This window comes from Heloderma suspectum, chromosome 3 (assembly GCF_057233095.1).
Source record: "Heloderma suspectum isolate Gila_16-S chromosome 3, 16-S_ref, whole genome shotgun sequence".
In the NCBI taxonomy this organism is placed as follows: domain Eukaryota; kingdom Metazoa; phylum Chordata; class Lepidosauria; order Squamata; family Helodermatidae; genus Heloderma; species Heloderma suspectum.
The window spans coordinates 113226888-113369874 of record NC_139460.1 but is presented as its reverse complement, the minus strand read 5'-3'; the positions used below and the strand labels follow the sequence as shown (position 1 = coordinate 113369874).

Here is a 142987-nt window from a genome sequence, read left to right as displayed (position 1 = left end):
TGTGCGCAGAGTTTTTAGAAAACTAAAATAATTGATCCTGAAACCACTCCTGAAAACTCCTTTTGCACTAGGATTACTAAATTTGGGGAAGTTTCTGTTGAATATAAAAGGAAAACAAATAGCTCATTAAGGAATGGCGAATTAGATGGCAAAAGCTACACTGTGTTCATACATTTGAGATTTTTGCAGCAATCATCATAGTGATATAGCATCTAAAGAAAAATGGGGGTGAGCAATAAAAGCATAACGTTGCATCAGTAGACTAAAACCAGAATTGCGAAGTTTTAAAAGGTATGAGAAAAGAAAAAAAGGTATTCGCTGGGTATCCAAAACATGTAAGAATTGGTGCCAGGAAATTCTAAAGGCAAGGAAGGCACTACAACCAAAAAGGCCCTCAACCAGTAAGTCACAGGCCTAACCTCTGAAGGTGGTACACTAAAAATGACTTCATTCCATATCATTCTGTCTATGATTGTTGCTTTGTCATGGTATGGGCCTCAAAAGTGCCTTATAAGATAATAAGAACAAGTACAGATAAGATAATAAGAAAAATACAACTGGGCCATGTGATTATATGACACTATCCATGTATGTAGCAATTTACAAACACTAAGAAGATAGGTCCTTGCTGCAAGGGGCTTACAATTTAGAAACAAACACAAGAGAGGTAACAGAGGAAAAGGCATAATTGTTTAACTTAATGAATTATTAATAGGTAAGGTGCCAGGGGGGCGGGGGGCAGCATGAAAGGAGAAGCCACTGCAGCTTCTACAGCAGGTTCCTTGTTGACTTCTTGATGACACAAACTCAACCATCACCTCCCTTTGCACCTCTTTCCAAGCATGCTGGGACTGAACTGAATCTACCAGGCATGAAGAAGCCACCACTGATCCCTTTTTCTGAGGAAGTGGCTGAAGCATAGCTTGTCCTCTCCCAAGACAGCTCCATGTTTGCAGAACGGAAGCCAATCTGTTCCGGATGCTTTTCCTTTCCCAACCCAGAGATGGGAAGGGAGACGCCAGTATCATAGGCAGGATGCCTGTGTACACCAGTTGCTGGGGAACATGGGCAGGAGAGTGCTGTTGCACTCATGTCCTGCTTGTGGGTCTCCTGTGGGCAGCAAGTTTGTTTGTTTGTTTGCTTGTTTATATTTCTAATATTTCTGTGTGAACACAGCGCTGGACTAGATGGACCCTTGATCTGATCCTGCATGGCTCTTCTTAGGTTCTTCAGATTAATCCCACCCACATGGATTGAAAGCACTTTGAGAGTGTTTTCTAACCCTGCCCCTGCTGCCAGTGTACCCCCAGCTGGCTGCACATTCAGTGCCCATGTGAAGGGACCATATGCATGTTCTAACGTATAAGGATCCATATGAGGGAGAATCCTGATAGGCCCAGGATTCCCCCTCATGGTGAGGAACCCTGCACACATACACTGATTATGGCCACCAAATGCATGGCATGTGTGGGAGTGGCTGGGGATGCATGTCAGCAGCAGGGGTGGCTGATCCCTCATGTGCTTTTCATGCCATAGAATCACAGAATCATAGAATAGTAGGGTTGGAAGGGGCCTACAAGGCCATCGAGTCCAACCCCCTGCTCAATGCCATGAACCACCCTAATGAAATGGCCTCTGTTCATTTCCCCCATCATGAAGTCAACTCCTGGGCTGTGGAGGGGACAAATATCCAGAAGAGAGTGCTGCTTTCTGTTTCCTGCTCTGAAAGCTGAATTGTTGGCATATTGCTGTCTCTTGCCAAAATTACTTCTAAGCATTCTCTCCCTTTGACACGTTGTAAGTATAATTGTGAGGAAGCTGGAGAACGTTAGCAACTGTCAACTACTATATATACCTGCCCAGCCCCTAAGATCATCTTTAGAGATCCTTCTCCAGATGTCCCCACCAAACAAGGTGAGGCGGGTGGCTACTAAGGAGAGAGCCTGTTCAGTGGTGGCACCCTACTTGTGCAATGCCTTTCCCAGAGAGTCTTGCCTGGACCTACTTTGTGGTCTTCTCAGCACCAGGTGAAGTCCTCATTCTCCCAAGCATTTTAGTCCTTCCTTTTTGGTTGTTAATTTTGTTACTGTATTTTAAATCCACTGCTGCTGGTTTTTACCTTGGTTTTATATTGACGTTTTAAACTTGTAAAAGTTTTGTTTTGTTTGTTTTACCGTGCTGTATTTTATGAGTTTAATTGTTGTGAACTGCCCAGAGAGCTACGGGACAGTATAAAAATGTAATAAACAAACTGTTATATGCACTAGTAGTTTAAAGACCTGTAAAATTGAATAGGAAGGTATACTGGAGAGAAGCTCTAGCCCTTTTGAACTAGTTAAGGAGATTTATTCCATCAGGTGTACATGAACAAGCTCCCCAAGCCATGCATAACTCAAATGCACATAGCTAATATTTCAAATGTGAATGTATCTGCCATGTATATGCATTTTCTGTAATGGATTATAAATGGCACTTGCTATTTAAGAATGGAAAATATCATTGCTCTTGTACCCTATAATGTGTGAATCAGCCCTAGATGTAGTTTTATATCACAGGTTTTGAAGTTCTACATAAATGAACACGGGTGCTTACACCTTTTAAGAGTTTGCACATAGGTGTGGGTTACTGCCATTTTTAGGAAATATCATTAAAGCTTGAAGAATTTTGTGCCAATTGTTAATGATTAGCTGCCTCATTATATTTATGTTGATTTAGTGGAAGAGTGACAAGGAAGCAGTAGGTACTTGATCTGACACATGCGTTTTATGTGAACTGAAACCGATCTGCACACATTCTTCTCCAGACTCTCTATTCAGTTTCTACAATGTATTTTCATCTTGGTGATTCTGCTTCAAATCTTCAGGCAACTGGTACATCCATAGCAGTAAGTCTGTCTTCATTTTCACCAAACTAAGGAGGAGCCACTTTGCCCATTAATTTCCTAAGCTGTAAAATCATAGGCATATTGCTTATATATATATATATATATATAGGCAGGCAACAAACGTGTCCAAATGGAAGTTATGAATCCCACAATGGAACAACTGAATCTGTATCATGTACATAGCATGAATAAGTGTAGGGACAAATAAATAAGCCCAAATATCAGAACAATTTGAGTATGATTGGCTTATTTAATGGGCTTAAATATGTGCAACCTTCAGATGAAGTGTTAATGTGGTCACATGAACTAACTATCATATATACAACTCTCCCATGTATGTATAATGATGAATACCACAAAGTTTTCGTAGTTCATTGGGTGCATGCTGGAAGTTTGTGCTCGTGGCAGCTTCAGAAGTTACCTGGAAACACACACACACACACACACAACGAACAGGTGACATCCATCTCTCCATTCTTCCAGTTACTGTATACAAGCTGAGTATTCTTTCCCCTCACATTATTCACACATCTTCTTTTTTGGTGCTTTTGGATAATGCTAAAAGTTACCCTGATGATTCACACAACTAATCTTCACTTGGTTGTGAACAACTAAACACCCCTTCACTTTCAGTCTGCAAATGTATGGGGACAATTTGCATAAATGTTAGATGATAAAAACCGAAAGTGGTTGTGTGATTCAGCTCCTACTTCAGGTTTTAATTCTGCTGTTGAAATAACAACCACAGCCATTCGTTGTGGTTGCCACACCTGTTAGCAATCCTGACAACATGACTTCTGTAATGGCACAGAGAGACATAATTACGCCTCCCTTGCCTGCATGTGTCAAATACTCCGTAATAGGTTAGGAAATAGTTGTGTAGCTATAAAAGATCTCACCTCAAACTAAAGTTAGACAGCACACTGTGAAGTAAAGGCCAGTAGACAGGTAAGGTTGTTCTAGATTTTTGAAGTAGAATTTACATTTACATCTACTATTAGAGCTGGTACTTTGTTGGGAAATTCCAAGTGTGCAATCTAGCTTTATGAAATTACCATATAATGTTTGTTTACATGGTAGTTCTCCAACAGAGCAATTAAAAATAGTAAAAAATATTTTAAGCTGCTTGCTTTTTTAGTTTAAAATGCTAAACTTTATAATGCCACCAAGATACAGAGGGAGGTTTTTTTAGATTTGGTGCATCACACAATTGTATACAGTCTCAAATTTGCATCTACAACACTGCCTATAATGTTTTCTTTACAGTGCACTGGCTAATATCTATATTGCTCATACAATCACAACAGAAGTGTTACGTTTGATGAAGAATCCCATAGCATGACCTCCCTGGGCCATGTTTCCACAACAATGGAAGGGGAAGCGAATGGAGGAATACTGGATTTTTTTTTAAGGAATCAGCTTTGCTGCACTTTGGTCCATGCAGGGCTCCATGAACAGGTTCTCCGCACCAGTAAAAATTGCTTCACAGAACATACTTCCTGGTGGGGGTGGGGGCTGGAGTGAACATCATCTGACTGGCAGGGGCTGCAACCAATAAGAGAGGCTTCTTCCCCTCTCCCTCCCTTTCTCCTTTCCCCTGAAAGTCCAGATGCACCTGCATTTCAGGAACAAGCCTCATTAAGCACAATCGGAGTTACTTCTGGGCAGACACATATATGCTTTGTGCTGGGAAAAGGGGGGAGGGAGAACACAAAGACGGGAAATCAGCCCCCATTTTAACCCTCAGGATCTTTATAACGAAGGGTCGAAGTAGTTACTTCCTAAGCCAATAAACCAAACAAAGGAGATTTGGAGCCTTGAGATCATGCTTTACCACACTTGGGGAACTGGGCTTTAAACTGTGCCATGTCAATTGAGGGGGATCTCTGTAAGTTCTGAGGTGGGCATTCAGAGGGCAAGCCTCATTGACCACAAGCGGAGCTACTTCTGAGGAAACACCAATTGGTTTGTGCACGGACAGGAAATACACAGGAAACACCCCTTGACTGGGTTCACGGTGAAAGGCACACCCCTGGGCATGGCTAGCAATCTCGAGGTCAGTGTGGGGGTTGGGGCACACAGCAACTATACTGTGGAGAACCCGACTTAAAGAATCGGACTTTAAGCACTTTCAGGAAATTTGGGTTTTCCCTGATAAGCTCTGGGGTGGCTGCTGGATGGCCACGATGCCATATATCCCTAACGACCTCAACATGCAGCCAGTTCAGAGTAAATCACTGGTGGAAACACCCCCCTGGTCAGCACTTTTCACCTCCAGTTAGCTGCATTTGTTTTCTGTACTGTTGGTTGGATCTTAGACATGACCTCCAAGGGACTTGTAGAATGGCGAGTATGACATGTGAATCACACCACCATAATCTCATCAGGCATTGCCTGGGTGGGCATTTGGAAAGTCTGCTTCATCACTTACTTCCATGTGTCCGCTGGCTATAGGAAGCAATTCTGCCAAACGTTCACTATTTTGAAACTTTTGTTCCAAAGGAAATACTTGCTGCACAAGCCCTCCTGGTGGTGGTCAGTGCGGTGGGAATAGCTTTCACTCTATGCTCTCTGAGCCATATTTCTATGGGGACTCCATATGTAACTCAGGTCATCTGTTTTTTCTTCTTACGGAGATTCTTTAATGTAGTTGCAGGAATTTCTGTCTTGGCCAGCTGGAATGTTTCCTCCATAGTGCACAATCAAAATATTACTTTTCTTCTACCATTCAACATGCTGAGTGCAAAAGAATAGAGAATTGGTGCTGCTGTTCCTGTTGGGATCATACCTGTCATTTTGCTGCTCCTGAGATTTCCTGTCAGCCCAGACACTAAGAGTGAAAACAGAAACTTGCCCAATGGGACCATACTTACACTAAAGCATACCAGCTTAGTGACTTAGGGCCAACCCAGACTAGTTCCAGCTCTGCCTACTTTTGGCTCTGGCCCCACTCACTGCTGGAGAGTGGACCCCCAACAGGTTTTGGCCAAGTTAATGAGGACCTTGACAGGGAAAAGGTCCCCCACCTTGGCTTAAATCAATGGGCTAAGATTCAGAAGTCAAACAAAAGACTGAATCAGAAACAGTACTATGACAGAGGGTCAGGGAGCTCCCCCCACTCAACCGAGGGACAATGTTCAAGTCAATAATGGCACAACATGTAGGAAAGGGAGTATTGTTGATGAGGAGACTGCTGTCAAATGTACTCTTCCAAAGAAGAGAGGAAGGATGAAAGGGCAGATGAAACAGAATGAAATCCGTAAGGAGAGGATGGCTGTCTACTGCAGGGATGGAAAAAAGAGTCACAGGGTAGGTCATCTAGCAACCAAAAGTGAATAAGCAAATATCAGATTGAACCAGGAAGAAGCCTAAGTGAGCTCTATAACATTTTAAATGCTCTAACTAGTATAAAATGTTCTATTCTAGGACAAGGGAGATGTTTGGATAATAGGATTTAGTTGAATGTGAGGCTGTATCTTTAAAGGTTTGAGGAAGCCGTAACGAAGGTTCATGGTACAGACAGTGGGGGAAGGAGAGAGAGAGAGAGAGCTATTGCTGTTAATTGTTAATAAATAACATTATATTTAAGGACTGTTGGTGCTTCTTCCCTGGAATGACTGTTAAACAATACACCCATGGACATATTCTAGAATCAGATAGACAGGCCTCCAAGTCCTTTCATCTGGCTGTTGGCAGCATTCTAACTGCCTCAGAACTCTACAGAGCGGTTGCTATGGTACGCAGCTCAAACTATCTTCAGGTCTTCTCCCTGAGGACAGGAACACATTTGAAAGACTTAGAAAAGGCCTTGCATGCTATAGTCTTGTTGAGGGGGGGGGGGCATTTCATGTAAGTATATACACACCCCACTTCCCCAAACAGTAAGAAATGCAGTGGAAGTGCTACAGGGTTTAGTTTCCTTTTATATTATTTACCAAACTACATGCAGAGCATGTTGAAAATGAAAACGGCTAAGCCTGCATTAGGTTCCCACAGAAAGTAACTGCTTAGACCAGCTTTCCCCAATTTGGTGCCTGCCAGATGTGTTTACAATTTCTGGATTACAATTTCCAGTATCCCCAGCCATCATGCCCAATGCTTAGTGGGGATGATGAAAGTTGTACTCTAACACAGCAGTCCCCAACCTTTTTGGCACCAGGGACTGGTTTCGTGGAAGACAACTTTTCCGGTGGGGATGGTTAAATGTAAGCGCATTACATTCATTCTGTACTTTATTATTATTATTACTACCGCACCGCCACCCCCTGAAATCCCCCTGGGGTGGAACCTACCTGGCGGCGGCTGGTCCAGGTCTATCCGCTGCTGTCCACCTGCTGTGCCCGGACTGCGGACACAAATGGCGTCCGGCTGAGCCGACGCCATTTGCGTCCCTGTTCTTTGCAGTAATAGGCTACATAAAGATTTACGTAGCCTATTATTTGAAGAACAGGGACACTTTCCCACCACTCACCTCCTGCTGTACGGCCCGGTTCCTAACAGGCCATGGACCCGGACCAGTCCGTGGCCCGGGGGTTGGGGACCCCTGCTCTAACACACCTGGAAGGCACCAGGTTGGGAAAGGCTGACAGCTCTCAAGACTGTTTCCAGCACAGCCAAACTTCCAGCTCTTGACAGTCAACTCAGGAGAATGAGATGGGCAAACTGCCTTTTAGCTGTTGTAGGCAAGCTTATACACACTTGTTTGGGAGTAAGTCCCACTGAATACTGCTGCTGCACTCCCGCTGCTTCTGTTGTGCAACAGGAAGCTAGTGCTTCCGAAAGCAAGCCTGGAAACAAGTGCAAACACTCATTTCTGGAATGGGACAAGCCAGTGGAGCTCCCTTCTGCCAGCTCCACTGACCTGCCCCATTCCAGAAATGAGCATTTCCACTAATTTCCATTTGCTTCAGTATCTGGCAGACAGACAATTGAACTGACTATGATGTGTGAGTGAGGAAACCCCAGAAACACTAGCCAAGCCTTCCAGTTCACTCTGGTCACTGGTTTGTTGGTGGGTGGACCAGGATAGGGGTGTTCAGCTCCTACCCTCTGCTGAGCTGGCTAGCTCTGAAGCTGGCTTACTCCATCTGGTTCCATCAATCTCCTTCCCATCTCCTAATGGTCCTCCGCCGCCTCTATCTTCCTGCCCTTCACCTTCTCTCTCATCTCTCCTCCTGTCTTCCACTTCCCTGTTGTCTGTTATCCATCTTCCTCCCCCATGCTTCTCAAGTTTTCCTTCCTCTGAGCTGGCCCTCCCTTGTTCATTTCCCCCTCCTTCTCCAACTGTCATCTCCCTTCTCTTTCCTCTTCCTCCATCTCTCCTTCCCCACTTTCAGATGTTTTGGAGGCTCTTTCAATAGCATCCCCAGCCCTGGCTGTTTCCGCCCTGTCCTTCCCAATCAGCCGAAGCTGTAGCTTCAGCCCGACGATAGGCTGGTGAGTTGACAGTGCCCAGTTGTGATGGTATTCTTGGATGCTTCCACATGTGACTGAACCAGGCCAGCCTCCTCATCTGGGGATCTGGCAGGGCAGTGGCACAGAGGGCAGCAACCCCCAGTGGTCCACCACAGTAGGGCATAATACTGAAAATAGTGCTGGCATCTGTTTTCCTTATCTTCTAATGCTAAGGCCAAACTAGGCAAGGTGGCAGAAATGCACGAACATTGAAAACTGTGTGTTCAAAGGAGCTCTTTAATGTATGGTGGTTTAGACCCACCTCTGCCTTGTACAAAGTCTTTTGGGGAGGTTACTTGTCCTATGTAACTAGCTACGCCTCACATGGCAGCTATTTTGTACTGGTGCCCATGGCAGTCTCTCAAATGCAAGAAGTGCCCATGAGTCAAAAAAAGGTTGCCTACCTCGCATTTAGCAAATAGCTGCCCCCTGCCACCACCACCCAATCTAGATCAGGACAGCAGAGTGGGGGCAGGGGGGATAAACCTTCGCCCATGTGCCATTTACCAGATTAAAATGCTCCTGAAGCTGCTATTTGCTGAGGAGAGGAAAACATACATGCACATTCATAAGTCTCCATTATCTATAGTTTGGCCCAAAGTGTCTCAAAACAGAACAGTGAGCCTGAGCGCATGCAGTCCCTTTTACAGCACGAATATGTTCACGGAGTAATTCAAAGGTGCTGTGCAATTAAAGCTAATAACAGAATAACAATAACAAGCAAAGCTGTAGGCAGTGTAACTGGATAAGGTGTAAACAAAGAAACCAGCTGGTGTAAACCACATTATTGTCCAAAATCAGATGCGACACGATGACGTAAAGATTCGAGGAGGCACAAAGAGGAACTAGGCAAGAAACAGCAGAAGACCTAGCCAGGTGGCTCTACGTGGGAGCTGGCGACCAATTTCCTATGTCTTTTTAGAGGGATTTTAGGGAGGCTGGTGGTATTCTCAGGAGATCTTGTATTCCATGACTGGCAAGAGCTGGGGAAAAGTAATTCCTGACACCTATATCTAAAGACTTTCCATTACTGTGGATTGGATCCAGATTTAGGTGCATGCAGTTGGGTTGGTAGAAGCAGACATCCCCTCCACAACAGCCTCTCCAACCCCCCTGAAAATGCTACACAGAGGGTCACTGGAACCTGCTGAATGGGTTGAACTGTGGGAAGGCTGGGGCATCCCTGAAAATGGGGTGGAGGCACCTTCTGTGAGTGAAGCCCTTTGATCCGTGGAAGGCAGATCCGGAATCCAATCCTATCTCTCAAGGTAGGGTGTATGGGGGCATTTGTGCTTCATGCTATGACACGACCTTGGCTGGGTGTCACTACTTGATCAGAGTTAAGGGGGGAAGTTCATATATTACAGGGCATACATGTGCACAGTTGCATAAACGTATGTTGTTTTGTTTTCAGCAAACCGGCAGTCGTCAACATGGGCAATACCCTAGTTAAGGCAGTCCTGCCGTCTGAGGACGACACCCTGGTATCAGGCTGGCTGGCGCACATTACTTGCCTCCAATTCTGTGGCATGTTGCTTGCTATTCTAGGCTGGATTATGTGCGTTACTTCAACTGCAGCAGTACAGTGGAGAGTATGGCACGTAGACAATGTCACAGGCATCAGCTCCGGCATAGTATGGGTTGGAATCTGGAGAGTCTGTTTTATGCAAGATGCGACTATGGGTAAAAACAGATATTTGCACTGTGAAGAATTCACTGAACAATACAGATCCCTCCCTAAAGAAATATTTATTGCTCAGGACCTAATGGCGTTAGCTTCCATTGCCAACGCACTGGCTATAGGTTTTATGTCATTTGCCTTATGGAATGTTTTCAAGAGCTCAAAACAGAAACAAGTCTTGATTACATTTTTTACTATTGGAGGCATTCTGAACGTAACTTCAGGACTCATTGTCCTCATCCCAATTTCCTGGAACCTACATTCTATCCTGGCAAAGGAGGAAATTGAGTTCCCGGAATTTTTCCAGTTGCCAAAAGTTCCCAAGGACCAATACATCGGCGCGGCTATTTATGTAGGATATATTGCTGTTGCTCTCCAGTTAGTGAGTGGATCACTTACTCTCATTCATAAATATTTGACATTCAACAAAACGCATCCTTTTGAAATTATACATGCCCAAGCAATGGCAAATAAAATTAAGCCTCATAACTGCCCATCATGTGGCTCTTCGGTGGACCTTACGGGGCTTTTTAAAGTCTCTTGAGAGGTCCAGGGCCAGACTGTCCTTTTGAGGCCCCCGCTCCCATCTTCTCACTGGACTGTGTGTCAGTGCCCCTTTTTTCCTCTGCTGGGGGGGGGGGACCTAAATATGCATACAATCCTTTAAGCAAAACAGCTGTTATTTGACATCGGAAACAGTATGTTAGTATGTTATGGATTATCTATAAAATTGAAAGACGTGTGTGTGTGCGCGCACACGTGCTTGTGTGTGTGTGTGTATGTATATGTATGTGTGTATATATATATATATATGTATATGTATATGGGATCCATATATATGGATCCACTCGCAATGTATATCAGTCCTTTGGGGGTGGGGGTGGAGGTGGGGACAGGGATGATGGGGAGAGTCAGAAAGCGCCTATAAAGGAGACCAGTTCTCTTAAACCATTATAGATATGCAATCCCCTTTTCATGTTTCATTAACCAATATAAACACCAATAAAGTTAAAGAATATGTTTATACATCATGACAAACTACATTCAGGTTATTGTAAAAGTTACCTCATCTTTTTTCTGCTTTGCTTGGCAGCAAATTCAGTGATGAGATTATCAAAAGTAATTTGTCTGGAAATATCCCATTCTATGCAGAGAATAGATAATTATGGAAGTCTTGAGTGCTGCACTGTTGACTGTAATTTATTGAGGGGGATTCGGGTTATTTATTATTTGTGGAAAGGGTTTTTCAGGCTTTTCTTTTTTACAAGAAAAGACACCCCCTCTTCCCAATTATACAATTGATGACACAAAACATGAAACAATAAGGGTGGAAACCTATGCCTATTTAGACAGAAAGAAGTCCTACAACTCTCAGCGTTCCCAAGGAATGCTGGGAGTTGTAGGACCTAAACATACATAGGATTGAGCCCTAAGCCTCCATTTCCCATGGTTCTCTCATCCCACCCCAATTCAGGTCATTGATATGTGTTAACTTCAGTGTCTTACATATTAAACCATTTACAATCATCATGTGTATTTTTACTTTTGCTTATTCTGGTGTTATATTTTTGAAATAAGAGAAAAGAAAAAGGAATGGTGGGAAAGAAAAAAACAAGATTTTTTTTTAAAGGAAAGGTAAGAAAAACAGAGCATGGTGTTGATGGTGCAGTGGAGTGGGTAGTGTAAAAGGAGAAATGTGTCTTCTACTGCTCAGACCACATCGAGTTCTAAAAATTCTGCCAGATATTTTGAAATTGTCTTCCCTCCCTCTGATAATTTGAAGAATGGTCTTTCACCTTTATAATTTGAACTTGGGCGAGTAAAGGTGGAAAACTATGGAAAGCCTTAAAACAATAAAACCAATAATTAAGCCAGGAGTTTGGTTTCAGATTTAGTCATATGTAAGATTAGGCCCATAGAAATCAATGGGACTTAAGTTAGTCATGACTACCACATCTGTGGGCCTGCCTATTCATTACTAATGCCCAGCCCCATGTTACTTTTTCGCTAACATAGTTAAAGCCTGCAGAAGGCAATACTAAAAAGGTTGACGCATTTGAGGGAGGTGGGTGGCTTCAGAAAACGCCTGCGCCTGCCCAAGGTGTCCAGCTAACAGCTGCGTAAGTTTGCTTGAAGCCTTCACTGAATCAAACTAAGGGTTACTCCAATCTGTGCGAGGCTGAGGTGGTTAGTGTGGAAAAAAGGGTTCATCAAGAATTGGTTGCTGCCCCCACCACCACCCTGGGGAATGACACAGACAGAGCCTTCTCTCAGAGGCTTATCAGGGCAACATACAGCGTGAGCGCAGTGTTCCCAACCCGTGCAAATCTGGGTCTAGTGGCTAGTATGGGAGACGGGGTTTACTATGAACACCTGCAGAGTTTCAGGATGGCTGTGAAGCCTTTCACTTCTAATGACTTCTCTGTTATGCACTGTAAGCAATCAAGCCTGCAAGCCTGTTTGTGTTGAGCACTAAGCACTGTTAAACTATGGAGAATGGAATATCAACTCTAATTAGAGGATGCGCAAACGATCTTGGGCAATGATGTCAGTGTGGAAATGCTGCCTTACATCAGGTCAGACTATTTGTCCATCTAGCCCAGGATTTCTACTCTGACAGGCAGAGGTCTTTCACATCATGTGATCCTTGTCGAAGTGGAGATGCCAGGGACTGAAACCGTAACCGTAGGCATGCAAAATATGCACTCTACCGAGTGAGCTACAGTCCCTCCAAGTATATGTAAATGCCTGGTTTTCAAAGGATTTCCCCGCCAGTTGCCATTCATCCTTATATTTCAGAAGATAAATCCATGACATTCCCCACATTGCATTGCTTTAAACTGCATTGTTTTTAATGGAACATTTATGTTTGTTTCGATGTTTGTTTGTTTTATGTCATCCACTCCGAGTGCAACTGTAGAAGAGCAGGATATAAATAAAGTATTACTTCTACAGGGTTCTCTACAGGCTGTTGCTCACCGTGTATAAGGATCTGCTGAATTAGAATGTATGAACTGACCCCAAACAAAACCTTTACAAATATACTATTCTTCAGAATGCACAAGCCTGTGGGAAGAACCAAGTCTAAAAAGAGAAAACACTTGACATGAATGCATTTTACATTACACTTAACCTACCTCCCATGGCTGTTGTGAGGATACTGTGATGGTGGAAGCATGTATGTTGGCTTGAGCAGTTCAGAAAAGAAGTGGGATATAAATGTAATAAATATATACATTTTAATGGAAACTATTTATCTTAATTCTAAGGGTGAATGGAAACAACCCAATCAGAGCAAGAGAATGGGAAAACAATTAATCAGAGCAAGAGAAGGGAGGGAAAACACATTTCTGTTTTAGACTAATGGTCCAAACTTAACATCAGAAGTGCCTACAATTTTCTATACCAATGGTCTCACTATACCAAAGTCATGAAATGAATGCCAGTATACCAATTTTGCTGGCACTTTACTTAGATGTTTCCAGCTAATCTGCTGGTGCAAACAATCAGGATTGTAGAACAGGTACCCAAATATGCTAGAAGGGATAATACATTTCTAAAGCTAGTTTTAAAAAGAAAGATTGTTTATTTATTTATTAAATTTATTAATCGCCCATCTGGCTGGTCACCCAGCCACTCTGGGCGATGTACAACAAGAACAATTTAGAACAACAAAATACTACATTAAAAACATCACATTTCTAAAAATACCCTAACCCACCCCAAATGCCTGCCTGAACAACCATGTTTTCAGTGCGTGGTGGAAGCTCATTAAAGAGGGGGCATGGCAGAGTTCCCTGGGGAGGGAGTTCCACAGAGTGGGGGCCACCACAGAAAAGGCCCTCTCCCTTGTCCCCACCAGTCTAGCTGTCCTGGCTGATGGGACAGAGAGAAGGCCATCCGAGGCTGATCTTGCTGAGCGGCCTGTCTGGTGTTGCTGAAGGCGCTCCTTGAGGTAGGCTGGGCTGGAACCATATAGGGTTTGAAAGGTCAAAACCAACACCTTGAATTTGGACTGGAAAACAACTGGTAACCGGTGCAACTCCTTCAGCACTGGAGTGATGTGATCTTGCCGGCGGTTGCCTTTAATCAGGCGAGCTGCCACGTTCTGTACCAGCTGCAGCTTCAGAACCGTCTTCAAGGGTAACCCCACGTAGAGTGCATTACAGTAGTCTAGGCGAGAGGAGACCAGGGCATGTACTACTGATGGGAGCAGATGGTCGGGAAGGAAGGGGTGCAGCCGCCATATCAGATGGAGTTGGTACAGCACTGTCCGGCTCACAGCTGACACCTGAGCCTCCATGGACAGCTGGGAGTCTAAAATGACCCCCAGGCTGCGGACCTGGTCTTTCAAGGGTAGCCGTACCCAGCACCAGGTCAGCATCCCCCAACCTGTTTTTAAATTATACAGAAAAGTTAGACATCTGTGCAACAGAAGAAATCTGCCATTCTGGGTGAATCATATTTTGTGTTGTGCTACAGAAAAGACACTAGAGGGGGGGAGAGAGAGTCCAATATATGACAATGCCTGTTCTTAAATGAAATTATTAAGAGTTTGCTCAATGGGACAAATATAAATATTATTTAAATGAATAATGTTTATTCATTCAAAACATTTGTATTTCATCTTTCCCCTTAAAATGTCTAAGGCAGGCATGGACAGCTGAAACAATACAAGCATTAATCACCACAATAATATAAGGAAAAGCAGCAGATACTCCAGTAACACACAGCATAAGAACAAAGGCATGGCATGAATCCATGATTTTCACATTCCAAATGGAGTGGTTCAACACTAAAAATTAAGGGTGAGTTAGAAGAAAGATTAAAACAACTTCCTGTCGCCCAAATGCCTTCATATAAATAATATGGGTCTCAAAACTGGTGGGAGGCAGGGGCAAGAAGGGCCACCCTGAAGTCTGGCCATGGCAACAGAGATGGCCCTCTCCCTTCCAGCAGCCGGATCCAAATCTGACCTTGGTGGAACACACAAATGAGCCTCCACGGATAGTCCTAGCTCCCATATGCACCTACCAGAGCATCCGAAGAGGCCCTTATCCGAGTGCCCCTCAGTTTGAGTGATGGACAATGGTGACAAGGCAGCTCCCTTTTAGGCAGTGTTTCCCCCACTCCAGTAATGAAACTCCCTCCCCCTGAGAGGCTCCCCAGGGCCTACATTAGTGTTGTTTCAGTGCCAGGCAATGCCTTTTTTATTCTCTCAGACCTTTTAACATCATTTTAATATTGTATTACTTGTTAACATCATCTCACTTGATTTAAATACTGATATTACCATTTTAGTCTCTGCTTTTTATGGCAGGTGGGGATGTCTTTGCCCTTGCAAGGTTATTTTAATTCTCTGAGACAAGCTCGTATGAGAATGGTTGGTATTTGTTTCTCCTCTGTTTTGACTCCCATCTGTACTTCAGTGGATTTTCATTATATAACATGGATTATGTTTTAAGATTATGGTTAATTGTACATCACCCAGAGGACCTAGGTTACTGGACAACTGGCACATATAATAAATACATGCAGACATCAGCAGCTGGATTCATCTTGGGACCAGTTTGCCTTCATAAACAGCACTTTGAATTGGTTCCCCAAATGAAGCAGGAGCCAATGAAGCTGCTTCACCAAGGCAGTAACGTAGAACACACTGATACAGTCCAGACATAATGGAACCAAGGCACATGTCACAATGGCCAGATCTTGGTAGCCCAGGAATGCATGCAGCTGATGCCAGCCTACGTTGGGCAAAAGCATTTGTGGCTGTGGCTGTCACCTGGGTATCATCATCATCATCATCCCGCCTTTTCCCCAATACTGGGACTCAAGGCGGCTTTACAACTTATACAGTTAAAACCTATAAATAGAATATAAACCATAGTATCCATCCATCATATTCTCTCAGGTCCAGACTAGCTATCCCCAAAGACCTGCCAGAACAATTTTTTTTTTACCTGCCTGCAAAAGCATACCAAGGAGAGTGCCACTCTCGCCTCCCTGGGAAGGGAGTTCCAGAGCCTTGTTGCAGCCACCGAGAAGGCCCTCTCCCACGTTCCCTCAGACGAGCCTGTGATGGTGGCAGGACTGCGAGAAGGGCCTCCCCTGAAGATCTCAGCGTACGAGCAGGCTCATAGGGGAGAATACGGGCTTTCAGATAACCTGGACCCGAGCCGTATAGGGCTTTATAGGTCACGACCAGCACTTTGAATTGTGCCTGGAAACAGACTGGGAGCCGGTGAAGCTGTTTTAGCAGGGGAGTGGTATGCTCCCTGTAGCCTGCCCCAGTCAGCAGTCTGGCAGCAGCTCTTTGAACCAGCTGGAGTTTCTGAGCACTCTTCAGAGGCAGCCCCACGTAGAGCGCGTTACAGTAATCCAAACGGGATGTAACTAAGGCCTCTGTCACAGTGGCCAAGTCAGACATCTCAAGAAATGGGCACAGCTGGCACACGAGCTTTAACTGTGCAAATGCACTCCTGGCCACCGCTGAAACCTGGGCATCCGGGCTCAGGGCTGAATCCAGAAGTTCACCCAAGCTGCAAAGCTGTGTCTTCGGGAGGAGTGTAACCCCATCCAGCACAAGCTGGATGGGCATCCCAGCTCTGGATCAACCCCAGATTGCAATCCTGAGATAGGCTAAATTCCTATCCCCAGGTCAGCATTTCTTCTGACCAGGATATTCTCTTTCTTGTCTGGATTAAGCGCTATTTTGCTCACCCCCACCCAGTTACTTATTAACTTTTCATTTAGAACCATAACAGACTTTCCCAGACAGACTGGAAGGAACAAAAAGAGAGCTGAATGGACTCTGTAGTTTGGTTTACAGACTGTGAATCTGAGATAGACAACCTCTCCCAGCCATTTCATGTGGATGGTAAACAGCATATCTGGGGGCGGGGGCTGGGAGGGGGGGGTCGGAATATGAAACCCTGTTAGACCCCAGAGGCCAACTGCCAAAGAGTCAAACAGGACTCCCAAAGCAGCATTTTTTTAATAACTCCTCCTCCAGGAAGGACCAGAAACCCCAAAATAATGTCCTCAAGCCCCAACTGGGAAAGACAGTACAGAAGGATACCAGCTAGCAGCAGAGAAAGAAAAATCTGTATCAGAAAATGAACATACATGCACACACTGGCTGTGGGAAAGCAGTCATCCCAGCTGCATTGGGGTCGCTAGAGAGGCAGAAAGCTATATCCTCATTCCATCAGGAATCCCAGCTACTATGGAGTTGCTGTGAGATCAGGATTGCTGTTTCTCTGCTACCATTAGCAACGGGAAAGCAGTGATCCCAGCCGCTGGGGGTCACTGGGGAAGGGGGAGGGAGGATGAAGTCTCTTCCCACAGTGAACCCAGTTGGGATCACTTTTCTGGTGCTGCTGTCTTTTCCCTAGCTGGCCACCTGAAAACTGGGTGGGGCACATGCAGGCCACACAGAAAGCAGCAGAGGGCCACAGGTTGTCCACCCCTGCTTTAAGCCATAACACTATCTCCCTTTTATTCTCTGCATCAGCTTCACTTCCTCATCTTTGTAGTGCAGGTGCTCCTGGCTGTGCCTGAATTCATACAGCAATGAATGTATGAATTCTGGCCTGGTGCAACCATAATATTTCCTGTATCCTTAACCATGGTTAAGAAATCGGGAGCAGGGTAAGGGCCCTTCTTATTCCCTCACTCCTACTCTCTCCTGTACAAACTATACCCTCTGTTCACCATTCAGCGCAGGCCTCATTGTACGATTATGTCTGCACCTGTGTTAATGCTAGGCATAGTTTGAAGCTGGTTTGCAAACCCTGGTTAAGGGTAACCATGATTAGGGTTAACCTCAGTACAGATGTAATGCTACATCATGGTTAATAAGGAAAAGAGAGGGGCAATTTCTGTGGGAATGAGGAATGGGGAGACAGTGAGGTGAAGGAGTAGCTCGCTGTTGATCTTTTAACCATAATTAATTGTATATTTAATTGAGTGCCATTTTTTGGTAGAAAGGTGAGGTACAAATAAAATAAAATAAATGATGTAGTGATATTGGAAATTGTAACATATTAATAACAATGTGAAAATAAATACATTTTGTTAAAAGTGCTTTGCATCTTAAAAGCCCTGTGGTAATGATGAGTACTGATAAAGTGCTACATCTCTCATAATAAAACAAAAAACAAAATTGTTTGTCTAACATTTCTGTTAAAAAATTTAAATGGACTTTCTGAATATTTTGAAGTGAAACAAATAGAGAAAGATTTTCTCCAAGTAATCCGCAGACAAGACAGCCTGGCCATTCACTGTGACAATATTCTAAGAACTTGTGGTTGTAGAATGAAGAAAGTAGCCAATAAGGACTAACAGCTGTAGTCACACAGTCACAATGGCTTGAGAATGTTTTCCTTTGGTTTCAAAGCTACAGTTCTGTACTGCACCTAAAACGAAGCTCCTGGGTTTTGAGGGCTGTGTAACTTGTTGCTGTATCGGGCAGCCCAGTTTCCCCAAAAATTACTTTGTCAAAAGCCTGAGCAGCTTGAAACCATTTCATTCTTAAAGGTACCCTGGTTTTGTTTCATATATAACTTTCTTATTAATTGAATGCCTGGCTAAAGCTTATTTGCTAATCATGCAAATCAAGTAGTAGGTTGCAAAAGCGGGGAGCAACCCCTCACTGCTTTTCCCTCTCCAAATTGCCTCTTCAAAGTGGCTTTATCACAGCAAAACAAGACAAATCCCAGAGCTCTGATCAATTAGCGGGGGGGGGGGGGGGAGCGACCTAAACTGGTGCACTTTCTCCTTATTGATCAATATACAGAGGATGTCACCATATAGATTGGTTAGACTCATAAACACTGCCCAGCATCCACCTTCAGCTGGGCTGCCCTGGGGCGAAAGAGACAGCTGTCCCTAGAAAACAATGGAAGATTGTAGCTGTGACTGGGCAGCAGTAGGTCTCCTCCCAAACAGAAGGTAACAGGAACTTAATTTGGAGACCAACGTAGGAATGTATAATTCATACGTAATTGTGTGTATGAACGTATGATCCATGAACATCTGATTTAGGACACTTAAATTAATCCAGTTCAGCTCCAGCACAAATGCCCTGAGAAAGGTTGCCATCTTTTCCCCCTCAACAGGGCATCTCTACCTAAAGGCAAACAACTGGAGCCATCCTAATATTGCCCGCTGACCTTCCAGCTCTTGCTGCGTCTCTTTTTGTGTATGAGCATCTTGCCCTGGAGCCTTGCAGTTGCTGTCTTCCTGCCAGGTACTGTGCTCTCAGTAGTTCATTTGGGGTTGGTAACCTGCCTTAGACTGAATTGGCTCACTGGTCCATCTAGCTTAGTGCTGGCTACACTGATGGGCAGCAGCACTCTGGGTGTTCAGGCAGCAGTCTTTCTCATCTGAGATGCTGGGGACTGAGCCTGGGACCTTCTGCCTGCAAACCATGTATTAGTTCTACTACTAAAGGAGCAGGCTCAAAACTTGGGACAAGGGGTCTCCTGGAATCATCATTATCACTTGAGGCTCAGGCAGCCTCAGTGGCTTGGCTGTGGAGTGCCTGTTCTACCAGGTTCGGCTGGTGGCCTAACTACGCCCCTATCTGGACAGAGAGAACCTGGCTGCAGTAGTCTTTGTTAACCTCCAAGTGTTTCTCCGCTCATCTCCACCGTAACACATTGCTGCACCTGCCATGCATTGTATTCACTTAGTCTACAGTAGAATAGGCTACAGTAGAACGTTGTTGAAAGTTGGCTTCCGAAAATGAATGGGCTGTGTGAGCCAACGGTGATCCATTTTTCAGTACTCTATACTAAATGTTGGGAGACTTCAGGCTTGTAGGATCGACTTTGTTTTTATTAGCACCCTGAGATTCATCAGCTGGAGCCACGTGGAACAAAAGTGTTGGCTGGGTGGGGAGCAGATACAAAATGGTGTTTTGGGTGGAAGCAAATGCCTACCGCACCCGATGAATCATACACTGGAATGACATCCATCTGAGTGACTACAGATAAGGGATGCTAACAGCTTAACTGAAGGGGGAAGAGTCTTTTTGTTGTTGCTATTCTTAAATAAATAGGAATTGGAAATCATTGTTAACTGACTGCAAATCACCAAGAGATCTACCTGTTGATCCCGATCTACCATCTGCCCACACGTGCTGTATACATGGTGACAGACATTCTTATTAGTTTCTGATTGTCCAAAGCCTGTAGGGCTATATTTGCCTGTACCTTCTGGGTCATGGATTTCTGTGTGGCTCCTACTTCCTCATGAGCTAAGTGGAGAGTGAGGCAATGCTTTATTTCTGAAGTCCTCCTTTCTTATTTTCTGATTACTGCAGTTGGTATATTAGTGGGTAAGTAAGAGATATCTGGACAATTTATAAGTGCTGTTTGAGTTGTCCTTTTTGCCTAGGATCTGGGGAATGTTCAAATACACATGGTTTTCTTTTTTAGAGAAGATCAAATATGCAAACTGGCTTCTCATCATTAGCTCCTCCCGTTGCCCAGCACTGCAGAGTAAGAGATCATCTGAACCACAGGAGCAACCAAGTTAATCAGGGATGGGTTTTACTGCTAATCAGGTTCATTGAATGATATAGTCTCACATATCAGAGAGAGAGAGAAGGAGAGAGAGAGAGAGAGAGAGAGAAACAAATAGAGATAAACAAATAAAGAAAAATGGGCCACAGTATTAGAACTGGACACAATATTCTGAACCTGGCTGTACCACAGACTGAGAATACCACCATTATACTAATTCCTTTTCTAATAATTTGCAACTTTGAATTTCCCTTTTCACTTCTCTGTCTCAGGTGATTTCAGTTCCTATCATGGTTCTTTTCTGCAACGTGCATGGCCTCATTTGTGATTTTTGTTGCCCATTCACAGGTTTGGAGTGATAATTGTAGAGCTCTTTGAAGTCTGTTTCATTTTTCACCATCCTGAATAATTTGGTGTCTTCTGCAAACTTGCCATGTCACTCTTCAATTCTGACTGTAGCTCTTTCTTTTCTTTAAAGTTAAATATTATTAGTCCCAAACAGATATTTGGGGATCCCACTGCTTACTTCCCTCCATTGTAAAAGCCATCTATTTATGCCTAGCTCCCATTCTTGCTCTTTACCCACTTATCCATCTGCAAAAGAATCATTCTTCTTATTCCATGACAATTAACTTTTGGTGAGGAACTTGAAAGTCCAGTTATATAATATTTCTCAATCACACCTTCTATATGTCTAACAATAATTTTAATGAAGGTTAAAAGGTTGGTAGAGATATTAATAACTGGTAGTTGCTAATCAAATAACTAGCCTGTTAGTCAGTTATCGCTAATATTTACAGAACATACCAGATAGGATATCTTGTATTGTATTACAAAGGGGGGTGTTACGTAGTAGTTACTCAGAGACAATGACTAGATATTATTACTTCTATTTAAAATACAAAAAGTTCAATTTCTTCACAGGTAAACGGTTGCATGACTCCAACTGACAAGGACAACCAGATCTAAAAAAGATGACAGTGCAAAGTTTATTGTGAATGCCGGTAGAAGAGAAGTTGCATGGCACATGGTATGGTTTTAAGCAGAGTATCTCCTTATGATTTCATGGTAATATTTATAATCCTTCTTCCTTCACCATATTCATCTACACTCAAACCTCAGTGGTGTTATGTGATTAAATACCATCACAATCCACAGTTTGCAGTAACTCCCTAAAAGGAAGCAAAACTCATACATCCTCCATGGGTCAGTTTTTGAAGTGTAGGCTCCCCGATCCTAATACCAGTAGTGACCTCATTCACCAAGTGTGACTCCTTATGTAGCTAAAACAGTACCCTCCATACAAGACAGAGATATCAGTAGGCCTGGGCAAATCCAAAAGTTTGCCGAAGTACAAAAAAGCCCTAACGTTTTTTCCCCCAACCCCCAAACACCCCAATGACGACTGAGTATGCTCAGTGGACACAGAATTCTGACTGACTCCTGGGGAAAAATAGAAAATTGGGTGTTGGGAATGGAATGGAATTCCTGGAAAAGGGCATGGCTGGCTAACTTTCTCCCTAAACAGGAGCATTCCACACTGAAACATTCTGTTGCAGGTCCCACGGAGTGCTGCCGATGAACACCTCAGGCATTTAAGAAATGCCAAGTAGTGGTTTCTGGCATGATCTGTTCCATGCATATTAGCTTTGTAGCTCTGGCTGAGATCCTGAGCTGTGGTCCCATTAGTTGTGCTAAGGAAGCAGCAAGCAGTTTTCGATCCTTGACAAAAGGAAGGTCACCAGTCTTATGGAAATTCTATACGGGAAGTGATGTTCCATCTCAGCCAGCTAGCTACTGTTTCAAAGGACACATCAGTACAATCTACAAGAAGCCTGTGGTAGAACTCTGTCACTACAGGCTGGCCTCTGCGCCAAGGTTCCCCTTATGACCTGGACCCCTTGAGCAACTCTGTAAGGATCTCTTGCCTCCTTAAGAGTCCCACCTTCCTTCCACTCTAGATATAGGGTTTAACCACAGACGTTTACTAGTAGATTTAAAGCAAACAAATTACAACTAAAGGTATTTACACAATAGAGCTGCGCGATAAAAAAGGCATTAAAAGAAATAAAAGTTGCAAAACTAAGTTCCTTTACTTTAGATGTCCTTCAACCTTTCTAGGTTGCTTCTCCCTGCTCACCCTTCAGACTCGGCTCTCACTTCAGGCTCTGGCTGTCTCTGCTCTTACTGGCTCTCTCACTGTCTTTATATACCCTCCTCCCTCCAAAGCGAAAGTACTGCTTCAGACTAGGGATGGGGGAGAATTTCTTCCCGAAACTTCGGGGGGCCAAGTGCCAACGTGTTCGGCCCCCCGAAGTAGTTTCAGGGAGAAATTCTCCGCCCCCCGCACCCCCCCGGGATGGGACTTACCTTTCCCGAATGTCCCTCCCGGCGGCGGGTCCCAGTGACGGTTCGTCAGGTCTTCGACAGGGGCAGGGGCGGCAGCCGGTCTTTCGACCGGCTGCCGCAGCCGCCATTCCAATAAAAGTAAAAAAAAAAAAAACGCCCCCGTGATAGGCTATGTGACGATTAACGTAGCCTATCACGGCTAGATTTGCAAAGTCAGCTGTGATAGGCTACGTAAATCGTCACGTAGCCTATCACGGGTGACTTAAAAAAAAAAAAAAGCATGTACGGCTAATGGCGGCCCCCATAGGGAGCCGCCACTAACGTTCCTTATTTTCGCCGTAGTTTATGTAAAGATTTACGTAGACTACAGCGACCAAATAAGGAACGTGAATGGCGGCTCCCTATGGGGGCCGCCATTTGCGTACGCGTTTTTTTTTTTTAAAGTCACCCGTGATAGGCTACGTGACGATTAACGTAGCCTATCACGGCTGACTTTGCAGATCTAGCCATGATAGGCTACGTTAATCGTCACGTAGCCTATCACGGGGGCGTTGTTTTGTTTTTTTTTTACTTTTTATTTCGCGGCCGGGCGAGACGAGGCGCCTCCTCCCCGGCCTGAATTTTGGCCAGGCGAGGCGGGAAGCCTCCCCCCCCGGCCTGAACTTCGGGGGGAGCAGCGAAGCGCCTCCCCCCCACCGCGAAGCAAGCTGCGAGACCAGGTAAGTGGCTTTCGTGCACCCCTACTTCAGACCTGAAGAAATGAAACTTAAGTGGAGAAATGAAACTGACACTTAACTGGAGAAATGAAAGTACTCCTCAGGGTCACCCCCTCCCAACAGAAAACTCCAGGCCTCTAAGCCTGACCTTTTTTTTCTCCTTTGCCTCTGTAGGCCTCAGACCTTCACACTCTGAAAGAACTTGCTAAGCAATTTGTCTTTCTCAGTTCATCATCTACATCTGGGGTGCACAAATGTTTTGGCCTGAAGGGCCATATTGGGTGGCATCACATATACACATGCTTATTCATATGCATGCACGCACAAATGCGCATGCACAGACACGATCATACACAAGCTTGGAGCTGGAAGCTAAGGGAAGGAAGGGAATCCCAGGGCAGTGCCACCATGATGTTTCCAGCAGCAGCAGATGTGGCGGTGGGGTGGGGTAGTCTGGTGGGCTGCCAGAAATGGCTTGACAGGCCATATGTGGCCTGTGTGCTGCAGTTTTTGAACCCCTGATCTGGGGCCTTTGAGGGGTCCAGAATAAACCTGTGAATATGGAATTGTTTGGGATCAAATTGTGTGTATTACTCATTATCCCAATACTCTTGCACATAAGTATACAGGCATAACAATCTACTACGTAGCTGTTTCCATTTCTACAGAATATATAGTGTGCCAGTCCTGAGACAAATTGGCTTTGTCAGTCACCGGAGGCCAGACCTAGATGTTACAACATGTGACTGCTACTGAAAGTGGCAGCTGCATTTAATAAAGGGCCAGGGCTCTGTGGCAGACCACACGATTTGCAAGCAGAAAGTCCTAGACTCGATCCCTGGCATCTCCAGGTAGAGCTTGGAAAGACTTCTGTCTGAAACTTAGTCAGTGCAGACAATGGCCCTATAAGAGAAGTGACTTTCCATCTCAACCAGCTAGCTCAGGGTAAATCACTGTCCCATATTCCATAACTACTCCATAAAACAGATTAAAAATCACAAATGCAATAAAACAAAAACATAAAGCAGCTCTTGAAACAACTATAAAAACAAAACAGCCATTCTAGAGCAGAAACGTAGGATGAAAAATAACACGCCAATCATCAATTTGTGCTGAGTGACACTAATTACTAAATTAACATAATACTAGAAATGGTTGAATAGAATTCTAGTTTTGAGGTTGATTAGAAGGTGACGGGCCATAGCTCAGTGTGACAGAGCACCTGCTTGGCATGCAGAAGGCCAGGTTCAATCCCCGGCTGCTCCAGGTAGGGCAAGGAAACAATCCTGCCTGAAAACCTCAAGAGCTGCTGCCAGTCAGGGTTGACAGTACTGTGTTAGATGGACCAAGGGCCTGACTCAGTTTAAGGGAGCCCCCTATGTTCCTATGAGACCTAAAAAAAAAATAAATAGTACTAAAATAATTAAAACATTTATTACTCACTCTTTTTTCAGTATTCGTCTTTTGGGTAAAGTTTCTCGAACCATTTCCACTAATGACCTCTGAGACGGCGTATTCTTTGCAACTAATTGGATTTTCAACAGGATGTGCAGGCTGCCTTCTAACAATGCTTACAATGAAACACACCGATTGGAGGTTGTGGCTTATTGGAAAAACCAGCTTGTACAGTGCTGGTATTACTCGGGTGGGAATATGGAAGATCTGCTTTCCTCCGAATTTAAAAGGGTCTAACGACTATAGTGTACTGTGTTGTCATGAGTTTGATTTTTATGAAAAATTCTTCCCAGTGGAAATGAAGCTTGGCCAGGTCCTGATGATCATTGCCTCATTCCTTGCATCTGTGGGGCTAGTTTTATCATTCCTAATTCCATGGAACATCTTTTGTCGAAGACTTACCCGAATGCAGGCAAGGTTGATGTTTGCAGCTGGAGGACTTTTTTATGTGATCTCTAGCATCTGTGTCCTTGTTCCCATTAGCTGGAATGTCTATTCAGTATCAGTAAATGAAACCATCCCGTTTCCTGATGCTTTCCATCTGCCCCCCAGCCCAACTACCCAAAGCAACGGAGGTGCTATTTATTTAGGATTTATGTCAAGTGTCCTTTTGTTCTTAAGTGGGCTTTGTGTTATCACTCAGACATGTCTCATGAGACCAATTAGAGTTATACCCATGTAGCAGATAATCTACCTGCCAAATAAATAAACATTTAACAATTAAAAATGTTTTTGAAAAAATAGCTCAGACCATCTTCTCAAAAATAAATATAATGTTTGAATTAGACAAGGAGTAAGAGAGCCATTGCTTTAAGATCAGAACCTTTATTACAGTTTCACCACTTCTGAGGATTTGTTTCACTGTGCAATTAATTTCCCCTCTGTATGTTGACCACAGCTAATAAAAGAGATTTATAAATAAGCATTTATTGATCAATTTATTCACTTCATGCTCTACTGAATGGGATTTTACTAACCATATGATTATTTCAGCTACACCCTGGGTCTATATATACAATCACCTATGTCAAGTAGCAAAGAAAATGGATTGATAATATTATTAAATGCTTAGTCCGTTTGTATACATTTATCAAGTAAGATGTGCTAACAAATAAAATCAACAGTGCAGACAGTGTTTACTTTAATTCCTCTCATGCTCAGGGCCAGGGCTTTGCAATATTCTGATGTAAATCCCTAATCCCCGTTTTTAGACAAGAATACAAATGGTAATACATTAAGGATCTTTCACATGTAACCCACTCCTCATATACTTTTTGCTAGCGTATGTATATCGAAATGGGAAAAGACTCAAAGGAACATGCCTGCATTATTGCGACTACTACATTTTGGAAATTTAAATGCTAACATTGACAAGTGCATGCGTTGGATTGTGCTATGACACTTTCCCCCTATGTCTGAAATCTTTGTTTGTCGTGCATTCCTGCGTACCAGTGCACGGGAGCACACATGCACAAAACCTGCTATTGTTTATATGCACTGTTCAATATACACCCAGAACCATCACACAAAATGCACACATCTACCACAGCAGCAGTGACTGCTTTTTTGGAAACTACAGGTTTAAGCTGTATCAACTGCGTTTGTGAAATTGGACTTGCCCTTCCCCGCCTTCCCATGGCAGCCACTCCAGCCACCCTGAAAATGTTACACAGAGTCAGGAGCCCCTGATGAATGGGCTGAAAGGCGGTGTGTGGGGGGGAGGGGAAAACTCAAAAAATCAAGCGGAGGGACCTTCTATGAGCGGAGTCCCTCCTCTTGCAGAAAGTCCCTTCCAAAGCAGAACTTGGATCCAACATTAGCTTTGCCTTTTCTGGGGCACAACCTGAAGTACTATGCAACCTACTAAACAGTTTGACCAGTGACCATAGCAGTTGTTGTGGCCCAGCTCTAGCACTCCAGTAGACCTTATAGTTTATAGCCAGAATCTGGTCAGAAGTGGTCTGGAAGGGCTTGGGCCTATTCAGCCTATGGAATGACAGAATCAGTGTGGCTTATCTCTGTCAGTGTTCTCAGAGTAAAGCAGATGGGAGTTAAGTTACTCCTGTCCAGCTGCTAACTTTGGCCTTGACAGGGAAAGAAGCTGGCAACCTCTCTCTGAGAACCTAACAGAAAAGAGGGTGTGTATGGGGGGGGGGGTGTCACACAGGTTGAAGTGACACCCCTGAATGGCAGAATGGAGATGCCCTGTTTGGGCAAGGGCCTCGTTGATGGTCAGTTAGCTGTTCAGGAGGAGGGCTATTGTAGCCACACCTTCACTTTTAAGCAGATGCCCAGGCTGGGAGCCTTTGCTAGGAACATTCTTGTTTTTACTACCCAGCATCCTCTCTGCTTGGACTTACTACCATCCAAGCCTCTTGAGGCACTCTTCACATGGAGTCTCCATCCAATTTGGACTCTTGTCTCTTTGCACTTCATAGGGTTAAGAAACTGCCATGGAAAGTACTGCTTATACTTTTCATAGACTTTGGATTCTTCTTTGCTATGGATTTGGACCCATGTTGTGTGGTGGTACCAAAGTGGAAGCTATGGTCATTGAAATCTCTACATGTTGGATTACTCTGGACTGTCTTGACTGTTGGATTTGAAAGGCCTTGACCCATGTAACATGGAGGTTCCAATGACGTTTTCAAGGTTGACTAAACCTCTGCATGTGTGGATTTGTTTAAGTCCTTTTCTAGACCTCTTGTCTTTGATTGCCTGGAATGCTTACACCAGGAACCTTTGCCCTATATTTGAACATCCTTGCCTTGTATTGCCTGAATGAATTCCACCAGGAATCTTTCAAGACCCTTACCCTGTACTCTGAGCTGTAGAGATTACAACAGCGAAACCAAGTTGTCTCGATCTCTGACACAGTTATAGTTATTAGCTTTTGACTGTCCTTTGAACTAAGTAATGAGCCTATAATTAACTATCATGAGCTGTATGACTTCTGAAGAATGTAGCCATTAAGCTTTTACTGTGGGATTTGCTACAATAAAAGAATCTCAGGGATTTGGAGAGTCCTGTGTCAGAATGCCAGAGTGTGTGCCTGAAGGATTGCGCCCATGACAGCAGTTAGAGTGAAGTCCTGTAGTATTGCAGCGGGGAGAGAATTTCAAAGGCAGAGTGCTACAACCAAACATAAGTAGAATAGGTGTGGATCAGACTGATTCAGTAACATACCTTAGCCAAACAAATAGCATTTCAGCATCTCTACTTGGTATTTGCTGTTCTGTCTTCTAGGACATGTATCTGATGATGGCCACCATTTTGAATATGCAAGCTGTAGGACACACACAACATGGCTTGTCATGTCATGTGACCCCAGGCGGCGTAGGTTATGGAAGCGTTGTTCAACCTCTGAATTCACCAACTAGTACAAACTGGACAGCTATGCTGTACATTGAAATGAATAAATATGGGTCACCTAATCGGGGTACCGCACCAAGCAGGGTACCACAGGGCTCAGTCCTGGGCCCAGTGCTCTTCAACATTTTTATTAATGACTTGGATGAGGAGGTGCAGGGAATGCTTATCAGATTTGCAGATGACACAAAATTGGGTGGGATAGCTAATACCCTGGAAGACAGAAACAGAATTCAAAGAGATCTTGGTAGGCTGGAGTGCTGGGCAGAAAACAACAGAATGAGATTTAATAGGGATAAATGCCAAGTTCCGCACCTAGGAAAAAGAAACCAAACACATAGTTACAAGATGGGCGATACTTGCCTCAAAAATACTACAAGCGAGAAGGATCTTGGAATTGTTGTAGATCACAAGCTGAATATGAGCCAACAATGTGATGTTGCTGCAAAAAAGGCCAATGCTATTTTGGGCTGCATTAATAGAAGTATAGCTTCCAAATCATGTGAGGTACTAGTTCCCCTCTACTCAGCATTGGTTAGGCCTCATCTTGAATACTGTGTCCAGTTCTGGGCGCCACACTTTAAGAAGGATGCAGACAAACTGGAGAGGGTTCAGCGGAGGGCAACAAAGATGATCAGGGGACTGGAAACAAAGTCCTATGAGGACAGACTGAAGGAACTGGGCATGTTTAGCCTTGAGAAGAGAAGTCTGAGGGGAGATATGATAGCACTCTTCAAGTACTTGAAAGGTTGTCACAGAGAGGAAGGCCAGGATCTCTTCTCGATCATCCCAGAGTGCAGGACATGGAATCATGGGCTTAAGTTACAGGAAGCCAGATTCTGGCTGAACATCAGAAAAAACGCCTTGACTGTTAGAGCAACATGACAATGGAACCAATTACCTAGGGAGGTGGTGGGCTCTCCCACACAGGAGGCATTCAAGATGAAGCTGAACAGCCATCTGTAAGGGATGCTCTGACTTGGATTCCTGCATTGAGCAGGGGGTTGGACTCGTTGTCTTATAGGCCCCTTCCAACCCTACTATTCTGTGATTCTATGATAATCCTGGTGGTGCAGTCAATCTAGCACCAACAGCATTACAAATTCCTCAGCTGCAAATGGCTGTACTTTTTTTTACTCAGAGGGGGTCCTTGATTGCATTACTGCCACCCTATAACTAAACTTTGTATCTTGGACTGTGGCAGGATGGAACAGTAAGTGTAATGTTATAGACTTCTTAACTTTCTTAACCAGTTCGAAAAATATATATTTACAAGAGATCTGGTTATTGGAGAATGAATTTCCTCAGGTCCATGGATACAGACCTTCTCTTATCAAGCCACTAAGAAACATCATTTGGGGTGAAGTATGGGTGGGCTAGCTACTTTGATCTCTGTTGATATCAGAGGCTCTGTATTTGTATTACCTGGCTGTTACTGTAGGGATGTTTTTCTTCTGGCGCTGATACAATTTCCCAACAGGACCTCTTTGGTCTGTCTTAATATTTACAGTCAGGGTCAGAAATATTGGAACAAGGATAACTGTTTTAGCAATTGCCCTCTGTACACCACCACATTGAAGTTGAAAGGAAACACACCCAGATGGGAGCGAAGTCAGGACTTTCAGCTGCAATTCAAGGGGTGTGACAAAAGTGGGGCACTAACCTTTCAGGAAGGACAGCCAGTGGCATACACACACACACATCGTTGGTGGCTCATAAGTAATGGAATGAATGGCTGACAAGCAGCTGCATGGCCTGGTGTAGCCTGTTTCCTGGGTACCCCATGACCAGTCAAGCAGATAAAAGGCCTGGAGGTGGTTCTGAGTGTTACATCTGCATTTGGTAGCTGTTCACTGGAACTCCCAACATGGGGTCCACAGAGGTGGTCATGCGAGTGAAGGAGGCCATCATTAGGCTGAGGAAACAAAATAAACCCATCAGAGAGATAGCAAAAACAGTGGGAGTGGCCAACACAACAGTTTGGAACATCCTGAAAAAGAAGGAATTAACTGGCAAGCTCAGCAACAGCAAAAGGCCTGGAAGACCACGGAAGACAGCTAAAGTGGATGACCGCAGAATTCTGCTCATGGTGAAGAGGAACCCTTTCACAACATCTAGCCAGGTCAAGAACGCTCTTGCAGAGGTAGGCATGTCATTGTCAACATTTACAGTCAAGAGACGGCTTTATGAATGTAAATATAGAGGCTTCACAACAAGGTACAAACCACTGGTAACGCTCAAGAACAGACAGGCCAGATTAGCCTTTGCCAGCAAACACCTAAAAAAGCCTGCCCGGTTCTGGAATAAGATTCTTTGGACTGATGAAACCAAGATTAACTTGTACCAGAATGATGGGAAGAGAAAAGGATGGAGAAGGAAAGGAACAGCTCATGATCCGAAGCATCCCATATCATCTGTCAAACATGGTGGAGGCAGTGTTATAGCATGAGCATGTATGGCTGCCAATGGAACCGGGTCACTGGTGTTTATTGATGACCTGACTGCTGATAAAAGCAGCAGGATGAATTCTGAGGTGTACAGGGCGGCTATACTTTCTGCTCAGATTCAGCCGAATGCTGCCGAACCGATAGGACGCCGCTTCATATTGCAGATGGATAATGACCCAAAACATTACAGCAAAAGATACCCAAGAGTTTCTCAAAGCAAAGAAGTGGGATGTTCTTCAATGGCCAAGTCAGTCACCTGATCTCAACCCAATAGAGCATGCTTTTCACTTACTGAAGACAAGACTGAAGGCAGAAAGACCCACAAACAAGCAGCAGCTGAAGGCAGCTGCAGTAAAGGCCTGGCAAAGCATCTCGAGGGAGGAAACACAGCATTTGGTCATGTCCATGGGTTCCAGACTTCAGGAAGTCCTTGACTGCAAAGAATTTTCATCCAGGTATTAAAGGCGATCCTTAAGTTTGAAATGATGTTCGTTTGTTCCATTACTTATGAGCCACCAACGATGGGTGTGTGTGTATGCCACTGGCTGTTCTTCCTGAATGGTTAGCGCCCCACTTTTGTCAAAACCCTTGAATTACAGCTGAAAGTCCTGACTTCGCTCCCATCTGGGTGTGTTTCCTTTCAACTTCAGTGTGGTGGTGTACGGAGGCCAACTGCCAAAACAGTTATCCTTGTTCCAATATATCCCTCCTTTTAGGGTGCAATCCTATGGCCAATAGTCAGTGGTTAGTTGACCATAGGATAGGTCTGTTCCTGGGAACCAACCTTGGAGCCCACACTGCAAGGCCGGTTCACTGGGAACCGACCGCCACCCCCTCCCACGCTACCTCATAGGCAGCATGGATTGGCCCGGCGCTCTGTGCTCGTACAAGGAGTGTGGAGCAGTGAAAACAGGGAGTTCCTGGGGGCAGGGCGGGGAGGGCAGAAGTGCCGCTCCAACGCTTCCTATGCATCGTCCGGCGTCCTGTCCCCCCCACCGCTCCGACTTCCTGCAGGTAGCTGAAACTGGCTGTCTAGCCACAAATGCAGGGAGGCTGAAGCACAGAGGAGACGATCCCCTCTGTGCTGCTCCTGCCCTGCATTGGATAGGCGGTCGCCTCCGAGTTCGGAGGCGGCAGCCTATCCCAATAGTATCGCACCCTTAATTTAGCTAACTCCTTACACTTATGGGATCAATCTGATAACCTTTTGAGTTTCATAAGCTTGAATCATCCTACAGCAAGTGTTGTCATTATGGGTGATTTGAATGCTAGCATTGGTCACAGCTCCCTTATGCCTCCACCCTAAGATGGATTGGGAAGATTATTTCTCTAAGGGCATCTTTCCAGGGACAGCTATCTGAACCACCGAGGGAAACTTTCCTATAGCCACAATCTTATAGTAAATGGTAGCCCCTGGGATAAATCTAGGGGTAATTTCACATATATTGGCAACTCAGTGGTAAGTATTATTGATTACTTTATTGTCAGTCCTCCTTTTCTTGTCTGTATAAAATAAATTGATATCTTGCACAGGCACTATAGATAGTGACCATTAACTTCTTATGCTCTTGTTAGATTTCAGAATGCTTGGACCCCAGGTATCCAAGTATGCTATGAGGAATAACAGGTTTATCAAGCCAGTAAAGCAAAGAAAGATTGTTTTTAAAGTATAAACAGTTTTTAAAGTACAGACATCCATGGAACAGAAGAAATCTGCCATTCTGGGCCTATCATATTTTGTGTTGTGCTACAGAAAAGACACTAGAGGGAGGGTGAGTCCAATACATGACATTGCATGTTCTTAAATGGAATTATTAAGAGTTTGCTTAATGGTACAAATTTATACTTCATATTTCCCTTAAAAATGTCTAAGGCAGGCATCGACAGCTGAAACAATACAAGCATTAATAACAATAATTTCAGGAAAAGCAGTAGATTCTTCAATAACAGGCAGCATAAGAACAAACGCATGGCAGAATCAGTGATTTTCACATTCCAAATGGAGTAGTTCAACACTAAAAAATAAGGGTGAGTTAGAAGAAAGATTAAAACAACTTCCTGTTGCCCAAACGCCTTCATATAAATAAGGGTCTCAAAACTGTGGTGGGAGGCAGGGGCAAGAAGGGCCACCCTGAAGTCTGGCCATGGCAACAGAGATGGCCCTCTCCCTTCCAGCAGCCGGATCCAAATCTGACCTTGGTGGAACACACAAATGAGCCTCCACGGACAGTCCTAGCTCCCATATGCACCTACCTGAGCATCCGAAGAGGCCCTTATCCGAGTGCCCCTCAGTTTGAGCGATGGACAATGGTGACAAGGCAGCTCCCTTTTAGGCAGTGTTTCCCCCACTCCAGTAATGAAACTCCCTCCCCCTGAGAGGCTCCCCAGGGCCTACATTAGTGTTGTTTCAGTGCCAGGCAATGCCTTTTTTATTCTCTCAGACCTTTTAACGTCATTTTAATATTGTATTACTTGTTAACATCATCTCACTTGATTTAAATACTGATATTACCATTTTAGTCTCTGCTTTTTATGGCAGGTGGGGATGTCTTTGCCCTTGCAAGGTTATTTTAATTTTCTGAGATGAGCTCATATGAGAATGATTGGTATTTGTTTCTCCTCTGTTTTGACTCCCATCTGTATTTTAGTGGATTTTCATTACATATCATGGATTTTTACGTTTTACAATGATGCTTAATTGTACATCAGCCAGAGGACCTAGGTTACTTGATGATTAACAGTTATAATAAATACATATCTAGATATGTACTTTCATCAGGATTCATCAGCCCCAAGCTGCTTAGAGGTTTAAAAGTCACAATAAGCTCTTTGAATCAGGCCAAGAAATGAAGAATGAGCCAGTGAAACTGCTTTAACGATGGAGTAACACAGAACACAATGATAAAGTCCAGCCATGATGGAGCTATGGCATGTGTCACCATGGACAGATCTGGATATCCCAGGAATGGGTGCAGCTGATGCACCAGCCTATGCTGGGCAAAAGCATTTGTGGCTGTGGCTGTCACCTGGGCATCCAGGCTCTGGACCAAGCCGAGACTGTAAACCTGAGATAGATAACCTCTCGCAGCAGTTTCATGTGGATGTTAAACAGCATTCTTGGTGGGGACGGAATATGGAACCCTGTCGGACCCAAGAGGCCAATAACCAAAGAGTCAAACAGGACTCTCCCAGCACCACCTTTTAGTATTGCTCCTTCAGGAAGGACCAGAGCACCCAAAAATAAGGTTCTGAAGCACCAGTTGGGGAAGACGGTGCAGGAGGATACCAACTAGCAGTAGAGAAAGAGCAGCCTGTATCAGAAGATGTGCGCGCATGTGCGCGCGCACACACACACACAAGCTGTGGCAAAGCAGCAATCCTGGCTGGATTGGAGTTGCTGGGGAGGGAGGAAGTTATATCCTCCTCACTCCATCAGCAACCCAGGCTGCTTTGAGGTTGCTGTGGGATCAGGATTGCTGATTCTGTCCTACCATTAGTGATGTGAAAGCAGTGATCCCAGCTGCTGGGGGCTCACTGGGGAAGGGGGAGGGAGGATGAGGCCTCTTCACCCAGTGACCCATATTAGGATCACTTTTCTGATGCTGCTGTTCCAATGTAACACTCAGTGCAGATGTAATGCTACACCATGGTTAATGTGGAAAATAGAGGGGGGATTTGTGTGGGAAAGAGGAATGGGGAGACAGAGAAGAGAAGGAGCAGCTCACTGTTAATCTTTCAACCATAATTAAGTGTATTGGATATTGGAAATTGTAACATATTAATAACAATGTGAAAATAAATACATTTTGTTAAAAGTGCTTTGCATCTTAAAAGCCCTGTGGTAATGATGAGTACTGATAAAGTGCTACATCTCTCATAATAAAACAAAAAACAAAATTGTTTGTCTAACATTTCTGTTAAAAAATTTAAATGGACTTTCTGAATATTTTGAAGTGAAACAAATAGAGAAAGATTTTCTCCAAGTAATCCGCAGACAAGACAGCCTGGCCATTCACTGTGACAATATTCTAAGAACTTGTGGTTGTAGAATGAAGAAAGTAGCCAATAAGGACTAACAGCTGTAGTCACACAGTCACAATGGCTTGAGAATGTTTTCCTTTGGTTTCAAAGCTACAGTTCTGTACTGCACCTAAAACGAAGCTCCTGGGTTTTGAGGGCTGTGTAACTTGTTGCTGTATCGGGCAGCCCAGTTTCCCCAAAAATTACTTTGTCAAAAGCCTGAGCAGCTTGAAACCATTTCATTCTTAAAGGTACCCTGGTTTTGTTTCATATATAACTTTCTTATTAATTGAATGCCTGGCTAAAGCTTATTTGCTAATCATGCAAATCAAGTAGTAGGTTGCAAAAGCGGGGAGCAACCCCTCACTGCTTTTCCCTCTCCAAATTGCCTCTTCAAAGTGGCTTTATCACAGCAAAACAAGACAAAACCCAGAGCTCTGATCAATTAGCGGGGGGGGGGGAGCGACCTAAAATGGTGCACTTTCTCCTTATTGATCAATATACAGAGGATGTCACTATATAGATTGGTTAGACTCATAAACACTGCCCAGCATCCACCTTCAGCTGGGCTGCCCTGGGGCGAAAGAGACAGCTGTCCCTAGAAAACAGTGGAAGATTGTAGCTGTGACTGGGCAGCAGTAGGTCTCCTCCCAAACAGAAGGTAACAGGAACTTAATTTGGAGACCAACGTAGGAATGTATAATTCATACGTAATTGTGTGTATGAACGTATGATCCATGAACATCTGATTTAGGACACTTAAATTAATCCAGTTCAGCTCCAGCACAAATGCCCTGAGAAAGGTTGCCATCTTTTCCCCCTCAACAGGGCATCTCTACCTAAAGGCAAACAACTGGAGCCATCCTAATATTGCCCGCTGACCTTCCAGCTCTTGCTGCGTCTCTTTTTGTGTATGAGCATCTTGCCCTGGAGCCTTGCAGTTGCTGTCTTCCTGCCAGGTACTGTGCTCTCAGTAGTTCATTTGGGGTTGGTAACCTGCCTTAGACTGAATTGGCTCACTGGTCCATCTAGCTTAGTGCTGGCTACACTGATGGGCAGCAGCACTCTGGGTGTTCAGGCAGCAGTCTTTCTCATCTGAGATGCTGGGGACTGAGCCTGGGACCTTCTGCCTGCAAACCATGTATTAGTTCTACTACAAAAGGAGCAGGCTCAAAACTTGGGACAAGGGGTCTCCTGGAATCATCATTATCACTTGAGGCTCAGGCAGCCTCAGTGGCTTGGCTGTGGAGTGCCTGTTCTACCAGGTTCGGCTGGTGGCCTAACTACACCCCTATCTGGACAGAGAGAACCTGGCTGCAGTAGTCTTTGCTCTGTTAACCTCCAAGTGTTTCTCCACTCACCTCCACCGTAACACATTGCTGCACCTGCCATGCATTGTATTCACTTAGTCTACAGGAGAACGTTGTTGAAAGTTGGCTTCCGAAAATGAATGGGCTGTGTGAGCCAACTGTGATCCATTTTTTATCTGGACAGGGATGACCTGGCTTATAGAATCATAGAATCATAGAATAGTAGGGTTGGAAGGGGCCTACAAGGCCATTGAGTCCAACCCCCTGCACAATGCAGGAATCCAAGTCAGAGCATCAATCCAAGTCAGAGCATCAGTAGTCAGAGCTTCAGTAGTCTGTGTTGTGTTAACCTTCAAGAGGACTCTGGTAGAGTGTCCTAGGGACCATAGGATTGTTCAGAGTCCCCCTCCTGAGGCTGTAGACACTGCTATGACCTCAGGAGGAGATTCTGAGTTCTGATATCCCTCCCCTTGAAGCCATAGTGGAAAGAACACACTGGCTGCTTCTGAAGGTCGCAAGTGCGGCCTTGGAGGGAAGAAAGAGGGGGTGTTCTGGTTGGCAGGGAGGGGAGGGAAGAGCCAGGATATGAGAAATCCGATGGCTTCTTCAGGCCTTGCCCAGCCCCCGCCCAGTGCATCCTCTCTAGATGTGCTCAAAGGCTGATGGAGGGCTGGGTCCATGCATGCACACTCCCAGAGTTGCTATGGTGACTAATCTGTATAAATGATCTTGATTTGAGCATATAGTATTGTAAATCTGGCTGCACCATAGATTGAGAACATCGCTATTATAAAATACAAAAAGTTCATTTTCTTCACAGGTTAACAGCTGCAAGACTTCAACTGACAAGGACAATTAGATCTAAAAACCATGACAGTGCAAAGTATGTGGTGAATGTAGGTAGAAGAGAAGTTGCATGGCATATGGCATGCTTTTAAGCCTTATGATTTCATGGTAATGTTTACAATCCTTCTTCCTTCACCGTATTCATCTACACTCAAACTGCAGTGGTGTTATGTGATTAAATCCCATCACAATCCACATTTTGCAATAACTCCCTGAAAGCAAGCAAAATTCATGCATCCTCCATGGGTCAGTTTTTGAGTTTTAGGCTCCCCAGTCCTATATACCAATAGTGACCTCATTCTCCAGTGTGAATCTTTTTGTACCCAAAACAGTACCCCCTAAACATAAGAGACATATCAGCAGGCTTGGGCCAACCCAAAGGTTTGCCGAAGTACAAAAGAAACCTAACTCCCCCCCCAACCCCCTCATCCCCCAATGATGACTGAGTATGCTCAGTGGACACAGAATTCTGACTGACTCCTGGGGAAAAATAGAAAATTGGGGGTTGGGAATGGAATGGAATTCCTGGAAAAGGGCATGGCTGACTTTCTTCCTAAACAGGAGCATTCCACACTGAAACATTCTGTTGCAGGTCCCACTTATCTGCCGTATACCCATTCTGGGACTGCTGCCTATGAGCACCTCCAGCATTTAAGAAATGCCAAGTGGTGGTTTCTGGCATGATCTGCTCCATGCATATGAGCTTTGTAGCTCTGGCGGAGATCCTGAGCTCTGGCCCCATGAGTTGTGCTAAGGAAGCAGCAAGTAGTTTTCGACTCTTGACAAAAGGAAGGTGACGAATCACCAGTCTTATGGAAATCCTGTACGGAAGTGACATTCCATTTCAGCCAGCTAGCTGCTGTTTCAAAGGACACATCAAGACAACCTACAATAAATCTGTGGTAGACACTCTCTGTTGCTACAGGCCTGCCTCTGAAAGAACTTGCTGAACAATTTGTCTTTCCCAGTTCATCATCTAGATAAGGGCTGCACAACCTTTTTGGCCCCAAGGGCCACATTGGGTAGCTCCCAGAGGCCGCACACATGCACATACTTACATGCATGCACCCACAGATGTGCATGCACAGACACACACACGCCTGCAGCTGGAAGCTGAGGGAAGGAAGGGAATCCCAGGGCAGTACCACCATGACGTTTCCAGCAGCAGCAGATGCGGGGGCGGGAGAGTCTGGTGGGCTCTCACAGTTTTTGCACCCCTGTTCTAGGTCGTTTGAAGGATCCAGAAGAATCCTGTGAAAACGGAATTGCTTGCGATCAAATCATATGTATCACTCATTGATACAATATGTTTTGCATGTATGTATACAGCCACAGCAATCCACCAAGGAAATATTTCTACACCTAGAAAACCTATTGGGTAGGATCCAACAGTGCCCTACTGCTGGCGATGAGCACTGCCAGCTGCTGGTGTGCCTGAGGCCAGCCCCTCAGCACTTCTAGCACTTCTGGGAGCAAGCCCCCAAATGACCAAGAAGGCAAGTTTCTGGAAGGCATGACCTGCCCTTTCCAGAAACTTGTGTTTCCAGTCATTTGGGAGCTTGCCCCTGGAAGTACTACATTGCTGCTGCCGGAGATAGGGGCCATGCGCTGCTGCCGCTGGCAGCATGTGCACCAGGAACCAGCACACTGGATCCTACCCACTGTGTGCTAGTTCTGATATAAACTGGCCTAGTCAGTCACCAGAGGCCAGACCAAGACGTTACAAGTGGCAGCTGAATTTAGTAAATGGCCATAGCTCCATGGTAGACCACATGCTTTGCCTGCAGAGGTCCTAGGTTCAATCCCTGACATCTCCAGAAAGACTTCTGTCTGAAACCCAGTCAGTGCAGACAATGCTGAGCTAGTCAGACCAGAGGTCTGACTCAAGATAAATCTGTGTCCTGTTCCATAACAACTCCATAACATCTATTACAATGTCATTACTTCATGCATTTCTGTGCCCCCACTCCACATCATTGTCATCTGGTGGTGAGGAAACTGTCAGGACTGAGTCAGGATTTGGGTCAAAACCAGGAAGACTCAGGCCAGCCCAAACAGGAAGCCTTTCTAGCCTTTTCCTTTCCAAGCGGGCCCAATGACCAGACTGGATGGGTGCGGGCAGTCCAGAGCTTGGGAGTACTTCACTACCAAGATACTCTAACTTGTAGTTCAGATAGTTCACCACATGGAATAGTTGCATACAAAACTGAAGGTTGTCAGTTCTAATCTCAGCAGGTCCTGATACAAATGCACAATGCTTGATGTCAGGAGACGGATGAATTGTAGTAGACCTTATGGAGGGGTGGTGAAATTAGAAATGCAACTGCTGTTATCAGCAGCATCTGTGTATAAACAGATCACAAATACAAAAAATCAGAAATGCAATAAAACAAAAATATAAATAGAGCATTTATTAAAACAACTATAAAAACAAAACAACCTTTCCAGACCAGAAACCTACATATTAAAAATATTGCACCAATCATCAATGAATGCTAATTAATAAATTAATGTACTACTAGAAATTATAGCAGATAAGTCTTGCATTGAAGTTGATTAGGAAGGTGATAGCTAGAAATAATAGTACTAAATAACTAAAACAATTATTAATCAAATGTTTTTCAGTATTCGTCTTTTGAATAAAGTTCCTTGAACCATATCCACTAATGTCGGCTGAGACGGCGTATTGTTTGCAACTATTTGGATTTTCAACAGGATGTGCAGGCTGCCTTCTAACAATGCTTACAATGAAACACACCGATTGGAGGTTGTGGCTTATTGGAAAAAACAGAATGTATAGTGCTGGTATTACTCGGGTGGGAATATGGAAGATCTGTTTTCCTCCGAATTTAAACGGGTCTAACGAGTATAGTATATTGTGTTGTCATGAGTTTGATTTTTATGAAAAATTCTTCCCAATGGAGATGAAGCTTGGTCAGGTCCTGATGATCATTGCTTCATTCCTTGCGTCTGTGGGGCTAGTTTTATCATTCCTAATTCCATGGAACATCTTTTGTCGCTGTCTTACCCGAATGCAGGCAAGGTGTTTGGTTGCATCTGGAGGACTTTTTAACATGGTTTCTAGCATCTGTGTCTTTGTTCCCATTAGCTGGAATGTCTATTCAGTATCAGTAAATGAAACCATCCAGTTTCCTGGTGCTTTTCATCTGCCCCCCAGCCCAACTACCCAAAGCAACGGAGGTGCTATTCATTTAGGATATATATCAAGTGTCCTATTGTTCTTAAGTGGGCTTTGTATAATCACTCAGAGAAGTCTCATGAGACCAATTAGAGTTCTACGCATGTAGAAAAGAATCTACCTGCCAAATTAACTAAACATGCAACTATTAAAAAATGTTTCTGAAAAAAGTAGGCCAGACCATCTTCTCAAAAATAAATATGTTTGAATTAGACAAGGAGTAAGAGAGCCAGTGCTTTAAGAACAGAACTTTTATTACAGTTTCACCAGTTCTGAGGACTTGTTTCACTGTGCAATTAATTTTTCCTGTGTATGTTGACCGCAGCAGCTAATAAAAGAGATTTATAAACAAGCATTTATTTATAAATTCGTTCACTTCGCACTGTATTGAATGACATTTTTACTAACCATATGCTTAATTCAGTAACACTTTGGAGTCTATATACGCAATCATATATGTCAAGTAGTAAAGAAAATGGACCAATAGTATTTTTAAATGCTCAATCTGTTTGAATACATTCCTCAAGTAAGATGTGCCAAAAAATAAAATCATCAGCACAGACAGTATTTCTTTTAATTCTTCTCATGCTCAGGGCGAGTTCTTCACATATTTGGATGTAAATCTTTAACTTCCCTTTTTAGTTAAGGATACAAATAGAAATATATTAGATTTCGGTCACATGTAAACCACTTCTCTTTTTTTTTCTTTGCTAGCTTATTTATATGCAAGTGGGAAAAGACTCAAAGGAACAAGCCCTCAGTATTGTGATCACTACATTTTGGAAATTTAAATGCTAAAATCGACACTTAAATACTTTTAATCCTGCAATAACACTTTCCTCCATATGACTGAAAACTTTGTTTTTCATTCATACCTCTGTGCACATGCGTGTACGCACCGTGTGCGCGCGCGCGCGCGCACACACACACACTGTGCACTGTCCAATATATGGCCAGAACCATCACATCAAAATGCACACACATCTATGCAGCAGCAGTGATTGCATTTTAGGAGACTATAGGTTGGATCCAGATTTAAGCTGGATCAACTGTGCTTGCAGAAGTGGACTTCCCTGCCCCCTCCTTCCAATGGCAACCCCTCCAGCCACCCTGAAAGAGCTACACAGGGCATTAGGAGCCCCTGTTGAGTGGTGTGAACTATAGTGTGTGTGTGTGTATGTGTGTGTGTTGAGGGGGAACCCCAAAATCGGGCAAAAGGATTTTCCATGAGAGTGAAATGAAAAGCATAAAAGAACTCTTTCTGAATGGAATGTATTTTATTTTCTAGTCTGTGTCAGTTTTTTTTATTCAGGTACAGATATGGGAAATGCAAAATCCATGGGTAGAATCCAACTAAAGTCCTACTTAGAGTAGGCCCATTGAAATGAATGGGACTTAAGTTCATCATGGCTAACTTGTCCCATTCATTTCAGTGAGTCCATTCTAAGTAGGACTTTAGTTGGATTCTATCCCATGTGACAGTCCCTTAAAAACAGCCTGTTTTTAAAAGCTTGCAGAGAAAGCCATTGTGAACATTTACACCTCCACCTTTCCCAGATAGATCGATAGATGGATGGATGGATGGATAGATAGATAGATGGCTGTTAAGAATTGCATGGAATTGGTTACAGGTTGAGGAAAACAATCAATAGCGACATCAAAATTTCTGGGTTTTACCACAGGGGGCACCCACAAACACTTGCAATTCTATAGGCACTGCTCCCCATGTTCTTTATTCCAGATGTTGCATAATTAACTTAATATAAACCCTCTAATGGGAAAATGTGGCAAGAGATAGTATGTCATGGATCATCATGACCACTGGGTGGTATTTGTAGGGCATGTAACTCTAGAATCTAAGAGGAAAAAACAAGCAATATCCTGTTTTGACTGAAATACAGTATTCAACACCCATATTTATTGTGTGTGTTTTAATTTACTAGTCTGAATTCTGTTTGTGATTGCTGCCATTTTTGTAAACATTTAACATGTATCTATGTGATAGCAATACATTTTTAAAACTAAAGGAAATTTGGGGGAGGAGGAAAGACTTACGTGAACATGAACATTACATTAAATTCATAACAAGCTATTTATGAGCAAATAAAATATCCAGAATAATTTTTAAACTAAACAGAAAATCTATATTTTACTCACTGCCATCAAAGCATTTAAAAAAGTTTAATTCACAAGTGTGGCCTAAATCCAACAGAGACTTAGGGATGCTTAACCCCATTGGTTTCAATGAGTTTAAGCAAACTTAACTCTGCGCTGGATATGGCCTGTAAATACATCTGTAGTTGTAAGTATGGTAATGGTGACTCATACATTCTTATAGCTTTATTTATTTGTTAACTTTTAAAAAATATGTTTGAGCCTCCTGTATATGTCCAATATTGTACTCTTGTTAGTGTTATTATCTCCTTTGATGCATGTATATTTAGGTGTCTTATGATTAAGTTCTTTTGGAGTTCATTTACAGTCAGTTCCACATAGTACCTCTTTACCTCATCTTGATATTAATATTTATTACCTCACTCTTGTTATTATTTCCAGTAATCCCTTCTGTCATTGAATCTAAGGTACCTATCCCCCTGTTTGCACCATATATACTAATTGTTAGTTCAATTTTCCAAGTGCTGGTTCTTATGAAACTAAAATGACACCATTCACACACACGAGGGAGATATCACAAGGCTTGGGCAAGCTCCAAGGTTTGCAGAGGTACAAAAGTACAAAATAAATAAATAAAACCCTGCCCTAAAAACAGGCGTGGGGGGGAGGGAACCAAAACAGCCCAATGATGACTGAACATGCTCAGTTTGTCACGGAATGCTGACTGACTATCGGAGGGGGAAAAATGGGGAACTGGTGGGGGATGAGAGGTGGAAAATAAAGGAGTATCCTGGAAAAGGGTATGGCTGGCTGGAGCTCTTAACTCGTAGCTACATTTTGTTGCAGGTGCCACTTGTCTACTCTACGATATATCTTTTCCTTTCCACAGAGAGGACTTGGGGCCAGTTTTCTGAGCATGGCCCTTGTGATAGCTTCTATAAGAAGGAATTCTGCCCTGCTTACAGAATCTGCCACTTTGGTTTTTGCAAATAAGCTTCTAGGGTACCATCCTATGCACAGCATGGTTCCTTTCTTCGCATGTTGCCACCTGTAACTTCCGCAGGGGCGGGGGGATCAAATTTGATGGTCTGCCCCTGGATACTTATGAATCTGGATGAATTTTTGAGGTCTCTTGGGGATTTTCCTGCAGGCTTAGGCAGTGGTCCTGGTCACTGCTTGGAATGAGATGACCTGGGCTATTGATATGATCGCTCCCAAACATCCTCGACCTAGTTGTAGAACTGTGTCAGCTCCTTGGTATTCTGAGGAGCTGAGGGTGATGAAACAACTCTGTCGATGATTAGAGTGCAAACGGTAGAAGACTTGGAATGAATACGATCCAACACAGGTAAGAATCCATTTGCGATGTTATACTGTGGTGGTGATGGCGGCAAAGAAATCCTACTTCTCCGCCACTGTTGCATCTGCTCAGTATCATCCAGCAGAGCTCTTTCGTGCGGTTAAAGGCCTCTTGGGTGTAGGCCTTGGAACACAAGAACTCGAACCCTCAAAGGCTCTCTGAACAATTTGCCAGACACTTTGCAGATAAAATCGCTCATTAATGTGCTGACTTGGATGACATTGTTTTGACAGAGTCTGATATGGATGGACTGGTGCCCCATCTAGTCATGTTATGGATAGCTTTCGGCTTGTGCAACCTGACGATGTGGACAACCTGCTGGGAGGACTGAGGCCTACTACTTGGCCTTTAGATCCTTGCCCATCCTGGCTTGAGAAATCTTCCAGAGCTGGGCTGGATATCTGGACCTCGGAGTTGGCAAATGCCTCCTTGAGGGACAGCAAGGTCCCCACAGCATTGAAAGAAGCTGTGGTGAGACCCTTGCTGAAGAAACCAAATTTAGATCCCATGATTCCAGATAATTACCGCCCTGTGTCAAATTTGCCATTCTTGGGCAATATGCTGGAGTGTGTGGTAGCCTCACAACTCCAAGCAGTTTTGGATGAAAGTGATTATTTAGATCCAGTCCAATCAGGTTTCTGGCCTGGTCATGGGACAGAAACAGCCTTGGTCACCGTGGTTGATGACTTACACTGGGAAATGTATGCTACCCTGTTGGTTCTTCTGGACTTCTCAGCGGCTTTTGATACCATTGACCATGGTATCCTTCTGGATTGTTTATCTAGATTGGGCTTGGGAGGCACAGTTTTAAAGTGGTTCCAGTCCTTTCTGGAGGAGCGGTCTCAGACGGTGGTGCTGGGGGACTTCTGTTCCACCCCATGGTCATTAGCCTGTGGGGTGCCACAAGGTTCTATCTTGTCCCCCATGCTCTTTAACATCTACATGAAACCACTGGGGGAAGTCATCAGGAGGTTTGGGCTGAAATGTCATCAGTATGAGGATGATACTCAGCTCTACCTCTCGTTTCTATCTGCACATCCCAGGGAGGCTGTGGAACTCTTGAACCAGGGTCCGGAGGCTGTTTTGGGATGGATGAAGCCAAGAAATATTTTAAATAAATAAATAAAAATAAATAACTGCTTCAGTAAAATAGGAAGTCAATGGTCATACTGGAAGGAATTGACAATGCAGCTACTTTTGATGTCACCACTTCTTCTAGAGAGGTTACATTGCAGCTGAAGTAATGCAGGAACACTGGTCACAGACATTAGGCTGCTCACCCCTTGTGTGCATATCACATGCAGTTAATTGCATATATACGAGCAGATCCATAAAATGGTATTTGGCTCTTATATAGTTCCGTAACTGTTTCATTCATTAATTACATTTGTTTCCTACCCTCCCTTTATCTGATGCCATATTTACAGCAATAAGAATTTGAAGTAGTCTAGGTTGAGGGATAGTAGCTTGTCCAAGATCAAGTAGTAAACTTCCTCTCTGAGTGGGAATCTCCACTGAGGTGTCCTAAAGAGCTAACTCCATCTACCACACCATATTGAATCTCCTAATGTGGATCCTTATGTAGCTAAAATTGAACCATCTATTCATGAAAAAGAGGAAGTGCTGGGGGAGTCCAAAGGTGTGTAGAAGTACAACACATTCTTGGGGGGGAAATTTGAGGGAATCCCAAAACAACCCAGTGATGACTGAGCATGTTCAGTGGCCACAGAATGCTGACTGACTGCAGATGGGAGGGAGGAACAGGAAATAGGGGGAAGAAGAATAGAATGGACTATCCTGGAAGAGGGCAAGCTGACTTGTTGGAAATCTGAACAACATTCCATACACCAACATTTTGTTGCAGATTGCACATGTTAAATCAGAAATACAAAATCAGAAATTTTAGTGGACGTGTTTTGCCTCAAAAAAACCCTCTCTCAGTTTATTCTAAAATGTATTTGTTAAACTCAAGTAAGAAAAAAGAAAGGAAAATCTCCACTTGGAACAACATAGAGTTTTATTTTTAAAGTTGAGAGATGGAGGAAGGGGAACAAGAAACAGAAAAGCACAAATGCCAAACTCCTACACTCCCAAGTTCCTGAGGAGCTGTGGCAGAAGTTTACTGACTAGACTGGTTCATCCACATGCAGGATTTATATTGTTATGTTTTAGAAATCTAGATAAATAGTATTGCAATGCTGTTACTTGACATGCTATGACAAGCTTTAGTCCTGAACAATGCCTGATTAAAACATACATTCTTTATTCTATGGGAGTGAAACAGGGTGTGAAAACCTCTTATCAGGATAGTAATACATCTTAAGCAAAACTTGGGAGAAAGGAGAAGAAAGGAATTAAAATAGTCAAAGCACAGATGTTATATGAAAGCTAAAACAGTCTTGATAAATTGGTGAAGCAAATGTCTGTCTTAGTAGCATGAACGTTAATAATGACTGATGAGGTAGTTTGTAATTGATTAACCAGGACTAATAGAAATTCAAGCTATCTTCATCTCGGGGCAAATATTATGTTTTAATGAAACAATGTTCCATTTTCAATTACATTTCGCTTATTAAAATAGGAAAGCCTTGAAAGGTATATAACTGTCATTGCTTACAGCATTTTCTGTTGGGTTACTGTCCTTTTCAAATAATATAAATTAGGCTTCCCCAACCTGGCGCCATCCAGATATGTTGGATTGCATCTCCCATAATTCCATGCTTGCTGGAAATTATGGGAGCTGTAGTCCAACACATCTGGAAGGCACCAGGTTGGGATAGGCTGGTATAAATTCAGAGGTCTTTATCTACATTGCATTAAAATACTCAATTTTTCAACACATATTCAGAAAGTGGTATTGAGTGACCAGGCACAGAGTAACCTCAAGTTTAATTGCATAGTATTGACATGGTCAGAAATTACAAACTAACAGCATATGTTCAAATTAAACATAGATCCCAGACAGGGCTGGCCCTACCATTAGGCAGACTGAGGCAATTGCCTCAGGCAGCAGATGCTGAGAGGTGGTAGCAAGTTTTTGGAGGAGAGAGCTGTGGGCCACACAGCCTGACCTATGCCCTCTAAGTTAGCCTGCTGCCTTCAAGTGTGGCCAAGGATGCTGTCACATTGCCAGTGTTGAAGAAAGAGTCAACAGCCAGTCCAGTCAGCCTTTGTACATGAAATGGGAGAGGACATCATCTTGTCCTGTGCCTCAGACAGAAACATGTCTTGGGCCAGCCCTGAGTTCAGAACATCTTTTATTTTATTTTCTTTTTTTAGTATCATTTGGTAGCTTGTCTGCAGCTGTAGTGCTGACATTGGAAGTTCACCCCCATCCCCACCCCGCCCTACCCCCAAATCATAGTCTGGGGATTGAAGTGGGTTAAGAGACAAGAGACCTGTCATGGCACAGGCCAACATTCTATTGCGCATACTTAGTCTCCTTCTGTTACTCATGTGAAGGGGATTTATGTGATAAAAGGAGAGCAGGCACATACTTCTGGCTCTGCTCCTGATGTTGTGCCCCCAACCTCTGTGCATTGAACAAAAGTCTGAAGATGGAGATGGCTGTATTAATGGAGGTACTCCCTGAGTGTGGGAGCTCCAAGCATGCAATGCTCCCGATCATGTGGAGGAGTCTGCATGAATACAGCTGACTCCCGTGTACACATTTGCTCAACATGAGGAGTTCACGGGGTCAGAGCCAAGAGGGACGAGGACAACATCAGTGGAGGCACCAGCTGTGTGGAGCCCTTCATGTGAGTTGATGCATGAAGGAAATTACTCTCTCCCACCCTTGTCTAATTTTCAGTTCCCACCTTTTTATTAAGATAAAAAGTTAAAGCGGTTAACAAAAGAAATATAAAATACAAGTGAGGTATGTGAGGTAAAGCATGAGGTAAAATTAAATGTCCCAAGTTTTGATAGAGGTAAGAATGCCCCATTTTCAGACTTTTCTGGTAACCAGGATGCTTCGGGCTGCAAATGTGCCACATCCTAGGACTATAGTTCTTGGAAGTACCCTAACAATTTGAATATACCTGTTATTGAGTAAAGAGGGTTTCAGATGAATATCCTCAAGTGTCACATGGTTATATGATGTAACTTTGCCCAAACTGCAGCTACCTCCATGTTTAGTGTGCCTCTCACAGGTCCCACAATGTATGTGCATAAAGCTCTACTCACACACATCAGTATGCAAGTAGGGCCCTTTCTTACACAGACAGAACATATGGCTGGCAGGAGGCATGGCTGGGTGCACATATCAGCCATGGAGGTTGTTCCTGCTGGGTGCAACCCCACTCTTTCCTTTAACATGTAAGGGGTGTCTGAGTATTTAACTTGTTTGGGCCTGAAAAACCTGACTTCAAATTCTAGTTCAGTCAAGGACATTTTGGGTGACTTTGGACAATCACTAAAATCTCCCATATGTTTTTTTCTTATTTGTAGAAAAATATTGTATTTACAACTTTTCTTCCATTTTGTAATATGGGAGAAATAGTTCATCCCATAGTATTGTCCGAATAAAGTAGGAAAGAAAATATATTCACACGGTACAGCAGAGGACATCTGCTGTATACTATCTGTTCCTGGTTGGCTGGGATGGTGTTTAAGGAAATCTGGTCTGAAGAAAAGCTATTGAGAACTTATGTAGCTGGGGAAGACTCTCTTATTTATTTATGGTTTTGTTTATTTATTACTACATTTATATCCCGCCTTTCTTCCTCTTGCAAGGAACTCAAGGTGGCATACATAGTCCTCCTCTTCCCCTCCATTTTATCCTCACAACAACCGTGTGAGGTAGGTTAGGCTGAGAGCCAGTGACTGGCCCAAAGTCACCCAGTGAGCTTCATGGCTGAGTGGGGACTAGAACCCAGGTCTCCTGAGTCCCAGTCCAACACTCTAACCACAACACCACACTGGCAAATAGTAACCAAGCATATTTAATAGGTTAAGCAATCTTAACCTAGTATTTGAAGAGTGACAATTTATTCCCTTATGAAAATAATTCCAGTAATAAGCATCTTAATTTTGTGCAATTTGTAAGGTTGTCTCTAGTGGGGATATCAATCCCATGCCTATGCCATAGAAACCAGGCTACTGCATTTCTTTTATTTATTTATTTATTTATTGCATTTATACCCCGCCTTTCTCCCTCTTGCAAGGAACTCAAGGCGGCTTACATTCTCCTCCTCCTCACCGTTGTATCCTCACAACAACAACCCTGTGAGGTAGGTTGGGCTGAGAGTCTGTGACTGGCCCAAAGTCACCCAGTGAGCTTCCATGGCCAAGTGGGGACTAGAACCCGGATCTCCCGGCTCCCAGTCCGTCACTCTCACCACTACACTACACTGGCTCTTTTAGGTATAGGTTTATTTTGAGGGCAGTGGTTAAAGGTTTTATAGCTGTGGCAGCATTTTCCAATGGTGAGGTCAAAATGGGAAGTTTATTAAAAAGTATAGTAAGGAGGTTCCATAGACCCTCAAGCCTCAAAGTGTTTAAAAGGGAACATAGGAGGGCTAATGTGCTTTTGCCACATGCATAAAAAATAAACCTACTGTGTTTATTTCCACAATTATTTATGTCTTTGCAAACTAAAATGTGCTGTCAGATGTGCTAATTCTAACAAGCAGCAAAAAATACAAAAGGTAAACCTATGTGGTCACTTAAATTACAGGTGGTGGTATCACATGATGGAATATTCATTCATTCCTATATAAATATATAATCCCTACACATAGAAAAGTAGATGTCAGAGTAGAAAAGTTTTTCGCTTATCCCTAATCTCTTATATTGTAACTTGTCTAGGGATATAAGAGCTAATTTTATCTTCCCCTTGCTTGCCCTATATTGTGAAATACAGGTGACTTTTATGTCTCTCTCCTAATGGCAGATGTTAACACAATACTGAGAATACTGTCAAGTTTCATGCTGTACCATTAAAACAAGGTCACAGATATTAATGGATGCTGAGTCATTTTGAGTCTGAATTTATTACATCTTAACCTAGGGTATCTCTTTTTATTATGGATCAATGTTATGCAACTCAGTGTTATGCTATCTTGACTAAATATATACAATGTAAGTTCTACTTTGGGCGTTTTGATGTACCTAAATTGTATTTTTATGCTCTATGGACTGAAATAAACAGTATTTGGGAGAATTTGCTGTCTGAAAAGGTACACTCCAGACAGATGTTTATCTCCTTGTCTCCTGTTTGTAAGGCCTTGATTTCAGTAAGAAAGTTGATACATTATTTCATAAATATGTAAGTATTTTGAAGTGAAGTCTTAAAGAGAGGAATTTTCAGGAATTCTATATAATTTGCACTAGACAGCAGTTTTGACATGTAATAGTGGATATGGTTTTATTTTGCTTACCCACTTCATATTAGAAGAGGGGTTGATCCTTTCCCATCACTTCACACATTGGATTAATCTTTCTGCATAGATTAAAAAGAGCTATTATCCTGTAAGGCATGTTGCAGCATTCCCATACATCCTCTCCCACACACCTTTGAGAAATGGTGCCTTCCAGAGAGCATCCCTGAAGTGATCAAGCACTTCAGCTGGATAGATTTGCCAATAGGCAGAGGAAAGGACTATTCAGCTAAGAAGTCTGACTTAATACTTCTGCCCCCCCTCTGAATAGGACCCTAAGGGTGCAATCCTATGGCTGCTAGACAGTGGCTAGATGGCCTTGGGTTTTTCCATTTTCCCAGGAAACTGCCTCCCTGCAGCCGCCTATTCTGATAGGATTGCTCCCTCCAGGTGCAATCCTATGCATGTTTAGACAGAAAAAGTCCTACAACTTCCAGCCAGCCATGTAGGACTTGTAGAACTTTTTTCTGTCTAAACATACATAGGATTGAACCCTACAATGTGATTGCCATTTATTCACACAAGAGAAATTTAAATTAAGGAATTACAAACCTCATTGGTTATATTTTAGTACTCTGTGCTTGAACTTTACAAAAAAAATGTAAATGGTAGAGCCATTTTTTTCAGAGTGATAATTCTATTAACTAGGAAAGTTTGGTCAACATGAAAAGAAAGTGACAAGAACTACCACACTTTAGACATGTTGCAATGGTTCCTATACTTCCCAGTGAACTTTCAGTGAACAATTTATTTATTTATTTATTACATTTATATCTCATCTTTCTTCTAAGGCTCTAAAGGAAGTGTACCTGGTTCTTATTTCATTTTTATTCTCAGAACAACCCTATGAGGTAAGTTAGGCTGAGAGGTAGTGTCTGGCCCAAGGTCACTCTGTGAGTTTCATGGCTGAGTGGAGACTTGTCTCTCAGTCCTAGTCTGTCAGTAACCACTACACCACACTGACTCTCCATGAATAGAGATACTCCCTTAATCAAATTCACCCATACAAATATACCTTTCACACACTGTATTGCCCCGGCCATAGGCTTTGGACTCTTAATTTAGAGGTGCCAAGTTAGTGATAAATCAGACTCAAAAGTTTACTTACAAGGAGTACTTTATTGGGTAACTTACAGCACACAGGCATACCCAAGGGTTGGATCAGACAGCTTCTCTAAACCACGAGCCATGATTGGGTTCAATGGGTCTTATACTCTACATGACAGCAATGAGGCAGCACGACACTAGCAAGCACCCCTAGCATTCATTCCCAGCATAGGCTAGAAGTGTTTGGTTCTCAAGCACAGCCACCTGTAAACAAACCTCGCTTCCCATGCAGAGTGCTTGATAAGGCTTTCTACTCATTAGTAAGGAATGCACTGAGAAGGCAGTTACGACTCATCTGCACATGCTCAGAGGCTTACTAGCATGGGAATTGCACTAATAATGAACTTAAGCAAGCATTATGAATCTCTAGGTCCCTCTAACACTATAAATGACTTGGCTACGTTCCTGGGGCCAATACACCTACTAAACCTTCAAACAACTCAATAATCAACACATATGCTTGATAATTTTTTCACTGGTTTCTATAGGCAAAACAAAAATAGCATTTGTGCAGTCTGATTCTATGTACATTTACTAAAAAGTAAGCCTCACAATGTTCAATGCAGATAGCTCCTAAGTAAGTCTGCACATGACTTTATTTGATAATTTTATGTCATACTTAAATTGTCAGTATTTCAGGCATTGTGCTTTCTTCTTTTCATGTTCCTGACTTCCAGTAGCTGAGATGTCTAAAAAGCCATAAAGACTAGAAGTTGTTTGCTTCCACAGAAATGGTTGGGAAGATGGATAACATAGCATACAGAGTTCATTTTCAACACAGAAAGACAGTATGATGGAGGATCATACAGTGGAAATCAGTATGCTTCCCATTTTCCTGGATTATCCTCAAAACAGTAATTAGTTTACACTTTTATTAAACTTTCTTTCATACAATTTGATTATTGAGGGGATGTTAGTGGCTTGGTGTTTCAGCCTTGGCTTTTTAATTGACTGATTTTTATAGTGACTTGCTACTTCAGCTTTCCCCACCTTGTGCCCTCCAGATATGTTGGACTGCATCTCCCATAATTCACAGCCAACATGGCCATTGGGGAGGCTTCCTTATGGGCTTCAGTGACATTCTCTGTCCAGAATTATTGATCTGTGCCCACAAAATGAATAACCTTGAGATCTAAAATGAATAACTCTGTGATAAGAATATGTGATCTTACATTTCCGTTCAGTCTGAACTGGCTTCCATGACTTCCAGGTGGAAGCAAAGCAAGATACAGTTACAAGCACACAGTGGGTTAAAGTCAGTGTTAGGCTAGTGGAAATCTGCTAGCACAATGGAACTATCTCCCTCTCTCCTCCCAGCTGCATCCCTCAGCCTGAAAATGTGTTCCAAAGAGTTGGAAGAGGGATTGGATAACCTTCACAACAACAAAATCGAGGTGCTTATTTATGTGTAAATAAGTATGTGGATAGGAGTGATTCAGTAGACATTGTATATTTGGACTTCCAATTTTGTTTGTCAAAATCCCTCACCAAGGCTCCTGAGTAAACTTAACAGGCATGGAATAAGAATTTATGGAGGGGTAACTGGTTAAAGAACAGGAAGCAGAACTAGGAATAAATGGACAGTGCATGCAACAGACGGGTATGAACAGTGAAGTCATTTAAGGATCTCTTTTGGGACTAGTACTTCTTAACTTGTCCATAAGTGATCTGGAGTTAACAGTGAGCAGTGCTGTGGCCAGGTTTGTTGATACCAAATTATTTAGGTGGTAAAAACAAAAAGGGATTGCAAAGAGCTCCAAAAGGTTCTCTTCAAACAGGATGATGGCCAAGGTATGCATATTTTTGTTATGTAAATAGCAGCCATGGGGAAGTCTGATCAACTTAGTGCACAATCCTATGAATGTTTAGACTGAAAGAAGGGGAATGCTGGGAGTTGTAGGACTTCCTTCAGTCTAGACATGCATAGGATTGTGCCCTTATTGACTAAAGAATTTAACTCTTCTTTTCTCTGCCACAGCCCTGACAAAAACTGCCTCCTGGAAGCAATTTGCATTTCAAGGGAAGCTCCCACTGGCATCAATGGAGGCTTTCCTTGAAATCCAAATAGCGGTTTCAGGGAGGCAATTTTTGTTGGGACCATGGAGAGAAACAGTTACGCTTCCTCTTCCTATCCCACTAGGTTCCAGGGCTATCTGGGTTTCCCAGAAATGGACTTTACACAACAAAAACTGCATTCATGCAATTAACATTATGTCGACTTTGGCCCTAAAAGTATCCAAGAAGCTAGAAAGGGGTGGAATTAGGAGCAATCGAGCAAGGGATTCATACTGACAGAGTTAAACCCCCACTTCCCCACAGGGTATGGTTCAGGTCTGGAGTAGCTTTCTTGTTCACCCAGCATCAAACCTCATCAGTCTAGTGCTCTTGTACTGCAAAGGAGGTGGGAATTTCCAAGCTGTTTATCCTCTCAGGGTTCTTTGCAGGTTATATATGATACATATCTAATTTTATATCTATATCTATATCTGTATCTATATATCTATATATATAATTCTCAGCTATGCTGCATCCTCAAAATGGAGCAGACCAGACGTTTCAATAGTTAAACATGGTTTGCACTTTGTGAGCAGGCAGAGAAAACATGGGATGTGCAGGGAATAAACAGCACGATTTTCTGCTTTTTCTGATTGACAAATACAGTGTCTTCACAGATGCTCTATAGTGTTATACAGTGGTTATATTTTGTGGCTTCTGCGACCTCAGATCAAGTATGACTCAGCCATACTTTCTTTCACAGAGGATATTGTGGGTATAGAACAGACCTAAAAACCTGGAAAACAGTGTTCTAATTATGGGAGGAAAGGTATTGGGGAAGAGGACTTAAAGAAATCCGTACCCCATACCCATCCTTTGGCATCCCTGTAAATGTCCATTTCTTATGTTACAATTCTGTGTATACTTGAATAGTATACTCCACTGAACTCACTTCTTATAGGGCTGCAAGTTTGCAAAGTCAGAGATTTGTTGTTCAGTAATTAAGTTGTGTCTGACTCTTCGTGACCCCATGGACCATAGCACGCCAGGCCTTCCTGTCCTGCGCTCTCTCCCAGAGGAGGAGGAGGATGTAAGCCGCCTTGGGTTCCTTGCAAGGGAAAAAAGGCGGGGTATAAATGCAATAAATAATAAAATAAATAATAAAGAGTGTGCTCAGGTCTATATTCATTGCATCAGTGATGCTATCTAGCCATCTCATCCTCTGCCATCCCCTTCTCCTTTTGCCTTCAATCTTTCCCAGCATCAGGGTCTTTTCCAGGGAGTTTTCTCTTCGCATTTGGTGGCCAAAATATTTGAGCTTCAGCTTCAGCATCTGTCCTTCCAATGAGCAGTCAGGGCTGATTTCCTTTAGGATGGACTGATTTGACCTCCTTGCAGTCCAGGGGACTCGTAAGAGTCTTCTCCAGCACCACAGTTCGAAAGCATCAATTCTTTGGTGCTCAGCCTTCCTTATAGTCCAGCTCTCACAGCCATACGTTACTACTGGGAAAACCATAGCTTTGATTATGCGGACCTTTGTCGGCAAGGTGATGTCTCTGCTTCTTACTATGCTGTCTAGCTTTGCCATAGCTTTCCTCCCAAGGAGCAAGTGTCTTTTAATTTCATGGCTACAATCACCATCTGCGGTGATCTTGGAGCCCAAGAAAATAAAATCTGTCACTGCCTCCATTTCTTCCCCTTCTATATGCCAGGAAGTGATGGGGCCAGATGCCATGATCTTAGTTTTTTTAATGTTGAGTTTCAAACCAGCTTTTGCACTTTCCTCTTTCACCCTCAACAAGAGGCTCTTGAGATCCTCTTCGCTTTCTGCCATTAGGGTGGTATCATCTGCGTGTCTGAGGTTGTTGATACAATCCCGGCAATCTTAATTCCGACCTGTGATTCATCCAACCTGGCGTTTCTCATGAAGTCAGAGATAGTTGGAATAGAAACCTCTGTTGGAGGAGCTTATGTCTACTGAAGTTGTGACCCATATATGCAGCAAGGTTCTTCTTACAGATCCTTTATACTTTTGCCCCCAGGCACACACCGTACCTTAAACGAGTTCTACTCGCTAGTGGGAGTCTTCACATGTGACTTAGAAAGCGCACACCTTGGGTTGTGAGGATTTTTCTAGAACCTTGTTTTGTTTAGAAATTAACTACTGTGTGTGATCTCGCGTACACGTTAAGGAAACCAGGCCACTTAACAACCCCTCAGTTTCCCCTCAGCCCTTAAAAAAGAAGAATCGGTATCAAAAACGACTTTAAAATACCGTTTTAACAAAAGCTCCGTAAGTTCCGTCATCCCTCTCAACTCCGGAGCTGGGAGCCAACTTCGGCAGAGTCTTTTCATTCCTCTCAGCCCAACGCTCATCTTTGCCTCATGAGGAGGGCGCCTCCTCCTCCTCAGCCAGGCTGATGGACCGGGAAACCGGGGATGGTTCCAGGCAGGCCCTACAGAAGCCGCCGGAGAAGAGAAGGGGCGGAGCGGGGCGGAGCGGACCGAGCGAGGCAAGGAAGATGGCGGGGCAGGCGCCGACGGGATGGAGCTGAGGGAGCCGACTGGGCTGTGCGGCTGAGCAGCTGAGGGAGGCCGCTCTCGGCTCGGGGACGGCTGCGAGGCAGAAAGGAAGGAAGGGCGGGCGGGAATTTCGCGGCGGCGGCCTGCGGAGCGGCTTTCTCGCTTCCTCGGACGGGAGGAGGGCTGGGTTGGAGGGACAGCAGCCGGCGGCAGCTGGGCTGGTCCCGGGGCCCGACCAGGGGTGGAGGCGGGAAAGCGAGACGATGATGAGTCCGGCGCGGCGCCGCTGCTGCTGCCCGAGCCGCCCGAGTCTTGCTCCACGCGGCTGGGCCGCTCGCTAGTCAGGGCTGGAGGCGGCGGCGACGCAGGGCAGTCGGGGCCCCGCGGCCGAAGAGCGGCTGCTGGAGGGAGAGCGTTTGCTGCCGAGGCTGCGGCCCGGGAGTGGCGGCGGCGGGGCCATGCCGTGGCTGAGCGGAGGGCGGCGGCGGCGGCGGCAGCAACAGCAGCAGCAACAGGCGGCGGCGGCGGCGGCGGCCACGATGGGACAAGGAACGGGCCAGCCGCCTGTTGTGGCAGCGGCGACGGCGGCCGGAGGCGGCGGGCCGCGGGGCCGGGAGAGCTCGGAGTTGCCTTTGCCCGCAGGCTGGGAGGAGGCGAGAGACTACGACGGGCGCGTCTTCTACATCGACCACAACACCCGGCAGACCTCGTGGATCGACCCCCGGGACAGGTCAGGAAGGACAGCTCTCTCACGAGGCTGGGGCAAGGGGAAGAAAGGTTTTGTGGTGCCCCCGCCCCTTTGAAAACTTGCTCACAGCCTAGCTTCCTTGACACCCGTCCCCCCTTCCCCGAGCCTCCGTGTACTGACCCGGCCCTGGTTCCAGACAACGGGGCCTGTAATAGTATGTATAGGAAGACAAGGCTCCGGCGCTGGGAAATAGCATCCCAGGCCGGGAGTCGGACAAACCCCTTTGCCTTCTGAACGGGGCCCGTCTGAGTTCCCATTCTATTTTGAGAGAGGAGAAAGAGGCTTGGCCCGGCTCTCTGAGGCTCGGAGAAGTTAACTGGAAGGGGCATTCCCCGCTAGGCTCTTTAAAAAGAGTCGTTTTTATGGCGCAAGCCGTGCAGCACAGGATGAACATTCCCAATTCCAGGATATCGCAACTCCATTTTGTTCCATAGAATTTTTGTTGTTGTTGATGTTGAAAACTTCAGCAGTATTGTATGGCTCATTGTTCTCCCTCACATGAGATGGGCATGCTCTCAGTTGCAGCCCCGTTCAGCAGGACTTTTAGAAAGCGCATAGTTTATTTTAAACAGATGGGAACTGAATACTTAGTCTGTCTGACATAACCTCATTTTCATTTCTTGCTTTCTGCCCCTCCAAGTTTTGGTTTTTGGATTGGGGGAGGGGAATCTGTCCCTCTTCTGAATGGTAACTAGTAAGCAGACACATTTTTGTTATCAGTATCTCAATATCTTTGTATTGCTTGATATCTTGTGTTATGTTGATTCCCCTGCAGCCAACAGACTAAAAAAATGTTTTTAAACATCCCCCCTTTCAACATTTAAGTCTTGCAGACTTGACACGAAATCTAAAACAGTGGTGTTACTGAATGGCATTCTAGTTTTCTTTATATGGTATTCTACTTGCTCTTTTAAAACTAGGGGTATGCATTGAAATATAACATCAGTTTCATAATCTTATATTCTAATATTAAGAAATATTATTACTAAAAATGCTTTAGGGCCACTCCTTAACATCTTTGTGTGCAGATGTCTTTGTGTGTTTTATGATTGGAGCTTTACTCTAATCATCAAAAGGCAGATGGGCTCTTTGGTGTGTGTAATATGCTACTGTCAGCTTGTTTTGTGGGAAAGTTTGTGGTTTTCAAACTTTGAACAGTTTCCTTTTAATTTTTTTTAAAGGAGATCTTTCTGACTATGCACTGTTGCTTGGAAGCAACTTTCCTAGAAATTTTTTGGATTTACTTTTGAGTAAAAATATGTGGCATTGGACTGTTAAATGTTTACAGCTGCAATCCTATACCCACTTACCTGGGAATAATCCCCAATCAACTCAATGGGATTTCTGAGTTGGCATGTATAGGATTGTGCTATTACTATCTAGGTGTTTAAACCTAGATACTATTTGTACTGACAAAAAGACCCAGAACACACCCTCTGTGTGGTTGTCAGTGACTTTATGTATTGAGCTTAGTTGTCAGAGAGGTGCATGACCTTTTCTGTCAAGAACCTGTGTGGTTGACTGGCGGAGGGAGCAATCCTATGGCCGCTAGTCAGTGGCTAGGTGGCCATAGGATATGCCTCAGAGCCCCGACCTCCCCCCCCCCCCGTGCTGCCTTGCAGGCAGCTCAAAATGGCCCTGTGCTCAGAAGAGGAGTGTGGAGCGGCGAAAATGGGGCGTTCCGGGGTGGGGAAGGCGGAAATGCCAGTACGACACATCCTATTTGTTGTCCGGCAGCTGCTTCCCCCACTCCACCTTCCCGTGGCTTAGACAGCCAAAATCGGCTGTCTAGCTGCACATGCAGGGTGTCTGAAGTGCAGAGAGAACAATCCCCTCCGTGCTTCTCGTGCCCTGCGTTGGATAGGTGGTCGCCTCCAAGTTTGGAGGTGGCCACATCTCCCCATAGGATTGTGCCCTAAAGCATTGAATTTGAATCTAGGAAACTGGCGCTCAAGCTGCATTTCAGCTGTGGAGTTGGGGTGAAGTGTAATTGCTTAGTTTCTTATGTCTAAAAATTGGAAGTAAAAACACTGGACAGTTGTAAAGATGAATGAAGTAATGTTCTATTAATGTGCTTGAATTTATAAAGTGCAATAGAAATCATTACTTGTAAAAAAAAGAAGAAGACATGAATAGAATATTGTAGCAGATGCAATACTGCTTATTTTTTACAGTTTTTGACACTAATCCTGTGAACACATGCTCAAATTTTCATTCATAGTCATGGCTGGAAACCTTGCTGTAATGCTGCTAAGGCACGTGTGAATTTTTATAGGATCAAGGCTTTAATTGGTTATGTTTTGCATTAAAGATCTTGCCTCCTGATTGTGACTACTGTATGTGAATAGTAAAAGAAAAAGAGAACAAGCAGAGTCTTCTGTCTGAACAGCCTAACTGCTTTCAGTAGGATTTCCCACGAGGGCGTTTGGGCTAGGAGTGAGTCTGTGATTCGTGTGGTGTGTGCAGTCAGTTTCTGTTGTTTTTCATATGCTTTCATGCAGTTTATTAAACTGATTATAGCCAAGTTTGCCTAGGTAGAAAAAGGACAAGATATATTTGGAAATACCAGAAAAGACTGGTTTGACAAGTAAACAGTAAGGATTAATGTGTTTGATCAATTTTGGTAATGTGACAAATCACCTGTATGCCCTCCTCTTTTTGATATATATACCTAGTAGGAATGCTCTCAAAGCTTCCCTGAGCCTGGTTTGGAAATTACCTTTTGGGTTTCTAAAAAGATCACTTCAAAGAACAGGTGACGACCCCCTCAACCCATCTCCAGCTTGGATCAATATTGAGGCTGGAGAGGTGTTGGCTTTCTTCCTCCCTATCTCCACCCTTCCCGTTACTTACCACTTGGACGTATTTCTGTTTTATTGCTGTCCCTGGCTCAGTGTGTATTTCTTCTCATCTTTCCTCCCAAGGTCCTCTCCTCTTGTTTGCTCTGCTTGTATATTGACAACATCAACATCAACAAAATTCTGCTCTGCTCCTGATAATCTCTTGCCTTGACTGCTCTAATCTTTTTTCTCTCTGGTCTTCCATTGCCTAACTTTGCCTGCCCAGCACTTTGCTACCAAAATCACCCACCCTTGTCATCACTCTGACCACATGATGACCATCTGTAAAAACCATACACTGGCTTCCTGTCAACTCTCAAATCCTGCACAAGCTTCTTGTCCTCAGTTTCAAAACCTTGTCTTTCCTTGGCCTTCTGTTCTTATATCATGACATATCCTTGCCTGTCACCTTCACTTGCTGAGATTCCCCCTCCCCCGCAACCAAAGGTCTCCCGCTCCCTGCCCTTTCTGCAATTTATACAAGGAACTGCCTCCCAGAATGCCTCTGTGATGCCACCTTTCTTACTTCTTCAAATCTGTCCTCAAATTCGCTTTCTCAGGGAGAAGAAATTTAATTTGGCATAACCTACTAACACCTATTGTAACTTGGTCTAAATATATGTAACTGCAATAATTGTATATTCTTCTCTTTGTCCTATTTCAGTTCCCCTCACCTTCCTCTGTTGTGTTTCTTGTGTAGTTTTTTTTACTGTGGGGGTGGGCAAACGTTTTGCTCCCAAGGGCCACATGAGGTGGTAGATGGGTGGTTGAATGCTACATGCTAGGAATTGGGGCCTGGGCTGGTGGATGGGGGTCAGGGCTGGCATCCTCCATCACGCTACACTCATGGGGAGGGTTTGTGAAGGGAAGTTCAGTTCTCCCCTCCCTGTGTGCCATCCTACCTATCCTGATCATGCTCCTATCAAACAGTTGTTTGGTCATCTAGTATGATTAGCTGAGGAGGCTGTTGTGTCAGGAGAGTACTCTGTGTGTGCCCTCCTCCCCAGCTCCGGTGCTCCATTAGCCCACCACCCAGCTGTTTGGCTGGAATACAATTGGAATTGGTAGGGCAGTGCATGGGGAAAGTCATCCCCAAGTGCCACCATCCCCAGCTAAATCACCTTCTGGGCAGCTAGCCAAACAGCTGTTTGGACTAACCAGAATGTAATTTAAGATTGGGGATTTTGGGGGGCTGGGGGCAATTCAGTAGGGGCTGCCTTAGGCAGCTGGTGGGCCACACTGTAGGTCTTCAAGGACTGCATGTGGCTCATGGGCTGTGGGTTACCTACATGTGCTTTACTGTAAAACCCTTGGGTCAGGGACCTGTCCTGTTATTCTTTTTAAAGCCCTGTGTTCATTGATGGCACTATATAAATGAGTAATAAGGTGACAGATCTAGAGAATAAATATCAACAGGAGCTTACTTCATTAATATTACACCGACCCTTTGTTGTATTTTGTGACAAATGTTGTATGTGTGTATCTGGTCATACACGTTTTATCTATTTTTCCAGGAAAGCAAGAAAGAACACTTGTCAGTATTGTGCAGTTCTATGAAAGAAGAAATATCTCTGTTTTCCTATACTAACTGTGCTTTCATAAGTGGAAAGCTTGAATATCAGCCAAAACTACCTTACCAGAAAGATGTATGGAATGTTAAGTAAGCCCTAGAAATGTTTAAGTTGTGCCTTTGTTAAAGAAAACAGTAAAATGTGTGCAATTCCTCTTCTTTTTTTTTAAACAATAGGGCAGGAAGAGTACTAGCCAAGCTTCTAATAATTTTCAAAACAGCCCTTGTGTGTTCCTTTCTTCCATGTTGTGTAGTTCAATTTAATATATCTATGGCTTGGATACAAAGAGTTACTTTAGGCATGCGCAATGTCTGAATAACAGACCTTGCCATATCCCAAACTTTTAGAACGCCCCTGTAGTTTTAAAAGCAGTTTGCTATGTTGCTTTGGGAGTGGGCACCTGAGAAACGATCAACCTTCCCTTACTTTTGCATATATAGTTGCAATAGGTACTTTGGATTCTGCCAAATATAACTTCAGTTACTTGTGACTTGTTGTAAATATTCTGTCCTCACAGGATCTAATTACGTGAAAATCCTGGAATATAGTTATAGATTCTGTATATTGTACTCTTAAAAAAAATAGTGTGAAGATAACACATTTTTCACCAAGAAAAGCTGAAATTTGATGTATATTCATTTTGCATGCTTTATTTTGTTTCTTATGAGTGGGGTGAAGGAGCCATGTGGGCACTAAAGGCTCTCATGATGACCTATGGGAGATCTTCAGCTCCCAGTTTGGCTTGGAGAGGTGACTAGGCATTTGCTCACATAGTTTCAAGTCTACTTTTTCATTGAGAAGGTCTAAAAAACAACACCAGCCCAATTTGTCCAGATGCTTAATTATGCAACCAGTACCGATTTCCTTACTTTAGCAGCACCGTTGCCGAAGTATGGGTTACAGATAGATCTAATGTGATTCTATACTTGGATGCTTTTTGTTTGTAAAAGTTTAAATGTTTCTAGCCTTATTTTAGTATAAGCTGGCTACTGTATTTGTAAGTGTGTGTTATTCAAGAACTTCACTTAAAGTCTACAAAATTGACTAGCCCACAAAACTTTACTAGCCCACTTGTCAACAGATACGTGTGTTGGTTATTTGCAATACAATGTCAGGTAATGTTTGCATCCTTGATAATCTTAAGGCAGCTGGAATGCTTCTGCATGCTAATATGCAATGGGTATTAGTGTAACCCTTAGTTAAGGGAGCAATCCTATGCGCCCCAGACAGTGTCTGGGGCACATAGGATATTTTGGATTCCTGGATCCGAGGCCAGAGACAGCGCTCCAACCTTGAAGCCAGGAAACCAAGCTCTCCTCCCCGTTACAGCCAGCAGGGAGAGAACACACTGGCTGCTTTTACGAGCTCACAAACACGAGCTCATAGAAGGGTGAAAGGGAGGCATGCTGGGGGGGGGGCGGAAGGGAAGAGGCTGGGGAAGCGGGGATCTGAGCTATCCCAGCAGTCCCCAACCACCTTCCCTCCCCCTCCCAGAAGCCTCCGCTAGATGGGTGAAAATGCCCGTCTAGCTAAAATGCAGAGCAGGAGGCGCAATACGCCTCCTGCTCTGCTTTGGATACTCCTGAATCTCCAGATTTGGAGGCTGGCGAGTACCCTTGGTGGATCCAGTAGGATTGCGTCCTATGAATGCTAAGACAGAGGGTGCTGATTGATAAACTGACCCCAGTGTAGATTTACTGGATAAAACTCCACTCTTGCAGGCTATTTTTTTAGTGTCTTGGGCATCTCTTACTTTTATGAGTTTTCACAAGTTGTTGTATATAGTTCCATGGGATGCACAGTCAGCATATACAGAACAGGCAGGAAAGGATTAAATGGGTGCAGAATTAATTCATCATAACTCTGAAGTCAGCAGTTAATTCACAGCAGTGTGCTTAACCATTATCCTTAGTTGGCATCATAGTATTAAAATTCTCCCTTTTAAATATGAGATTTATGAAAATCTTCTTTTAAAAGTATTTAAGGGCACAATCCTATGCATGTTTAGACAGAAAAAAATCCTACAACTCCCAGCATTCTCCAGCCAGCCATTGATTGTGCCTAACTCAGTTAACTTTTTGCATGCTAAGATTGTACAAATAGTGGTACACTGTATTTAGCCCATATTGAACAATTGAGAGATCAGATGAGGCATCTAAATGAAGGGTCCAGGAGAATGATAACTTTCCTCCTTGTTTACAGACTGAATTAAGGTCTCTCCAGAAGGTTGGAGGGCCATCCTGAACAATGTGAGCTGTGTTGTATGGGGTTGCAGTAGTGGCGGCAATTGCGTGAAATAGGGCAGAGGAACCTTCCACTAGTGCAAGATTCCTTTGCCCAATTTAAGACAATATACCATTGATTTGTATAAAGGCATTATGATATTGGCAGTTTATTTTCAATTACTTTCCTAATGATTCCCACCATGGGATTTGCCTTTTTCACAGCAGCCATATGTTTTCATCAACCTATCCATTACAACCCCAAGATCCTTTCCTTTTCAGTGACTGCAGCTTCAGACAATTTACAGCTTATATGTGAAGTTACATTGAATGTCATTTGCTATTTAAATACCTGTTCCTTCAGTTTGGAAGCATTGTTTTGCAGCTCTTTGCCATCCTAAATCATTTGGTGTTATCTGGGTGATTTGCAGTAGAGTAGCAAGGATTTCTGACTTCAAGTTATTTAACAATAGCAGCAAAAAAAGGCATCTCCCCACCTGCCCTAAACTATAGTGCTGAAATGATTAAAACTTGGGGTAGCCAGGAGTGAAAGGACTGTGCATTCTGTTTAATTGTGGTACTCAGAAGAAATTCCTCGGATCTGAATTCTTTAATGCTAAGTGTATGTTTTTTGCACAAGGCTATGGTTGGTGGATCTCAGGATTCTAGGAAAAAACATGGTTGACCCTGCAACCCTGGGGTCTGCTCACCTCTGGTTTAGAGATTGGGGAACAGATGGTGGTGTATGCCAGTTTCATACAGCTAGATATGCCTGTGGACAATATGATGGAAAATATCTTGCACATCTCCTGCTCTCTTTAGGTGTCATTCATTGTTGTAGTCTCCAAATGTTTTGGAACTGAAATTAGTCTTATTTATTCCTCTTTTCTGTGTCAGGATGCTTTTCAAGTTCCCATCTATCATTCAGTAATGAAACTGGTTAGGGAACTTGTGAAAGTGGTGATTAATTTGATATGAATGGCATTATCTGTCATTCCAAAATTAACTTGGATATCCTGTTACAACATAGAGAAGCTTGCAACAACTGGTATGTACTGCAGTTTGCGTAATTTCTGTCTAGATTTAATAATTTCATTTGAAGTTAGACTTTAGTATAAGTCTGCGACTATAATTGGATGACTTTTAAACATCATTTTTATAAACTAAAATAGAGTAGAGCTGGTTCAATTTTACAATCTAATAGTGTGTTTACATGCTTTCTGTTTCTTCTGATGTTTAATTTTTGAAAATTCTTATGCTGAAACCCTATGCGTACTTATATCAGAACCAATCCCATTGAACACAATATACTTTTGAGTAAAGATGCAGAAGGATTGCTGTGCAGTATTCTTAAAAAGTGTCAGTGATTCTGGATCTTTTTTGAACATTGCAGTTGAGATTTTTGATGTAGGAATTAGGCTGAAACAGATGATAATATCTTAAAATAGGCGCATAAAGAATTACTGAATGGAATCAATCCTTCTCAGCATGCTTTGAGCCTTCTGTTCTTGATGGAAAAAATTATAAATGTAAAAAGCACACTTATGCTTTTAAAAGGACAATAACAAAATAGGAAGTTCTTTGTGTAATACATATGTTTTTAAAAAGTTAAGACACATTATACTATCCATTCAATATAAATGTTACTTTTTTCTTAGTACTTCATATTTAACATGATGTTCAGAGATGGCAGAACTCCTATTACCTGATACTGCCATTTCTGTAAGCTTTGGCGTCTTGCTGACTGCTGTGGTAGGCAGAATGGTCAAACTGACACGTCTTTACAATTTTTAGGGCTTTATGTAGGTAAGACATTTGCCACTGGTCAGTTTGGCAAATCTACATTTGCTTCAGTACTAAGACATGAACATAGTGCTCAAATGTGTTATGACTTGGTTTTACTGTTTAGGTTTCACGCTCCAGAATTTTGTAATCTATTTTTCTTAAGATCCATGGCAGACTGTTCATTTACTTATTTCATATACACAACATGAGCATATAGTAGCCTTTACAAAATGTCAGAAGGCCTTGAAACTTGCAAAATTATTCCTAATACGTTTTGTTCTGCAGGTTCTACTCTGAAATCAGATTATACATTTCTCAGAGGATTCATAAATGTATGCACTAAATTTATGTAAAGAAAACTTAATACCTGCTGTCAAGATGAGACGTTATAAAATGTAAGGACATGTATTTAGATTTGAAAATAAATTGCAAGTGTCTACAACTTTGGTTCCATGGAAAATGTGTCCTGCCCATGGAAACACATTTACTTTGCTTTTCCATAAATAGGAGCTTCCAAAACGCAGGGTTGTGAATTCATAGGTTATATATTCTTTAAGTAGCCTCAAATGTACACTTAAAAAAACATTCTTGGGCTTGAAAAAGCACTGTGGTATCTGTTTTGGTGGAGATAGGAAAATGAATGAAAATACTTTTACATGTCTCATGTTTCTACTTTTATTTTTGATGATCTATGATGCTGGTATTAGTTTAGCTATTTGCAGTGTGTGTGTGTGTGTGTGTGTGTGTGTATATATATATATATATATATGCGCACACACACACTCAGACACCCTCGCATAATATTATGTGGTTCAAAATATAGTAGGATTTTAATTTTGTGTTTAATTATATTCGCACTGAAGCATAGCTTTTCATTACGGTAATGTTGAATTTTAAGATTCATTGCCTAATACTTGAATATTCTTTATTAAGATGGGCCCATGCAAGCATTTTATCTGGGGATTTGTATCCATTTTTATTGAACAAGGAATGCAGTTTTGTTGTTACAGGGTAATTTCTTTGCTCTATTTTTGGCAAGTATGACAGACCTGTACTTTTTAGTATTCAAGCAATGCTGCTATATATTAAAAAACTTGAAGGTGGTATTCATGTGTTGTGGAATGAAAGATATGCTTGCACTCATTCCTTCAGGAAGAATAGAGTATTTCCTATGTACCATATAGTTATATATATACTGTTTATAAAACTGCATTCAGTTCTGCCTCACGTTTCTAAAACTGTTCTTCCCCCTTCCTCCCATTTGAAGTGCATATCTGGTGGGGAAAAGACTGTTCTAATAGTCCTTATTACAGTGATAGGTAGAGTAAGCCCTCCTGAACTTGAAATTACTTGTGGGTAGATATGCATAGGATTTGGTGGGAAGTCTCTACTGCTGGTCCCCCTTTTCACTTCCTGAAAGCCTCTTGTGTGCTGCTTTAGTGCTGGGATTAAATGCAACATCATGCTAGTGGACTGCTAGCGTGACAAGACTTTCTCCCTCTTTCCTCATCGCTGAGGCATTGGATAGGCAATAGCCTCCGAGTTTGGAGGTGGCCGCCTATCCCGGTAAGATTGCTCCCTCCATGAATAAAATGTCCCATAACTGAATTATTAAATAAACATTACTATCTTGTACATCTTTCACCACAGGTTTCACCATACATCATCTCCTAATCTCATTCTCTTTCAAACTGATCATAAGTATTTCATGCTTCCATATCAAATCAAAAACAAGCAAAAAAAATCCCTTGAACATACCACTTTAAAAAAATCTACAAGTAGTCCCTATTTAAGTGATTATTTTCCGGGTGGAACAAAATTAGATGCCAGGCTGAAAATGTCATAACAGCTGAATCTTTCAACTGACAACATCCTTGCACCAACATGTCTTTATGTCATATCAACTATGAAATCCACAGATTTAGAACACTGGGTTTCAGCATTAAAATAACTTTGAAAAATATACGTACTAATACAGCATACAGAAAACATAATAAAGTTTAATTACATAAAATTGCACCACTGTGCCACCTTCTCACAAGTATGATGCATACACAACTAGGAGGAGGATGATTTTGGATATGAGAACACATGTCTAGCTAGAGAAAGCTGCCCTTATCACGGCATCTAACCAATTAATTCTGCAAAATGAGAATTCTGTCACAGAACTTCTAAGTACAGATAATGACTTGTGAAACTGAACAAAAGACTGTGACTAATTCTTGTGCTTTCTTGGGATTTCTAATTTGCATGAATGTGGCTTCCTGATTCAAGGTTGTTTCAACGGGTTGCATTATGATGGAAACAGTTCCATCAGCAGAACCAGGAGGGGAGCAATTCTCCCTTCCCCCCACATGCCATCAAAATCCGCTCCAGAGGGCTGGGAAACTCTCTGGAGGAGATATTTGGGTGGCACAGAGTGCTGCAGCGATTAAAATGCAAAATAGCAGTGTACATTAAGACTGTTTGCTTTGATTATATATTTTTAAATAAAATTTTATCAGTTGTTTAGGTGCTCTTGAAGAATAATCAAATATGACTAGTAACACTGCTGCTAGACAGGAGAGCAGTGACATTAAGCTCTGTCTATCTACTTCAGCGAGATCAGGAAACCGCTTTCTTTCTTTCTTTCTTTCTTTCTTTCTTTCTTTCTTTCTTTCTTTCTTGCAACATTAAAATTACAGAATGAGTATTTATTGAAAATATGAGTATCAAGTGCCATGGCCTATAGCCTGGTTAGGCTCCACAGGGCATGGCCAGACCCATAACAATAAGTCCTGTATAATAACCTAGGATGATTAGAAAAGGTTATAGAGAGGGCAGTGAGCATAATGCACATTGAATAAAGAGTCCACATAGTAAACATCAGGCACTGAATTGTACTGGTGCAAATGGTGCAGGAACAGCCCTTTTCAAGTACCCACAGGGTGCATATAATGTGCATATAATGAGGTCAGTCATATTGATTTATGCTTTACATAAAATAGTTTCTATCAAACTGTAAAAACTGGACCATAGTTAAAGATTGAATTTCCAACCAAATACAATATATATTTCTAAAAAAGACAATAGAGAAAACACAAGTAAGTGAGCTTCACATAGTAGTTACTAGAAGGAGTTTTAAGTAGGTGATTAGGTTCAGTTCTCTCAATTCGAGGTACATTGTACATATACAAGCTCTTTTGGATAAATGTTTTTGTGGTAGTCAGGACTGAAGTGTATTCTTCAAACATAGGAAGTTGATATACTGAATAAACACTTCTAGAGTTTAGGAGCTTAGGACAAGGGAAATAGAGGAAATGGAAATGTCTATTTTTAACCTAATGGCTTTTGGGGTGGTGGGGAAAGTGGAGCTGGTAGGTGGGGAGAAAGTGGCATGACACTCGATTCTGTAAAAATAACTAAGATCTACCTATGGAAATTCCATGGTCAGTCATAAATGACCTCTTGATTATCTCTAGTTTGTACTCACTGAATCTGATTTTTAGCAACAGTTATGAATGATAATTAAAGAAAAATATGGTGGATTAGATAATGTCCCAATCTTAGAAGCCAGAAGTGAGTTGAATAAGATTGTAGCGCCCATAGGTCATCATTGCAAATAAGTCCACAATTTTTTAATAGCACTAGTGCCACTGTGTAAGTCATTTCTGGCACTTCAGAGTTCTGGGTTAAGAAATAATCTATTCTAATCCAGTGTTTTTGTAAACTTCAAAATGTTGTATTTTAAAGATATATCAAGTGGAGTCCAAATTTGAGAAACTTTATTTTTGAAGCCAGTTGTCCTTAATGTAGTATGCCTGAAGCTTTTCATGTATTACTGAAGAATAATTACATGTAATATAAAAGCTAATGAAAAGAAATGATTTGGCAGAAAATAAAATATAGATAGCATAAGTGCATAGCATTTTAATGTTAGACTGAAGGAAATTAAAAATGTAATGGTTTAAGACAGCCAACACCTTTGGATAAAGTATTGTGATCAGTCAAAACTAAAGCCTATTTTGGATCCAACACTATGTTTATGCAATTTATTTAATTTCTAAGTGGTCCCATCCCTACAGCTTGGGATAGCCAACAGTAATTTTTAAACATTATTATTAGTTAAGTTTGTATCCCCACCTTGCCACTAAATGGTGATCAACGTGGCTAACAGCAATAATAGTAATACAATAATTTTATTTACTGAATAAAAGGTGATAAAATAGCAAGAAAATACAAGCTAAGAAATGTTAAAACAAAGCAGATAAAACATTAATAAAATCAGTAAATGACCAATTGCAATTATTTCCATGTCAGCCTTGCCTGCTGATGGAACGTGGTAAAATAAAACCAGCAAATGGACTAAAGTATTATATAACAGGCAGATGAAAACGATTTCATTCCTGTTTAACCCTGCCCATGAAACACTAGCCCAAACAAAAAAGGTTTTACTGTGTAACATTTTGAGGAAAATGTTAAGTATTTGAATTGGATGAGTCTCTGAACCAGTAATTTAATATTTAACTGGGTAGTTAAGCTTTCTGCATGTCCTTGCTGTTGAGATAGTATAGCAAAGGCACAATCCTATGCATGTTTAGACAGAAAAAAGTCCTACACCTGCCAACATTCATGCTGGCTGGGGAATGCTTGGAGTTGTAGGGCTTTTTTCTGTGTAAGCATGCATAGGATTGCACCCCTAGAGGATATTTAAGGTTGAGCCTAAATGTCATGATAGGACATAAGGAAGGAGGCAATTTATGACATAAGTAGGAATCATCAAGCCCTTTAGGAAAAAACAAGGTAAAATACATCAGTAAAAGCAAGCACCTTGACTTGAAGCTCAGTCCACACAGATAAGATGGCAACTGGTATCTGAAAGTACTGCCAGACCATAGCTGGAGAATTGCATGATTGATTATATCTTCATACAAAAAACAAACAAAACAAAATCCCCAACACATAACATCGGTGTGTCAAGATGATGCCTGGGATATAGAAACCAAGGGCATAGTTTTAAGGCATATGACACAGCATCGTTGCTGAAGTCATGCTGGGTCTGGTCAGTGCCTGGATGGCAGACTACTTTGCAATCCTATGTTGCCTTGAGAGGTAAAAAGTGGGATATAAATAAATGAAGTCCTTGCCTTGACAGCTAGTTTTCTGGGTGTAGAAGTTTTTTGTGTATGTGGATTTTTGTTTTTGTTTTATATTCAGCCATCTGAGTCCCCATCTGCAGTGGTACAGCCAAACACAGGCTTACCACCTCTTCTGTTTGTGAGAACTATGTCTGAATTTTGCACAGAAGCTAAGGAAGAGCCCATGCAGATTATGCACTAGGACAGAATTCACCTAAATGTAAGCATTTTAAAATTTCATTGATTTCAGTGGGAGATGTAAGAACATGTTTTTCTCATTGAACTTAGAATTTTCGAACGTTAATTTTGGCTAGTTCATGAACCTCGTGTGCAACAAAGAAACTAAAAATCAGCTTGTAGGAAATACTCAAAATCAGGGCAAACAATTGGAGGAAATATTTGCTTTAACTAGATGGATCAGAAAAAACAATGTTTGGGATGTTCAAATCTATACATATTTAAATGACTATTTTTTCACATCATAGGCAGTCACTTTATTCTGTTACTGATTTAACAGTTTATACTCCTCCAAAAAGGAATTGTTTAAAGCTGCTTACCAACATAAAAGTGGCAGTAATCTTGTATTAAAGCATGATTACCAAACTAAAAGTAGCTTCAAGAGGCATACAAGTAGTTTAAATAAAGAAATAATAAAATAAAAACACAAAGAGCCAAATCTAACAATACATTGAATTAGAACAGAATCAAACATTTGTTTAAAATAAAACGTCTTCAATTTCTAGCAGAACATAGATAGAAAGGAAGATAATTTCTTGGTCAGGGTGTTCTACGTATGGGGCGCCACCACAGAGAAAGGCCTCTCTCTTGCATGTTGCCACCAACTGTTCCTTAGAAGGCAATGGCACAGGCACAAGCAAGAGGGGTATAACAGCTGATCTTAAAGGACAGGCAGATTCACATGGGAAGAGACATCCTTTGAATGTAAAAGAGGCTTTACCTGAATGCTAATACATCCTGAAAGAGAGAACTCTTAACTAGTATAATTCAGTATTCAAAATGTAACACTTTGCAGACTCTTGCTTCTGCTATCATGAGAAACTGGCATAGCTGCCGAGAGAAGCGCCCCCCTCCCCGGTGGATTGAAAACACGAACCAGCTGGGCTTGACCCTGGGGTAAGGCCTTTATCTACTGGGCCAGAAGCAGGGTGGCGATATCCCAGCGCTGTTGCCAAAGGGGTTACCCCTTTGAGGGGGAGGCAAGGGCCAGGGCCACCCCCATAACATCTTGGCCATTTTGGTGGTTTTAGTGTCTTTGTTGGGGAATTGGTTCCCTTCTTAGGGCCTGAGTATATGCCCAGGGTGAGGATATGGGACCAAGTAGGGGGACCTGAGAGGGAGCCAGTCAGTGTACTGATGGGTAGAGGGAGATAATGATGTTGGGAGGAGGACTAGCCAGGTGAGGGGAACATGGCTCAGACAGTTAATGGCTGTGCTGTATTCTGGTCCTCCCCGCACTTGCAGGTTTGGTGGTTACCCTATCAGCTTGCTCTCGGGTCTCTGGATGCTGCTTTTAAATGCCAGATCAGTGCATAATAAGACCTCCCTCACCCTGATCTAATAGTGGATGAGGTAGCCGATCTGAGAGGGGCTTGCTGTGGTCTATAAGAATTCTCTCTCTCTCTCTCTCCCTCTCTCTCTCCAGGCTCCCTGTTCATCTGACTACCAGTCTAGAGTGTTTGCATGTTGTGTTGGGCCAGCAGGACAGATTGGGGATTTGCTGGTGTACCACCCACCCCATTACCCAGCAGTCTCCCTACCTGAGCTGACGTCTCGGATGTGATGCTGAGGTCCCTCAGGTTGCTGGTTTTGGGGGAGATCAATATACGTGCCGAGGGCACCTTGTCTGTGATGCTCAGGATTTCCTGGCCTGCATGACAACCATGGGACTGTCCCAACATGTCATCAGCCCAACATATGTAGCAGGGCACACTCTAGATTTGTTTTTTTTAGCTGGTCATGGGGATGGTGATCTGAAGGTGGGGGACTTTGAATCAGTCCCTTTGACATGATCACATCCTTTTAAGATTTAGATGGCTGCTTTTCCCTCTACAAGGATGGTGGGGGGGATAGCTATTAAGATGGTCCACGCCCAGAGGCTAATAGATCCAGATGGTTTCAAGAGGACGCTAAGGGTTTTTCTGGCTGATAATGGCTGGCTGTCCTGTCCAAGCCCTGTGTAATGCAGTCATGTCCCGGGTGGTTGACACAATTGTTCCTGACCACCCTCTCTGTTGCAGAGCTTTTACAGCTCTCTGGTGTACCCGGGAGCTGAGAGCAATGAAACAAAACAGGAGATGGCAGGAGCGATGGAGAAAAAGTCCTAGTGGTTGCAGTTGTATATTGGTAGGTGCCTATGGTTGGGTATATCCAGGGGCAGTGAAGGTGGCACGGAAACATCATTTCACTGCCTCTATCCAGTTCTCCATGTGCTGCCCAGCGAATCTTTTGGGGTCATCCAGGGCCTATTACATGTTGGCCCTAGGACACTGTGGACCTGTCTGAGGCCTGCTGTAATATACTTGCTAGACACTTCCAGGATAAAATCTCTTGCATCCACTGGGACTTAGACTCTTGTGTTACAGCAGGTGAATCAGGTGTGGTTCCCAGAGCACAGCCTGGTCCACTTTCCTTGTATGAGTTTCAAGTGGTACAGCTCGCGGACATTGACAGTGTGCTTGGACAGGCCCGTGCGACCACCTCCATACTGGATCCTTGCCCTTCTTGGCTTATGAAAACCAGCAGGGATGGAACAGCTAGGGAGATAATTAATGCCTCCTTGCGAGAGGGAGTGGTCCTGAGCCAACTAAAATTGGTGGCGGTGAGACCACTCCTGAAGAAATCTTCTCTGGACCCAGAAGATCTTAACAACTTTAGGCCAGTGGCAAATGTTCCTTTCCTGGGCAAGGTCCTTGAACGGGTGGTGGCCAACAGGCAGTCCAGAAGGAATCCATGACTGATGTATCGAAAGCCACTGAGAAGTCCAGTAGAACCAAACACAACACACTGTCCCCACCCAGTTCTTGGTATAGGTCATTGACCAGGGCAACCAAAGTAGTCTCTGTCCCATAGTCGGGCCTGAAGCCTCATTGAAATAGATCTAGATAAGCCACCTCATCCAGAAACTCTTGGAACAGAGATACCAGCATATGCTCCAACACCTTGCCCAAAAATGTAATATTAGGGGCTGGCTGGAAATTATCCAATATGGTGGGGTTCTGGGATGGTTGTTGTAAACAAAGATCTCACCACCACATCTTTTAGGGAAGATGGAATCACACCTTCTTGTAAAGAATCGTTGACTGTTACCTTTACCCACTGAGCCAGTCCACTTTTACAAGCACACATGTTGTAGGTCTCACTTCTCCAAGGATCCTGCCCACATCCTAAAGCTGTACAAATTGAAAAGTTTCCATATAACTAGACAAGCAGAGGCCAAAATTACATCAACTGTACCTGTAGTAACTGTGGCATCCAAGTTGCACAGATACAAGTGATTTTATCTGCAAAGTGTCACACAAATTGGTCACAACAGGCTATTGAGTGGCCGATGTTTTCTTTTCATAGGCAACAATGTAATAGGCCTTTGACCACCTAAAAAAGGTATGTTGGATGAGTCTGCTATGTAAATTGAAATTCTAACAAGAAGATAAACAAAACATAATAGCTGTAAATGTTTTTTGCAGGCAACTATGTTAAAAAAGAAAGATTGTGTTCTGTCAAGTGAAATATATTGTTTCATACAGCACATTTAAGAATTAAAAGGCTACTTTGGTCAGCTGTCAAGAGTGCATTGTAGGCACATTTAGTAAGGCAGTCTGGTAGACAACTACAAATGCTTACCAGTCCCATTTACAAATACAAATATTCAGTCTGCCTAGATATATATGTGTGTGTGTGTGTGTGTGTGTGTCAGGGCAGCTTGCATGGTAGGTTTGGTGCTGTGTAAAGGTATGATACTTAAAAATCTTTAACCATAATTAAGGGACTGAACCACAGGTGCTTCCATTCCTTGTTTAGTACTGTATGGTCCTGTTTTGTAGGGAAAGTGGAATATTGCAGTCATATATGACCTGACTCTTTGGAGGAGCTGTGTTATGGCAATAACAAAGGCATAAGCCCTAGAATGTACCCCTAGCCAGGATGTAGCTACAAAGGTGAAGGAAGTCATTACAGTGCATCCAGAACTGGAATGTGACTTCAAAACTCCCCAGCAGTAAGCTTTTCCTGTGAATGACTTTGTAAAACAACAGAAACCTTTTACCCCATGTTTCCGCCTTATGAAATTATACTTGCCAAGTTCAAAAGAGACAGATCGAAAATTTCAAAAGTGTTAGACCAACAAATGTACATTATAGGCCTAACATTTGGGTTATTTCTGTTTATCCATACCTTTATGTGGAGGGTAAATATGCTGCAACAAAAAATGTATAATATAAAAATACATGCCATTGAAAAATATTATTTCAAAGTAATGTATAACCCATTGCTTAATAACACTTATTTTTGTCTTTCACTCTTAATAAATGTTCCTCCCACAAATTTCTGCTAATGGTGTCTTAATTAAGAATTATTGCCTTACTTTGCATTATCCAGAGATAAACTTGATGAGTTGTCTCTACACATTGTCACTGTGGAGCCTTCAAACCCTTCTCAAAATAAAAGTCGTTTTTAAGTGATGCTGGAAATACATTGCTCTTTTGGATTTTTCTATAACCCTATGCAAGTGTTCACCTGCAAAATGACTAGGGCTAAAGTGGGGACGGGATGTGTGTGAGCATGCACGCTGTGTCCTCAAGCATCCCTGCACCCTGGGCTATGTCATAGATTTTCACAGCTGTTTGCTACAATAGTTGTTATGATTTTATAATCTTGGTTAAGAAGTACAACTGAATGATATCATTTGATATACAGTATGTCAGGTCTTTACTATCTTTTAGAGTAAAATCTATTCTTGGTATTGTCCATGATTCGAGTAAGTTCTTCTCATCTCTTTCTTTATTAATAATCAGGCATAATAGAGGGGCTATTTCATTTCTAAAAGTCTGATTTATTTCTTTTATTGTGGGTAATTGTTCTTTGTTAAACCATCTATTATGTTTTCTGCCTTGTTGATTTTCCCTTTATGTAAAACATTTCCATCTTTTACATTTCACTTTTGGAAATTGAGCTTATTTAATACTTCTTCCATTCTCTCCTTAGTTGGTTTATCTGATAACAGAATGACATGAATGAATATTTTAACACAAATCATGTTACGTTAGCATAAGGGACCTCTAGCACAATGCCAGTAGAGTTAGCATACATGACAAGATGCCCAAGAAGACCTGTTGCATAAGCTAATGCTATTGCCATTGTGCTTGAGGTCCCAACGTAATTTGCGCTAGCAGAATGATATCATTGGATACTGCTCAAAGTTCTTATTTTCCCATTATTTCATCTCTTGTACAGTCTTGTTCTCACTTACGATGTATCATTGCTGTTATTAATATGCTCCTTAGAAAGGCTTTGAAAGATTTCGAAACTACAAATACATTAATATGTTGAGTGATGTTTATTGTAAAAAAAGAAAGAAAAAAGTTCAGTTTCTTTTGTTAAATTATTTACAAATTCCTCATTTAATAATAGGTGCTGATCCAGTCTCCAGAGTTTCTCCATCAAATACACTTAAGGCTTAATGGTGCATAATCAGATAAAATCCTAGGCAGAATATCACATTTGTTTATGCTCTTGTCTCTTGAGAGTTGGAAGTGTTACTGGAAAAAAAACAATCTGCTCCAGACTATGTTTGATGTACCTGTGAAAAATAAATGTAAATGTAAAATAAATTTATTGGGAAATTTATGAATAATATTTTAACTGTAGCATCTTTAAGACACTTATGGTGCAATCATCTAGAAAAGCTTAGGAATAATTTCTGAATACTTTCAATTGTAGGAATTGTTCCCCCACCTCACTCTCACTTTTTACGTTTGCACACAGTAATTTTGATTCAGGAATCTCTTGGTGTGTTTGGGAATCTATATTTCATCCTTGTAAATAAGCCCACATAAGTGAAGCTTTTTTACTGACCTGCTAAGAGGTTAATAGCCTGTGTTTCCATGCTGGTCACACAAAAAAAGCGGGGGGGGGGGAGCCACTTCCTCTGTGGCCAGCATGAAAACATAAGATACTAGTCTCTTAGCAGGTTAGTTGTAAAAAATATAGCCTTCTACCAAACAGCCTGGCAGAAGAGAGACGGAGCTGTGGGATGGGCTTCCCTTCTTCCTCAGCCAACATGGAAACCAAGCAGACTGGCAAAGGAAGAAGGCAGAGATCCATCACTCCTCCACTAGCACAGTGGCTTGGTTGCATGGAATTCTTGGTCACCTATAGCTTACAAGGTGAATGGTTAAATACAGGGCTCTATATTCATTTTAGTGGATGGGCCAAATCATATTCTTAAAGTAATAAAATGAGTTAAGGTTTGATAAGGAAGTATTGCATATATCTCAATTTTCACTTTTGCTCCCGGCTTCAGAGTTTCAGAAAATTCTATATCGCTTGAGATACCCATGCACACTGCAGAGCTTTTTTTTGCCTGGAACATAATGTTGGTTTGCACAATTATGGCATGGTTAACAAACCACGGTGGCTTGTTAAGCCCTCCACGCCAGTTGGATTTCCCTAATCACTGTCCCTGGCACAGCTTGCTTTGTCATCCGAACCTGGGTGACATGGCTTGTTTGAGGGGGAAACAACCTTCAAATAAGCCATGAGCTGTTGTTGCATTATTTGAGGGTTGCTGCCCGCCCCCCCAAGCCATGCTGCCTGGGTTCAGATAACATGGCAAGCCATGCCAGCAAGGGTGATTAGGGAAATCTGGCGGCATGTGCAGTGGAGAAAATAAGCCACTGTGGCTTATTTCCTTCACTGTGATCATGCAAATTGGCTATTGACTTGGGTTTCAGGAGGAGGGTGCAATGCAAGGAAAGTTAGTCATGTAAATCTCTAGCTTTTACTTTAATCAGTGATATTTATGAGTTATGGATCCATAGATATCTGTGGCTTATAGGTGTGCTTAGTTTTTCTCTGTATTGCTCTCTCATCCATATAATTCCTTCTCTTTCTTTCATATCCACTGTGTCTGTGTGGTATTTTTCATATCTGAAGTTAAAGCACAATGCAGAAAATGTGCCAATTCAGTGTAATGACAGAGGATTTGTCTTTGCTGGCTTATTGCCTGAGGAAAAGGTTTTGTGAAACCAAAAGGGGTGTGAACAGTGTACTGCTTGCTGTTCTCCAAAGTGCTTGCAGAATGGTGACTGTAATGGAAGGTTTTGAATGAAGCCAGATGCCTCTTGCACAGTAAAGCTATGCTATGGAATTAAGCTTACAGTTAGTTAGACTGGGGTTTTATTTCATTTATTTCTTCATACAGCATTTTATATCCTGCTTACCACCACTAGATAGTCATTCAAAGTGGATAACAAATATAAAAACAAACATAGTAATTCCATCATTAACACAATTGCCAAGAATAACCCATGCTAAAAGCATCATTAAGAAAAGAGGGGCCCAGAGAGCCAAACTGCAACAGCATCAAAGCCTGTTTAAAAAGAAACATGTTAAAATGCTGGTGGAAGCATTTAAGAGAGAGGAAGATGAACTAACCTCTGGGACAGGGAGTTCCATGTATGGGGTAGTGATGGCAGAGAGGGATTCTCTACCACAGAGAATCCCTCTTGCCAGTTGCCATCAACCATACTTCAGAAGGCAATAATATGTGGCAGAGGGTCAGAGCAATTGATCTAAATGATCTCCAACTTCACATGGGAGGAGACGGCCCTTCCAGTAGATTGGTCCTCAAGCTGTTTAGAGCTTTAAGGTAATAATAACCAGTACCTTGGATTGCATTTGGAAATGAACTGACAGCCAGTATGGCTGATAAAAGTAGGTTGTTTTCTGACGTGCATAGCAGCAATATAAATGTAAATTGAGTTAGTGTTCCTGTTCAGTTATAATATGCTTCTTTATAGGTATATATTGTCTAGGATGTATGGATACTAGACAGTGACAGTTTCTACATGTCAGTTGGCATCAGGGTTCAGGGGGCTAATCTTTTCCCCCAGGCACAATTGGGAGTGTCTGCGAGCTGCAGTGTCCATTGATGATGCAAGATATGGGCATTGGGAGGTCATGAGTCAATCATATGATTGGCAGCCAGATAAATCATATGATTGGCAGCCAGATAATCAGATTAGTCAGATAGAGAGAGCCAGTGTAGTGTAGTGGTGAGAGTGACGGACTGGGAGCCGGGAGATCCGGGTTCTAGTCCCCACTTGGCCATGGAAGCTCACTGGGTGACTTTGGGCCAGTCACAGACTCTCAGCCCAACCTACCTCACAGGGTTGTTGTTGTGAGGATACAACGGTGAGGAGGAGGATAATGTAAGCCGCCTTGAGTTCCTTGCGAGAGGGAGAAAGGCGGGGTATAAATGCAATAAATAAATAAATAAATAACACAGAGCTGATTGGCCAGGGAGGAGAGAGGGAGCTGAGAGGGATTGTCCATTTCAAAAAGCCAGATGCTGGAAATGGGGAGGGGGAGAGGAGCAGATGAAAGAATGAGAAAAGTTGTATCAAGACAGAAAGGAGACAGAGACAAAAAAACAGCAGGCAAATGATCCTGGAGAAATGCAGGAGACCAAGAGGAGGGCAAAGTAAACAGTGAAGGACAGGGAAAGGAGTCAATCCAAGACCAGGAAGGAGCGAAAGACACAGCACAGCAGCCAGTGTGCTGGCTGGAGAAGGAAAAGAGTATGGATGTGTGGGAGCCAGGAGTCAAATCAGGTCAGATAGTAAAATATGGAACATGGAGTAAAGGTGAAGTGAGTGGGGTACGAAGTAATATAGGAGAGGGAATAAGCATCTAGTCCATGATGGAGACCTAGCAAGGCTGTAAGAGAGACATATTGGGGTCCTTCTGAAATCTTGTGGTTAGAAGCCTGAGCCAAACAAGACACAGAGAGCCCAGCAGGACTTGTACCTGAAGGATACTATTTCCCTGCTCTGGGCTGGGGGCCAGGAGTATTTCTTGTGGCTGTGGGTAGCAATGGATTGCAGGCACTCCCAAGATAGTGGAAAAACAAGATTGGGAATCTTCCAAAAAACAAACAAAAAACCAAACCCCTATCTGCCCAAAGGTAAAGAACTGTAAAAGACTGTATTCCTTTCCTTCTTGCCTTGAAAAGGAGGGCTGGAACCATCATGTAGCATAACAGAGCCACTTGTATCATAACAAATAAACCACTGGTGTGCAGCAGTACTCCTGACTTTGTGGGCTAAGGATGGTGGAAGGGGTGCGTTATGATGTGCTTCTCCTTCCCAAGCCTATGACAATATATATGAGTCAAGCTATGAAAACATGCAATCATAGAGCTTCACTATTTTTACTAAAAAAAGTACAAAGTCTCTAGAGAATAATTCTGTCTAGTTTCAGCTTCTGGAGTAAATGTGATAACTTTAATCTTGCAAGCATTTTCTGCAAAAGATGTGTGCTGTTAAAATACTTGAACAATGCTGATAATCACATCTATCCATGTCTGTTGTCATAAACATATTGCTAAGTATCAGCTGCTTAGCAATATCTTTAGGAAGCTGATATTTGTTGTAGCTTTTGATGGTGTGAATTTGGAATATTTTCATGACTATATTAATCTTTTAAAAATCCGTAATGTAAATAGATGGCTCTTTCTTCTAGACGTTTGTGGGAAACAAATCAAAATTATTGTATGCTGACATTTCTAGAAAATACGTACTTGGCTCAGCTTGTAATAGTGGTGAATTTCAGCTCAGCCCTTTTGGTTTAAGAAAAACTGGCAGGACTACATGCCATAATTAAATTGTTATGCTTAGAATGTAAAAAGAAAATCTTGTCTCTCTCGTTCTGCAAGGTATTTTTCAATATATACCTCTTGAAGTTGTGTGCACTTTATCCAATCATCTGTAGCTTTGATGTTCAACAGATAGGCAAGTCGTAGTGGTTTTTTAAATTACTCATAACTTATCTAATTGGTTGTATAGGCAATAGTAGTGGTCGCTTAGTTGAATGATGCACTTTTGAACCCATTTTCATTTTTATGATATTTGTAGGATTACGAAGCCATTAACTTTTGCTGACTGTGTTGGCGATGAACTGCCTTTAGGATGGGAAACTGTTTACGACCAACAGATTGGTGTTTATTACATGGACCATATCAATCGTGAGTAATAGGGGTTTTTTTTAATGCCGTTATAAGCCTAGGCGTTTAATCATGAACACACTTGTGCCTAAGTTAATTCTGCTGTAATCATAAATATGTATTTAGCAACATAGTGTTGGGTGAAGGAAAAAAGTAAAATTTAAAAGTTGTCCCTTTGGTGGACACATTTCCTGTAACATGGAAAATGTGTATGGCGTATTTGTTGTGACTTGATGTAAAGATTCCAGTTCCAGATATATAATACAGCTTCGTATCCAGGAGGTGGGACAACAGAATAAAACTGGCAACCTTGATAAGTGGAAGTGTGTGAATATCGTAGTGGGGCTAAATAGAAATTATTTTTCTTAAGTGTTTGAACTGAAATTGCTTTTTCAAAAAATTAGAAGTCATTCTAGTGGTACTGGGCTGATATATATTGTTTTTGCACCACTTAGGAACCAGAGTGGTTATCTTGGGGTCATATTGGATGGCAAGAGAGTAGGAGATCTGAGGATGGCAGAGTAAAAATGGTTGAACGCAAATACCAGAATTGAGAGAGTGGCTAATTCTGAAGATCTTTTTTGTTGTTGTTGTTGTTGTTGTTGCAGTCATTGGAATTGTTCAGCTGTTTTTCTCTTAAAAATAACAACATACAAGCCATTGAAACTCACCATGTTCTAATTATATCATTAAAAGAGATAAAAGAGGTCAAAATGATAGAAGAGATGTCTCCAAATCCAAAGGAATGTTTTTGAAAGGGAGAAATGAGAGGGCATTTGATACTCTGAAGCCTAAAGCAGAAACTATAGTTTCTAACCTTTACAGTATAATGCCCAGCCAGTCAGTAGTCCAGGAAGTTCATTCTTTGAGTCCCAGGAGACTAAAATCAGCCCATTGCCCAGCCTCTGGGTCCCTAGCAGCTGCTGCTGATATGACAGAACTGGACTGGGAGAGTAAGAGGAAAAGGACGAGGAGGTCAGATGCCTTCCTCTGTTACTAAACTACCTCTGTTTCAATTTGAAACCTCTGTAAACCAAGCTGAACAACAAGTGCAGTGGAGCTGAGGAAGTTAACTGAGCTAGTAAAGGGAAAGGAGTAAGAGGTTGCAGTGGTCCTTTTCAGCACGATGCCATTTGCCAGGATCAGTCTTTGTAGATCCCAGTGGGTACTGAGTGCCAGCCAGGATCTGAATGGCACCAACTTCAAGAAACATACTATTGAATTTTATCTGCACATATTTTAATCTGACCCTATTTAGGTTTTTGCAAACCAGCTCCACTTCTATTTGACAGACTGTTTCTGGCTGGGATGTTGCAAAATTAAAACCTTTTAGTCTGTCTAAAAGAGCCTGTTGAACACTTGCATTTACTGTTTTGAGAGAGAAAGAGAGAGAGGGTGTGTGGAATCACTACTGATTTCAGAGTGGGGAGTTCAGAGAAGTGCCAATTGAAGCATGCACTACCTGACTCCTGGGGCCTCCCTTCTTTTTCTACACATTTAAATCTGGTATAAGGCCGATTTTAGTACAGAGACTGCCTTGTTCATCTGGATGGATGACCTATGTCAGGAGGACAGGGCAGTGAGACTCAGCTAATTCTTCAGGACTTCAGAGCAGCTTTTGATACCATTGACCATTGTATCCTTCTGTATAGGTTCTCTGGACTGGGAGTGGGGGCATGGTGATGCAGTGGTTATGCTGCTATGTAGAGCTCAAATCCAAGAAGGTGGTGCTTGAGGACCATTACCTGGTCCCATGGCATGTATGATAAGGAGTCTGCAGGATTCTGTCTTGTCCCCTGTGTTCCTTAACATTTACATGAAAGTATTGGAAGAGGTCACTCAGGGATTTGGAGCAAAGTGCCTTTGGTATGCTGATGATACCCTACTCTAACTCTCTTGTTCATCAGATCCAGGTGAGGCAGCAGAACTGCCTGGAATCAGTAATGTGATGTATGAGGTCCAGTAAACTGAAACTTATTCCTGATAAGATGGAGTTTCTCTGGGTAGAGGGTTGTCTCTTCAGAGATATTGTGTTCAACCTGTTCTTGATGTGGTTAGGATCAAGTTTTTAGTCTGAGGCTACTCTTGGGTTTAGCTTTGTCATTGGAGGACCAGGTCACCTCTGTGGGAAGGTGTGCCTTTCATCACTTTAGGCTGGTATGCAGGCTGCTGCCTCTCCTGGACAGAGGAAGCCTGGTCACAATTATCCATGTTCTGGTAACATTTAGGATTGACTACTATAATGGGTTGTACATGAGGATGCCTTTGAAGACTGTTTGGAAACTTCAGTTAGTTCAGAATACAACTGCCAGGCTGTTGACTGGGACCATTTGATGGGAACATATCTTGCTAGTATTGAAAGAACTTAACTGGCTTCTGACCTGTTTAATGAGCACAATTCAAAGTGCTGCTGGTTAAAGGTAAGTTGGACCCAAGTGATGGTGTCCCATTTGTGCCATTTGCCTTGATGTGTTCTATTACTTGAAGCATTTATAACTCCAGCCTGGTATCAGAGCTGGGCTGAAAGAAAAGTGCCTTCAGCAAAAGAGGTTGGTGTGTGTGTGAAGAGGATTCCACCCTTAAAGGTGGCCTAGAAATAATTTTAGATAGATAGATAGATGAAGCTGATGGAGGGATTAGTTGCCTTCTTCTGTGCTTGCCTTCTGTTCATATTATACTTCAGTAGCGCTCTCCTCTTTCTTTATACATGAATGGGGAATACACAGCATACCAGTGTTCCATCTATTTGCATATACCAACTTTGGAACAAGGACTGGACCTATGCCAGCGGATGTGATTGGCCGGCACTCCCTTCTGTTTGCCAGTTGTATATTTGGAGAACCATATTCCTCTTTCAGAACGCAAGTGAAACGTCAGTGTTTGTAGGCTGCCATGTAAAGTGTGATGTAGTTTTCAGCCGTGAAGGCCACTGGATGGTTTTGAGCAAGTCAGTGGCGGTCTTTGGTCATTAACACTATACCCTAGTTTAGTGCTACGTGAACAAGCCTTGGGCTCATGTACTTGTTGCATCTAAACCTGGAACAACTGTTGTTAATTTTAACTGTGACTTGTCAGAACAATGAGCTTCAAACTATGGTTCATGATCCTGGCTTGTTCAGATTAAACATAGTTAACTGGAGTTCCCAGTTTGGATGAAATGACAATTCTAAGTTAGTTGAAATGTAAGCAGGTATTCCAATCTCCCCATGGCTATGCTAGAGAAGACAGAAAAGGAGGGAGCAGGGTAGTACATGTAATGCTAAAGTATGACTTAGTGCTATGTTCAAATGAGACCATTGTCTTTCAGTCTAACCCACTATGTAGGTTTGTTGAAAAGCAGACAGTTATGCTGCACTGATGTTCTTGGGGGAATGATGGGATACCCATGTTTGTTTAAATTAAAAGCTAGAATAGTTATGGGGGTTTCCATTTTTTTTTAGCTAAGAAATTGATGTGCTTAGTGTGTGACATGTCTATTTTATAAGTCTGTGTATATTATCACAACATATTTGAACACTTCTTTCTCATCAGAACTCACACAAATTGAGGACCCAAGAGAGCAGTGGAGAAGAGAGCAGGAGCGCATGTTAAAGGAATATTTAATTGTTGCCCAGGAAGCACTTAATGCCAAAAAGGAAATTTACCAAATTAAGCAGCAACGTTTTGAGCTAGCACAAGAAGAATTCCAGCAGCTACATAAAATGTGTGAGGATGACAGCCGCTCTTACGCCAGCTGTAAGTTTACCTTTCCTCTCCAAATAGTCACATGAAGATTTTGGGTTTTCATGTGTGCATCCTTAACTGGACAAAGAACTGCATCTGTAAATGGTTTCTGTAACACAGCAGTTTCCTTCTGTGATGCAACAACTAGGACTGTGAGGCCCTAAAAAAAAGAAAAAAAAGCTAAAACATCACTAGTTAGCTGTTCGTTAAGTTGAGTGGGGATTCTGGATTCATTCCTCTCTTTCCCACAAAACAGCTTATGGGATTTTCATTTTTTTTAAAGGGTTCTGTGCATGGTGTTGGATTGGAGCCTGAGACTTTGCTTTTGTTTCTTTGATATCAAGGAATGTAAAATGATTTAAAGCACTATAACTCTTTGAGCTTTTCTACATGAGGCATTTATTCTGCACTTGTTATTCCTTACTCATGGTTGTTTACAGGTCCTTTAGACAATTTCATGACCCTCCAGTTTCTCTTCTGTTTTTTAAGAGCACTTGTGTGTGTGTTTTTTAAGAGCAGGGAAAATTGAGTATTATTTGAAAAAGCTAAAGAAAAGGTATTTTGTGTAATTAGGTTATTCCGTTATAGCACAGCGCCACCTAAAGGTATGTAGCAGCAAAGCAGGAAAGGAAAAACTTTGTGTAGTGCTCAGATCTCAATTCTGCAAGTGTAACTGAAAGTAGATACACTTGGAGGGAGTTGCAGTGGAAGAGGAGACAAAGGCAAAGCGGTGAGGGGGCTGGAGTAAGCCCAGAGACTTTCCATTCTGAGTCGCCGTGTGCTCACCATGTGCTCCTGAGAGCTCCAATTGAATTGAGGGTGTGTGGCCTGATTACACTCAGCAGCTGTGTGGGTGCGGAGTTTCAGTCTGTTTCTTGTCTCCTAGCTGAGCAGAGCAGAGGAAACTGCACTAGCTGGTCTAGGGGCTATACAAGGAAGCAAGCTCCCAGAGAGCGAGTGATCAGAGCGAGTGAACAGGGAGAGCAAACAGGAGTTTGGCAGGGGAATTGCAGTGGAAAAGGAGACAAAGGCAAAGCAGTGAGGGGGCTGGAGTAAGCCCAGGGAATTTTTATTCTGAGTCGCTGTGTGCTCACTATGTGCTCCTGAGAGCTCCAATTTATTCATTTATTTATTATGTTTCTATACTGCTCAATAGCCAAAGCTCTCTGGGTGGTTTACAAAGATTAAAAACATTTAAAATACAGTATATAGACTTTAAAAGCCAATTCCATAAAAAAACATGAACAGACAATATACACAAGAACATATATCTAAAACAACTTCAAACAAGCAATCTCAAAACAAACAACCATAACCATAAGCCATTCCAGGATCAATTAAAACTTATCATATACTGTCAAATGCTTGGGAGAAGTGAAAGGTCTTAACCTGGCACTGAAAAGATAACAATGTTGGCACCAGGTGGGCTTCGTTGGGGAGATCATTCCATAATTTGGAGGCCACCACCGAGAAGGCCCTCTCCCTTGTCGCCGTCTTCTGAGCTTCCCTCAAATTGAATTGAGGGGGCGTGGCCTGATTACTCTCAGCAGCTGTGTAGGTGGGGAGGTTCAGTCTGTTTCCTGTCCCCCAGCTGGGCAGAGGAAGCTGCTGCAGCTGGTCTAGGGGCTACACAAGGAAGCAGGCTCCCAGAGAGCGAGTGATCAGAGTGAGCGAACAGGAAGAGTAAACAGGAGCTTGACAGGGGAGGTCAAGGGGGAGGTCCCTAATTTAATTTTTTTTTTCTTGTAACACACACTTCCACACCAGTGGGACTCTGTTGTTAACCTCCAGCACAAAGCACAGGCTATACCAGTACAATCAGAAAGCTAGAAACATAAAGGGAATAGAGACTGTGGAAGGACAAGACTCTCCAGTGGTGGTGACCTGCAAGATGTGTACAATGTAAGAAAGTGGAGGAAGGTACTAGAGGATCGGCTAGCCTTGACTTCATCCTAACCAACAGAGATGAATTGGTGGATAAAGTAGCAGTTACCGGAACTCTGGGAGAAAGTGACCATGTTATACTTGAGTTCTTGGTTCTAAAGGAAGCAAAAGCCAAGTGTAGCCAAATGCGTATCCTGGATTTTAGGAAATCCAATTTTAATAAACTTAGAACAATGATAAAGTAACATCCCATGGCAGGTGACTCTAATGAGAAAAGGAGTCCAAGATGGGTGGGAGTTTTTAAAAAAGGAAATTCTCAAGGCACAATTGCAAACAGATCCAACAAGAAAAAAAAGGTGGAAGACAACAGGAGAAGCCAGTGTGGCTTCACATAAAGCTTAGAGATGACCTGAAAACAAAAAAGCACACATATAGGAAGTGGAAGGAAGGCCAAGCTACAAAGGAAGAGTACAGGCAGGTAGCACAGAATTGAAGGGATGGCATCAGGAAGCCTAAAGCTGAGAACGTGCTAAGGTTAGCAAGGGATGCTAAAGTTCAGAATACAACTATCAGGTGGATCCACAGTTGGCTACAGAATCAGACTCAAAGAGTGCTTCTCAATGGGATCTTCTCAAACTGGGGAGAGGTAACAAGCGGGGTACCTCAGGGCTCAGTCCTGGGCCCAGTGCTTTTCAACATTTGTATTAATGACTTGGAGGAGGAAGTGCAGGGAATGCTTATCAAAGTTGTAGATGACACAAAATTGGGTGGGATAGCTAATACCCTGGAAGACAGAAACAAAATTCAAATGATCTTGATAGGCTGGAGTGCTGGGCAGAGAACAATGGAATGAAATTTAATAGGGATAAATGCCAAGTTCTGCACCTAGGAAAAAGAAACCAAATGTACAGTTACAAGATGGGGGATACTTGGCTCAACAATACTGCAAGTGAGAAGGATCTTAGAATTGTTGTAGATCACAAGCTGCATATGAGCCAACAATGTGATGTGGCTGCAAAAAAGGCCAAAGGCTATTTTGGGCTGCATTAATAGAAGTATAGTTTCCAAATCCCATTAAGTACTAGATCCCTTCTACTCAGCACTGCTTAGGCCTCATCTTGAATACTGTGTCCAGTTCTGGGCGCCACACTTTAAGAAGGATGCGGACAAACTGGAGAGGGTTCCGCGGAGGGCAACAAAGATGATCAGGGGACTGGAAACAAAGCCCTATGAGGAGAGACTGAAAGAACTGGGCATGTTTAGCCTTGAGAAGACTGAGGGGTGATATGATAGCGCTCTTCAAGTACTTGAAAGGTTGTCACAGAGAGGAAGACCAGGATCTCTTCTCGATCATCCCAGAGAGCAGGACACGGAATAATGGGCTCAAGTTACAGGAAGCCAGATTCCGGCTGAACATCAGGAAGAACTTCCTGACTGTTAGAGCAGTAAGACAATGGAACCAATTACCTAAGGAGGTAGTGGGCTCTCCCACACAGGAGGCATTCAAGATGAAGCTGGACAGCCATCTGTCAGGGATGCTTTGTCTTGGATTCCTGCATTGAACAGGGGGTTGGACTCGATGGTCTTATAGGCCCCTTCCAACCTTACTATGCTGTGATTCTATGCTTCTATGGATTAACAGCCTTGTGTAGAAAAGCTATTTCTTTAGGCGCTTTGCATCATATGAACAGTAATGATTTAGCTTGTGATGGTTGTCTAAAGTAGATTCTGAAATCTGTAATGCTGAGCTTAGACCTTGAGTAAATATATTTTCATTAAAAGGCAGTTTTATTTTAATGATTCTGCACTTCTAAAAACTTAGCTTTTTGTCTTTAACTGTAATCAAATAGTAACATCTTTGTCTGCCTGGAAGAGCTTGCAAAATGAAAGACCAAACTAGATGTTATGCATAGATATGTGTAACATTCCTCAATATATTTTTGTTTAATGAAAATCTGTTTCAAGTGAGTGCTATTAGGAGCATTTACTTTATTGGTTCTGTTTGTAAAGGTTTTCTTGCTGTATTTTAGTAAGCCACCTTGGCCAAGCCTATTTTTAACTTTGCATGCATCTCGAAGGAACAACTGTTTCTGAGCTTTTTAACACACCATTTCACATACAGGAGAATTTGAGAAAAATGATAACATAATGCCATTGCTTAACTCTGTGGAATTCAGAACATGATGATGCTGTTTATATAAGAAATGGGCTGGATCCAGAGCAAGTTAGTCGCATGTAAGTTAGTTCCCATTGAAATAATATGAAAAGTTTGTAATTACGAACTTAAGTCCCAATGGTTCACTGGGACCTAAGATCCACGAATTTGCTTTGGACCCAACCTAGTGATGATGTTGCATCATACAATTTTGTGCCTAGAATGTAACTCTTGGTTATTTATTATTCAGGGAATATTTGTATATGCACAAGGAATTGCACATCTGCTGTGGGGCTTCCTTATTTGGCTTAACCGCTGCACTCCTAACATGGCATTACAATCTTACTTGTAATAGGTATTTTAAAAAGCAGATAGTGTTGCATTGCAGGATTACTGTTCTTAAACAAAAAAGAAACACACCTGAAATGTGTATGTTTTGATGTTGCTTGTGTCCATGGTTTCTGGCCATAGAGTATCTAATAACAAGGTTAAAACTATAGGTTAAAACTTCATCTCTGTGTGCTAGCAAATAACATTTTACCCAGAATATGAAAAGTCAAGAATTCAAGCCACAAGACTAGGGCTGGGATCCAGAGAATCCACCTACATTTGTCAGTGTAGTGCAGTGCAGTGCAGTGCAGAATATGAGCAGGTTCTGTCTGGGTGAAAACAAAAAGAGAAAAACCTGCACATGTAAAGTAGTTTACTGATTGGCATCATTCCAGAATAGAGTTTCCATTAGAAAAGCCTAAATGAGCATTTTTAACTCAAAACTTTTGAGAGATGTGTGACCCTTAATATACAGGATTTTTAAAACTTCTGTACTAACAGTTTAATAGCATTTCTATTACCACGTACTATTATGTGTTTTCCTCATGTACTTAGGATTTTTCAGGGTCGCTATTGTAACTTTTCTGTGAAAATTAAATCCCTTCTCTTATGAGATGTAGATGGCACCAAACATGTCAGAAATAGAATCAGGAAAAACAGTCTAGTTATAATTGATGCTTTACTATATGAGTCATTCTGTTTTTATAAAATATTTTTCCATAGTTTCCAAAACTGCCTGTAGTTCCCAAGACTTTTTTTAGCTATTGCAGGTTGTCTTGAACAAGGACACTTCTTTATTTATTTGGCATACATATTCAGAGAACCAAGGGCTGTCTTTCCTTAATTTGATTGGACTGTTGCTAACTCTTCTTGAGCCTAGAAAAATACCTTATGTATGCCAGCAGAAGGTTTGAATAGAAGGAACGTCCCTGCTTTTGCTTAAAGTATATCTGCTTCAAAACTGTACATGCTAATTTACTTTTAACCCTTCTAGAAATGCCAGTATAGAAGGTGATTTTTCCTTCATGATTGAATTTTAAAATCTGTGTTTAATGAACTGTGCAAAAGTAAATCCTGGTGAGCTCAACAGGGCTTACTCTGAATTAAGTGAGCATAGGATTGCAGCCTTAGATTTATTTCTAAAGAGCAAGTTCTACTATTTTCATTGCAATACTGTAGGTGTGGAAAGTTTGCAGGTTATATGTTGCTGCTTTGCGAAATCAGATGTCTTTAAAGTACATTAAATATTCTCCCATTTCATATAAACTACATGGGTGCTCTGTCAGGTGGGACACAGTCTTTGCTGTTCTTATTCATATGTCAGAGGGAAGATATCCTTGAACCAGTCCTACTCTTGCAAATTAAATTTGTTGTTTGTGCTATGAGAATAGACTCACACACCTAGCTCAGAGTTTGATTTTCCAGGAACAGAAGTATTACAGCTCATCCAATAATTAGAGTATAGGAGTGATCACAGTGTGTGCAATCCAGAGTATATTTATATGTGCTGTTATGACTGTGATATAAGCACTTATAGTGACCTTATCACATTTAGTTTAATGGAATGAGTAATCATGCTTACCTTTCTCTTGATTGAATGCCTTGCCAAAGAAGATTTCTCAGCTTCCTCACAAAGTGCAGAAATTATTAATTCAATTTGAGAAGACTTAGTTTACATGAGTCCAGTTTAGTGTCAATTCAAGGGTAGTTCACATAGCTATTTACAAGTGGATGTCACTACACAGTGAATTCTCCACTTAATTTTCATGTGGTAAAACTGCCATGTGAGAATGCGTACACATGATAACATTGCAAGTTCTGTGTCCAGTAAATGGCTAGAAAAATCGTATGTTCTATCTATTACTGAACCACTCATCTGAAAAGCTGGGTACTGTACTCTGTGAACCCTTCAAGAGAACTTACAGGATGCATTAAAAGACAATGTGTGCAATAGTACTCCTTATGAAACCCTGTGGTGATGGGAGCAGAATAGTCTGATTCCAGTATGCCTGCAATGGAGCTTGTGGCTTGGTGATGTAACTTCTGTACTGACACAACACTTTTGGGGAGTGCTTCTTGTGACTCTTCACTACTCATAGGATAAAATCGTCCTGTGATGACTTTTGCCCCCTGACTTCATGCCAGAGGTGCTGTTGTGCAGGTGGAAGGAATATCTATATGTACAGATGATCCTCAGTTTTACCAATTTTCCTTGCTTGCAGCAGCTTCTCCTACCACATGTAATATAATTTGTCCCCTTACCTTTTGGAGACCACCGGATTGCTTCAGTGGGAAAGGGGATGAGGGAAAGCTGCATTCTATGAGTGGAACTCCAGTCACAATAGATAGGATCCAAGATTGGGGGCGGGGGATCACTGTTATCATGTTTATTTTCAGCTAGTATAAAATAATTTTTATTCAATGAATTACTTACAGTTAATTGTAAGTAATAATTAGAACTAAACTGCATGTTTGCTGGTACCTGCTCTTAGTGCACAACTATTATCTGCTCCATATAAAGTACAAATACAAAAACTAGTACAAAAAGATGAATTTGATGCAAATAGAATATAATTTAGTATAATAGAGAATAGTGCCCCAGAACAATATTAAATTACACTGAAAAATCTATATACATAACGATGCACAAGACATATTTCATTATGTTTAAACAGTAGTACTTGAGGAAGAATAATGAGGTCCTCCAAATATGGACTGTAGATGCTGCTGCATTGTGGTGAATTTGTAGAGGGTTGATGGATTCTACCCAAAGAGTGCACATCACTGTCTCCTCATCAACCTGGAAAGAAGTGATAAGTGGAGTGCTTCAGGGATCTGTCCTCAGTCCAGTGTTGTTCAAGTTATAAATGACTTGGGCAAAGGAATAGAGGAGATGTTAATCAGATTTACAGATGACACCAAAGTGGGAGGAGTAACCAATATCTTAGGAGACAGAAACAGGATTCACGATGATCTTGTCAGGATGGATAACTGGGCCAAAATTAACAAAAAGAATTTCAACAGAGGTAAATGTCAAGTTACGCCTTTATGTAGGAAAATCAGATGCACAAACCTAGCAGGGGTGGACAGAAAGTAGATCCCCAGTTGTTTTGGATTTCAACTCCTAGCATTCCTGACATATGAACATTGCTTCTGGGAGTTAAAGTCCAAAGCAACTTTAGCTGGTAGCTGGAGAGCTACCACCCCTGAAATACAGGATGGGTGACACAGCTGATGGGTGGTAGAGAAAGGTAGTGTATTAAATTAAATTAAGCTCTATGATTATAAGAATTAAATGGGGATATTACCATATATTCATAATATGTGTGTGTGTTCAGTGTTACAGTTGACAGTCATTAGCGACTGGAATGTGTGTATTTCTTCAGTGTCATAGTTGGCAGTCATCAGCTATTCAGATGCAACAATCATTACTGCAAATGTTTGTCTCTTATTGTCATAGTTGGCAGTACTTTACTTCTTGGATTTAATAACTCATATGACCAATATTGTTTGCAGTTTTGTTGTGTATGTACATATTGGAGTGTACACACTGTACATATTGTGCTGAAGACTGTTATTTTTGGACTCAATGGTCTTGTAGGCCCCTTCCAACCCTACTATTCTATGATTTTTTATTACTTATTATTAAATTCATCTTCCTGAACAGTGGGGATGAGGCACGATAATCGGACTGAGGTACCTTGCGAGGATGGAACTCAGCTCACTTAGGGCACTTCTACTCAATTCTGGTTGATTCTCCCCTTCTGTTTCAGCTCTTGTGTCTCATCCCCATGCTCTTCAAGATCTTTTATTTTTATAATGAAAATGTGTCCTTTAGGTTAATTAAGTACTGTTCATAAGAAATCTGTTTACTCTGAATTGTTTTTGCTTAACTCAAAGTAACTATAGTTTGGATTTCCCCCATTCCATGTCTAAATTGTAGTATATTGTTTTGCAAACTCCTGGTTGTAGGACAGACTCTTGGGTGTACGATGTTGTAGGAGAGAAACAGTGTGTCTTGTTTAACAGAATGCATTGCAGTTATTTGATCTGATACTTTGGGATAGACAGCTTGATTCTGTGCTGCCACCTTAGTGGCAGCAGAATAAGAGGTTCCTGTGGAACTGTGAAGCATAAGTTCTATTCAGTGCATGTTATGAACTACTCCTAGGATTTATTTTGAGCATTAAGACATTTTCCATTTGTTCAGCATTCTCTGGCTTTTCAACCAATACCAAATACGATCCGTGTCAGATTAAAGCAGAAATAGCAAGTCGACGCGACAGAGTGAGTAATCCTTTTCTAATACTTCATGTTGAAAATGAATTATTTTAATTCCTATTTATATAGTATTAGTAGTAGTACAATGAATTAGGGATATTGAATGATAAATATAGGCAAACATTGGCACATTGGGCAGAATCCAACAAGGCACTTTTTCCCGTTGCTTCCCTTCCTCAAATGGTGGGTTCCCCTGATTCTGTTGTGCAAGCAGGACCCACCACTTATGCAAGGGAAATTTAGTGCTTCCTAGGGGAAGCCCTGACATGAGCAGAAACACTCATTTTGGAAGTAGGCAGGTTGGTGGAGCTCCCTTATGCGAACTGACCTGCCTCTTCTGGAAATGAGCATTTATGCTCGTTTCAGGTTGCCCCAGAAATGCTAAATCTCCATTGCAGAAGTAGTGAGGTCTCCTTGCATAACCGAACTGGGGCACAAAAGAATTGTCCGGGGCACAAGTCCCTTGTTGCATTCTGCACATTGGTTTGTTTAAAAAAATTATATTGTGTAAATATGTACATTTATTTTTCTTTTAGCTTTGTCCACTCATTTGGGATTTTTTTTTTTTGTATCTTACAGACACATTAAGGATAACAAATAAAAATAAGAGAAAAAAATTGCTTGAATGTAGGAAGCTCCCTTATATCAAGTTAGACCAGTGTATTCTCTTCACTGATGGGCATAACTTTTCCAAGATTTTGGACAGGAGTATTTTCCAGGCCTACCTGGAGATGCCAGCAATTGAACCTAAGTTCTTTGTATTTAAAGCATTTGCCCTAGCATTGAGCTACAGCCCCTTCCCAAAGGCTTCTTAGCTATCTACTCTTGCTTTTATAGATGCTGTTAATATGAAGCTGGTTGCATAGGGCAAGGGAAGGCAAAATATATTAAACCTAGTACAGGAGCAGAGTTTACTGTGAGAGATGTGCCAAGGATGTACCAAAGATTATTTCAATTAAATTGTGAAGTTCAGATTAATGTGAGCACACTAGTGTTCTTGTGGGAAAAGACAGTGTTTTTTTTATCTTTCTATGCAACCCAGCATATTGTTTGTAATAAACAAATGCAGTAGCAGTTTTCTAGCAAGAAATAGTATCTACCACAACTGTTACCAGTGGCTATTAGGATGGACTGACTGGGATAATCTGGAACAATAGTCACAAAGAAAGAGTTCCAGTGGTAATCTGGAATGATTTCATAATCAAATGTTATCACTATTGAAGTCCACTAAAACAACTCCAGTCAGATAGGAGGAATGGATGTTATCACAGCATGATAATAAATATATAAAAATAATGTGGTTTGAAGATCACAGTGCAACTTTGATTAAGTTGTTTCAATGTGCATGCACACACAGAAAATGAGATGCATAATTGTCACCATTAATTTTCCCCTGCTGTCACCATTAATTTTCTGTAGACTTAAAACAACCTAGAATATTTTAAGCTTCATGGTAGGAAGCTAAATGCAGCTGGGAAAGTCAGAGAACCTGTACTGTAATTTAAGAGTGGGCAACCTTTTACCACATTATGAAATGGAGAAAGGGCCATCAACTGAACAATTGATCACAGCAATTTAGTATTCTAACATTTCTCTTGCCTTTCTAAAAATCTCAAGCTTTCTAGATTGAAGCGAGAATTGACACAGATGAAGCAAGAATTGCAGTACAAAGAGAAAGGAGTAGAGACACTGCAAGAGTAAGTTGAAATGTAGCAGGTTGAGATTGTTCTATCTAATGCTTGATAGTATGGATAGTAACAAAGGTATGTATGTTGGTCAAAAGTGTATTTAAAATATTACAATGCTACAAATAATAGTTACCTTTTGTGTGAGAATTTTACCATGGACTCAGTGTTGACTTGCAGTCGCTTGCAGTGTGACTGCAGCTGCATGAAGCAGTCCCTGTAGGATCCCTCCTCTTGCTTTGGCACCTGTATACTGTATTCTGTGGCCATTACCCAAAACGGGAGGCTTGTATGATTCTTGTTTCTCTGTCCATTCCTCCCCACTCCATTTAGAATAGGGGTAGGAAACCGCTCAAAGGCCACATGTGGCACTTAGCCTAACTTCGTATAGGTGGAAAGAATGGGGAAAGCGGATGGCAGAAAAGAGAGAGCATGAGAAAAGGACGTGGCTGAAAGACAGAAGGGGGGTGGCGAAGCGAAGCCCTGCCTATGCTTGGTTCTTGCCCCGCCTACTTTTGGCTTGCGACCCTCAACAGATTTACCCCCAAGGGAATTTGTCCCTTATCAGAAAAAAATGTTCCCTACTTCTGGCCTTGAGTTCTGATTATAATCAAATATTACTAAAAATGAATAATCTTGATGTTTGTGTAATAGGATTGATCGTAAGATGTCAAATGCCCACATGAATTATAAGTTGGATGAAGCCCAAGCAATAATGAATGAGCTTCGAAGCATCAGGAAGGCCATTTGTATGGGCGAGAGAGAGAGGCAAGACCTGATACAGGTAAGATGGTCATAATTAATAACAATATTTGTGGTCCTATACAAGACTGTAAATTTAAAACAAGTCACATCACTATTGTATGGGGAGGTAATGTCCTCTCTGTTTGCCAGCAACTCATGTTTCATAGAAATATGATACTCGCTCTTTAGTGATTTACAGTGTTTGAAGCATCAAATTCCATAGTCTATTTCATCTTCTTGTAGTGTAATATGTTTGGTCACATTGATGTTTCTTCTTTAACTGGCTTCTGTTCTTCAGTATTTGTCTTGCATATGGGAATGATGTCAGAGATGCCTTTAAGTAATTTTAAGAACAATCCAAAGCTGAGAACCACACATGCACTGTTTTCTTCTCAGCTAGGGCATCTTTGGTTATCATGGAGCAACACGCCCCAAAGAGAAAGTTGTGTAGAATCAGAAAGGTAAATATAGTAAAGTGGACAAATTTTTCCCCAAAATAGGAAATGGCTTTCTTGTAACTTAAATATGCCCATTATATATGATGGTCGTAGACTAGATGGGTATGGCTCATTCTTGTGTAGGTGTTTGGAAAACTTATTTATTAAAAAAGTTGATGACAATTAGTTGAGGATGTAGGTGAGAGGAGCATGAGACACGACAGGAACGGTTTGTCGGGTCTAATAGGGTAAAATGGTTAAAATGATGTCATTGATGCAAAATAACAATTGTTCTACATGAGGTCAAAGGAATAATTCAAAGTGTTTGAAACATAGTCTCTAATTTTTGTGGACTGGTCAGGAATTTAGAGTTCACATTGTTAACATGGATATGTTATTTTGTAAATACTGTATCATAGTAAAATAAAAAAGGATTAATGAGAAACTTGTAATAAATGGATATGACTAAACTGAAGCATAGGAGATACCCTGTTAGAGACTGGATCTTATATTGTGGAGGGGCAAGTCTTCAACTACTTTATACAGGTGTTCCAGTGAAGTCACCTGTGGGTTAACTAATAATAAATGAGTGTTGGAACATAGCAGAAAAGCAGTGTGACTTCTCATTTTTCTATACTTGACAGTTTTCTTGAGATGAACATGATAAATTGCATAATTCTTAATCTTAGGGACCAAATTAACCACAAGTATGCTTGTTGATCTTAAATAATAAACAAAATATATTTAAAGAAAACAAATGATTCCCAATCAAAATAGCTGCAGTGGGAGCTTTCACTGAAATACGTGCACACACACGCCCCCGCCCCCCATGATGCCAGCCTTCTGTGCTTTTCAAACTAGGCTTGAACAGCCAATAAAATATTCTGAGCTGTAGTTTCTAGTCTTTGGTCTATGTTTTAGCATATCAGCCAAAATTGAACCACATGTATATGTGAAATATACCATGAAGTAATTTTATTTGTTTTAATTAAACTATTTAAAGTAAGCTATTCTTGGAGTTGTAGCAATGTTCTGAGCCTCCTGAGTTTCAGAAGAGGAAAGGGGGAAAAGGACAACAACTCCCTAAGAGCCTTCCCTTGCTCTGCTAAAAGGTGAGGTAGTGAATAATGTGAATGACCTCTGTCTGAGACCTTGGGGAACCACTGACAGTCAGAGCAGACAATACTGGGCTAGGTGGACAAAGTCTGACATGTTATAAGGCAGCTTCTTAGCTTCCTATAGTGCTGGAAGCCTCAGGTTTATACATGCTAGGCCCAGGGGGCTCTCTGGAGAGTGAGAAAGGAAAAAGGTGTAATTTTTTTGCTTTTGCTTTCTACAGAAACATTCTTTTATAGTTCAGGGAACAGGGTTTTTTTTTTAACCTTGTGGCACACTTCTCCCCAAACATAATTTCCCCCCTATTACAGAAGTGTAGGACCTCCCTCAGGTCCCAGTCTGGCCCTCTGGTGTTTCCGAGATGGCCATGCCCTATTTTCAAGGCCACACCTTTTTCTCCTGACAGCTGATTTGGTGGTTTTCCAGCTTTTGCATGTTTTTTTTCACATCCTAAAAGGTTGAAGTGCCTCTTTTATGTCTTAGTAACTGGCAGTAAGAGCTTTAAACCAAAATATGCTGGTATTTTTGGTATTTTGGCCCCTTCCGTTTTGCTTTTGGCCTCACCCCTTTTTCGCATCTGGCCTCACCCACCACTGGAATGTGGCCCCCGAGAGATTCTCCGTAATGGAATTTGGCCCTCAGGCTGAAAATGTTTTCTTTGTCAGTAATGATTCCATTCTGTATGATTATCCTGTCATCAACCAGTAAGAGAAGTCTGTGGGCTATTAGTAATTCAGCCATTTTAAAAAAAGAACTACGAAAGCACAAATAGATTATTTTTATAATTTTTTTCTTTCATTTTTTTAAAGAGTCTGGCGAAGCTGACAGATGGATTCAGGAATAGCTGTTGTATTACAGAATCTCTGCAGGACCTTCAGCATAATTCTAGCTCACTCAGTGACTCCAGTTTACCTCAACAACATTTTGATGCTTGTTCTCAAACTGACATCATTGGAGAGGTATGAGTGTGTTCTAATGCAATATGCTTGCTATAAAAAAAGATGCAGCTTTTGTTGTATTGCATTGTGACATAATTGAAATATATTTTTCCAGTTCAGTTCAAAAGAAGATTGAATACGTATTAATGCATAAGAGAAAATTGGGATTTTAATTAATCTTGTCTTGAAGCAAAAGAGTGGTCTTGAAAGAATACAAGTTTAATTAGAGGTGTGCTTTACAAAGGTTCTATTCTAAAATCTGAACTATATCATTTGGGCCCATTTTATGTTAGTAAGACTGTTTAGCAAATCCAACTAGTTGAATGAATTACTTTTTAAAACTGATAATGTATTGGAGAGCAATCTGGAGACAAGTTTATCCACACTTTGGTTTTACTCTTGACTCCTAAAAACCTTAAACAAATTAATCAAACCATCAGGGATTTGTTTTGAAATTACCACAAGGTGGACTTGATATAGATTGTTCATTTCCTGTGCTGATTTGTCATGAACCACTCACCAGAGGGACTTTAACCACCCCCCTTTTTTGTCAGAGGCATGTGTGCTCTAACTACAAACTACTCCTCTTAGCCCCAGAGTTACTGCACTACCACCATTCCCCAAAACACTGTATCCCTATACTATACTGCTGTTCACATGTAGCACGTGTACAACTAATGTGGGGGCTGGATGTGAGCAAGCACACAAACCCTGCCCCCCAAATTTCCCTGCACCCTGCCTACATTAAAGACCTTCACACATTGAGTGTGAAGATCTGAGTAAGGGCTTGTAAACACATTCAGCTGAACACACTTGCAAGGCTCCCATGATCAGGAACCATGATAAGGCTGGGTTTGCTGTCATGGGAACTTAGTATTTCCTCTCTTTTTTCAAAATAACACTTCCAAGAACATCATCTTCTGTTAGGTTTATTAATCAATCAAGGTTTGGGGGTTGCATTTAGAATCTGAACACCCAGTGAGGAAGCTAGCTTTAAATATTCCTTTCCAAGTCATGAATTAATTACTAGAAGCCCACTGAGCAGGAAAGGAGTAATTGTCTGTAAAGACAGAGATGTTCCTTAAATACCCTGAAGTGGTGATAACTGTCAGGAAGATAACATGTGCACTGTGTGCAAAAACAAATGAGTATAAGACAACCACCTGTGTGTCAGGGTGGAAACTGAGCCCATAGAGCCCCAGAGCAGTTCTGATTCTGAGGAAGAACAGCAATCCGTGGGAGAGGAGCTCGCTCATCTCTCACAAGCACAGCAGCTGGCAGAGATTCCTCCTGCCAGCATTCCTGGGAGAGATAGTGACCCTGGCAGTGAGAGAGCGCTGGAGGGGGGCTTGCTGGACGCTCGGCGCAGACGCAGGGAGCGACGACAGATGGAGGGCGCCGAAAGGCACTCCGCTCGTTTTGCGCTAAAACAGCAGTCGTGTCTCAAGGACCCAAGGGTAAGAGGGAGGATCTCTCCATATCTCATAAGTTCAGAGTCTTTCCGCGGTTCTCCTTCAAATGGGGACCAACTGCCTTACCTGGAGCTTAGGCTATTCTGCTATCTATCCCCAGTGCAGTTCCTTCCTTAGTTGCTAGTGATTAGTATCTGTAAGAGTCATAAAGTAATAAAGGAATAAAGCCTTGGAAAGAATCCTTGTCGTCTGTGTCCTGAGTTGGCTATTGGAGGGGACTGCAAGAGGCAGCTAGGGCGCTCCTGACACTGTGGCACACCAGCCATTTCCTAAAAGATCTTAGTTTGCGCTCATGGAAATCTTGGGGTCGGTTTTAAATGATAGACAGCTCAGGTATCAAAATGTATCCAACAGGGGGGGACTCCATCACAGTCTTACCATACACTGAATGGATTTGGACAATCGTGATGGAGAAAGAAGCTACTGTGGCTTCTCCTCCTGCCCCTGCACATGCTGTGCACATAACCTCCATTTGCATAATCCCTCACGATGCAACGCGGGTTGGCGCGTTGTCTGAACTGGGCACGTGTTGTGGTGGGGGTGGCTTCATATCCACCCTACAACCTCTACTGCATGTCATGGGTTTTAGGGTGGGTACAAACTCACCCCCACCATGCTGCGTACCCGGTTTGGATGACATGCCAACCCGCTCTGCATCGTGGGGGATTATGCAGATGCTGGTTGTACTCTTAGCACGCATGGAGATGGGTTGGCGGAGAAGCCCCAATGACTTCTTTCCCTGTTGCAATCGTCCAAACACAGCCAGTGGGTCTGCAGCTACAATTCTTTTGGAAAGACACATTTTTCAGGCTTATTTCATCAAGCCTTTTTGTTACCTTGTATACGTTCATTAGCAAGAAGGAAGTATATTTTGTTTGCCTGATTTTAGATTTACTACTTAACCTACTCTTTTTAGATGTGAGTTCCTTTTGTGGAACCAGTGAATCTTCTCTGTGAATCAAGAAATCAGAACATTTCCATGCAAGCATACTTAATATCAGATCCTAAATTTGTTATACTTTCAATAAGGAAGGTTTAGTTCAGTTTCAAATGTTATCTGCCATTTTAAAACTTTTCTATTTGAATCACTTCTAGCACACATTCAAGACTTTGAGCTTAAATTTACCAGTGCAGAATTTTGTACTTTCATGTATAAATAAGTAAAGAATACTTGCCCAATTGAGTCTCAAAATGTCACTAAGATAGTCAGTAACCTGGAATCCGTTTTTTTGGTTGAAATTTGCATAAGCACATAAACTTTTCATCCATGTTTTTTTCACTCTAGAAAGTATAATTAAATTCTAAAATGTTCAGTGTTTCAAAGGATATTTTCTGTCTATCATTTTTTCTTTGTTGCAGGAGTGGACATCTTTCTCCAACATGGTATGCATAAAGACTGAATTGTATAACTAAGCATTGTAGCTTGATTTAAGAAGACATTTTATTACATCAGAAGAAAACTTCCCTTGTTTAGTTTCTGTGGCAGTAGAATTTTGAGTCAAGGGACTCAGATGCTGAGTAATATATTCATGAGATTAAGTATATGAAGGGAACAATCTTACTTCAGAAAGTCCTAAAAAAAACCCAAACCCCTACCCCTTTAAATATGTTGTCTGATGTTTAGTTGCCTGGCCATTCCATTGAAATTATTCAGAATGTGAAATTAGCAACAAGTGTGAATCAGCATAGATTTGCACTCTAAACTTGTACATTTTAAATAAAATATGCTGCAGCGAACAACTTCATATATTAAGGGCAGTATCCTATGCTGCCTGTGCACCAGCGGGACTCACTACTAGCACAAGAGAGAGCTAGTGGTTGTTTCTGGAATGGGGCATGTCAGCGGAGCTTGCAGAAGGGAGCTTCACTGAACTGTCCCGATTCAGAAATGAACATTTCCAGTGTTCCTTTATGAAGCACTAACTCCTTGTTGTGCAAGCGGTGGATCCCACTGGTGTGACGCAATCAGTGGGAGCAGAGCAGTCCCATTGGATATTGCCCGAAAAGTTTATATTGCGTTTTTTTTTCATTTTCAGCATGAAGATCCTTGATTTGTCATAATTATTAGGTATAGCTACATACAGTCAGGGCCAGAAATACTGGAACAAGGATAACTGTTTTGGCCTCTGTACACCACCACATTGAAGTTGAAAGGAAACACACCCAGATGGGAGCGAAGTCAGGACTTTCAGCTGTAATGCAAGGGGTGTGACAAAAGTGGGGCACTAACCATTCAGGAAGGACAGCCAGTGGCATACACCGCCCCCTCCCCCATCGTTGGGGGCTCATAAGTAATGGAACAAACCAACATCATTTCAAACTTAAGGATCGCCTTTAATACCTGGATGAAAATCCTCTGCAGTCAATGACTGCCTGAAGTCTGGAACCCATGGACATGACCGAATGCTGTGTTTCCTCCCTCGAGATGCTTTGCCAGGCCTTTACTGCAGCTGCCTTCATCTGCTGCTTGTTTATGGGTCTTTCTGCCTTCAGTCTTGTCTTCAGTAAGTGAAAAGCATGCTCTGTTGGGTTGAGATCAGGTGACTGACTTGGCCATTGAAGAACATCCCACTTCTTTGCCTTGAGAACCTCTTGTGTAGCTTTTGCTGTATGTTTTGGGTCATTCTCCGTCTGCAATATGAAGCGGAGTCCTATCAGTTTGGCAGCATTCGGCTGAATCTGAGCAGAAAGTATAGTCCCATACACTTCAGAATTCATCCTGCTGTTTTTATCAGCAGTCAGGTCATCAATAAACACCAGTGACCCAGTTCCATTGGCAGCCATACATGCCCATACCATAACACTGCCTCCACCATGTTTGACAGATGATGTGGTCTGCTTTGGATCATGAGCTGTTCCTTTCCTTCTCCATCCTTTTCTCTTCCCATCATTCTGGCACAAGTTAATCTTGGTTTCATCAGTCCAAAGAATCTTATTCCAGAACTGGGCAGGCTTTTTTAGGTGTTTGCTGGCAAAGGCTAATCTGGCCTGTCTGTTCTTGAGTGTTACCAGTGGTTTGCACCTTGTTGTGAAACCTCTGTATTTACATTCATAAAGCTGTCTCTTGACTGTAGATGTTGACAATGACATGCCTACCTCCTCAAGAATGTTCTTGACCTGGCTAGATGTTGTGAAAGGGTTCCTCTTCACCATGAGCAGCATTCTGCGGTCATCCACTTTAGCTGTCTTCCGTGGTCTTCTAGGCCTTTTCCTGTTGCTGAGCTTGCCAGTTAATTCCTTCTTTTTCAGGATGTTCCAAACTGTTGTCTTGGCCACTCCCACTGTTTTTGCTATCTCTCTGTTGGGTTTATTTTGTTTCCTCAGCCTAATGATGGCCTCCTTCACTCGCACGGACACCTCTTTGTACCTCATGTTGGGGGTTCCAGTGAACAGCTAGCAAATGCAAATGTAACACTCAGAACCACCTCCAGGCCTTTTATCTGCTTGATTGGTCATGGGGTACCCAGGAAACAGGCCACACCTGGCCATACAGCTGCTTGTCAGCCATTTGTTCCATTACTTATGAGCCACCAACAATGGGTGTGTGTGTATGCCACTGGCTGTATTTCCTGAATGGTTAGTGCCCCACTTTTGTCAAACCCCTTGAATTGCAGCTGAAAGTCCTGACTTCGCTCCCATCTGGGTGTGTTTCCTTTCAACTTCAATGTGGTGGTGTACAGAGGGCAACTGCCAAAACAATTATCCTTGTTCCAATATTTCTGGCCCTGACTGTATACTAGTGAGCCAGCATAATAAGGGTGAATTTAGTCTTTCTGTGTTTTGAGCCAAATTATTAACTACCCCAAAACAGTTTTGTACCAGGTCAGATTTTGATGCTATACTTATTATATTTCCCCTCACAGTGTTACTATTTCTGTAATGTAGTGTTAATTTTCTCATTTTTCTTGCCTCACAAAAGTTTGGTTTTGATGATAAAACAAGGCATGCTGACAAAATAAAACTAAGCTGGCAGTATGAAGAGGCCAAAAAGAGGTAAGTACACTTAAGATGTAATGCTGACCACTCACAACTGGTCCATGCTTGATTCTGTCAGGAATCATTAATGATTTTGCATATGTGTTATCAGATGTCTAACACTGATGCCACGCATTGTAAATATCTAGTAGTCTTGTGTGTGTACTGAGCAACTTCCTTTGATTTAAAATATGTTGTAATCAGCCCAAATCATTCAAGATCAGGCAAGCTAAAAGCCAAATATGTACACCATAAATATGTACCAGAGACACTAGACTGATCTGGATCCCATAGTTCAACAAACCTTGTATATCATGGTAGAAGAAAGCATTATTTCGTTGGCACTGCTGCTTGCTTTACTGTCCAGCACTAAGACCAGCTCTAGCTTTTTGGGGCCCTGGAACAACTTTATCTAAAAGGGCTCCCAGGGTGGGGTGGGGGAAGAGTTAATATATGCCAGCATAGGGAGTGGAGCATGAAACCGAGAAAATGCAACACAATTGCAAGAGATCCTGGGCACAAAGCACAGCCAGGTTAGAAACTGCATGTGTTGGCTATTAGTTGGAAGGGCCTTTAACAGGACTGAATCCCAACACCACTGACTTCTAGTACTGGATAAGAGAGTGCACCCAGATGTGTATAACATTAGACATGTGGGCAAAAGAGGCTTGAATATTACATTATTATTGTTAATTTCAGCCCACTGACTGTTTATAGAGGTAGGTCAGAGAAATACACTTTACGTTGGCTCACCGCTGCTGTTCCCTTTTTGTTGTGATTTGACATAATAAAACAAGATAGGAATGAGCAATTGGTCTAATATCATCTGCCGAAATGGGCGTGGACTTGATCAATAACTTGGATGAGAGGAAGATGCATGTAAAATGGGGTACAAGTATACAAAGTGATCCAAGATAATTTATCATAGGCATGCAGCAAAATAATCACTGGAATCCATACATTTGAACATCTAGTGCCCTCCAGATGTTTTGAACTACAGCTCCCAAGCGTTCCTGACCATTGGCCATGGTGTCTGGTGCTGATAGGAATTGAACTCCGAAATAGCTGGAGGGTAGCAGGTTGGGGAAGGCTGTGCTAGATGGTACCATAATCTACTTTCTATCCCAATATCTATTATTTGAAAATAAATTGTTTCCATTCTGAAGTAAATAGTTTCTGCTAATTATGATTTAGGGTACAATCCTATGCATGTTTAGACGGAAGAAAGTCCTACAACTCCCAGCATGCCCCTGCCAGCCATGCTGGTTGGGGGATGCTGGGAGTTATAGGACTTTTTTCTGTCTAAATATGCATAAGATGCATGAGATTGCCCCCCTCTTGCTCAGAAAACCTGTTAGTTTCTATATTAAATATACATTAATAGTAAAAAGGTATTTTTTTTAGAGTCGAACAGCTCAGAACCCATTTATTTCTACCAGTTATCTCTGTGGTCACATTCTTCATTTATCATGCATTCCTTCCCTTAGCTTTCTGGCATTTCTGTAGGGCTTTTGTCTCCACAAAATATTTCTGTGTTGAACCTCACTTTGCTATTAAAACATCTACAGCAGTTGCACAGTGTGGGTGTAGGAATGTGCTGTGTTTAGTTTAAACCTACATTCGACAAAACTAAAGTGTTGCCATACATTTAAAATATTTTAGGTAGGCTCCTTGTTTAGCCACAGTGATGAGAGAGCGAAGTATGTGTGCCATCAACATAGTCAAGCAAATTCTTTCAAAAAATGTAAACTTGTCCGCTTCTGCTTTTTCATTCAGGACCTTGCTAAGAATGTTGTTGTTGTTGTTCAGTTGTTAAGTCGTGTCCGACTCTTAGTGACCCCATGGACCATAGCACGCCAGGCCTTCCTGTCCTCCGCTGTCTCCCGTAGTGTGCTCAAGTTCATATTCATTGCATCGGTGATGCTATCTAGCCATCTCATTCTCTGACGTCCCCTTCTCCTTTTGCCTTCAATCTTTCCCAGCATCAGGGTCTTTTCCAGCGAGTTTTCTCTTTGCATTAGGTGGCCAAAATATTTGAGCTTCAGCTTCAGTATCTGTCCTTCCAATGAGCACTCGGGGTTGATTTCCTTTAGGATGGACTGATTTGTCCTCCTTGCAGTCCAGGGGACTCGTAAGAGTCTTCTCCAGCACCACAGTTCGAAAGCATCAATTCTTTGGCGCTCAGCCTTCCTTATAGTCCAGCTCTCACAGCCATACGTTACTACTAGGAAAACCATAGCTTTGATTAGACGGACCTTTGTCGGCAAGGTGATGTCTCTGCTTCTTACTATGCTGTCTAGGTTTGCCATAGCTTTCCTCCCAAGGAGCAAGTGTCTTTTAATTTCATGGCTACAGTCACAGTCTGTGGTGATCTTGGAGCTCAAGAAAATAAAATCTGTCACTACTTCCATTCCCCTTCGATATGCCAGGAAGTGATGAGGCCACATACCATGATCGTAGGTTTTTAATGTTGAGTTTGAAACCAGCTTTTGCGCTCTCCACTCTCACTCTCAACAAGAGGCTCTTTAGATCCTCTTCGCTTTCTGCCATTAGGGTGGTATCGTCTGAATATCTGAGGTTGTTGATAATTCTCCTGGCAATCTTAATTCCGACCGGTGATTCATCCAACCCAGCGTTTCTCATGATGTTCTCTGCATATAAGGTAAACAAGCAGGGTGACAATATACAGCCTTCTCATACTCCTTTCCCAATTTTGAACCAATCGTTTGTTCCATGTCTGGATCTTACTGTTGCTTCTTGACCCTCATACAGGTTTCTCAGGAGACAGGTAAGGTGGTCTGGTACTCCCATCTCTTTAAGAATTTGCCAGAGTTTGTTGTGATCCACACAGTCAAAAGCTTTAGCATAGTCAATGAAGCAGAAATAGACTTTTTCTGGAATTCTCTTGCTTTCTCCATGATCCAGCGAATGTTGACGATTTGTTCTCTAGTTCCTCTGCCTCTTCGAAACCCAGCTTGTACTTCCGGTAGTTCTCAGTTCACATACTGCTGAAGCCTAGCTTATAGGATTTTGAGCACAACCTTGCTGGCATGTGAAATGAGAGCAATTGTACAGTAGTTTGAACACTCTTTGGCGTTGCCCTTCTTTGGAATTGGAATGTAAACTGACCTTTTCCAGTCTTGTGGCCACTGTTGAGTGTTCCAAATTTGTTGGCATATTGAGTGCAGCACTTTAACAGCATTATCATTTAGGATTTTAAGTAGCTCAGCTGGAATACTGTCATCTCCGCTAGCTTGGTTGTTAGTAATGCTTCGTAAGGCCCACTTGACTTCACTCTCTAGGATGTCCGGCTCAAGTTCAGTGAGCGCACTATCATGGCTATCAGGGACATTCAGATCTTTCCTGTATAGTTCTTCTGTGTATTTTTTCCACCTCTTCTTAATCTCCTCTGCTTCTGTGAGGTCCCTGCCTTCTTTGTCCTTTATCATGCCCGTCTTTGCACAAAACGTTCCCTTGATATCTCTGATTTTCTTGAAGAGATCTCTAGTCTTTCCCATTCTGTTGTTTTCCTCGATTTCTTTGCATTGTTCATTTTAAGAAGGCCTCCTTGTCTCTCCTTGCTATTCTCTGGAACTCTGCATTCAGTTGGGTACATCTTCCCCTTTCTCCCTTGCTTTTCGCTTCCCTTCTTTCCTCAGCTACTTGTAAAGCCTCATCAGACAGCCACTTGGCTTTCTTGCATTTCTTTTTCTTTGGGATGGATTGAGTTGCTGCCTCCTGAACAATGTTACGGCCCTCCGTCCATAGTTCCTCAGGCACTCTGTCTATCAGGTCTAATCCCCTAAATCTGTTCCTCACCTCCACTGTATATTCATAAGGGATATGATTTAGGTCCTACCTGAATAGTTTAGTGGTTTTCCCTATGTTCTTCAATTTAAGCTGAAATTTTGCAAGAAGCAGCTCATGATCTGAGCCACAGCCAGCTTCAGGTCTTGTTTTTACTGACTGTATGGAGCTTGTCCATCTTTGGCTGCAAAGGACATAATCAATCTGATTTCGATATTGACCATCTGGTGATGTCCATGTGTAGAGTCGCCTCTTGTGCTGTTGGAAAAGAGTGTTTGCTATGATCAGCATGTTCTCTTGGCAAAACTCTATTAGCCTTTATCCTGCTTCATTTTGTACACCAAGGCCATGCCTGCCTGTTATCCTGGTGATTTCTTGACTTCCTACTTTAGCATTCCAATCCCCTATGATGAAAAGGACATCTTTTTTTGGTTTTAGTTCTATAAGGTGTTGTAGGTCTTCATAGAAACGATCAACCTCAGCTTCTTCGGCCTCATTGGTTGGGGCATAGATTTGAATTTCTTCTAAGGGATTCTTCTCCATTTCTTCTAAGGGATTCTTGCCCAGAGTAGTAGATATAATGGTCACCTAAATTAAATTTGCCCATGCTTGTCCATTTTAGTTTGCTGATTCCCAAGATGTCGATGTTCAATCTTGCCATCTCATGTTTGACCATCTCCAGCTTACCTTGATTCATTGACCTTACATTCCAGGTTCCTAAACAATATTGTTCTTTACCGCATCGGACTTTCTTTTCACCACCAGACACATCCACAGCTGAGTGTCCTTTCGGCTTTGGCCCAGCCGCTTCACTCTTTCTGGTGCTACTTGGAAATTCCCTCTGCTGTTCCCCAGTAGTATATTGGACACCTTCCGACCTGAGGGGCTCATCTTCCGGCGTCATATCTTTTAGCCTTGTGATATGTTCCATGGGGTTTTCTTGGCAAGAATACTGGAGTGGGTTGCCATTTCCTTCTCCAGTGGACCACATTTTGTCAGAACTCTCTGCCATGACCTGTCCGTCTTGGGTGGCCTTGCATGGCATAGCTTATGGCTTCACTGAATTACGCAAGCCCCTTCGCCACAACAAGGCAGTGAATGTATGCAGTATTTATTTGTTCTTTACTGTAAGCAACTCCAGGGAATCTGATGTAACAGAAGACTGAATATTTTAATATAATTATCAGTTTTGCTGTCTATATTAAGTTGTATGCTACATAGCCAGTGCCTGTTCTCATGTTTTCTGTACAGTCCCCCACCCCACCTCCTTTGGGGGGGGGGGGTGCAAAACAAATAATAAATATGGATTACTTCTATAGCTGCTAATATGTATAAAGCTCCACTGCATTTAATTGAAGTGGTCATCTTGAGACCAGACACCACTATTTTTTAGTTTTGAGTTGGTTCCAAATTCAAGGATGTTTCATTTTCCATTTTGAGATGAAGCTAGAGCTTTACGAAAACTCTCCAGATAATGTATTTTAAGCTCAAAATTATAAGAATAAAATATTAAAGTTCACTCTCTTTGTACTACACTTTGTTGTTGTTCAGTCGTTCAGTTGTGTCCGACTCTTCGTGACCCCATGGACCATAGCACGCCAGGCCTTCCTGTCCTGCGCTCTCTCCCGGAGCGTGCTCAAGTTCATATTAATTGCATCCGTGATGCTATCTAGCCATCTCATCCTCTGCCGTCCCCTTCTCCTTTTGCCTTCAGTCTTTCCCAGCATCAGGGTCTTTTCCAGGGAGTTTTCTCTTCGCATTAGGTGGCCAAAATATTGGAGCTTCAGCTTCAGTATCTGTCCTTCCAATGAGCACTCAGGGTTGATTTCCTTTAGGATGGACTGATTTGACCTCCTTGCAGTCCAGGGGACTCGTAAGAGTCTTCTCCAGCACCACAGTTCGAAAGCATCAATTCTTCGGCGCTCAGCCTTCCTTATAGTCCAGCTCTCACAGCCATACATTACTACTAGGAAAACCATAGCTTTGATTAGACGGACCTTTGTCGGCAAGGTGATGTCTCTGCTTCTTACTATGCTGTCTAGGTTGGCCATAGCTTTCCTCCCAAGGAGCAAGCGTCTTTTAATTTCATGGCTACAGTCACCGTCTGTGGTGATCTTGGAGCCCAAGAAAGTAAAATCTGTCACTGCTTCCATTTCTTGCCCTTCTATATGCCAGGAAGTGATGGGGCCAGATGCCATGATCTTCGTTTTTTTAATGTTGAGTTTCAAACCAGCTTTTGCACTCTCCTCTTTCACCCTCAACAAGAGGCTCTTGAGATCCTCTTCGCTTTCTGCCATTAGGGTGGTATCGTCTGCATATCGGAGGTTGTTGATAATTCTCCTGGCAATCTTAATTCCGACCTCTGATTCATCCAACCCGGCATTTCTCATGATGTACTCTGCATATAAGTTAAATAAGCAGGATGACAATATGCAGCCTTGTCGTACTCCTTTCCCAATTTTGAACCAATCGGTTGTTCCATGTCTGGTTCTGACTGTTGCTTCTTGACCCTCGTACAGGTTTCTCAGGAGACAGGTAAGGTGGTCTGGTACTCCCATCACTTTAAGAATTTGCCACAGTTTGTTGTGATCCACACAATCAAAAGCTTTAGCGTAGTCAATGAAGCAGAAATAGATGTTTTTCTGGAATTCTCTTGCTTTCTCCATGATGCAGCGAATGTTGGCGATTTGATCTCTAGTTCCTCTGCCTCTTCTAAACCCAGCTTGTACTTCCGGTAGTTCTCGGTTCGCATACTGCTGAAGCCTAGCTTGTCGGATTTTGAGCATCACCTTGCTGGCATGTGAAATGAGCGCAATTGTGCGGTAGTTTGAACACTCTTTGGCGTTGCCCTTCTTTGGAATTGGAATGTAAACTGACCTTTTCCAGTCTTGTGGCCACTGTTGAGTGTTCCAGATTTGTTGGCATATTGAATGCAGCACTTTAACAGCATCATCTTTTAGGATTTTAAATAGCTCGGCTGGAATACTGTCATCTCCGCTAGCTTTGTTGTTAGTAATGCTTCGTAAGGCCCACTTGACTTCACTCTCTAGGATGTCCGGCTCAAGTTCAGTGACCGCACTATCATGGCTATCAGGGACATTCAGATCTTTCCTGTATAGTTCTTCTGTGTATTTTTTCCACCTCTTCTTAATCTCCTCTGCTTCTGTGAGGTCCCTGCCTTCTTTGTCCTTTATCATGCCCGTCTTTGCACAAAACGTTCCCTTGAGATCTCCAATTTTCTTGAAGAGATCTCTAGTCTTTCCCATTCTGTTGTTTTCCTCGATTTCTTTGCATTGCTCATTTAAGAAGGCCTTCTTGTCTCTCCTTGCTATTCTCTGGAACTCTGCATTCAGTTGGGTATATCTTCCCCTTTCTCCCTTGCTTTTCGCTTCCCTTCTTTCGTGAGCTACTTGTAAAGCCTCATCAGACAGCCACTTGGCTTTGTTGCATTTCTTTTTCTTTGGGATGGATTGAGTTGCTGCCTCCTGAACAATGTTACGGACCTCCGTCCATAGTTCCTCAGGCACTCTATCAGGTCTAATCCCTGAAATCTATTTCTCACCTCCACTGTATATTCATCAGGGATATGATTTAGGTCATACCTGAACGGTTTAGTGGTTTTCCCGACGTTCTTCAATTTAAGCCGAAATTTTGCAAGAAGCAGCTCATGATCTGAGCCACAGTCAGCCCCAGGTCTTGTTTTTACTGACTGTATGGAGCTTGTCCATCTTTGGCTGCAAAGGACATAATCAATCTGATTTCGATATTGACCATCTGGTGATGTCCATGTGTAGAGTCGCCTCTTGTGCTGTTGGAAAAGAGTGTTTGCTATGATCAGGATGTTCTCTTTGCAAAACTCTTTTAGCTTTTGTCCTGCTTCATTTTGTACACCAAGGCCATGCCTGCCTGTTATCCCGGTGATTTCTTGACTTCCTACTTTAGCATTCCAATCCCCTATGATGAAGAGGACATCTTTTTTTGGTGTTCTAGAAGGTGTTGTAGGTCTTCATAGAACTGATCAACCTCAGCTTCTTCGGCCTCAGTGGTTGGGGCATAGACTTGAATTACTGTGATGTTGAATGGGTTGCCTTGGATTCGTACTGAGATCATTCTATCATTTTTAAGATTGTACCCCAATACTGCTTTTCCCACCCTTTTGTTGACTATGAGTGCTACTCCATTTCTTCTAAGGGATTCTTGCCCACAATAGTAGATATGATGGTCACCTGAATTAAATTCGCCCATGCCTGTCCATTTTAGTTCGCTGATTCCCAAGATGTCGATGTTCAATCTTGCCATCTCATGTTTGACCACCTCCAGCTTACCTTGATTCATTGATCTGACATTCCAGGTTCCTAAACAATATTGTTCTTTACAGCATCGGATTTTCTTTTCACCACCAGACACATCCACAGCTGAGTGTCCTTTCGGGTTTGGCCCAGCCGCTTCACCCTTTCTGGCGCTACTTGGAAATACCCTCTGCTCTTCCCCAGTAGCATATTGGACACCTTCCGATCTGAGGGGCTCATCTTCCGGCGTCATCTCTTTTAGCCTTGTGATACGTTCCATGGGGTTTTCTTGGCAAGAATACTGGAGTGGGTTGCCATTTCCTTCTCCAGTGGACCACATTTTGTCAGAACTCTCTGCCATGACCTGTCCGTCTTGGGTGGCCCTGCACGGCATAGCTTATGGCTTCACTGAGTTACGCAAGCCCCTTCGCCACAACAAAGCAGTGATCCATGAAGGGGTTGTACTACACTAGGGGTAGGCAACTTGGTGCCCTCCAAATGTTTTGGACTACAGCCCCCATTAGCTCCAGCCAGTGTAGCCAGTGGTCAGGAATTCTGGGAGTTGTAGTTTTTGTGAACAAGACAATATAAAAGATAGACACCTTGTTTGCACATAATGAGAAGCCACTGTGGTTGAATTTCCCTGTGGGGATTCTCATTGTGGTGGCTGTCATCATATTCAATATTCAAGGTGCAAGGGGTGTGCTGTAGCTTGTCATTATGTGCAAATCCACTGAGGGTGGATTGTTGGGGTGGTTGACAAGCCACCCCAAACCCATGAGCTCTTAATCACCCCAACAGCCTAGCCTCGCCAGGCTTGCATGTAACAACAAGCTGCGGCGCTCACCCCCTGCTCCGCTGCCTCGACAAAAAAACCCGTGGGGAAATTCATCCACCGTGCTTTCTCGTTACATGTGAACTGGGTCAGAGCCTACCACGGAGAAATGGGCTCAGCAGCAATGCATATTTTAACACTCTCGGTGCAGTGCTTGGATAGGTAGGGAAGAATTAAAATAGACAGTCCTGCTACAATAACGTTCTGAGCATGACTGGTGACAGTGAATACTTGCTCTAGTATGACAAACCACTAGGACAATAATGTTTTGGAAAAGCTGGAAACAGTGGATACTGAAGGATATAGCAACCCTAGTCCTTCCCTTCCTAATTGTAGGCTCTAGGTTTCATAAAGGTTAAGTGTTTAGTTCAGGGAAAGACTCCATCTGTTTAGGCATACAGTTCCCATCAGCCCTAATCAGCATATGCCAAAACATCTTGAGGGCCACAGGTTGCCCATCCTGGTGTTAAATTGTGACTATACTTTAATTAAATAAATAGGAAAATGCTCACATTTGGTTATAAAAGAGCCATAATACCTATGTCTTGGGAAAAATACTGCTAGCATATATTTTAGTAATGTTTAAATTACACTTCCCCCTAATACTGTGGGCACTTGTTTTTCCCCAGATGGTACTATGAAATAAACTTCAAGGTTTGTTTCTGTTGGGTCAGAGTCTTTTCTAGCTATGCATTGATTTTTTTGTTGGAAACCCAAGAAATGTTGCAAATAACGTTGGCTGTGGTGCTGCTGCTTCCTTGCCAATAAAAAGGGTGGTTTTTTTTAACAGCCCACCATTCCTTTTTATAGCTACTCAGATTCATTTTTAGACTTTCATATCCATATTCAAAGGCATATACCCAAAGAATATCTAATTGCATTGACAAATAGGCTACTGTTTGCCATTTTTATAAGGCTCTCTCATTCATCTTTGGAATACATTAATAAATACACTACTCTCTTCCCCCTCCCCCATTTGTGGAGGTAAGCAACTACTGCTTGTGAAGATACTGACATGAGGCGTGGATATAACATTATTATACAGCCACAAATGACAGAATATTTTTTGGTTGAAAGCACATGTGCTAAACTCTTCTTAAACTGAAAGCTCAGTAGAAGGTGATGTAAATGGGTAGCTGAGAGCTACTAAAACCTTTGCTTCATTATGTGGACTTTAATTTAGACTTGAGTTGGCTATTTGTGGCACACATTTTTGTTAGTATTTTTTAATGTCATAGCAGCAGGAGTAGCTTTTATTTTTTTAAATACTGTAACACCTGCAGAATACTGTGCAGCAGATCTTTTCTGTGGTTGTGTTCATGTGGAATCTTGGTGTGATATGCCATGATGTGAGTGAGCAGTGTGAGCAGCCCATCCATTCATGAGAGTAGGAAAATAAACCAGGAAGGGATAGCTTTGCATTTGAACCCAGAATTATGGTCGCTCTTACAGAGTGAAGCAGCAGCAAATGGGCTGCATGCACCAGCACAGTCATAGTTCACATAGGAGTTTATTAAACCAAGATTCTTGACGTACGGTAACTTGTGAATGCATCGTTTTCAGTAACACATTCAGTATAAGGATTTCACATCTGATTCAACATTTTGGTTATTAGTTTTAAAGCCCTAAATGGCTGCACCCAGTGTTTCTTTAGCAAATGACTCCTTATGAAACTCCCTATGCCCATCTGCCCTATGTGGCAGATCATACTATATATACTTCCTATTTGTGAAGTCAAATCTGCTAGTATGAGGAACAGAGCTTTCTCTGTTATTTCTCCCATTTTATAAAACACTCTCTTTGGAGATGCCTGTCAGGATGTATTCTTGTATGCCTTTTGCCGGATGGCTAAACATCCTTTTTGCTCACTATAGGATTTTAGTGTATTGTTCTGCTTCTCTCATAAACTTTTAGACTTTTATGTTGCTGTTTGTATTCTTATCTATATTTTGTTGGTTTTCTTTTATAGATGTTTTTAAAAGTTCAAAATTGTCATATGTTTCTAACTTTACGTTTTTGTGTATCACCTGAGGCGATCTTGGAAAGGCAAATAATAAGTATATGGAACAGTATTTTTCAAGCTTATCCTGGTTTTTCCAGATATTTATGATGACAGATAATAAATGTGTGGTGTCATTTTCATCTAGCTTATTACAAATGTATTTTAAGGACTTCCATGACTAAATTCTTATGTCTTTGTAGAGATTTTCATTATTTTTCTTCTTCTGTAATTTAATTTGTTTGTGTCCTTGAATAATTAAGGGTTTTCAGTATACAACAACAATTGGCTCTACAAGATCATGAATATTGGCCAGGGATGGTGGAGGCTGACAGGGACCATCTTCAGCTCATCAAAGAGAAAGAAGCTCTCTTACAAGAACTGCAGCTTATAAGTCAGCAGCAGCGGTCACCAGAAGACATCCAACGTTTAGAGGAGGAGAAAAGACGCCTGGAAGATGAGATCCAGCAGGCTCAAGCCACCTCTTCTCATGGTGCTGCTGAAAGGTTTGAGAATTTAATTGATTATTTTGTTAGATGCTACAGGACATCTAACAGACATGTTGGGATAATAATGCAATTATGAGGCCATAACAGTACAGTAGAAATTTCACTGCAGAAGACCACCAGTAGTGTGCCAATATTGTCCATGGAGTTTCCACCTTCTGTGTATATGTCTTTGTTTACTCTACGATGTGTTTACTCTATTATAGGATACTGTTACAGGAGAAAAAGAATTGCTTGCTCATGCATTTGGAAGAAGCAACTCGTTTAACTTCCTATTTATATTCCCAGTTGAAAAGGTTAGTACTTCAGAGAAACTGAGTTGGGTATTTTATGACAAATCATGATGGGCACAGCAGTCTTAACTGTATGTGGTGGGGGGGAGTGAAGTGGTGGATCATCTGCCACTTCTAAAAACCAGCTGGCTCACGTTGGCCAAGGTCGACATGGCAGGGGGGCAGGATGTCTTCCTTTTTGGCCTTCAGTGATTCCTCCCCTCTTCAAAAGTTTGTATGGGAGGGGAAATGCCCATGTCAGATCCAGGCTGGTATAGATGAGGGGCCCGATCCTGGGGCCTCGCGGGGAAGAGGCCTCTGCACCTCCCCTAGAAGGCCCTGGTTTGGGTCCTACCACCAGTGGTAGATCTGTGCCCATGAAGCTTTCCATAGGCCTACTGCGGGCCGCCAGAGCAGACCTGCCTCTGCCACCATTGCAGGAAAACTTCCACCCCATCCTAATCCCCTCCAGGTAGCAGGTCTCAGTGTTAAGATTGTTTTGGTGAGTGCATCCTAAACAATAAAATAGAACTAGATGTTTTGCTTTGGTTATAACCTAAATGAGACAAAATTCCTATTTCATTCATTTGATAATTCTTTGAGTAGAAGTATTTTCTTTGCTAAATTTTCTTTGCCATTATTGATGAAACAGAAATTCTAGGTTTTGAATTCGAGTTTTCTGAATGCATAATTAATACATGTATATGTTTGTATTCTAGCTTATCTGCCAGCACATTGACAATATCCTCCGGCAGCAGTCGGGGATCATTGGCATCCAGCCGTGGGTCATTGGCATCCAGCAGGGGCTCTCTTAGTTCTATTAGTTTCACAGACATCTATGGTCTTCCTCAATATGAGAAATCAGACAGTGCTGCAGAATATGGGCAGCATATGCGTTATGATCCAATTCCAGTTGATTCTCATAGCAAAGACGTACAGTATCTTGAATCTATTGGAACATCTACTAGCAATAAACAAAGAAGATCATTGGATACACCTCTGTCCCTGGCATCTCTGTCTTCACGGTCGTCTCTGTCTTCATTATCTCCTCCAAGTTCACCCCTGGACACTCCCTTCCTACCTGCTTCTCGGGATTCTCCATTGGCCCAAAGGTCAGAAGGATATGAGGAAATAATGGGCGCAGGTGCCTTAGAAGTACTCCGAGGTCAGGTCTCTATTTTGAGTGAAGATAAGGCACAAGAAACTGTGTCATCTAAGGCTCTTGAATATTCCACAGGCAATGAAGGACTGCGAGAAGCAGGGCTGCAACTGACAAATCTTCCACTCTCTGGAGGTAAACTAATTTTTAGCCTCTTAACACTTTTTGTTCCTGAATCTTGAAAACCCAACAAAAATGCAAGATATGCTTAATCCATAAATTATTCTTAAAGGTTTAAATAACTGTAGTGGTGGCAGAGATCAACAAATTGCATAGGTGGCCTGTAAAAGGGCTTCTTAGGTGTTTACGTTTCATAGTGAAAACAGCATATCTCAAAACCTTTTTAGTTCATTTTTATGTAATTAATTTGTGCTTTTTTTAATGAAGTCTTAATGAAAATGTTATCCATTAGCATACCTACTGTATAACTTGTTAATTAACCTGGAATTATAATAGTAATTGTTACATGCTACCTTTGTTACATGCTACCTTATTACAACTTTGAAAAAGATACTTTTTCAGCCTGCCTGGTTCATGTGCTCGAAGAGAAGATCTCAGGTGTGCTGGCCCTGATGCATGGTACACTACCTAAAGCATCTCTGAAAGACTCTTGTTCAGCCTTTTCCTTAAAACCTTGAAAGAAAGATTGTATGTCTTCTATTTAGTTTTTTGAATTACTTAAATTGTTCTTACTTTTGAAAAGGGATCAGATTCTTCGCTCCAATTCATATAATTGAGCCTTTAGTCTTCTCAATAGAATTAACAGTGACCTAAACCAAGAAAATATTAGTTGTGTTTAAGTCCCATTGAAACCAATAGAACAAGTTAGTTGCGACTAATGTATGACCCATTAATTTCAATGGGGCTTTAGGGCGCAGTTCTAAAGACTCAGAGGCGACTGCCTATCCAGTGCAGGGCAGGAGAAGCACGGAGGAGATCGTTTCCTCCGTGCATCTCCTGCCCTGCATTTTCGGCTAGACAGCCAATTGTGGCTGTCTAGCCACGAGAGGACGGAGCAGGGGAGGAGGTTGCTGTATGACACATTGGATGTGTCGTACAGGCATTTCAACCTGCCCCAGAACTCCCCCAGGCATGCCCCTTTTTGGCCGCTCCGTGCTCCTCTTGCAAGCGCGGAGGATGGGGCTGTTCCATGCTGCCTCCAAGGCAGCGTGGAAATGGAGGAAGGTCAGTTCTCCGAGGTCGGTTCCTGGAAAGCAAGATATGCTATGGACATCTAGCCGCTGTCTAGTGGCCATGGGATTGCTCCCTTAGTGGATTAACTTTCTTTAGATTTGGGTCAGTATTTATCTTCTCTCTTCTGACAATATTTACACATTCAAAATGTCTCAACTTCTGCTTCTTAAGTCTCTTGCCATAGACTAATCGTATTCCATTATTTTTTTCTCATGTGACTTGGCTTCCGCTTTTTAAATTATCCTTGCAGTTATTACCTATATTCTTTTCAGTATTTGCATTATTCTTAGATACTTAGGATACAATGCATAGAAACTAGGATTTGTATACTTAGAATACAATGCATACAAGTTAGGAATTGTATACTTAGAATACAATGCATACAAACTATACTTGGATCCCCCCTTCCAGTTATCAGTAAATTCAAGTTCATCAAGATCATGAAGTTCTTTGTCTAATCTTGAATGCATTTGTAATCATTACTAGATCTGTATTGCTGGCTTCTTCATTCTAGGTAAATGAAGATGTCCTTTACCTGCTTTATTTTCTTTCTCTTTCCTGGCACAAGTATCTTTTGTATTTTCCCCTTCTGCCCCTGCTTTCTGTTTAACTGCTGTTTAATAGATATTCTGCATGGGCCTCTTATTATATTGTATGTTCAAAACAATAACATGGCGAAGTAACTATTTTCATCAAATGTTTGCTCTTAATATATTTTATAAAATTTACTTGATTTATAATATTTTCTTTGTTTCAAAGTTTGAACTTTTAAAATTCATTCAATTGGCTTGCTTTCTGTATCAGTTTTAAGAATGTTCTTGGGTAATTTAAATCTGGGCGAGGGATGTCTGTCACTGTGGAATACAGCCCTTTTGGGGCTTGACAGATGCCCTTTTTGGGCGGAGCTGTGGAGGTTTTCCCAAAATGTGGTTTTAAAAATTTATTTACATAAAGAGAAATCTGCAATTTGCACAAATCACAGCTGAAATTCCCGTAAATTACACAAATTGCACCCGCAATTTGCGCACATTTCTATTTATGTACATTTAAAAAAACTGAGAAAATCCGTGAACTGGCCTGACTTGATGCAGATTGGGTTGGGCCAGCTTGTGGGGAAACAAGCTGAAGTCCAGGGGGCTGAGCTGATGAAAGCTTGGAGAGCTCCACCCCCAGGATGAATTCCTCTGACATCCCTAATCAGGGGTGGGCAGAAGGAAGATCACGATACACTGTGAGATCTCTGGGTAATTCACAATTTCTAACTCCCAGTTGTTTTAGGGCAATAACAGAAAGACACCCCCCCCCACACACACACACACACATCTGAATTAGGTTGCCAAGATGGCAGAAATAATGGTGTGAAAACCAGAAGTGGATTTTTGTGTTACAGGACTGAAAACTTAGTTTTGGTACTGAAAGCAAATTGCTGGGCAGAGCACAGAGGTACATTGTTCCTTAATCCCAAGACTATGTTCCTTGTGACTGGCTTCCACATGGTTGAAATAACACATAAATGACTGAATCACATGGACTGGGGCCGATTACATATATTCTCCTCACTGTTTTAGCACCCCCTCACACTGGGGTGTCTGTTCCTGTGGCCAGGACACTTGTCATGTGCCCCTGCCCGCATGTTTGGGTCACTTAGACATTATCCATTTTAGTGAGCAACTCTCATGTGGCTGAGTTAATGTTTAAAGGTTAGGATGATACATGAAGGGCACACGTCTTGGTTTTAAAATTAGTACACAGAGTATCAAATGGGTGCCACCTAATGGTGGAGTACCATAAAATAGGCCCATTTTCTCTAATAATTTAAATGATGGCCGTGGGATCTTTTTTCATTAATAAGGAAATAATAACAAACCTTATAAGAACATTCCTGTAATATGCAGGCATCACATAAACTGTAGAGATATGTTATGTCTGTGTACACAAATGTGCCCTTCCATAAAATTAATAATAATAATTTATAAAGTTCAAAGTTGCAACATTTAAAGCACTTCACATGCTAGCTCAGTAATATTTACAACAACCCTATTAGACAGGTCAGTATTATGATCCTACACTGAAAGTGAAAGAAGACTGATGCTAAAAAGAAGTTTCTCTAAGGCTACCTGGCAAGTTCATGTCAGAGTCGAGTTTTAAGTCAGCAGTATGGGTTATGGCCAGTGTTAGTCCTAGTTATAGTAGACCCATTGAAATAAATGGGACTTAAGTTAGAATAACATTGGATACCCATTGGATACAAACCTATGTCTTTAGCCACTACATTATATCAGCTTTGAATTAAGGTAGATATACTAGATATGAATTATATTTGGGTGTGCTGCATAAGTTAACATATCAGCAAACTCCCTCCAGTGGAGACGGGCTTTACTGGCATGGACAAAAGAGGTCTAAATATATGGAAGCCACTCCACAAAAATGGAATGTGTGCACTCACAAACAACCTATGGTTTGTTAACCATGGGTTATTTAACCTTCTGAACTGGGTCATCACTTAGTAAACATAGACATTACTGTCTTGATTAAATCAGTGAGGCTTAAGTCCTTTGCAAAGTCCTGTTTATTTCCATGGGATTTTGCTTCAGTAAGCACATATTTTTATCATGGACTGTTGAATCGAAATAATAAGTTTTGCAAGTTATTACTGGATCTAAACTTCCTACCCAACACCATCTATATTTTCCCATTGCAGAGTTTTCAGGTTGTTCGTAATTAATTAATTTTTAAAAACAAATATAAAGATTTGACAAATTGATTTCACTGTTTACTTAAATGATTCTTGTATTTTGTTTCTCACGTGGCACAACAGAAAAAAATGCTGTAAGTGAACCTAGAATTTCATTTTGTGGTGGGTCTTTTTTCCCCTGCCTGTGAAGCCCATTGTATGTGTGTCTGTATGTAGGTTTTTGTTTTTGTGTTTTCTTCTGTATTGTGTGCATGTTGGAAGGACAGAATGTGCGCTTCATTGGTTTAATTCAAAATCTTCATATGCGTAACCATTATAGCCCTTTCAAGTCACTGCAGTGTTAACCAGCAGTGTAGTGGTAAAGTTTGCCATCCAGGAGCTTATCATGACAGCTCCTATAACGAGAATGAGAGACATATGACTCTCCAGACGTTGTGGGACTGCAATTCCTATCATCCCTCACTGTTAGCTATGGCAATCAAGGACAGTCCAAAAATGCAGGCAGATGTGTTGATCCATTTTATTTATTCATAAATAAAATATTTATATTTATAAATATGCCTCAGTACATAGCATAATGCCCAATTTATTAGGATATGCAGAAAAAAGTGCCGGAGCTAAGCTTCCCTGCATTTCTGCTCCACTACACCACTGGTGTTAATTAAATACTCTCCATTTCAGTATTTGCCATTGACTACCTTAATATTCGGTTTTGAAGCTTCAGTCGCTATCCTAAATGTGCTGATAAGCTGTGGCTGAGTATTATAAGATATCACTGTATTTTTTTTTGTAATGGCACAATTTTTAAAAAGCTGTCATCAAAATATTGAAGCCCAGAAAATAGAAAAAAAGTCCACAAGTTACCCCATTTTCATACTATTACTGAATCTGTTTCTGTAATTTGAGTAACCAACATGACTTATCTTGATGACAGCTTTGCTGTCCATCAACTGATGTCTCAGGCTTCATGATCATTAAATTAAATCACCCTATAGGACATGTCAGAACTGGCTGTAGTGTATTTATATAAGTACTTGAGATCACTGATCTCTCAGAAATGAAGCTCCAGTTATTTATCAGATATGTACATCCTGTACTAAGGAAATACAACATTTCCTTAGTACATTTTATTTTTTTTGTTGTAGGCCTTTAATTTTAGTTAAAATGCTATATTGCTGTTTTTTGTTTGCCTGCTGCATGAATTTTTGTGGCTTTTATTGTCAAGCTGTGTTCCTGCTAATTTTTAGTAATTTATAGCTAGCATCTACATTAATTTTTGTGATATTCAGGCATTTACCTCAAGCATCAAGAAAAATAATAAGCTGCAACATTTGTAACATGTGTGAGTTTTGTAATGTTTTCATGTTGCATCTTGTTTGTTTATATTCCATATGCTTTCTTACGATCTCCAAGGTACAGTAGCCTGTGGAAGAGAACCTTTTAGCCTGCCTGCTTTTTATGGCTATACAGTTATTTTTTTGCCCTTCTTTGGCCATCACAATTTAATAAAAATACTACAGTTTTGCAACACTGTTAGTATTTGAGAAAAATAACAATGAGGAGCATAGTTTTCCTCTGTATTTTATTCCTTTAATCTCTGCTAATGATTGAGAAATTTATTCTTCTCCCTAGTGGAAGTAAGTGAATACAGTATAGTGTTTCCCAAGGCAGTTCACCTGGGAAGTGTTCAAAAGGGGGCCTTAATTTCCAGGTTCATTGATGCTATTGTTGGTGTAGATTAAGGATAAAATCCTTTACTGGGACACGGTTTGCACATAATGGTGGTTTGTTGTTAAGTTAACTGTTGGTTGTTTAGCACATAAACAACCCAGCGCTCTGGGTTCATACATTACACTCACAACCTCTGATCAGGCTGATTGGAAGTTGTTTACAGAAAATGGAAGCAGTTTGCATCTTAGCAAATCATGGGTTAATTAACCCAAAACTTGCCACCGTTATGTGCTTACTGACCCTTATAGTAGACCCATTGAAATGAATGGAACTTACGTTGGTCATGACAAACTTAAGTCCCATTTGTTTCAGTGGGTCTACTCTAAGTAGGACTTTGTAATTTTGGATTTTGTAAACTACTAGAAGAAGAGAGGTATTATAGACCCTGAGAGCCCGCTAGGATCATGTGGCAGGGTATAAATATAATACATTCTTTAAAAATGAAAATGAAAGAAGTAGTAAAGGAAATTGATGCATGGGAACATAAGAGGCCTGCTGGTTCCTACCAAAGGTTTATCTAGTCCAGCATCCTGTTCTAATCCTATGGCCAACCGGATGCCTATAGGAAGTCAACAACCATAAATGCCATTCTTTTGGTTCCTTGATGTTTTCCCCTTGATTCCTTGAATCCTGCATTTCACTTGCAAGCATTGTAAATAGATGCTGATTTGAATATTGCAGAGCAGGCATTGAAGTCTGTGTTAGTCCATAAACTAACAGTCCTATGCATCCTAGTTACCTTGGAGTTAACTAGGTGCATAGTATATTCTCTTCTGTGGGCCAGTTGCTTAGTGAAAGGTTATTTGGTGCCCATTGTCTAGGAGTCTGATCTAGGATTCATATGTCTAAATCCCATGTACATCATATGTGCCTAACCCTGTGTGGGATTATGCATGTTTTTATCAGAGCTGATACAAAGCCAACAAGACAAACCTGTCATGACTTAATTTAAAGCACTTTGATTTCAGTGGAAACTAAATGCAACTAATTTAATCTGGATCCAACCCACTGTTTATAGGTTCTGTACGTTGCTGTTTTCTTGTGGAATAATGACTTGCATTCACAGTGCATATTCCTTGTATGAATTGAAGGCCACATAGTGAATAGCAGTGAATTACACCAATGAAAACGGACAGTATATTGCCTTATGAACACATTATTTACGCCTAGCTTTAGCAGTTTATTTTACTGTCTGTTCATCTTGCAGTAAACTGCCTGAATGGTAGTGCGTATTGTCACAAAAGAAGCAAGTGGCACAATCTTGGCAAAAATAAGAATGCGCTCAACTGTACATTGAAATCAGTGGGACTTAAGCAGTGTCTATTTTATTGTGAAAAGGCCAATATCTTAAAACCTGGATAAAACCATAGCAGGTTTAATCTTAAATTTGTATTAACTACTTAGATGGAGTTGTCCTTTTTTCTTAATGGATGAGAAAACCTGACATTGTCTTTGCTGTTTTCCCACATTGTAGCGGTGACCCTACGTGAAGACAGTGCTAGAAGGTCAGAGAGAAGAGCCAGGCGAGTCTCAGCATGTCTGTCCAATTATTCACTGGCTAGTGACAGTGGCGTGTTTGAAGCTTTAAGCAAAAGGTCAGGTTGTATAAATGTGTTGTAAATTGGAACTGTACTTAACATCCTCCCCTTTAAAGCAACAAAAATACTTGGTAAAGTCTTACTTATTCTACTATTGAATATGACAAATGGCTAATAGTTTAAAATGTTTTAGCAGGGTGGATTTTTACCTGGTTCTCTGTATCACTTTGGCTGCTGGCTGACTAAAGTGTTTTATCTTATTTTTTCTTAACTTGCTTAATAACAGCTTTATGTCTTGCAAACTCATTTCGTTTCCTATGCTAGTTGAGAGACCTGTTGAAGTTCATTATTTGAACAATTCTTAAATTTCAGTTTTAAAAAGCAATAGAGTATGATGAAAAATAATGGGGAAATGATGGAAGAGAATACTTAGGGTGCTTCCAGATGAGGCTTTTATGGTACCATAGCCCTGCTTCATTCACAGGATTTTATGAGGAGGGGGCTGTCCACTCGTAGCCTTCCCATATTTTCCCGCCACTTCTGTCTTTTCCGTTACCCCAGATAACCCATTAAGAAAAGACAGAATAGCTGCCCCATGCCTTCTCACTGGAAGTGCTAGGAGCATCTCCCTCTGGAAGCATCCATTGTTTACAAGAATAGCAGTTATAAATTAAAAGCTATCCCTTTGAGAAAGGAGAAGGAAAAGCATTTATGGATTGGATCCAAAGAAATGTGAGTGGAATGAATTCACTCTTCGTGCTGTTTGTTATGCAAAGCATAAAACTTTCCACAACAAAGTATCTGGAGCCTGTCTTTCAGTAGTGCAAAGATATCACAAAACTACATACGTGGGTACATGCAATAAAAAACAAGCCCTAGTAGCCGGAATGCTCCCTATTGCCATGCAAGGCTTGTTTACCACTAGGAGCTTGTACATCTAAAGTGGTTTGCAAGTAGCTTCTGCCAGTGCTTCACAGCAGAGAACACCATGTTTCCCAGCCTTTGGGGCTTGCTTCGCACATGTGTCCTATAAACAGTTCAAAATATGGAAACAATTAAAATAGTGGTAAGTGTTTGTTAGAAGAAAACATCTAAACCTCAGTTCACTTTTCATGCACCACATTCTTATGCTAAGATTGAAATAGCCCTTCCGTGAATGAGAAAGGCTTTCCTTGAGCAGATGGGCATCTTTGGATCCAACCCAATATTACACCTGCAAATTGTGTTACCAAAGGAAGTCTGTTGCAGGGCACTTGCCTTCAGGTTGGTACAATGGACAGTTGCCTGTCCATTAGCCAGCTTCAAATCTTGGTGAGAAATGAACCCTAGATAGCATTAATTATGGTTAAGATATACCATATAGCCAAAACAATTAACTACTAACCAGGGGAAAAAGCAGAGGGAGCACAGAGCTCCAGTTATGAAGGTGCCTCCGTCTGTCTTGTGGGGATTCCACCCCACCCCATACTGTTCAGGAGAGTTACCTGAAGGTCTGGAAAGGCTTTTTGAGAGGCTCAGGAGGCAGCAAGGAGGACGACAGGAGGGAAAAATCCCGTTATCTGAACTGTTTATAGTTCTTAGGATCCAAGCCATTGGTCCCAGCATTTGCTTGTCATAATAAAGGACTGTGTAAAGCAGTTATACTATGGCAAGTGATGGCCTGTAATGTGTTAGAGGATGAATTGATTGCTATTTACAGCATGCAACATTTGATGTTTCTAAATTTTAAGGTTCTGAGCATATTGGATAGAGTGGGATATAAATCAAATCAATAAATAGTATGCAGAAGGTCCATCCTTCAATCTATAGCGTCTCCAGTTAAAAGGATCAAGTACCAGGTGATGGAAAAGACCTCTGCCCAAGACAGTGGAGAGCCTCTGTCAGTCAGAGAAGATAATATTGGACTACATAGGCCTTGAACCTGATGCCCTCCAAGTGTGTTGGATTGCAATTCTCAGCATTCTCAACCAGCATGGCCATGTGTTGCAGTCCAACACATCTGGAGAGGAAGGCTTTCATAGACAAATAGTCTGACTGGCATAAAGAAACTTCCTGTGATTCTACTGAATTATTTTTTAAAAATGATTTATTAACGATAGACATAGGCTGGGTTTGCACATAATGACAACCCAGACTATGGGTTGTCATTGAATCATGGGTTGTTGAATTGTGAGTTGTTGTTACATGTGAACCCTCCAGTATGATTTAATTATGGGTTACTAACCACAAACAACCCAGAATTTACAATCAATAACAAACCATGGGTTCTCTTCCTGGATTGTTCATATTATTATAATACTAAAGCACTGCTCTAGTGCTAGCTTTTTTATCCCTTATTTTCCTTATCACATAGGAATGACGATGTTGAAGAAACACTGTACAGTGATGCTGGCAGTAGTGAAGAGCCAAAACTGCAAGTTGGATTTCTGTGAGTATTCTTCTCTTCCTGGGCCAATATTTATTGCTATGATAGATGCTCATGTATGCCAAAATGCAAAGCATCCTTCATGGTTAAGGATTTTTGACATTTCGGACTATTGATAAGCAGGGAATGAACATCATCCAGGCTCTCTTTTGATTAGTATGTATACGTGTTCCAAAAGAGAAGACTATGATGGTGTGGAGAAAATCACCAGGTCACATGTGGGATTCAAGTGATTCACCATAAAACATCCAATTTATTGTGGCTGTGATACATAAATTGATTTAAAGAGGCCAGATTCATCAACCCCAGATTATGGGGTGGGGGTGTCAGAAGGGGTTACTAGTAGTTCTTGTATTTCTTATAACTTTATTATTTGCCAGTTAAATAAGCGGATGTAAAAACGTGCCTGAAAAAGTAGGCAGTATTCATCAAATCCTGTCTTGAGCCTACCACCTTAAAAACACTCCCTGGCCAGATTGAAAATTCTTACTTGATTCAAACAATATGATCCTGACTTTAAACAGTGTTTCATCTTTGTAGCCTCTGTATCCCAGCTTGGGTTGGCAATTAATTGGGCAACTTTTTTTCAGGCATGACAGTGGAAGTGAGTGTCTCCTGGTCCATGTGTTGCAGTTAAAGAATTTTACTGGCATTGCTGTGAAAGACGGTTGTAAAATGTAAGCTGAAATACCTGCATTGTCTGACATATTGCTGTTTATCCCTTCAAATATCAAAATAGGGCACATTTGTCCTACTTGAGTTTTTAGTTTTCGATGGATAATAGTTAATTCACATTTTGATTAACACTAGAAAACTTTATAGAAATGAACACATTTACTTGTATATGCCCAAGTGGGGAAAATAGATGTCTGTTTCTGAATATTCGTAACACTCATCTAGGATTGTCATTCACATGTATTTATTAAGATTTATTAATAATACTTGTATACTGCTTGATATGATTTACATGACAAAGTATTAAAATTACTATTAAAATAATTAATACACAGTTACGACTACAACAAATATAAATAACAAAGAATAAAAACAACTTTTAAAACAATAGAAAACAATCACATGGAGCATCATCATGCTACATTACAAGCCAGGAAAAGCTTTCATAAACAAGTATGTTTTCAGGAGACGTTTAAAACTCACCACATTTTCTGCCTCCAGAACCGCATGGGGGAGAGTTCTAGAGAGTGGGCGCCACTACTGAGAAGGCCAGCTTTCGAGATGTCACATGGCAACGTTTCTTCAGTTGCAGACAGACCAGGAACTTCTCCTCTGAGGATCTTAAAGGTTGTCTGGGTGTATAGAGGAGAAAGAAGTCTGCTAAGTAGCCTGGTCCCGAGTTGTTTACAGCTTTGGCCGTTAACAACAGAACCTTGAACGTGACTCGGTAGCTAATAGGAAGCCAGTGCAGTTCTTTTAACACAGATGTAACGTGTTTATGGCTAGGTACCACATACACATGTCAATATTTACTGAAGTTGAGACAGTCACTACAACATATATACAATGATTTGCAGCCCTTTTAAAATCTAAGTTAAATCTGAGTTGTACAGTGATGAGAACTCAGGGATCAAATAATGAAAATTATGTTTTGTTCCATTTTGTTTAGGAACTTAAAATAATATCCTCTTACTACTACTGTCTGTCAACTATTACTTTCTTTTTTGTTTTTGCTACTTTCAGACATGTGAGAATATATTTACCATCTCTTGAGTCAGGCACATCAACCACTTACTGTTCTAGAGCTTTGGAATTCCAAACTCCCTTATTATTTAATGAAGTCTTCCAGATCCCTGTACATTCAAGTATCTTGAAGTTAAAATCATTGCAACTTTATATCTGTTCAGTTGGCCAACATCAGCAAGAAGAACTGTTGGTAAGGGGCGCCTTTATGTACAAACTTTGGTGCTATGAATTCTTTTAAATTGTAAATGAAGGCGGTGACTTCCTATTTTTTCATATTTCCATGTTCAAATGTGGCTTAAATTTAATATAATTGTCAAAATCCTGTTTTGTGGACAATAAATCTACTGGTACTGTCACTCAATTTAATAAAGGGTTACAGTATGGGATGTTCTTGTACAATACTCAACATGTTAAAACAATATTTGGTCTTTAGTCATACCACTACTTAATTTAAGTATACGTTCTAAGGCCTAAGTAAGGACCTTTTTTTAAGTTGACTCAGCTCTCTGGTTAGAAGTAATTGTGCATACTACTTTTTCATACATTACTATGTGCATATAGCATAACTAACAAATACTATATATAAAATACTGACATCCTGAGAGAGTGAGGTGGTATTCTATTATTTCAGGCAGATGCATATATTAATCTTAAACAACTGAAGTATGGTTTAGTAATACCATAGCTATCACCCAAACCTTGGCTTGAATCCAAACCTAGCCATACTTAGAGTAGACCCATTGAAATTAGTGGAAGTGAAGTTAATAATGTCTGACCCTAAGTTCCATTGATTTTGATGGGTTTATTCCAAGTATGACTAAGTCTGGATCCAACCCCATGGTTTGTGCTTTCTATAGGGTAGAATCCAAGCCATAGTTCGAGTTTCCAAATGTACAACTGGGAAACCATAGCTTAGAGCTGCTAATTGGCTTTTGTTTACTGTCTTCATAAAGCTGAATGCTGAAAGTTCACTCCCATTTCCATGGTGCAGCAATTGCTGCAGGAGGAGCGCTGTCTGTAATTTTGATTTGTAAATTAAGATATCACACAAAATCATAGTTAACTGAAACTACGGTTTATAATACTGGTTTTCCAACAGATTGCACACAATGGTTTGTTAGCTGTGCCTGATCACAGTTAAACTTCCTAAATTGAGTTTTAGTGTGATGTCTGCACTGAGCCAGTGTATGGAGGTAGTATTACTAAATCACACTTCTGTTTTTTAAGGTTAATATGTGTGTCTCCTGAAATATCAAATGAATATCTCACTGGTCTTAGTCAGTCTTAGTCTTGGTCTTAGTCAGACCTAACACTAACCTGGACAAGCTGTGATTAATCTTAACTATAGTTAACTGAAACAAGCCTGTTTCAAACCTTTGTTAATGAAGCTGGCTTTTTCATAGGAACATAGGAAGCTGCCTTATACCAAAACAAATTATAGTTAAGATTAACCAAAGTGTTGGCTTTGGCATCAGCACTACACTGTGGCTAATTGAAAACAGAAGTAAAAGCTTCCAGTTTTTGCCTTACGGCTGAAGAGGGCAGTGTTCAGAACACATGAACCCAAAGCTTGTTATCATAACGCTAAAAGTTATTTGGTATTGTGTCTTAAAAAAGCCACTGTCTTAGGATGCCAGTATTTATTCAAGTTCACATATGGATGAAAACTTGTTAAATGGAAAGCAAATGTGTAAATAACACAGAATTCTTTGAATAATCTACTACCATGTATTGGTTGTTTTAAAAGGACCTGTCTGATACCTTATCACCACAAGTCATCTTAAAATATGAGAACACAGTATCCTCATTTTAGAACTGTGCAGAACATATTTTGGACCTATCAGACTCAACGGTATCCAAAGGACATGTGCAGACCTGACATCTTTGTTAATTTTCGAAGACACCTTTGTAGAATGCCCTCCTAAAAGTCCCCAACTGCTCTTTGAACACCACAGAGCCTTAAGTGCGAAAGCTTTTCAATGGAAAAAAGGTCCAGGGAGGAGAGAAGGATAAAGCACATGTATTGGTGGTGTTTCCCCTTTGAAAAGCACTTGCAACTAATTGCAAACTGGTTTTTCAACATGGAGTTTAAAAGCAATGTGAGTTCTTTGGGAATAAATTTAAAATGTTAGCTGCAAAGATAGCTCTGGGGAAACAGGAACACACATACAGAACATGATGCACACCTCTTTTGGGATTTCAGTAAGTGTTTTCTGTCATAAAGAATAGCCTTGTAAGTAAGGAATGTTGTATCTTATACTATCATATTTGCATATTTTGCTTCAACATCTTCACAGGGCATTGCTCAGATTAACCTAGCTGACTATGAAAGTTCTAGTGAAATGCAGCTTCACTGGTTCCCTATCCAAATCTTCACTGGTTCAGATCATGAAGAGACAAAAGACAAACCCAAGTGTGAAGACAGCGCTTCTCAGTTTTTTGAAAACAAAAGTATGGGGAAAATGGTATGATCATATATGAGCTTTATTAACATGTTCCTCGTGTATGTTTTCTTGTATGTGGTGTGAAACTTGTTCTTATGACATTTGTTACTAAAGATAGGGATGAGGAAAATTCTTTATAGTGTAATATGCTTGGACTGATAGATAAAACAGGGCCAGAGACACTTGCATTGATGGGAGCTCCTTTTTATCAGTGGAACTATACCACTGTAATTTATCTGTAGGTCAGACTATAAGTGTGAATGTGTTGGATGAGTGCACACAATCACTCTTCTCTATAATCAACTATTGGGTGATGTTTAGACAATTCTGAAATATCTGAGCCATTCCACATCTCAGTATTTAAGCTGTAATTTAACTTAACATAACTGTTTTTTGGGAAAAGGTCAGAAAAACAAAGACAAGTGTTTTGAATACAGCAAAAATGCTAACTGTGGTTCGGAGAAATTCCCAACCAAAATGTTGACTATATTTTATAAAACGTCATTCGAAGATCGTTTCTACCAGTTTGTACTTATGTTTGAACTCAAGTCATTCCTATTCATCCTTTGAAAGGCTCACTTCCAAACTTCTATTCAAGAAACGGAGTGACACTATATTTGAACTTCACTTTCCATTCTAGGATGCTGTGACTGCCCTTTTAGCTAGGACCACAGCTCAGCTGGAAGCTGTGGAGAGAGAGCTAGCAGAGGAGAGAGTGAAACTGGAGTACACAGAAGAGGAAATTCTAGAGATGGAACAAAAGGAAGATCAGCTGGAAGCTGTGTCAGAGAGGTAGCTTGAAAAAGCAGTCAAGACAGAACAATATCTGTTGATATATTATCCCTATTCAGGTGATCGTGTGTGGGCTTAAAGTGGGGAGCGGGAGGGATGTGTGGGCTGTGAATAAATGGTGTCAATTCTTACATGGCATGCATCTGAAAGAAAATAAAAGTAGATGTAAACCGTAGTTATTCTATGATAAGTGAGCATAAAGAACCCAACTTAATGTTTTTGAGTCCATATTTGAATAGGCAAAGCCTGGAATTTAGTGGTTAAGTTACTTTATTTTATAAGAAATGCAAGAACATGCTAGGATCAGTAGTACTAGTAAAAATGTGATGGTTCATAGGATTATCCTCATTATCACTTACTCTGTGCCTAAAGCACTACTCCGTGTTGTGTATTGACCCCGTAAACTCACATGTTTATTTCTTTGGAGCTGGTGTTCAGTGTTCATACCAACAAGAAGAGCTGTTATGTAGTGATCACTGGGGCTGGTATTCTGGAAATAATTGATCTTAAAATATTCTATGCAAGTATCTATTCAGTGTATATCTGATAGATTTACACTGCAAAAACTTAATAAACCAAAAGCAAATGTGAAATTTAATTACGTTTTTTATTGCTTGTATGTATCTGGCAAATATGATCATATTGTGCCAGTACTTTGCCATCTGTACTGGCTGCCAGTCCATTTCCAGATACAATTAAAAGTGCTGGTTTTAACTTTAAAGCCTTAAAAGGCTTGGAGCTGGGTTACCTGAAGGAGCATCTCCTCCAATATCTACTTACTCAGATCCTAAGGTCCTTGTTTGAGGGCTTGCCCTACTTGCCCCTGCCAAATGAGGCAATGTGGAAGGCTGCAAGGAGGGACCTTTTCAATGGTGGCTCCTTGTCTGTGGAGGGCCCTCCCAAAGAGGCTCACCTGGCATCTACATTATGGTCTTTTTCGCTCCAGGTAAAGGTCTTTTTGAAGAGGCATTTTAAGAACTGTGTTAGTGTTTTTAGATGTTTGGCCTGCATTATGGTGCTGCAGATTTTATGTTGGCACATTGGATATATGTACTGAAAGTTTTTACCCCTTGCTGCTATATTTATCTTAGTTTTATTATGCTCGGTTTTCTTCATTGACCTGGTTCGCACAGCATGGCATGGCTCATCCTGGGTTATTTAACCCAGGATGAGCCGTGGCACCCACAGGGGCTACTTTGCGCATCTAACCTCCTCTCAGGGATTGACATTTCTGAACCCAGCGAGCTTTGGTTATGCGAGGGTCTGTTCTAGGGTTATGTGTGGGTTGTTTAACTCTCATGACACGACAACCCTTGAGCAGGGCTGGATATGCAAAATGGAAGTTGCACACACACACCCCACCCGCACACACCCTGTATGCACCGCAGCCTCACCATGGATTAAATAACCCATGGTGGGTTGCCATGTTGTGCAAACTGGCCCATTGTTAACTGTTTTATGTTTTGTTTTTATTTACCTGTACTCTGCGCATAAGACTCTGATTATTGTGTAGTTTAAAAGTATAAGAAATAAAATATTAAATAAAATTGTAAACGTTTTGTTTACAGGAGTTGGCAAGCAGAATCGGTTGACAGTGGATGTAGTAACTGCATGCATATCAGCCCTCACCCAGAGTCCTATTGCAGCGAATCATTACATGGTCATATGTATGCACCTCAGACAGATCAGTATACCTCTGGAAAAGTCCAGCCTCCACCTCTAAAGGCAGGTGGAGATAATTGTATTTCTGCTATAGTTTTTGCTAATTCTTAACTGAGATAGGTCTGGGATACCTTCCCAAGTCATACACCCTCATTTTCTTCTCCCTAGACCCTTGCCTTCAGTACTCTTGTTTGTCTTGCAATGGGACACAGCTCTATCAGCCTGTAGATCTTCCTGTTTGTTCAGCTCTTAACTAGTCGGGTCTCTTTGGGGAATTCTGGCCTTCTCATCACTACTACTGATATTCTGGTAACACTTTTCATGGGTCCATGTTGTATTTATAGAGACTTTTTGATGTCTGGCTGAAGATTTCCAACCTGTTATAATGGAGCTTACTACATTTGAATCATTTGTTTTTATAATAATAATTATTATATCACTATAGAGATCCTACATGTTCGGTAAACACTCATTTGAAAGTTATTGTGCTTTCTTTTACAGAGATAAGCATTGTAAAACACGTTGTTTTGATTCTTACTGTAGGTGGATAAGGAGACTAACACAGAAGATGTCTTCCCAGAAGAAGTGGCTTTGCTTCATAAAAACAGAACTGGCCATCGATCCCGAGGGTCTACATTTGTTCGTAGTAGTACAATTGTTCGCTCACAGACATTCTCACCTGGTGCACGAAGTCAATATGTTTGCCGAGTGAGTAGAAATAGTTATTGAACAATTGGCCTGGAATATTGACTTAAAACTTGAATTACATTTGAAATACTGAATCATTTGCTCTAACCTCTGCGCCTATGCCTTATCTATAGAGCAGCTGCTTTTTAAGCATTTTCAGGTTCAGTTTCCAGCATCTTCCATTAAAAAATGACAGGTAGCATAGCAGAGCTGGAAAAAAAAAACCCTTTTTCTTAAAACCTAGGAAAGCTATGTTCAGGACCTTTTTTCAGATAGTGAACACAGACCTGAAAATCTTGGACATTGAATCATAGAAAATCTGTCTGGTGGAGGGCTGCTGCATACATTATATTTGCCGCAGACTCAATTATGCTGCAGAACAGCCTTCCCAATCTACACTCAAGATGCGATAGACTACAACATCCGCCATCCCTAGCGCCAGGTTGGGGAAGGCTGATATAGAAGTAGGAAAACACTCATACTGCCAAAATGTTGGATTTTATTCCCCACTATATATACAAATGATTGCTTGTCTTTGGACTAAAAAGCCAGCTGCCTGTACCCACTGTTGCCATCTCCTGAAGACTTTTAGAAACCATAGCAAACCGCACTGCTGCCTTCCACTACCAATTGCTTAGCAATGCGACTTGTTATGGGAAGGATCCTGGCAGGCTGCCTTTGGAGATGCCCATGCCATTAGTCTCCTAAAATGCTTCCTGGCAAATGTCATATTCCCTGCAGCTGATCATGACTACAAAGAAAGAGGAGTTTCTGGAGGCATTTTTTTAAAATGCAGTCTTTAGAGAATATTACTATGGGTTTTGGTGAGGGGAGGAGACAAGAATCCTAAAACTTTAGACCACTAGCAGACTAGCTCCAAAGGCAACATTTAGTCTGGATTAATGTGGATATTTATTTATTACATCTATACCCACCTTTCCTCCAAGGGAGCCCAAGGCGGGTGTACACAATTTTCCTTCTCTCCATTTTATCCTCATAATAATTGTCTTAAAATTGTGTTAAGTTAATTTTACTGTATAAAACAGTAACTGATATTATATCTTTTTATATTAGCTGTATCGCAGTGATAGTGACAGTTCCACTCTGCCAAGAAAGTCGCCCTTCATCCGAAATACTTTGGAAAGGCGTACGCTCCGTTATAAGCAGGTATAACTGTGAGAGTAAATCTGTGAACATCTGTGCTTTGTATTGCTCAGGCATTTTTCTACAAGGAAGTTGGGTTTTGACTTTGTTAGAATACCATTAAGAATATTTTGGTATAGTAATGTAACAACAGATGTCTAAGTTATATTCACACAATGCATCCAGAGCGATAAAGAGGGGTTACAATATTACACCAATTTTGAATTCATTGATTTAACCCACACTGGTGACTGGATAATGCCTTGATTAGTCTTGGCAACAAGTTAAGGGAGTGAAGAATCTCTGTATTCAGCTATCTAAAGTTTCAACTTTGATTCTTACACAAAGCCTGCATTGGAAAGACAACACATATCATATACATAGAACAGGGGTGGGGAACTTTGGGCAGTCCAGGGCCTATTTCTAGACCCCAGATGCCACACCCCTTGCAACCGGGCTGCATTCCTGCCACTGTTGCCACTCCGCTCAAGTCAACATTGGAAAAAAAATGGCCTTTCTGAAGTTCTGTAGTGGTTTACCACCAAAATTTGATAGCAAGCCATTTTTCTTTTCCTTTTTGCACGAGGCCACAGTACAAAACAGGGGTGGACTGCATGTGGCCCATGGGCCATGTGTTGCCCACCCCTGACATAGAGGAACACAACTCTTAATTTTTCAGCAAGTCTTCATTTTTTAAGCGCCACTTTTAGAATGGTTAAGGACCATTATTTTGAAGAGGTGACATGGCAGCTTGCCAAACCATGCTTTGCCTAGACTAGGGTTGGGCAACTTGTGACCTTCCAGATGTTTTGGTCTATATCTCCCAAGAGCCCTACCTAGCATAGCCAATGGTGAGGTATGATGGGTGGGCTACAAGTTGCCCACCCCTGGCCTAGACATTGGCTTTTATTGTTCTCTTTCCCACTTTTCTCTCATGTGAGTTAGCCGTAAATGTATTTGTGTTAGTGCTGATGTAACTAAAATATGGTTGAAGCAAACTATGAAGGGAAGGAGATAATTCTCCTGCAAAGGAGGGTATGTGCTAGCCCACTCTTTTGCAAACCATGATTTGAAAGCCTCCCCATTACAACTTCGGTCAATATCTGCATTAACTAAACTGACCCTAATTTGTTTCCTACTACTATGGTATATCGGTACATTTCATGCATATAATAGCACCATACCTTATTGGAGGGTGTGGGGTTAGGGCTTGCTTTTTTATTCATCTTGTCTTACAGCATTTGAGACCACATTTTTATCTTAGCAATCATGTAGATCATCTTTGGCTGACCTTATGGAAAGGACATCACTTGACCTGGAGCTGGATCTCCAGGCATCCAGAACAAGGCAGAGACACTTGAATGAGGAATTAGCTATTCTGAGAGAGTTGCGGCAGCGCTTGGAGGATGCCCAGCTTACAGGTCAAACTGATCTCCCTCATTGGGTCCTTCGGGATGAACGATTCCGAAACTTGCTGAAGGAAGCAGAAAGGCAGGTATGATATCGTGGGGTCTGCAGAAGACTGTGTTCAGGTGTATTACATTGTGTATAATGTGCTTAAATAAAGAATTGAGCTTCAATGTTTAAATATTTTAAATATATCTCTACTATAGTAAGATAGTTGCAGAACGGAGTGCTAATATGTTTTTCTATCTTGTTCTCTCTGGGACAAATGGTTTGAAATATGACTCGGCTGCGGTGGCTTAGTGGTTAAGACGCTGAACTGCAGACTGGAAGGTCGGCAGGTCAGCAGCTTGAGACCCGAGTGCTGCGTGACGGAGTGAGCTCCCGTCTTCAGTCCCAGCTCCTGCCAACCTAGCAGTTCGAAAGCAAGAAATTGCAAGTAGATAAATAGGCACCGCTTTGGCGGGAAAGGTAACAGCGTTCCGTGCACCTCGGTGTTCAGTCATGCCGGCCACATGACCACGGAAGCGTCTTCGGACAGCGCTGGCTCTTCGGCTTAGAAACGGGGATGAGCACCGCACCCTAGAGTCGGACACAAATGGTTGGGGACACCTTTACCTTTTTATTAGTGAAAGGGTGGGCAGGACTTACGTTGACTGACAACCCTTTAGTTCCAGAGAAATTGTTCTTCCCATAGTTTCCTAGAAGGTTCTGAGGGATTTTATTTAGGACATAGTTGAAGTTTCTTCCAATCCTAGAACTCACACAATGTTCAGTGGGTTTGTGTACTCTTAAGGAGTTCAAATCCTGGCTCAAGTTGGCCCTAAACTCATTCATACAGATCACTTAGGTCCTCTGCCATGACAGGAGGTTAGAACTAACATTAAGAACTGTTACCTGCTGCTTTAGTACCTGGGACATAACTATATCTATCTCTCTTTTGTGAGAACAGCTCTGGCTCTGGTATAAAGACTTCCTTACTGTGACAAATCTATAAGAAATCCCCTCAAAATCTCTGCAGAATTCTGTGCTCTTGGAGGGGGCAGGGAACAGATTTAACATCAAAGTGCATGGGCATTTATGTTATGGTGGCCACTTAAAAACAATGCATACCAACAACCATGTTAACAGTCAGTAATTTGTAAGCTCTGTCCATGAAGAAAACTGAGCATTATCATTTGCATGGATTTTTGAAAGTGTGGAACACTCAGATTGCTACACTGCCAGAGCCTGCATTCTCTGCATTAGAACTGTTACATTTCCTTTCTTCTTGCCTAAGCCTATAGACATGATATGGAACTGCTTACATGTCAGGAAGGCCATTAGGATTAAATCTGTGTACAAAGTTTTTCAGGAAAGATACTGTTCCCTTTGTGTTTTACAGGCTGGGTTCACTGGGGAAGAAGCAAACAGTCTGGGACAGGCCTAATCCAGTAGTGGCTTGTGGGACAGCACTTTTATTTTGGCTAAAATTACGTCCTTTCAGCAGTCTTCATTGCTCTCTTACTAGAACATTATGGAAGCCATCTACAGCATGACCCCCTGGTTATCATACTGACATTCACTGCCCATGCAAAGTCTTTCTTAGAGATTGTTTTTGAATCTACTGCCATGAAGAGGGAGATAACTCAGTAGTATTTGTGCTATTGATGAGTTTTGTATTTGTTCTGTCCTCAGGCAAGTGATCTCTCTGCTGAGGTTTGGAGCATCAATTAATGAAATCATGTATCTTTGCCAACCTGGGTTCCTCCAAATGTTTTGGTCTAATCATGCCTGACCATTTGCCATGCTAGCTAGAGTAGATGGCAGTTGTAGGCCAAAAGATCGAGAAGAACCCAAGTTGATGAATACTGATCTAGAGTGTGGCACTGTTAGGGAATATTGGTGGGGTTTATAGGGTTCTGCCATCTTTTGTTGTGTCTTCATATGGTTTACCTGTAACTTTCTTTCTCCATACTGGTTCTATTATGTTGAGGGATATTGTTAGCTTGGAATTGGTGCTTACTATATTCTGTTGTGTATAAGGAGTATTTTTTCCCCTGGCTGCAGTTGGTATGGAACTGAGGGGATTTCCTCCCACCTAAGCACTAAGAGGAACTATGTTATTTCTCCCTTTGAAGTAACCCATGTGAGGATGCCCTAAAGCAAACTTTTATTATAAGTCCAGTATTCTCTTTCAAAGAGTTTTGAAATATATATTTTGTCTTTAGACAAGACAGACCAAATTTGAGCATCGTCAAAAACAAGCAGCTGAAAAATTGCTTAAAAAAGCATCCAAAGAAGTATACCAGCTGCGTGGTCAAAACCAGAAGGAGCCAATCCAGGTGCAGACCTTCCGGTAAGTATTTAAATGTATACACGTATGCCTGTGTGAATGTACACACACGTTTCTGCATGTACACAGATACATGTATTACAGTGACCTGGTTCACATGACACTGTTGGGTCATCATGGGTTATTTAACCCATGATGAGCTGTGATGCCGTTTTGAATATGCAGCCCCTATTGGGGATTCCAGTGTGTTGTGTAAATCCAGCCATTGTGGGTTATTCAAGGGTTATCGTGGGTTACTCACGGCCTTTGTGGTTTATATACTTGCATAACCCTTGATTAGTAGTAGGATTATGCAAGGGTTGTTTAACTCTTGAATAACCCACAATGGCCAGGTTCTCATGACATGCCGCAACCCTCGATTGCCCCAATCGGGGGTTGCATATATAAAATGAGCTAGCTTGTGTTGTGCAAACTAGCCCAGTGAACTGAAATGTACACACTGAAATAAACACTTGGTTGCTTATATTTACTGGAAACGTATTAAGGTTCATCTTCCTTCTGCACTTGAAGTGTGTCACCTAATAAATGAAGAATATAGCTTAATTTTTTAGGACCCCCCCCCTCCCCCCCGTCTCATGGAAGGCCTGTGCAAGACTGAAGAAGTGTAGAAATATTTTGTTGACCCTTGAAGAGCATGAAACTTGAACTGCTAAAAGGTTTTGTACTTTGCAAATGTTCAGTTAAGCAAATTTAACTTTTTAGATAAGTTCATTTGTTAAAATGGTGAATTTGAAAAGTACTCACAAGGGTTCGAATTTAAAATGTATAACCAAACCAAAATATGTGCTTAAATATCTGTACAATATTTTTTCGTATGAATGACAGGGAGAAGATGGCATTCTTTACAAGGCCAAGGATCAACATACCACCTCTGCCTGCTGATGATGTATGACATGTTACTTTGTAAACATGAAGTATTTATCTGCCTGTTCTTATTTTCAAATGAAGTTATTAAACTAGTTAAGTTTATTTTTAAAAATCTTTGTGCAAAGACTATTAATATACACATTTTGTAAAAAATAAATAAAAATAAAGTAAACAAAAACATATATAAATATATACATATATATTTTATAATAGTGACTGCAGCAAGGCTTGGTTTTTCCTTGTTGTGAAATTGACATCTCTGAAGACAACTTATTTTATATTAAAAAAATCAACTATCCTGTTAGAGCGTGTACAGTTTTTATGCTGTTTTATTTGACTTAAAAGGCTGGAAGACAGAAACAAAGTGAGTTCAGGCAAATTCACTGTATTGTAATTTATTTATAGTAACTTGTTTTCCTTGAAGGAAAATATTTACTTTAAGATGTATTTTAAAAGACAGAAATTTTGTTACTCAGTATTTGTCATACAGTAGAATGGAACCGTTGAGCTGGTTTTGTTTCTGATAGCTGACATGAAAATACTATGTTCTAAATTTGTCAGTTTTAAAATCAGCTTTACTGTCTGCATCTTATAATGTAACATGTATTTTTGGCACTGTCTTGATATCAAAATATCACCTGCAATGTTTTTTTTCTCTCTTTAAGAATCTATTAAAATGCCATTAAACATTGCAGGACACAACTGCATGTTCTTACTGTGCACTAGTAAATTGTTCTCACTTCAGTTGTGTCAAATATGTCTTACAATTTTAAGTAGTTTTTCTGTTTAACGAGGGAAGGAAGAAGGTGACATGTCTTTCTTTAGCTATTGTTTTAGGAAAAGTGCTTGTGAGTTTCCTGTATTAATTAGTAATGTAGTATTTGAACAGTTTTACCGTTTGTCTTTTCCAGAAATTGTTCAGGACCTCGTTTAGGAAATCATCCCAATAATCATAGGACTATGAGTTTCCTTAGATATCCTCATAGATCTTGCATTCCAAACTTCATTATCTTCAGTAAACTACATCTTTCTTAAAGTATGGTTTAAAAAACTGAAACCCATACTGCATCTTGTGCTGGATCCTGTGCCCAGCAAAGTCGGACATATATTACATGTAGAGTAAATGCCATAGATTCAACTGATGCATCTCAAATAGCAAGCATCATAACAACGATGTGAATTTTGGCAATGGTTCAAGAAAGGTTTTATCTACTCTACACAATAAAAAATATCCAATTGTGTACCTGTTTGAAACCTCTTCAGTTTCTGAGCCATTAACATACATCACCTCTATATATTCAGGGTTTTTTTTGCCATCACTTTCCGTAAAGCCTACAAACTTTGTGTGTGTGTGTGTTTTAAATTAAAGCCGGGGCTTTTCATGATTCCACATATGCTGCTATGCAAAATTTAACTGTGTGGAATGCTCTTAGTGATTTTACGAATATTCCTCAAAATGCCACTGTCCAGGCAGTGGTACATTTTTAGTGCATTTTTTATTTTGTGCTAATTCTTTAATCTATTTGTTTCCTTTATTTCCATTCATTTCCATGCTTCTTTTCTTTAATGGTATTTGATTTCTCAAATAAAAACATTTTAAAGTTTAATCCCAACTTTCATAGTGCTGGCAGTCTCTTCTGGCCCTATATGTCATGCACAATTTTAAATACATTTTCCTCTTTCCCAACGCTAATGATTTCAGATGTTAAATGGTATATTCTCTAGCATGGAACTGATATTGTTTTACTGAATGTACTTTTGCATTTGGTAAGATAGAGGTACATACTAAAGTGCCATTTTAGAAAAAGATTCTTCAGTTGGGTTCCATAGCATTGGAAGACATTCACTTGGGCTTTAGGACAACTTGTAGTTTTTGTTAGTTAATATTGGACTGTCACCTTAAATTCCCGAGAGTGCCACTTTTTGTGTCTTGCAAATGTATGAAAGAAAATACTGTTTATTATTGTATTATATGCAGCTTCAGTTACCCAAAGAATTATGTCCTACAGAAGGTGAATCTTCCTTTTTGGGACATCAATAAGAAATGAACATAGTTTTTATATAGGACTCTGTCAAGTCAAACTTTGGTTTAAGTTAAAAAAAATCAGACTATGTTTTAGGGAGGCCTGATACCAAAGAAAGTTGTTAAGCTAGAAACAAGTCAACATTCCCTGCAGTGTTTGAAACTCGAGCATTGTGTTACGATTGTGAAAACCTAACCATTAAATTGTTTTCCATAATCTGTGTTTTGCGATAGTGATTATAAACCACATATAGTGCAAATTATTAAATCCAGATTAAAGACTAATAGTGCAATCCTGTGCATGTCTACTCACAATTAATACCCACTGAGTTCAATGAGGCTCCTATGTAAGTATGCATAGGATTGCAGCCTATGTGTGTTAAATTAACATTTTGTAAAATCATGCTTCACCTGACATATGTTGCAAGTTTTTCATGGGTTGGTGTAACTGAAAATGAGAATGTTTGGCATTATCAGCACTGACTGCTTTATAGAATCTCTGCTTGGTGCTTGGTATATTAGTAGACTGAAAAAGTCTCTCCAGAATACCAAAGCAAACTAATAGGAAGAAATGGTTGGAACTGGGATGGATACCTAAAGGAAAAATAGCTGACCATTGCTCTAGTAGTTCAGTACTTAGGAAGACTTCCAGTTATTTGTTTATATGGTTGTTATTTAAATTGTCAGTATTTTCCAACAGTTATCAGGAGTTGGTCTTGAATTATTTGCTTGAATCAGAACAGTGGTCCATCGGTCTGATCTCGGAAGCTAAGCAGGGTCAGCCCTGGTTAGTACTTGGATGGGAGACCACCTGGGAATCAGGCTTCCTGCACTGAGCAGGGGGGTGGACTTGATGGTCTTGTAGGCCCCTTCCAACCCTATGATTCTATGATTCTACTGCATTGTATTCCAATCTGATCCATTTGGGCTACAGTTCAGCAGCTCTAATGCACTTGACAAAAGGTTGTAGACAAAGACAGCTTTTGGATCTCTTTTCAGCGTGAAGAAGAATGATAATTGCTTATGCAGAACATTTTCTATTGCCTGTGGCATATACTAATTGTCTGTGATAAAAAGCAGTCAGTTCATAATTACTTTTGAGTTCAAGATGATTTTGCCATCTATTATGACAAGTCATGATCAATTTTTGTTTGTGTATGTTAATCCTGTATGCCATAAATGGAAAGCAGTGCATTTGGAATAGAAAATGTTTTGAGGGCTCCTTGATAAAAAGATGTTCCTGGGTTATAGTGGTAGCCACGGTGCAGTATACCCAGAGTATTTAGAGAGAATAAGATTCTGACTGTCAGAATGAATACTACTTCAGTGTGTTAAAAGTAATATACTCTGCAGTATTCATTTCTTGTGTTTGTCACAGTTTCTGAATGATTGTGTCATTTGTATTTGAAAAGTATTCTGCAAAATAAGCAAATAAAAACTTGCCATAAAATACTTTGTGTGTCTATCTTACAATTAACTACTGCTAAAATTAATTCTAGGTCATCGTTAAATAGTCATTAAGAATTTTTTTTAAAAATCATTTTTAAAGGTTACCTTATAAGACATTATATTTGTTGTGGATTGGCTACATTCCACAACAAGGTGCAATGTTCAATTTTCAGGTTGAGTGTTTCTCCAAAACATGGCACATTTTGGGTACTGTGGTGGCTATTGTACATGGTTGTCACATCCAGTATGACCGTGTCCCTGTGTATTCGGCATAATGCTATCATGTCTTTCACAGCAGTTTCAGCAACAATTTTAGCCATCCCAGCTTGGGCAGGCCACTTCCAGTTTAGTAGACCAATGACTATATGTAAGAAAGAAGAAATGCCAACATGCCTGACACTTGCAACTGTCTTTGATGTTGATTTCACTCTTATCTGCTACTTTATCAAGATAATGGGCAGTAATGAATGGTGTCATTCTGCAAACTCAAATAGCACTGGTGGAGCTCCACCAAATCTTTCTATTGCACGAGCCATGTTGTGCAAGCCTAATGTGTAACCACTTCCATAACCGTAACTTTAGTTGGACTGTTCTCTTGCCCATAGTTCAGGACCTAGCTTCCGCTAGCACAATGTCATTTGTGCAAGTGGAATGACACTGTTGGATACTGCCTGATATCTGTACAGTGCTAAAGTTATGATTAAGCATGCAAGTTAAAGGACTACGATGCCAAAGACAATATCCTGATTCCGCAGACAATTACATTTGGCAATATTGTTTGGCCTTGAAGTGCCCATCATCAGTTATTAAAGTTCATGATCAGCAGTGATCTGGTTTTTTTAACTATAACAGTTTGTGTCCAAAGCATCTGCAAGAGTTAAGACTGTTGCAGAGGTCTCTTCTCAGAGAATGTTCACCATTGCTACAGTACATACGTACACTGCAAAGGCAGACCAGAAGTTTCACTAGGTGGTGATAGGCAAACCACACTCTCCCAACTTCAACTGCTTCCCTTTGCCTCTATC

The 142987-nt window shown here is 41.5% G+C and overlaps 2 protein-coding genes across 6 annotated transcripts; both read left to right on the top strand.

Annotated features, from left to right (window-relative positions):
• Nucleotides 1-9149: 9149 nt before the first annotated feature.
• Nucleotides 9150-10563, top strand: CLDN34 (claudin 34). Its single transcript, XM_084845512.1, has 2 exons — nt 9150-9154; nt 9753-10563. Exons 1-2 carry the CDS (start codon nt 9150-9152, stop codon nt 10561-10563), a joined length of 816 nt encoding a protein of 271 aa, XP_084701638.1.
• A 45157-nt stretch (nt 10564-55720) lies between these two features.
• WWC3 (WWC family member 3) lies at nt 55721-141959 on the top strand. Of its 5 annotated transcripts, none has more exons than XM_084844221.1 (25): nt 55721-56472; nt 80177-80286; nt 83797-84000; nt 92568-92644; nt 94256-94335; nt 94978-95107; nt 97430-97579; nt 100390-100413; nt 102950-103023; nt 114199-114441; nt 114648-114737; nt 115433-116007; nt 122967-123015; nt 125384-125458; nt 126046-126132; nt 127154-127346; nt 129454-129621; nt 130241-130392; nt 131961-132117; nt 132598-132762; nt 133816-133908; nt 135149-135379; nt 137499-137626; nt 138449-138509; nt 139402-141959. In XM_084844221.1, exons 1-25 carry the CDS (start codon nt 56201-56203, stop codon nt 139438-139440), a joined length of 3627 nt encoding a protein of 1208 aa, XP_084700347.1. In that variant the 5' UTR covers nt 55721-56200; the 3' UTR covers nt 139441-141959. The 5 variants fall into 5 exon arrangements, with proteins under 5 accessions (XP_084700347.1, XP_084700344.1, XP_084700348.1 ...); XM_084844218.1 differs by having other exon boundaries at nt 122967-123087; XM_084844222.1 differs by lacking the exon at nt 139402-141959 and having other exon boundaries at nt 138449-138793.
• Nucleotides 141960-142987: the final 1028 nt, after the last annotated feature.

What these genes read in the sequence shown, in the direction of transcription:
- WWC3 (XM_084844218.1), top strand. Translation starts at nt 56,201, where the DNA reads ATGCCGTGGCTGAGCGGAGGGCGGCGGCGGCGGCGGCAGCAACAGCAG. An exon ending in GGACATCTTTCTCCAACATG is followed by an intron (nt 100,414 to 102,949) that starts GTATGCATAAAG and finishes GCCTCACAAAAG; the next exon opens with TTTGGTTTTGATGATAAAAC. An exon ending in GTACGCTCCGTTATAAGCAG is followed by an intron (nt 133,909 to 135,148) that starts GTATAACTGTGA and finishes TTTTTATCTTAG; the next exon opens with CAATCATGTAGATCATCTTT.